This window comes from Lactuca virosa, chromosome 6, assembly GCF_052849685.1.
Source record: "Lactuca virosa cultivar CGN04683 chromosome 6, Lactuca_virosa_CGN04683_v6, whole genome shotgun sequence".
Taxonomy (NCBI): Eukaryota; Viridiplantae; Streptophyta; class Magnoliopsida; order Asterales; family Asteraceae; genus Lactuca; species Lactuca virosa.
The window spans coordinates 91,477,657-91,621,835 of record NC_136431.1 but is presented as its reverse complement, the minus strand read 5'-3'; the positions used below and the strand labels follow the sequence as shown (position 1 = coordinate 91,621,835).

Here is a 144,179-nt window from a genome sequence, read left to right as displayed (position 1 = left end):
CTTCCACTTATTGCTCCTTGAAATATTAATATTAATAATAAAAAAGTAACATTTAATGTGACACTTCTCAATATCCAAACGTGATATAACAATTATTCTACACAGCCAGTGTCTGTATTAAATTCGGTATGGTTCTCCTTTGTTCATATTGAGTTAAATAAACAGAAAGTTTAATCAATCAATAAATAAATAAATAAACGTTGCTTATTACTAAAACACTACACAGATCATTTATTATTGCTTAGTTGGACTCATGAGATCACGTAATAAAAATGATTCTGATACTTTAATTATAGGATTCATGATCCGATGTAGAATATGAACTAAATGGGTCGAATTTGACATCGATATATCAAGGACTACTAAAGTAAAATGGTCCATTAAATGTGTCTAGTACGTGTCATTTTTAGGACCATGGGCTCAAATGTTAGAAAATGATAAAGAGTCATCAATCATGGCAGACAGTCCATGGGCCAGAATAAGCCTTTAATATAGACGATGAAGAAATAACTATCACAAACTACCAATACCATCCTGTCCATCCGATCCAACTAGAGGTCATAAATTATATCTTCAAGACCGGGATCCTATATATAATCGTAAGATCGGGATCGGAATCATAGGATCCCAGAAAAAATGACATAAAAACGTAATTGATCATATGTAAAACTTTTTTTCGTATATCATAGTTAAATAACTTAAAAGGTAACTGATCTTGTAGTGGTTAATGCATGGTTAAATAGCTAAAAATAGTATTAATACTAATTATTTATCATACAACAATAACAACTCATAACCTTCATGTTATTTGCTTTAACTATAAGGGGGGAATCGATAACAATTTCAACTTTTGAAACTCAATTAAAAACCGCAAATTCTCAAGCTCTAAAGGAAAATGACTTGAACAGTAAAAGAAAAGAAACTTGAAAAAGGCTAACTTTGATTGTTGAGCTTGAACTATCGAAGCAAGAAATTAATAACAATCTAAAGCTAAATCTCAAATTCTATCGATGAGGGTAAAGTATAAAAGGGAAAAAAGAATTCTAGGATTGTTCGTCATTTACGGTTCAAACAACAATACAAGAAAGGGCTATTCTCGATTGCCCATTGGGTAAGGAGACTAGGCCAACCAATAAATGAGTAAAGATAATAAAAACCAAATTAAAATTTGGCAATTTTCATGGAATTGCAGGATCGAATCACACCATCCTGTCTATGATCTTACATATAAAACGATCCTATTGCTACCTGGAAATGTTTTCACAGGTAGGAATAGGATCTTACGATCTTATGATTAAAATCCCGATCTTGACAACATTGAATTGAAGTGTTGAACAAGTGACTTCAAAGAGGAATGACCCATTATAAATTCTTAACTCTTTTCAAGATTCATGAAAATTGATAACAAATTAATGTATGAGATAATATTTCAAGTTGAAAGAGTTTCAATGTTTTTATTCCTTAAATGAATATCGACCCTTTTGTATAAGTTAATTTATCCTTTTCAGGTGTTACAAACTCAAACGTTTGACAAAACACTTGAGTAATGGCCTATCGGTGAAACAATCGACGAATTTGGATGATATCTAATGTTTTAAAAACCGGTTCGAATTGGCTGGACAGAGAACTGGGGACGTGAGCGGTTCACAACGACGGGTTTTATGCTAATTTCCAATAAATTTGAACTTTTTGAATAACATATATCATCCACTTAAAATCTTTTATTTAAAATAAATTTAAAACCAAAACCCAAAATGAATTCAATTCTCAAAACCATTATCAGTTATAATTCTAAATTTATAAGAACATAATCAATTCGATATCAAAATCCAATAACCCGCCTCGAGCCATTGTGTACGATCATGCTCGGCCATCCGGTGTACCTGAAACAGTGTTTTAAAATGAGAAGGGGTAGGCACAAAGCTTAGTGAATTTCACACATACACAATATCATATCATACAATCATTACCCCTATTAACATATACAAATGGTATCAAAAACATAACTAATCATGCATGTCAAAGAACGAATCAATAACAGACATACTCGTACTGGGACACATTGGCTAGGCCCAATCCCCCCTGCTCAGTACATCGAGCCCTTGGGATGCATTGGCCAAACCTGATCGCCCGTACCTGAACCCATTGGGACACATTGGCCATGCCTGATTCCCCTTGCTCAGTTTGTCAAGCCTTTGGGACATATTTGCTACACCCGATCCCCACTCGGATGCGCCGAGTCCTACAATGCATAATCGTCAATATGTTAGGAAAGACCATTCTACCACTAGACTCTAACCCCGCCTAGTGCTACGCACATAAACAATACATAGCACACACGAGATAACGTAAAGAAAATATAACATAACACAATGTAGTGAGAAACTCACCTCAAGTAGTAGGATCAACTTCCAAATGTAGCCCGGGACTCACTCACACTAGGTCACCCTTCAAACATCCTAAAAATAGAAATCAAGGTTATTAATAACTACCCTTTTACCCTAAACATGAAATTAGTCTTATAGATTAAATTTTCAGATTTTAACCCAAAATAGCAGCTTGTTCAAGGCTTGTTTTTCCTTTCGTAAACCCAGCCAAACCAGGTTACAAAACCATGATCATGAAGTTCAAGTCAATAACTTTTCAGGGACTACTTAAACGCGCTCATACAATTTTTCTACAATTTATGGTGAATTTTACAAAACTACATATCATTGTAGCTCGAACCCCCAAGCCTTTATTAGACAAGAACATGCAAGGGGACCCTCAATGCGATCCTAAACTAGAATTTATACAAATACTTAATATGTGAATCGATGATGATAACTCAAATCACCTGATGGAAACTTACTCAAACAAGTTGCACCCGCTATAGACGAATGAACCCGCAACATTCTTGAATACATAACAGGCAGAAATGATACACCATTCCTGAACCAAACCATCCATCTATGATGGTTGTCTACTTTGTTTTCTCTACCCCACACGTGTCACCTAAAAAGACTAGAAATTTCAAAAACCTACAACAGCTCTCTCCAGGTTTCCTTACCATACCGAGGTTTGTGAAGTCCCTAAAATGTTGCCCTGGATGGGTAACTCTCCCCTACTTGGAATCCCACAAAAATCCACCGTTGCTCCTTGATTGATCGAATCCCCAAAGTATCCTAAACGAGCCATATGATTTGGGTTCTAAGTGACCAAGCATAATACGAAACTAAGTAAACCATTTTTTCACCAAAAGAATTAGAGTTTTCCCAAGGTGATCACCTGCAAACTCCCATACTACCAGTTCATCCTTAACCGTCTTCTTTTCTACATCGCTGCATATATCCATCACGAGTACTAAATGTCCGACACAATTTAGCTTATCGGTACCTTTGAGTCCTTGCGTCTAGACATATTGCTATGCCCCATCTAAGGCATCACCTTGTATTAATTGTTCTCCTCCACTTGGGTTTGAACTCATACCTGTTTGCGAAGGAAAACAAATTGCACATCAAACATGTCCTTGAAATCCATTTCTAATGTTACACACAATCCCCACATTGCTATTTGAGCCAATTCAATTGGTTACCTCTAACTTCTGAAGGTGGTCCAAAACTCCTCCAACGACATCATCTTCTTTCTAATAGCAACCGATTCTAGGAGCAACTCGTTCCTGAGTTGAAATTGGATTACACACCCACGCACAATACAAAATCAAATAAACAGTCAAATAACTAATTATAAGGCTATGCAACCTACTCATACAACTTCCCAAACATGGTCACTATAAATGATACAAGGGTGGTTATACATACCCAAATGTATGTAATTGAGATATAATAACGACATTAGCATGAAGAAAACGTACTAGCAACGTATCGAGGACCTAATGCGATCATAATGATGAGAATGGTGAAATATCTTCACCTCCAATATGCAATCTTGACAAAAATGTCCTTTCCTTCTGTACCTGTCGTATTTGGGCTTACAACGCATGGGCACGTGGGTCCTTCCACCCTTACCACATTTGACATGGTTCTTCTGACCTTATTGATAGTTGGTAACGGAGTCGGGCCCTATGGCCGCTTTCTCTTTCCCAGTTGTGTCTCCCAACTAGGCTCTCTCCTGAGACGCCTCCATTATCCCATCAACAGTCTGAACAACTACAACCCACTCATCGAACCAAACGACCAAACTATCAGTGATTTGTTTAATAATACCAGACAACTCATCTAGTAAGGTCTTACGAGACCCCAACAACAATCAAATCATGCAGGATTGCGTTTTCCGAGCAAATCTCAGTGCTCTTAGCTCCATGTTGCGTAGTCGGCATTCTGTTTATATAAACATAACTCATCACCACATATTCAAGTGTTACTATTACATTATTCTTTATCTACCCGCTGACTAGTATCCCCGATCACCCTTCCCAATAACATACGAAATCACTGTCGTAATCATCTTTAGTATCTCATCGACACTCAGTCCAGTAGCAGATTCCATAGGACCATTTCTCGTAAACACAATTTCAAAATCGAATGGGGAAACCTTTAGATTACCATAATAAAAATGTAACCATGTAAACATTACTACACTCAGTTCCTAGTATTCCATCGTGTCTTCTCTTGACTCGAGCATGGGTCTTGTGTTTTCGATAGTAGAAGCTCTGCTACTATCTTCCACACATATCCATTCCTGCTCCAAGGTCTATCCCGAAGTAACCAAGTTGCTCCGCACCGAAAATTTTAACACCCATGTCTACACTAGCATGTGCTAACACATATGCTAGCTCACTAGGAACCCAACCCCACCCTGCTATCAGCCACGGAAGAAACTGCTACCGATGTCAACTAACTATATTATGAATATCATTACATGCAATAAAAATTAAATAGTCTTTCGACTAAAACATCCTTCACTACAACGGTTAGAGTCAAACAACAACTTCACAATAGAGCTGAATCAAGCATTCTAAAATTATTTAATTTTTATGGCATGTAACTTAACGCATTTTCTTAATAGTTAGATAATATCAATTGATGTGCACAAAAGTACCTACTTGTTTTATATTTATAACCTAACTAACTTAACTAACTATGCACTTATAGGCAGTGTACCTAGACGATTATAAAATAGTTTGGGTAAGTCGGATGTCGACCACAGGGAACAAAATTTAATTAATTAAGCTATCTACTTCTAATTAAACTAAGAAAACAAACTTTAAGTGGGGTTTTTCCTGATTTTGCAAGATCAGAAGAACTTAAATTAAACTACCAAATTAACAACTATTAAAACAAAGCAAACAAGAAACGATTTTTCCTTCAAGATTAAAGAACACTTCCGTTTACTTCTGATTTCCCCTTCCCCTATGGTTGATTTCTAGTGGATGGATTATATTGATTACCAATTCGTTAACTAGATTTTATGATCAAATATCTAGACACATCAATTTATGAATTACCATGTATTGATCATGCACAAGTTAAACACCAAATCGATATTAATCACAAATTGGACTATGAATGATAGTAGTTACTTTTCTATGATCAAGTTAAGCAACCTAGCACAAATTAAGATTAATTATGCTCTCTAACACATTTAAAGTTACTAGATTTAATTACCTAACCTAAGATGTGATAATCCTAGCTCTAGCAATTTAATGATCATAAACCACTTGTCACACCCCCGAACCGGGACGGCGGAAACGTCCGGGGGCGGGTGACTTCATCTTAAAATTTCATACAATTGAATATGAATGAAACATAGCAACCATCATCATCATACATTACGATATCAACATACATAGTTTACATCAATGTGTTTGTTCACGAATTTCATCCAAAATAACATAATGTATGATAAATCAAAAATACATCAAATATCCAAAATTCCATAGCTGCCCACCTGCTTAGTGAGTTCCTGAGAATACAAATCGTTTTGAAAAGCGTCAACATAGAATGTTGGTGAGTTCATAATCATGTTTGTATGAAAACTTTATAGTAGTTTGTAAATCTCCAGAAAATCCAATATTTTATTGTAAAAATAGTTTGTAAGTCTTGTTTCAAATCATGTATAATTGCATATGTATTCTTTGTTTATCTTGTTTGAAAATGTATAGAGAGTGATTCACAGAAAATCCTGTATTTTCTTGTATATGAAAAGTGTGGTCTTAAACCGTAAGACTCGAGTGGTGAAATTAGATGTAAAATAATTGATGCATAGGTTCGTACTTCGTAACATGAGTAGAGTATAGATATTGCGTAAATTTTAATATAGTATTGTTATTTTCTATGTGAGTCGTTATAACCATACTAATATGACGGAGTGCATGTCTTGACGTTCTTCAGGCGTCGATTCTGAGAAGATATTTGTCACCCTAGACTGGCCTGTCTAGCTGTAGCGAGCAGCTCATGTGTGGAGTGTCAACCCCGTATAGATCTATACACAAACTCCCGCTCTCAAGGAGACTCTGATTATAACTACAAGACTTATGGTGTACACTAAGTGGGTACCGGTGAAGGAGTGTCTCACAAGAGCCTTAACGAAATTTACGCAAACATTGAATTTCATTATTTAACGTTATAAATAATGTTACTAGTGTATATTTTTTACTACAAACCATAGGTGATAAAAATATAATCGTTTTTACCAAAAGTGTCAAAATATCACATTGTTACTATTATTGTCACTAAAGGCCCAATTAACATAAAATTTATCATATAAGACCCAATTAAAATAGAATTGTCGCATAAGGCCCAATTTTTATCCAAATTATTATAAGAGGCCCATTTTTACTAAAATGTTCATAAATGGCCCAATATTATCCAAAATCTCAATAATGGCCCATTATTACCAAGAATGTCGAAAATGGCCCATTTATACTAGAGTTGTCAAAAATAGCCCATTTTTACAAAACTATTTATTTAAGGCCCATTTTTACAAAAGTGTTCAAAAATGGCCCATATTTACTAAAACGCCCTTTTTCGGCCCATTTTACTAAAATGCTAAAAATGGCCCAAGTTTATTAAAAAGCCCATTTTCGGCTCATTTTTACTAAAATGCTCAAGAATGGCCCAAGTTTATTAAAAAACCCATTTTCGGCCCTTTTATACTAAAATGTTCAATAAAGGCCTATCAAAATGTTCAAAAATGACCCATTCTTACCTTTATGGCCGAAAATAGTCCAATTTTAAGTGACACTTCCACATTTTATCATTTTTCATGTTTTCATGCCAAAAATTTGTTTAAAACATCTTATTGGACTAATCTTTGTGATATTTACCATGCATCAAGTGAAACAAGTTTCATTTAGGAGCTAGTTTTCATTTTTTAACAACATATTATGTTAACTAAGTCCAACATCTTGAGATTTAACCAAAAATCTTGAGTTCTTGAACTCTTAGCATGGATTTCACCACATTTAACACACATATCATATAACACATGCACATGCAAACAAATATACAAAGATTTACACAAGACTTTGACATATATTCCCCCCCTCCCCCCCAAAGAAGGCAAAACTCGAAAACAAGGGGTATGAAGCTCACCTTGGGGCTTGATCGGTTTTGAAGAGAAAAAGGAAGGAAGTTTTCGGCCTAGAGTGCTTCTTTGAGGAGATCTTCGAAGTTGAGGGGCTCTGGAGAAGCATATGCACAAAAATAGAGTAGTTTGAGGGATTATCTTAGTATAAGATGAAGTAAAACAACTTGAAAGTGATTATGAACTTACCAAGTTAATGATCTTTGAAGAAACCTTCTTGAACACACACTCACAATTCACGAATTTTGGAGCAAGAAGGGAAGAGTGAGATAATTTTCTTGAGGATTGAGGGAGAAAGGAGATAATTGTGGGTGAGTTTGAAATGAGAAGTGAGAGAGATGGTGATAGTTCGGCCGAGTATAGGGAGAAGAGGGGAGAGATAGAGATTTATGCATGATGGGTAAGAGCTTCATGCATGGGTGCATGAAATGTAATACCTTGTTGTATGTGATACAAATGTGAGGTGGCACTCCAAATCAACCCCTCACACTTGTTCCTTTTTTCTCTTTTTTTATTTAAGGGCCGATCGGATTTTTGGAGAGGGGAGAAAAGAAAGAAATTGGGCTCGGATTGGAAGGGTAGCCTAGAGCTCCTTAAGCCCAATAAAGGTTTGCGGTTTGCTCGAGTTTTTGGGCTTGGATCGGTCCAAGAATGGGTTCAGTCCAACACTAGGCCCACATGAAATGGATTTGGCCCAATGAAAGTTTTTGGTTTAGGTTAGAGAGCCCAATAAAGATTTTCGATCCATTAAGGCTCATTTATGAATTTTCGGCCCAAAAAGATTTAGTGAAAGAGTTTTCGGCCCAATAGGGGCCCAATAGTGATTTTTCGGCGTTACAAGGCCCATTAGAGGGTTTTCGGCCCAAATAATACTTAATGGAGGTATTTGGCCCACTATGGTCTAAGGAAGATGTTCACGGCCCAAATAAGGCCCAATAAGAGTTTTGGGGCCCAAAACAATGTTAAATACAAGTTTTCGGCCCATAAGGATCATGTTGAGGGTTCATTGGCCCATTAAGGCCCAATAGAAAAGTCTTGGCCCAATAGGGACTTGGGCCGAGAAGCTTGGGCTAAGGCTCAAAGTTTGAGTGGTTATAGCTTATTGGGTTAGATTTTGGGCTTACACGAGGAAGTTTCGACTTGAAACAAAATTTTGGATGTATAAACTTGTATAGTATTGAAGTTAATTTATACTACACATAGTTTTACATAGTTACACAAAGGAAACTATCTTGCACATGGATAGGAAACCTAGCCTTAAAATGCTAGTTGTGACACCACTAGGAAAAAACAAGTTCATGCAACTGGAATGATCATCTACTACACTAAAGTCATATCAAGGCATTCGAAGATTAGAACTAAAACGTGATAGGATTTTGATTATCAAACACAAGTTAAATCAACATAAAACATTCAATATTCGAACTCAACACATAAGATCCGGGTTCATCTTCACCAAACAGAAGTATGGGGTGATTAGCCCATAACTAAAACAGAAACAAACAATAAATCCTAGTAAACTAGAAAAGACATGGTAAAATCTAGTAAACCGAACGATTTGATGATGTTCTTTCTTCAGTTCTCTTCAACTCTTGCAATCTAATCGATTCCTGGTCTTTTCTAGGTTTTCCAGAGCTTCTTAGTCGTAAACCATACCTTATTCCTCTAGCCTACCTCTCGATTCGACCTAATATCCGAATATATATATATATATATATATATATATATATATATATATATATATATATATATATATATATATATATATATATGACCACTGTGACGTGGTTAACTGCCACCATGTTGTGGTCTTCTATGAAATCATGTATGCGACAAGTCACCGAAGCTTCTAGGTTAGGACATGTGGCCACTTCGTAGCCTTTGGATCGCCACGTCGTGGGATGAAAATTTGCATGACTTTTCTTCCAATTCCATGCTGCTGCTAATTTTAGCCTCCAATATTTCAGCTTTTGTCATCTTTGGTCCCTTTCCTTCAAGAATGTCCTTATTGGCTGCAAATTGTAATTTAAATCAATAAGTACCAAATATCTTTGCAATTAACCAAAATATAGCTAAAAATGTATTAAAATACTACCAAAATATATGTATAAATATAGCAACATAAATATACCCCTCGCTTGGCTTTTGCTTGCACTCAAGCAAAACTTATTTTTATTATCATCACATCAAAACCCTAGCCAAAAACAACGTACAAGACAATCCATTTTGAGTCTCTCAATTACATCAAGCCCGCAGTGCATGTATTTGTGTCTAAATTTTCCTACAAACTTCCCTAATCCTAAATACTTACGATCATCTTAAACGCTTCCCTACTTCTTTTGAACACCATTCATTTTATGCATCCCTCTGAATACATCACCATAAAACTTTCTTAACCTCAATGTATTTTTGGTTAAGCTTCCAAGCATACATATGGAAAAATAACTTGGAAATAAAAAAAATACAATAAATAACGACTTGGAAAATTGCCTTATTCTTGAGTCTTCAATGATTTGGAGCGTTTCTTCATGATCTTTCTTTGATCTTCATAACTTTGTAGACTCTTATTCACTCAAACTTTGCAATTTTTTGCTTTTCTATTTTTTCTATTTTTTTTCTCAATTTTTCACTTTTTTTCTTTTCTCACTTTTTTTTAATAAAAACTAAAAACCTAAACAAAAACATATGTTTAAGCAAGGGAACTTAACTTCAACACTTATTGGTTAGAGGTATTAGGCTAAGGTGCAATGACTACATAAGCTCTCATGGATACATTTCTGGTGCACGATGCTAAACATATTATGGCCCTAAAACTAAGGAAGGTTGTGGTTTTGTTCCTTGATTTCACTAGCATAGGGAAGCCATAAATACACTATAATATATATTGGCTCAAATAAACGTCGAAACTCGCATCGGATCGTCCCACACAATGCTATCAACCTAGATCTCAACATAACAAATTTTAACTAGAATAAATTTGAGATTATTATTTCAAATCTTTCTAATAATTTTTTATATTTTAATCAGTATGCTTGCATTCCTATACTCAAACCCCCGTCTCACACTTAATTGATGCAATGTCCCCATTGCATGCTTAAACAATTAAAAGAACATAAAATCAAAGAGGAGAAATTGGAACAGACTCCCCTGGGGTAGTAGTGGCGAGATCGAATTCTTGAAAGTGTGTGGAAAAGCTTGGAAATCTTGAGAATTTATGAAAACTGGATCTTTAGCAACGTGTGAATGTGTCGGATAAATGAAACCAAGAACCATGCCCTCGAAAATGTGAGGCAGCAAAACTTCAAACAATGCATTGTAGCCCATCCACGACGTGGGAAAGTAACGTCACGTCGTGGTGTCGAGTAAGAAATCGTCTCGATCGTGAAAATTAAAATTCCACGGCGTGGCCTAGAGATGCCACATCGTAAGCATTTGACGATCTAGCAAAAACAAATTCTGTTTAAAAGCACTCGTGGACATGTTTGGAATTTCTTCGCTCTTGCGATTTGCAAATAGTAAGCTTCCAGCACTCTCATAAAACTCTCGACACGCACCTGATAGATTCCATTTTATGCATCTTTTAGGGTAGTTTTTATTATCATTTAGCATCATATTTTATACATATTCATGTCATTTGTTTAAATAATGTTCGACTCATGTATTTTATCAGAATTCTCGTACTGCTAGCATTTTTTGTGTCAATTTCAGAAAGTTTGAGTGGAGCAGTACTTTGGGAGCATATGGAGTCATATTTGAAGCCTAAATAGAGTTGGAACTGAAGGAGGATGTTGAGGAATGTTTGGAAGATGTTTTGGTCAATAAGCATTTATTCAAATTGATCATACAAAGATAGATTGCTACAATCTGAAGCTAAAGGATGTTGCTGGCAGCTTTGACCCCCTATTAGTGTTTTAACCATATCTCATGAACCGTAACTCCGATTGACGAGATTCAGAATTTTCTGAAAACTAGGCACAATTTCGGATGACTTTCATGTTTGTGAAAAAGGCCAAATATGCGATTTCATAGGCCAAAAAGGCGATCTCAGGTATGATCACATGTTTTTCCTATGATCGCATGTTTGTCACAAAGTTTCCCATGGCCAGAATAAGTCGTCTGGAAGTCAGCTGAAGTAAAAACTCAAAACCTGCGATCACATATACCATACCTGCGATCACATAAATGGCCCAAAGTCCTGAAAACGTCAAAAATAGCATCGTGCATCATTCAGGGCAAATCTGGAAAAAATTGGAAAATATGCGATCGCATATAACCAACCTGCGATCACATTTTTCGGTTTGTTTCTCTAGAAGTTTCCGTATCGCATATAAATACAACCCTCATTATCAGATCCAAGGTTTAGACTATTCCAGATGACACAATACCCTTCTGAAGGCAATTTCTGATACCTTTCAGCGATTTCTGAAGATCTGAAGCTGCGAATCATCTCATTGTTGTGTGTTTGAATCGAGTTTAATGAACAAAAGGCTTTAAGAGCACAATCATAAATAAGTTGTGTTTGGCTTGTTGATTCGTATGAAAGAGTATACAAGTACACGAGAGAGAAAGTGAACGAAGTGCTCAAAAGCTACTCTTTACTTCTATACTAACTCTATTTACAGGGTGATACAGACTCACAAAAAATATGTAAGGACTAGACATTACGCTTCGACATCTTACGGTTCCTTAAAAAATACATACATAGCGAAGTGCTAGACTTCGACACTATACAGACCAAATAGGACTTCAACACCTCACTAGACATTTCGGCCCTACAATCTCCCATTTAGTGAGAAGTGTCGAACCCACGCCATCAGCTTCATGGTCTGGAGAAGTACCTTGCGAATATCCATATACCATAGAATAGCCTTCTGAATTTTTGCCTTGTCTTATGCACTATTATTTTTACAATTATTGATTCAAACAAGCAAGCTTGTATACCGAACATTCGTGTACCTCTCGACATCATCCACTTGGAACAAAAACGTTGTCAATTTCTGGTTCTTGTTCTTGCCATGATAAACTACCCCCATAGGCTTATGAATAATCTCTCCATCTTCATATTTATCGATATTAATCTTCCCTTTCAACAAAGATTGGGGTACTTTCGAAGTCCTGTTGACGGCCATGGCAAGTTGGATATCAATGACAACAAGGCAATCATAGTAACTGTCGATGGACACTTTGATATGAGCAAAGCCAATAAAGAAATCATCCTTGTTATTCTCAGGAAGTTTCTATACATCCACATTGCTGAGAATCGTCGTCATAGTAAGCAGGTCTTTCAGATTCATCAAAGGGAAGTCTGATGATGTGTGCAAAAATATACCTATCTAGTTTTAAATTTATAATCTAACTACTTATCTACTATTGCACCTATAGGCAATGTACCTAGTCGGATTATAGTATAGTAAAGTAAGTCAGGGTCGAACACAGGGAACAAATTTAATTAACTAAAATAATTACTAAAAATTAACCTAAACAAGCAAAAGTTAAAAGGGGTTTTTCTATATGATTTTACAAGTTCATACAAACTTAAATAATTAACTAATAGTTTTAATCAATATTCTAAAAATACTTCTATTTAGTTCGAATCCACTTCTCCTCTATGGTTAGTTACTAATTATGATTTATTAAAGTTGGTTACCAAATATATCACACCCCCAAACCGGATGGCAGGAACGTCCGGGGGAGGAACGAGAACACAGTATCACAATAATTGTATACATTGAAATACAAGTACATAAATAACCATCATATCATGTGATTATATCACATGACCCAAATGTTACTTAGTATCAAAATACTTTACAAAATTTGCATGTTATCAAATAAAGTAGTTCCCGTAATGATATTTGGTGTCTTGTCTTCAAAAGTAGCTCCACTGATCTGAGCTTAATTGTTTCCTGTGATTACAAGCCGTTTTAAAGTCAACATAAAGTTGGTGAGTTCATAAGAGTTTAGTTGTAGAAAAATTCGAAATTTTTCTGTGGATGAAAAATCGTATCTCCATATTGTAAAAAGTTTTGTATTTGTACGCCTTTAGCGTAAAAGAAGAATGTATGTGTGTAGTATGTATCCAAAAACATTTATAAATTAAAAATTCCCATAACTTCTAAACTTTTAAAAAGTGTGACTAGCCATGTGATTTTTATTATCCAAAAATCATGTGTACAAGTAATTAACCATACTTATAAATGTAGTGTATAAGTAAATAACCATACTTATAAATGTAGTGTATAAGTAAATAACCATACTTATATATGTAGTGTATAAGTAAATAACCATACTTATAAATGTGTTTTGCACTAGAATTTCACTATTCGATGTTATAGTGAGCCCTTATAATCGAGCTATTGACTGTAATGCTGCCCACCACGACGCTTCTTTCGACGTCATGAAAATGTTAAGACAGTTGTCACCCTTGACCCATCGATCGTGGTTGTAGCTAGAAACCATAGGTGGGGGTTGTCACTCCCATATAGATCTATACACAATTCTCTTGCTCACTTAAGATTTAACAATTATAAGGCCTGGGACTTAGCGTAATGGTTGAAGAAATGTCTCACATAACCCGTCGAAAGTATGTTGTTCTAGGATGTAAATGAAATCGAAACTTTCCCATGTTCAAAGTGTTGTTCTACATGTATGTTGGTTACCCAGTGTGTAATAGTATTACCCAATGGATAATGGTATTATCCAAGGGGTAATGGTTTTATCCAATGTGTAAACACAAAGTTAATCTTTCAAAACTAGACTTTTGGTAAAAATGTTAGTTTGTCTTTATCCAATGTGTAATAATATTATCCAATGGATAAAGATGTTATCCTACACACAATAGATCCAATATTAGAAGCTTGTGCATATGAAAGAATGAGGCTTGTGTGTTTTCTTTGAAAACACGAATATATGTATATATTTCATAAATAGAACATAAACATGCATGTAAGAGTATTACCCAAAGGTTAAAAGTTTTATCCATCATATATTAGATCTAGGACCTTTGTGTAAAGTCATTATCCAAAATGTATTTTGTTTGCATGGCATGTAACCTCCCCCGAAAGTGTTAAATGTGTGAAAACTAGTAAAAAAAGGGGGTATGAACTCACCTTGTGTGCTTTCCGTAGAAGATGGCAAGAAATGGTGAGAAATATGAGGTAGGAATCAAGCTTTGGATGACAACACCTCCTTGAACTTCAAGATCTTGCCTAGGGTTTTTTATTCAAGATTATGAGTAAAAATAACCAAAAGATGATGATGGATGGTGGTAAATCTCAGAAATTAGAAGGAAACACTTACCAAAAGACTTGCAAAACACTTGGAAATAACTTGGAACTCTTGGAAGAACTTAGAGAGAGTTTGTGAAAGTTTGAAGATGGAGAGGGAGTGGGAGAAGGGCCATCCGACCGTAATTTATAGAGGAAGAGAGAGGCAGGAGGGTGATGAGTGTTCTTGCATGGGGAAGGGGCAAGGTAAGCCCTTTCCATTAAAATAATGAGACATGGTGTTGTGAATATTTTAATGAAGGTAGGGTTCTTTGATTAAAATAATCAAGGTAAGCCTCTTTGATTTCTTTAATATAAAGAGATCATGATTATGTTGGATGTTAGGATATGGTGGGGAAAAGGGGGACACCATTGTCTTATGCAAGTTTTTATAAAAACTAGACTCTTTTTTAAAAGATTAGCATTTTTATAAGAGTCTGGTGTAATATGAGAAATTTGGTAAGGTTTAATAACTAATAAAAATGATGTAATTTAATATTATTAATAATAATATTAAAACCTTATAATTTGATTATTTCCCAATTCGTTATATAAAATATGTGTGTTAAATCGTGATAACTTTCGTTTTCTTGATGTATGACCTTTTTCCGGAACAACCACTGGAGTATCAACTAATTACTAGGTCATATGATGTTTGAATCGTGTTTATGGATTTGTGAACACGTAAACCTAGTGTTATGAATCATTACCCAATTCCCAGTAATATTTGTGTGTTTTATCGAATTACTACATTACCGTAGTTTATTGATCGCAATAAAAGTGTTTATTCGGTAATGGATTCAAAATAGCGTACATAGCATTATAATATTCAATAATACATTAGGGATGTTACGAAAATCGCATTTCGCCTTTTTTACCTAATATACGCACAATTGAATTTTGTTGACCCTTGTTCACTTTTTTTGACCAAAATTTGACGGATGTCACAAATTATTATGTAATTAGCAATTCAAGTCCAAATTTACTAATATTTTCATCAATTTATGAACTACCTTGTATGGTCATACATAAGCAAAACACAAAATTAGTAATTAATTATAGATGAACTATGTAAGATTTATCTAAGTAAACACAATTATGGTCATAATTTATGTTCTCCAGCACAGCTAAAATAATTACTTTTATCACTTCTCTAAGATTTGGCCGATCCTAGATCTAGCAATTTAATAGTCACTAAACTACTAGGTAACAAATTTATGTAATTTAATGGTCATTAAGCTACACAAAACCAGAATTGAAGCAATCAAAGTCACAAATATTAACAAGCTAGGTAATGATAATCAAACACAAGCACAAATCCAACTATTAAAATCCATAAATTAGATAACTAAACCATAGAGTTAAAGTATTATCTAGTTAAATGAAAGCAACTAAGTTCAACTACTCATGGTTGAAAACATAAACACAATCTTAATATAAATCGACATGATTAAAGTAAACCAAACCAATGTAATGATGTGTTCTTCAATCTCTAAATCTCCAAGCAAATCTCCTTCCAAAGAATGTTTTGTGCACTTTCTGGACTTGATTAGTCTGTCAACAATCACCCAAATGGTATCGTGCCCACTCGATGTATTGGGTAATTTTGTTATGAAATACATGGTAATCCGCTCCCACTTCTACTTGGGTATTTCTAGTTGTTGCAACAATCCTGAGGGTTTCTGGTATTCCACTTTAATCTTAGCACAGGTTAGGCACTTTCCCATGTAAGTGGCAATCTCAGCTTTCATGTTTGGCCACCAATATAACATTTTCAGGTCCTGGTACATCTTGTCTGAGCCGAGATAAATGGAATATTTGGTCTTATGTGCCTCATTCAAAATCAATTACCTAAGGCCATCAAAATTTGGCGTCCATATTTGATTCATGAAATACTGAATTCCGTCATCTTTGAGTTCAAAGTTCTTATCCATTCCCCGAAGCACTTCATTCGGGGCGTTTTCTGTTTTCAGAGCCTCAAGCTGAGCATTCTTGATTTTTGCGGGTAGATGTGAGTGTATGGTCATTGTTAATGATTTTACCCGGCGTCCTGAGTACTCTTTTGTTGGGTTATGAGCATAACATCAATCCTATGGTGTTCATGCAACCCTAATTGCTTTGATCCAGGTTTTCTAACTTGAACATACAACATTGAATATCAAAGCAATAAACCCTATGAACTAGCATATAATTCGAAATTAGCATATAAACTAGGGTTTAGATCTTACCTTGATTGTTATGTAGCAATAACAATCACAATCCTTCTTGATCTTGACTTCTGAAAGCCTAGTGCCTCAAATGTTGCACCTCTAATGGAGTCACAAACACCACTAGCAACAAGGAAGAACAAAGGAGAGAGGAGAGGCTTCAAAAAACGTCCAAGGGTTCTCTTAGAAGGGTAGGTGTGATTTTGGGAGCCTTTAGGGTTCCTTTTATAGTTAGGCTTCTAGGTTTATCAACTAGGAATCCCTAATCCAGTTTCTTAGTCCTTAAGCAGCCCAAAGGATCCTTCCAGAAGGCCCCTTGGACGATTTCTATATGGACTCCCATATAGAATTCGTCCATTGCTTCCTTATGGATCCTAAGCCCAACTTTGTAACAATCTTATAATTACAGTATCAGTCCCCTTAATTTAATTAATCTCTTTTGAGCACAAAATTAATTCTAAATTAATTCTTGATCAATATTAAATAAACAATATGATTTCTCTTTTAATATATTATTCTTATAATATATTAATAAACCACAATTAATCCTATTTCTCCATTATTCATCCTATCAGTTGCTATGGTGAAGGCAACCCAAAAAAACCATGCTCATAATCGGGTCAAGTACATACCAAAATAGTTATGGGCTTAGACGCCTAATCCAACAGTCTCCCACTTGGATAAGTCTACTAACTATTTTACAAGTACGACTTCAGAACCTGATAAGCAATCGAAGCTTTCAAAAGCCGTTGTCAACTCTGATCTTATCAGAAGCGCGCCCTTTGGATAAGGGATCATGTATTCCTCAATTCTCAGGATATCGTATAGACACGGGAAATGGCTTTTAATCATTCTCTCTGTCTATGTGTCGTTTCCCGATTTCCGATTTATGACGACTGACTAATTGAACAGATCAAATCGGTCCAGGCTTGTCCAATCGCGTTGGGGTGTCATCAATAAATCATCTAGGGGCCCACAAATATCGCTTTTATCCCTCTTTGGGTAAAAGGAATGGATAAACTTCGACCCATATGCATGCTCTATTTACTCATCAAATCACACACAACAATACGTTTTATAACACCAAGTTATTGGTGCGTTTACATATTATCAATACGCAACCGACTTGTAGACTGCAACTCATATCTCTTGGTTTCAAGAATATAAGATATTATCGTCTCACTAATCACTCGTGATAAAATCCATGAAGTGATTCAAGTGAGCGTGGGTTTAATCCAATACTCAAATCTTATTTCAGGAGCACTCATGAACTCTGCAGCAAACTTGTGCTATGTCTAAACACTTTAGACAATCTACAGACGGATTCATGACAGTCTTGCCTCAATACTTACTTCTGACGTATGATTGACTGTGGATATTTGAATAACCTAATTATTCGGGAAGTCAAAACATGCAATGTGAAACACAAGAATAATCGAATCCAATGTGGTCTCAAACTTTTGAGTATAAATAAAACACTTATTACTTAATCACCATATTGATTACACATTATTCATTGTATAATGTTTCGGTTAATCAACTTAACACTTGAATTATAACAATAGTTATCTCATGCTCCAAGCATGCACACTATGTTTACCTATGGTCCTTACTTTGTGAAATAAATCAATTGAACACATTTCTAATGATGCTTATTTCACAATTCCTAATCCTTATCATAAGTGTAAGAATACCAAATTCTTGCCACTATGAGAATGTGTTAAATTCTAACCTTTTGTGCAATGATCCCTTTTGTAATGTCATTACACCAAAGTCACCAAGACTTTGCCAACGAAATTACGAATTACTCTATTGGAGATTGTTACAAGACAATTCCATAGATACGAAGTCTCATATTCAAAGTACATTCCTTTGAACATCCTTCTTTCATAAAAGTTTCTAACCTACACATAGATTCTTAATATCCAACTTCCAATATGGAAACATTTCCATATTTGCCATATGACAACTCATTCTTAATAGAATCCTATATATTCATAACAATGCCAATATGTTCCATTTAATACTTTTCTTCCAACTGCCCACAAGCGACCAATCCTTGGCGAACCTTAGATTATCCTTGACAATTGTTTAATTAATTTCAGTCATATCCGGTTTTGGTCCTTTTTCCCTCTTAATGCCCTAGGCATTTGGAAAATCAGAACGGTTGAATATTACAACATATGCAATCGATCTTATACCCGAAGCGTATGGGATACGATATGCAATGAAAACGTGATACTTTACCAGTCTCTTTCCATAATATTGCCATATATAGAATTCCCTTATGTTGAATCTTTTCAACATAACATTTATATATGTCCTTTGACTAAATTTGATTAAAATTTCTTGATCTAAACTTTTAGATTTGAAATGAAGTATAATATTCTCTCCCTTAATTATAGCAAAACAACCTTTCAATCTATGCAACTTTGCAAATTGAAACATTTGTTTTCTATAATTAATATTGCTAACTCGCAATACTTACCATAATAATCATGCTCCAACTAACATGATGATTATATCCTTACCAGCATAACACTTATGCTCCCACTAGCTTTGACATGTATTCAGAAATCAGCTGAACTTTTAGAAATCAATACTTATTGACTTTCTTAGTTCATATTTCTAATACCAGATGCTTCGATAAGACTTTATCTAGGCTTCTCAAAACCCATACACCTTTCCTTAGATAGCTCACATGTGTGTGTAAACAATTTTAGAACTTACAACAATAAGTCCTAAATGTTCAGACTAATTGCCAAATCTCACAATTCGAACTATGAAGAGGGATTTCGTAATCATAATCGAATTTGAGAATGCAAATATCACAATTGCTATCTCCTTAAAAACTCTCTTAGTGAAAGCGTTTCCTCACAATCATTTTCATGAAATGGAGAGAAACCTTATGACACTTAGATTTTATGGCGTATGTGTTCCTATCCATGTGAATTTATCATAACCATAATCATAAGACAAAGTTTGTGACAAATCCAAACTCATATGGACTGAAGTTGTTCAATCTCAATTTCTTACCACTTGGCAGCACAAGTGCCCACCATGTCTTCCAAGTTGTTTAGCAGCTCACCTATACATATTAATGAACTTTCATTGATTAAGGCGCTCTGCCTTTATGCATTCAAATGAGAACTCATAGAACTCACATGCATATTCAACCTTAACTAGAATGGGCAAGGAAACAAGAATATGTCAACACGATAGGTTACAAACCCCAAGTCGTGTGCTAGTGATTAACAATAGGTTTACTCTTGATTAGTTCTTGAACCTTTTCAAGATCCTTAAGACTCACACTGACCTCTTGACATATAAGATTCTCTTGTCAAGAAACATTCCTTGACAAACAAATATTCAAGAGTTAGTGTGGGCTCTTATCAAGACAAACACTTCGCACAATTGGTCCTAGTTGGTCTTTGTCTTATTCAAGACATCACAACTTACCAATTTCAAATGCACAAGAGTAATAAACATTTCTTACTCCACATTTGATTAGTGTTATAAACCTTCTTACAAATATTTCACTCAAGTCACAATCTTGGAGTATGACTCTAAGACTCAATTTTGGAACGAAGTATGATTCACCTTTTGATTTAACCATTTCAATAATTTTCGATTCCTCTTCTTAGCCATGCTAGTGTACTAAGGTGTCCTTAGAGGATTAGTTGTGATATGGTTTCATAATCATTAAGATGATCATTAAACATGATACTTAAGTACTCTCCCTTCTTTTTAGATTGGAGAAACTTTTATCTTTCTGCCTAATTGATTCTTCTTATTCGTTCTGCTATTCAGTGAAACTTTTCAAATGATTCAGAATTATACTTAATATTTTAAGTATAACCATGTTTACTAAATTTTTAGTAAATCATGATGAATAGTCTTATTGTTCTTTGTGGTGGACTTGACCAGTGCACATAAATGCGTACCAAATCCTTAGTCCTTCACTTGACTCTTTGTGAAGGAATTAGTCTCAATTTGCCAAATACAAAGGTTCTCATTCATCACACAATACAAGTTGTATAATTCCAAATTTCTATCCAATTGAAACTTGGGCGATGAGAAACTTTCCCTATTTGGTAAACTTTCGACAATACCACAAATAACGTAATTAAGAATCACATCCATTTTCAATATTGCTAACAATAAAAACATACAAACATCAATTTTCACAAATGCCATTGTAAGGAAACATAAATAAGACAAAACTCAAATTTTATTTTATTTATAAAATTTGCGGAAAAACTTGTCCTTACAATGCAATTACAAATGAAAACTATGTAAATATTCCTAAGCAATCTATTATAACTCCTAAGTAGTAGCTCAAAAATCCGATCATTGAACCATTGCGATCGAAATCCATTTCTTCGCGATCAGACTCAGCTCATTTCTTCCTTTCTTTTCTTTGATCCTATAAAACATCAAAATGCAATCTTATCACATCATGTATTAAGAATCTACAAACAGAAACTTAATAGAGTTAGATAGTGGATTTTACCTGAAGCAGAGTCATACATTTTGACTCTCCCATCTCTTAGATCTATTAGGTAGTCAGGACAGCTTCGTAACCAATGCCCCTTCTCTTGGCAATAGAAACATATTGACTCTTTAGGAATGACACAAGGGACAATCTCATAATTTGCCTTTCTCTTATGGTTAATCTTTTTGACCATGGCATATTTCTTTCCCAAAGGAGAAGAAATCCTTTCTGGACTATCGTTGCCATTGCCTATGTCCATGGAAGTTTGAGAAGTAGATATACCAGGCAATTTTGCTTGACCAATGTGCCAAATCATTGTTGATTCAGCAGCAATAAGCAAATAACTAATATCAATTAGGGTCACGTCGTGGTCCATCATATATTACTCTCTAATGAACTCACTATATGAGTCAGGAAGTGATTGAAGAACCCAGTCAACAGCCAACTTTCTTGAGATATCGACACCCAACATTCTCAACTTGTCAATGTGTGACTTCATCTCCAAGACGTGTGCACACACAGACTTTCCATTCTCATGTATTTTTGCCAATAGGGCTTGAGTGACCTTGAACTTTTCAAGTCTTCGAACACGTGGGTCAGGGAGAATTATTGGAGGAGGTGGAGGAAGTGAACCATGATTTCCATGTCCATGATCCAATCGTGGAACATCATCTTCTTGTGGAAATCTTTTTCCAAAAGGTTCAGGAAGACCATAGTTGTTAGAGTTTGACATCTACAAAACGGGAGAAATTCAAGTTAGTTGATAAGAATACTTGATATAACACCCAAATGAAATATCAAGGCTAGGACCTAACACAATATTCTACAACTCGGAAGAGGGATATCGTAATCCAGTTGCAGAATATTTGAAGGTAGGTAAATGACGATTTACCAATGTCCACCATGAAAAACGAAAAAGAAGTTTAAGTTTTAAATGAATTGAAACTCCTAGATCTTTTGAGATTCATTGAACTTTTCAATGGCATGTTTGATCTCGATTATGCCCTTCATGTTTGCGACTGGGATGCCGAGGATCACAAACAAGGTGTGGATAATCATGCAAATTAGCTTGGTACTCTCGAAGATGTCCATCACCTAATCAATGTGCCGGTTAACCACACACGCTCCATTGATCTATGATAACCTACGAGCTACCCATTTCCATCCTTCATTGATCCCATATTAGTGTGTCGGTTAACCACACATGCTCCACTAACGACCAACAAGGTGCAATGTGCAATTTCATGGATTAGCACCAACTCCACATTTTTCCTAAAGTAACTAAGATTTGGGAATTTATAAAAGTGTTTAGTTACTTTGTATTTCATTATACTTATAATGGAAGGTTGTGTCCTATCCTACCCGTTCGGCTAACGACCCTCCACTAGTCAAGGGTGCGGTGGGTAAGAGTGGATACCCATTCAATCGCCATTTTATAGGCAATTTCCTTAAACACCCCTTATAGACCAACTTCGTGAATGTGGCCTACTAACGGTAAGACTGACTCTTTACTTACACATATATAATATATTAGACCTTTAATTTTATATAGTATAAGGGTGTATTTTACACATTTAAAATACTAGATGGTTTATCTATTACTAAATTAGACTTTTAGTTTAATTATATTTAAACCATATCATTATGGATTTATTAAATCTCTTTTAATTAGACACTTAATTAATTTAATAAAACCATAGGGTGTAATTTGAACTTTTCAAAACACTAGGGTTTTAGAATTTAATATTTCAAAATTTATACCTTTTAATTAAATTTTAAATTCCAAAACTTGAGGACAAATTTTGAAACTTTTCAAAATACTAGGGTTTAACTATTTAAATTTCAAAAAACTAAAACTCTTAAGTTCAAATTTAAACTATAAAACCTAAGGGGTGTAATTTGAAACTTTACAAAATTACTAGGTTAAATATTTGACTCATAATAATCCTATATTATCCATATTTAACCAAATCCACCAATTTTAATAAAGACAACTGTCACAACCCCAAACCAAGGATGGCGGAAACGTCCGGGGGTGGAGGACTTCATGTATAGTATCATAACAACAATTGTAATAGTAATTCAAGCAAACACAACCAACATATATATAATTGAAAAAGTTACATCATTGTATGAATTACATGTTTACGAATCAATTACAATATGTTGACAAAATATGAAATAGTAGACGCCTTAGCGTCCCATCCTCAAAAGCACTTGATTACCTGTTTAATGATTTCCTGAGAATACAAGTTGTTTGAAAAAGTGTCAACACAAAGGTTGGTGAGTTCATAAGCTTTTGTTTGGTATTATTAAAAGCCTTTCGTTTGTAAAAGTGGTATTTGTTTTAGAAAAATCCAATATTTTCCTTAAAATGTATATGTAGTCTTAAATCCACAGACCGAAATGTACAAGTAACTTTTCTTACTTATAATAAATAATGTAAGTTTAAATCGACGTAAACTCATTTAATTTTAATGAAGTTCCCGTAAATTTCAATATTCATTAATACTTTGTGTGAGTTTATTATAACCTTTTCTTGTAAAAGTAGTGTTCGTTCCAGAAAATCCAATATTTTCCTTAATGTGTAAATGTAGTCTTAAAACCCAAAGACCGAAATGTACAAGTAGTGTTCGTTCCTTATAGTAAAACAATGCAAGTTTAAATCGACATAAACTCGTTTGATTTTTGTGAAATCCCCGTAAATTCTATGTTTGTTAATACCACATGTGAGTTATTATAACCATGCTATGACCTAGTTGGCCTGAAACGACGTTCTTCAGGCGTCGGAAATGTTATGACATTTGTCACCCCAGACCTATCGGTCTAACTGTTGCATGCAGTTTAGGTGTGGGTTTGTCAAACCCAATATAGATCTATACACAACTATCACGCTCTCCCTCAAGGAGACTCTGGTTACAATACAGGACTTAATGGTAATTTGAAGTAAATGTCTCACAAAGTCATTAACGAATTTACGTGTAGTGTAATGAAAACTTGGTACCGTATGGCCGTACCTTGCTTAATGAAAATATCCTTTGTATAAATGTACCCTTTTTAAATGTATGTGTTATGTAATGTTTCATAAAGTCATTAACGGAATTACGTGTTATGAAAACTTGGTACCGTATGGCCGTACCTTGCTTAATGAAAATATCCTTTGTATAAATGTACCCTTTTTAAATGTATGTGTTATGTAATGTTTCATAAAGTCATTAACGGAATTACGTGTTATGAAAACTTGGTACCGTATGGCCGTACCTTGCTTAATGAAAATATCCTTTGTATAAATGTACCCTTTTTAATTGTATGTATTATGTAATGTATCATAAACTATACCTATTATAGTTTATCAACCAAGGGTAGTACGTAGTAATGTATGCAAACTATATTCAAAATAGTTTATTAAATGTTTGAATGTATCGGTTGTACTTTGATTATAATCACTTGTTATTCTTTATATTTTATATGTCCAAATCCATTTGTAAACTGATGTGTGTCTAAATATTAAGATAAAATGTCATATATTGCAATAACATATAATCACATAAAGATATACACCTTGCTCAACATGTTACAAGGTGAAATGAAATTGACAGCAACTTTTTGTTGTATACAGTTTCTGTTACTGTTCTTAGAAAATTTATAGAAAAATCATCAAAGCTCTAAATCCAAATCCGCAAATTCTGAGAGTTTGGAATATGAGTCTAGTTTGTTCGTAAATTTTATCATGATTTTTAGTGATCTCTAACAGAGGTGAAAATGTTCATAATCACAGACTGGTCCGAGTTTGCCTTTGAAATGATAGGCAGTTTTGTAAAAATCACCATAAATTGTAGAAAAGTCATATGGAGATGTGCAAGTAGCCATTTTGAAGCTAAGAGTTTGAAATACTTGCACCTGGAACAGTTTTGAAAACTAAAATATTTAAGTTGACCAAAACAGTCCGTGATCGAAGTTCATCTTTTCTTATGTAATCTGATAGAAAACGTTTAATTGTGTTCTTGATGATTTTACTTGTATTCCCCCCTTAAAACTTAAGAAAAACATGTAAATGTAGGGGTATGAACTCACCCTATGTGGTTTCAGTAGATGAAAGTAAGAGAGAGGAAGTGTTCAACCCAAGAACACTAAGAAGATGTCTTGATGATTCGAGAATCTAACACCGAATAAGATGGAATTTGTGTAAGATATCAATGATTTGAGTAGAATGGAGTGTAATAATTATATGAATGATGAAGATACTGACTAATTGAAGGAAGAAATCCCTGGAGAAAGCCTTGAAGTTCTTGAAGTTGAGAGAAAAGATGAGAGAATTTTGGAGAGTGTTCTTTGGTTGCTAAGTGTAGAATGAAAGAAGTTAATGAGAATGAGGAGAGATGACCAATTCTCCAGCTCTTAGAACGTGGGAAGAGCTGGAGATTGGGTGTAAAGGTCCACTAAGGTGACAAGGTGTAGTGGGAAAGAGTGGCTAATCATAGAGTGAGGTGGTGGTGGTTTGCTTTTGCCATAAATTAAGGAAAAGCAAATATTCCCTCAATAATTAGTTCAACCACTAATTCTTTTAATATATTTTTATAAAAACCCTGGAGATTTATATATTTTGGGGCCTTAGTTTATAAAATAAAGTTTTGGGTGAAAATCCCACGTTAAAATAATGAAAAACGGAGTTAAAACGAAGTCGTAGTCGAAAAACCGGTAAAAAGGGGCCGTCTGCGAGACCTCTCGCATGGGCTATCTGAGAGGCTTCTCATGCGAGGCTTCTGTCCTGAGAGGCTTCTAATGAGAGGCTTCGGTCCTGAGAGGCTTCTAATGAGAGGCTTCGGTCCTGAGAGGCTTCTCATGAGAGGCTTCGGTCCTGAGAGTCTTCTCATGAGAGTTTTCGCTTCTAATAGGAGGGTTTTGGTTCCTTAAGGTTATTTTACCCGTTTTTACCCCGTTTCAAGTGGTTTTTGACCCGGTTAAGGGTCGAGATGACCCAAATGATTACAAAAAGTTAAAGTAACTTTTGAGAGAGATTCGGGAGAGATTTGGGAGAGATTTTAATAGAGAGAGATTGAGTGAAAGAGATTGAGAGAGGTTTCGTTTGTGATCTTTTTGAGTGTCCGACTTCGCAACGCAAGGTCCATAAACCCCGTTAAACCGTGTTTTAGTGTCGTACACACTCCCGATGAGTGTGCAATAATATTTTATCGTTTTGGTTCAATGTTTACTTAGGAAATTCAACACACGAACTTTCCAAATGATGTTTCTCTCATTAAGATATTGCATTGTACAATAATTACATAGTGTAAACCCTAATATACAAGGGTTAATTGAGTCGATTGGTTTTGACTTGTTGACTTTGTTTGACTTTGACTTGACTCAATTTTGACGATTGTCACAACAACCATACCTAACATTAAAAATCGATTTTAGGGAAGAAAAACGAGTTTTGGTAGTTATCTTCATCAAAATCTGCTCAAAAAATCGAAAATCCCGGCAACAGCACCCTGGACTCGCCGAGTTCACTGATGGACTCGCCGAGTTCATGCAACTCTGCTGTGAATTATGAGCATTGGTTTGGAATGCGGAATTAAAGAACACACAAAGAACACGGTGATTTCGGTGTTTAAGAGATGCATTCGATTATGAAAGGTGTTACAAAAAAGGATCTAGATCTAAATCTACATAATTAACACACACTAACACTCTCAATGTTACATCTCTCAAGCACACCTCTACATGTGGAATGAACCCACCTTATATAGAGGTGTTTACATCTCTCTCTCTTTCTCTCTATCTATCTATCTATCTATCTCTCATGTCACAAGGCTACTTTACCACATGCAAGTGGGTCTACAAAAGTCAAACCATTTACAAATTCATACATGGATAACTTTGTACCCAACATTCTCCCCCTCAAAGTTAGGAATGGATGACTCACTTTAAATCTTCCAAAATCAAGCAACTACGCGAATCGATCCTCAAACGTGACACATGTAGAGATGAACATCAAATCTTCAATTTTTCCATGATACTTCAATTCTTCCATGATTCTTCAATTTGGGTTCTAGAATGTGAGACCATACGAACCGAGCATCAACGGATAATTAGGAGTTTCTCAATCTCCAAATAATCACCCTAAAGTTGAGCATAAAAGCACATCCCAAAAATCTTCAATAAGTCCAAACCCATCATGAACTGAAATCACTTCCGAATCTCCAATCGAATCATTTCATAAACTTCAAATACTCGATGTCACTTCTGTCTTCAAGTCCGCGTAATATAAAAAATTCAACTTTCGAATTTCCATATAAATTTCTCCCCCTTTTTATAATCGAAAAATGATTATAAAACCAAAAAGGAATGAGAAAGTGCTCAATTCAGAAATTTTCTATTCAAAACTCCCCCTTAACACATGGAATAGACATTTTGCTTCAATCCAGAAAATCCAAAAAATCTTCAATTTTTAACTTCATTCACGGACCGCCTTTGACAAAATTTCTCAAAATTGGGTAGAAATTGTCATTTTCAAAATTCTGCAGTGACCCGGTGCGCCCAAAACAGCCAAAAATGCGAAACTCCCCCTATTTGCGAAACTGGGTAGAAAGCGTCAATTCGCATTAACTGCAGAGGCTTGAAATGTACATTCTTCAATTTCTCAAAAAATTAGCCCATTTTCGAATTTGGGTATGGTCTGCCAAATTTTCGAAACTTCAGGTACAATTTTCGAAACTTCTGCACACATGTTCAAACTTTCGAAAGTTTAGTCCTTATTTCGAAAGTGGGTGCAAAGTGTCAATCTTTCGAAACATGAAAGACTGATTTCAAAATTTCTGCTCCATTTTCAAAATGTGTATAAAGTGTCAAGATGTCGAAATTTGAAAGACCAATTTCGAAACTTTTCCTTTGCTTCCAAATTTTCGAAATTTTGTCCAACTTTCGAATGTGAATAAAAACTGTCACACTCTTGAAAATTGCCGGGACCAATTCGAATCTTAGTTGATTTCTTCCCCACTTCATTCGTTCCAGCGAACCAGCGAAAGTCACACTCGCTTTTCCAAAATCTTCGAAATTAACTCCAACCTCCAAAGATTCGACTATCGAGTATCGACCATCGACTTCCCAACACCAAATCAAATTTGCTTTGTCAAATACCCTTCGTTTTGTGCTTTCATTACAGAAACACAAATACCATCGACAACAAATATTGACTCCAACTCAATTTCGAAATCAACCATTTTCATTCAATTGTCGATATCTCCCATCCAGTATGTTCCCAATCAATCATCCGTTCTCAGCCCACAATCCCAAGTTTCGATTCTTCAATCCAATTATCCAATGTGAAGGCAATCAATTTCGTTTGATACCAAACAAAAATTAACTTCCCATTCTCAATACCCAATAGGATGACTCACATCGAACCTTTGTAAAGCTGTGTTCGACATCTACACTCCAAATTGACTCACAACCCTTCAATGTGGATGATCGATTGACCCCAGCCTTCGAAATCGATGTTACAACCATCAACATTAAAATCCAAATGACCCATGTTGACCCCAAAGTATTCGATCAATACCTGTCAAAATCACACATCGATGCTTGTCTTTAGGCCTACATTTTTCGTTAACTGTCCCTCGATAACGATATCAATCCTTCCCATTCAACATCATTAACCAAACGATTTTCAAAACACAATTACGTTTGAAATCAAACTCAAATATCGAACAAGACATAACCTTCATCATCAAGAACAAAACACATCCAACTTCGAAATTAAATCCCAAATTAGACCTGATCTCGACATCCATATCTCGTATTCAACTCAAATCCAACGATTTCTACCTCTAATTCTTTGATTCATCACTTAAAACTCGAGTTTATTTTTTTTTCTATGTCTGACTTTTCGAAATCAAATACTAATAAACACGAATTTGACAAATCTAATGTCTAATTTCAGATCAAAAACAAGATTATCCAACTGTTCTTCACCTCCATCAAGTGTTTTTAACCAATTTTATCAAAATCAAAGAATTGATTGACAATTTCTCAAAGTCAATATGAACAATATTGACTCGTTTATCAAACACAATATTCAAAATCGATTCACAACTCAGATTTAAACACAATACTAATCGATTTTCTAGATATGTTGAAGCGAAGTCGAAAATTAAGAACACGGAAAGACAAATCGAGAAACATGTCTTCAGAAGGTAAAAGCAGTTAAGCACAATAAGATGAAGATGCAATCAGTGAATCAGGATTAATTGATTTTTAATGATTCATTGGGCTTACATAGAGTTCTTATCAGATCAAAAGAAATTGAGTGGGCTTAATAATGTCATGAACAGTAATGTTTTGTGATTTGGACTCAAATATTTGAATATGAATAATAATCGGATCAAAACTTTGGGCTAAATCAAAAGTAATTGAATCACAATGAATTTGGGCTAAAAACTCGATTCAAACGAACAATTTCAATTTGAGAATCGAATCAGACAAAGGAATACGATTGGATCGGGCTTGATCAATGAAACAATTATTGGATCATAACAAGTGGGTTTTTCAAAAAAAATTGATCCAATGAGTCAAAATGATCAAAAATTCAAAAACGCAACGCACGAATCAACGAGATTTAGAGAGATCATAGAGAGACTCACCATAAATGCTCCAATTTTGATGATTGTAGCCAAATCGAGAATCGTTTCTTCAAAAAAATCATGTTGATCTTCGAAGACCCGCTCTAATACCAACTGATGTGAATTATGAGCATTGGTTTGGCATGCGGAATTAAAGAACACACAAAGAACACGGTGATTTCGGTGTTTAAGAGATGCATTCGATTATGAAATGTGTTACAAAAAAGGATCTAGATCTAAATCTACATAATTAACACACACTAACACTCTCAATGTTACATCTCTCAAGCACACCTCTACATGTGGAATGAACCCACCTTATATAGAGCTGTTTACATCTCTCTCTCTCTCTCTCTACATATATATATATATATATATATATATATATATATATATATATATATATATATATATATATATCATGTCACAAGGCTACTTTACCACATGCAAGTGGGTCTACAAAAGTCAAACCATTTACAAAGTCATACATGGATAACTTTGTACCCAACAAACTAGTCGAGTCCACTGATGGACTCGCCGAGGCGGCTTCGCAGACAACAAAAATTCGAATTTTTGATCCTTTGGCAGTTCACTTTTGCATCTATTCAACTAGATGAACGACCTAGGCTTTGATACCACTGTTGGGTTATGAGCATAACATCAATCCTATGGTGTTCATGCAACCCTAATTGCTTTGATCTAGGTTTCTAACTGGAATATACAACATTTAATACCAAAGCAATAAACCCTATGAACTAGCATATAATTTGAAATTAACATATAAACTAGGGTTTAGATCTTACCTTGATTGTTATGTAGCAATAACAATCACAATGCTTCTTGATCTTGACTTCTGAAAGCCTAGTGCCTCAAATGTTGCACCTCTAATGGAGTCACAAACACCACTAAAAACAAGGAAGAACAAAGGAGAGAGGAAAGGCTTGAAAAAAATGTCCAAGGGTTCTCTTAGAAGGGTAGGTGCGATTTTGGGAGCCTTTAGGGTTCCTTTTATAGTTAGGCTTCTAGGGTTATCAACTAGGAAACCCTAATCTAGTTGCTTAGTCCTTAAGCAGCCCAAAGGATCCTTCCAGAAGGCCCCTTGGACGATTTCTATATGGACTCCCATATAGAATTCGTCCATTGCTTCCTTATGGATCCTAAGCCTAACTTTGTAACTATCTTATAATTACAGTATTAGTCCCCTTAATTTAATTAATCTCTTTTAACCACAAAATTAATTCTAAATTAATTATTGATCAATATTAATTAAACAATATGATTTCTCTTTTAATATATTATTCTTATAATATATTAATAAACCACAGTTAATCCTCTTTCTCCATTATTCATCCTATCAGTTGCTATTGTGAAGGCAACCCAAAAGGACCATGCTCATAATCGGGTCAAGTACATACCAAAATAGTTATGGGCTTAGACACCTAATCCAACATCTTTCTGGCTCAAGGCATCTGCCACTATGTTATCCTTGCCCGTATGGTAATGAATATCGCATTCATAATAGCTTAAAAACTCAACCCATCTTCGTTGCCACATGTTAAGCTCTTTCTGGTTCAGAATATGCTACAGGATCTTGTGATCAGTAACTATTGTTCACTTGATACCGTACAGATAATGTCTCCAATTTTTCAGTGTGAATACTACGGCCCCAATTTCAAGATCATGCTTGGTGTAGTTGACTTCATGGGCTTTGAGCTGCCTAGAAGCATAGGCGATGACCTTTCCTTTTTGCATGAGCATGCATCCCAACCCTTGTTTCGAAGCGTCACAATAGACAATGAAGTCCTCTGTGCCTTCTAGGAGGGATAAGATTAGTGCACTACATAAGGCTTGCTTCAACGTCTGAAAGGCGTTCTCTTGTTTGTCTTGCCAGTCGAAACTCACCCCTTTTTGGGTTAGCGTCGAGAGAGGTTTAGCTATTTTAGAGAAATTTTTTATGAATCTCCGATAGTAGCCTGTAAGACCGAAGAACTGGCGTATCTCTGTTGGCGGCCTTGGTGTTTCCCATTTCTCTATTGCCTCTATTTTGGATGGGTCCACATGTATCCCATCCTTACTGACCACGTGCCCTAGGAAATCTACCTGCCGTAACCAGAACTTGCACTTAGAAAGTTTTGCGTACAATTTATCCTTTCGTAATAATTCCAGTATCAATCTCAAGTGTTGACCATGCTCCTCTTCATTTCGTGAGTATATCAATATATCATCGATGAATACGATCACGAACTTGTCCAGATACGATCTACATATGTGGTTCATCAGGTCCATGAACACCCTTGGAGCATTGGTTAGTCCGAATCGCATTACTACAAACTTGTAATGACCATATCGATTTCTGAACGCCATCTTCAGAATGTCTTCTTCCTGAACTCTAAGTTGGTGGTACCCCGATCTCAAATCGATCTTTGAGAAGTAGTTGGATCCCTATAATTGATCGAGCAAGTCGTCAATTCTGGGGAGTGGGTACCGGTTTTTGATGGTTAGCTTGTTCAGTTCCTGGTAGTCAATACACATTCTAAAGGATCCATCTTTCTTCTTTACAAACAGAACCGGTGCTCCCCAAGGCGAGAAACTCGTTCTGATAAACCCTTTATCTAATAGCTCATGTAGTTGACTAGACAACTCTTGCATCTCTGTCGGGGCTAGTCTGTATGGATACTTTGCTACAGGGGCTGCTCCTGGGGTTATATCGATTATGAATTCGACTTGTCGAACTGGTGGGAACCCGAGAGGTCTTCTGGAAATACATCCAGAAAGTTACAGACTTCTGGTATATCCTTGATTTTCTTCCCTTCTTTCTCCTTGTCTATAACGTGGGCTAGGAATGCATAATACTTCTTGTGACAATACTTTTGCACTTTCATACACGAGACGATTCGAAGGCCCTTACCTGGTTTGTCACCGTACACAAAGAGGGTTTTGTTGTTCGGCAAGTTGATTCAGACGACTTTCTCATGACACATGATGTCGGCGTGATGAAAGTCTAACCAATCCATACCGACTATTACATCGAAACTCCCAATAGTCATAGGAATGAGGTTGATTTGGAAGATGTGATCGTTTAGTGTTAGGGTGCAGTTTAGGTAGATTTCTTTGGTATTTTCGTTTCTCTGTCTTGATGTTCGATTCAATAGAAGATATCATCTTGGAAATAGAATCCTGAGAAACTGAAGATTGTTGGGAAAGATCAACCTTCGAAAGAGATTCTTTTAAACTGCTCAAAAATTCCTCCAGTTTTTCGAAAACTTTAGAATCATGTTCGGTTTTTGCATCAAGCTTGGTTGAATACAAAGTGTAATATTCCACAAGCCTCGCCATGGCATCAACAATGACATCATATATTCCATGAAGAATTGAGTAACTCTTCTCTATCTTCTCCATTTCTTTCGTCATTTCATACTTAAGCTCTACCACTTTGATATTTACATATTCCTCCAACTTCTTGACTTGCTCAATAAAAATTTCATGACATTCATTTGCAACATCATGAATTTTTGTAACCTCATATTGAAAATTTCGATCATGATTCTTTAATCGATCAACATGTTGTTGCTCAATTTTCTCCATTGCAATCTTAAGGCGATTCTCCTGAGATTTAAGCATAAACTCCACTTCAACCCCATAAACAAAGTTTTGTCCTCCAGTATTAGCTTGAATTTCAACAAGGAGTTAAGCTTGTTGTTGAGAATCTTAAACTGTTTTCCTGACATGAGCATATTATCAGGAATATTGTCTTCTTCATAATCGAATTGTAAATCTACAAAAGAAACCATAACTTCATCATCATCAGGTTCATCTTCTTAAACTATCATTTCTCTTTCTGTTGATTGCGAAGAGAAAAGAGTTGTGATTGATTCATGCATGATGTTGGAGAATGTAGGTGAGATTGTAGAAGCAGGAAGTGTAAATGGTATTGGAGAAGATAAGGATGGTAACGAAGTTGAGGTATCAAGTAGTGTGGTTTCTATGGTAGAATAAAGAATAAGCGTTGTAGGAATAGTAGAGGTTTCAATAGAAAAAAGTACCAAGGGCTTCGTTATTCATCATCCCTTCACCCATAATGACATTTGTGTTCGTATCAGATACGCTCATAGGGATGCCTGAGGTTCGAACCTCCTCTGTAGTGGACTCAGTTAACGAAGCCTCGGGTGGTGTGAGTTTTTCCTTCTCATGGATGGAAGTATGTGGAGGATCACTCAAATTGGTGGTTGTATCCATATTAGATACATGCACATTGCCACCAAGATTTTCAGTCTCTTCGAAAATCGACTTGACTAGAGAATCCCTTTGAGGTGAACCAAAACCAGTATCATCATAACAAATGTATGACCTTTCGCTTTCACCGTTAGTATCAGTTTCAACAACAACTTTGTCAAGTGGATCTACCATCTGCCTCTTTTTCTTCACGATCTTCTTGACCATCACGAGCTTGTCTTTTCTTGGAAGCACGGGACACTGGAGTAGTAACTTCGCGAATGAGCACACCTCTTCTGTTAAGTTGAGGTTTTCATATCTTCTTTATCCCCTTCGTTGAAGACACAAGCTTAGAAACTTCTTGAACTACTGGTCGTTCAGGAGAATGACGAGGTCGATGAGCAGGCTTCTTTGTTCATTTGAGAATTCCTGTCTTCGAAGGAACGATCTCCTTAGGAACTTTCTTTTCCACACTCTCTTGAATAGGTTTTGTAACCTCCTTCTCCACATGCTCGTGAGCAAATTTTGGTTGTTCAATCTTCTTCGTTTTCTTAGAAGCTTTAGCAGCCTTCGATGTACCTTCAGCCCATTTTGGTAAAAGAACCCCAACTGTAACATTTGGGTTAACAGATTGCAAATACTGAACTAGAATCGGATTTTCTGGATCAATTCGTCTCAACATGGCATCGAGAATGCGAGCCACACTCGGAAAAAGAACCGGATCATCAGTAACCAGTTTTGGAGTCTGCAACTTCGAAAACTCCGCCTTTTCATCTTCTAATGGAACCAAAATACCTTCCTTTTCATACATATCCCCTAGAATTAAACTCCAGTATCTTGCACAGGAGAACCCATTCGTTACATTGGTGTGAAAAATCCCTGTACCAAATTCTTCCCATAGTTGAGTGACATAATCGACATTTAGGTCATAATAAAGACATGCAATCATTGCATACACCTCCAACTTCGTTATCAATCCCTGTACTACGACCAGTCAAGCATCATAGAAAAATACCAAATAAAAAATTCCACACACAGAGCAAACTCGACTTTCGAAATTGACTAATCCCAGTTAGAGGTGGTTGATGACCCATCTCATTAAACATATAAACAGCCTGTTCATTTGTTACTTCATAGAATGACCTGTGTACGAAAGCTTCATGAACTGAGCAAACTGTTTCTTGGTGAGCTTTTGCAGTTTGTTGTTCATCGGTTGGAATGTCACGACCTTTGTTGTTTTGTTAAACACCTCCCTTGATCCCACAAGTGATAATCAGGTCATAGGAACAGAGAATTAAGATGACGTGACAGCTGAAAGAACATAATGATTTAGGGCAAAATTCAGCATCTGCAAATGTTTAGGATATTGTATGACGTCTGGTTGTAAACGAAGATTGGAACTTTGAATCTTGAGAAATGGCTGAGAAGTTTCTTCTTCATTGGTGATGTTGGAAGGATCAACATTGTCAGTAGTAGCCCCCATGGTTAGGGTTTTCAAGAATTGTGTGAAGACGATTATCATTGAAGAATTTTGGGGAAAATTTGACCATAGAGCATAAAGTATTCAAATTAAACCACCAAATTCCTTTTATAGTCGATGTATAATTTGAATTTGAACTGGTAACCAATCATATGCTGCCACGTGTTGCCTTGGTTATAAGGTCGGTTACCGTAAAAGTCAGCACGTCAGAAAAAGTAATCATCACAATCTCCTAAAATCTCGTGAAAGACTGAACCGTCACATCCGCCAAAATTTTAGTTGATCCCAATGAGATCAGAACCACCAGTTCTTTCGAACTGTCACCATGAAGTTTCTTCATCAAGAGAACACCAAGCCTTCGCTATGAGGTTAGGCTCATTCGCTTTTAGGATTGTAAAGCGAAATCATATGCCCGACTTTGCAAAATATAGGTTTCGAATTGGTATTACCCAAAACATCGAGGATTGCAGTGCAAATGTGTGCCAAAGAATTAGTGGGAATCAAATTTAAAAAATGTGTGAATAGTGACATCAAATAACATTTCATGTGAAAGCAGTTGGATCCCGGGCAAAGATCTTTTCATTCGACATCAAGAGAGATGACGAACTGCTTGCATGGTTTCCCATGAAGTACAATCGAATACTCCTCAATGAGTATCGAAGGCCCTCCTTTTGCACAACTTTCAAAGGTAGGCTCAATTTTGCTCAATATCACAACTTAACATAAGTGTGAGTTAATTGAACAAAATTACTTGTATGCCCAGTGTAGTTAAGAACAAGTGTGATTCGAAGTGACTAGAATTCGAAAAGATATTCATATGGAAATGATATTCCATGAAAAAATAAGACATGGATCCTGTTGGGTAAAAATGTCTTGGTTAAAGAACATTTTGTCAAGATCACGCATAACGAAAGGAATATGATGTTGAATATTGACACAAATGTTTTGTTATAATCTTGAACTGGATGTTCACCATCAATTCCTTAGAAGTTCGGATTGTTGGGTTTCACCATCATCATGGAAAAATGAATCAGGATCATAAACACAGACTGGTGTAATATCTACATTATGGTTGGTTTCTACTAGAGATGTCGAGGATATGTAGTGATGTGTGTGATCATGAAGAAATTTTTTAGTGAAAAAGATTAGTTAAGGAAACTCATTGTTCCTCTGCGAAAGATATAGACATTGCAAAAATCTCTTTACTCAAAATGAGAAAAGAAAGGTAGCTCTTCGACTAATGTGAATATAGCCTGATTGGGAATGAACACTCGTAGTGAGAGATCCATTAAGGCTTCGAACACATAAAGTATTTGAGGCTTAAGGTTAACATACAACAACATGCTTCTAGGGACCCTAACTAGTGTAGTAGTTTGAAATCATACATGAACCTCTTGTGAATGTATTGAATTGAGCATTCGCCACCATAATATGTTGATACAATGAGTCACAGAAAGGTTAAACACAACATAAAAAAATAAGGAAAATCTTTTTGGATTTTTGTTTTTGAAAAATAAAGACAAAAATAAGAAAATCTTTTTGGAATTTTTGTTTTTGAAAATTAAAGACAAAAATAAGAAAATCTTTTTGGAATTTTTGTTTTATAAAACTGAAATAAAAAATAAAGTAGTAAAGTGTTACCAAAGACTTTCGATGTAAGAAGTAGCAACTCCCAGAGACAGTGTACATCGATCAGCTTTTCTCACCATAAAGTGGAGTTTGATCTAAACCATTCAAAGGAATGTTGAAAGCGAAGGTACGTGGACGCTGAACCGTAAATAGTAACCTCTGAATACTTCAGCAGTACTTCGACATCTGTTTACTCACGAAGAACCAGGAACAGAGCTTGCGTCAATCATTCCTAAACCATTCAAAATCCTTAAAAATGTTTTCTCATCTAAAGGTTTTGTGAATATGTCTGCAAGTTGATCCAGGGTTTTGAAAAAATGAACCTCTATATTACAATCTTTGACATGATCCTTGATAAAATGATAGTGAAAAGCTATGTGTTTTGTCTTTAAGTGTTGGACTGAATTATGGCATATGAGAATGACACTTTGTGAATCACAATATAAATGGATCTTATTGATATTGATTACAAAATCACGAAGTTGGATTTAAATTCATATGACTTGAGAAGTGAAAGTTGCAGCAGCAACATACTCTGCTTCGGCTGTGGAAATTGAAACACATGTTTGTTTCTTCGATTGCCAGCTTACGAGCTTCCCATCCAGTAACTGACATCCACCAGTTGTGCTTTTGTGATCAAGTTGACATCCACCAAGGTCTGCGTCTGAAAAGTCTTGAACAAAGAATCTTGTATGCGACGGATACCAATGGCCCAACGACAATGTTCCCTTAAGATATCGAAAGATGTTCTTCACAGTAGTAAGATGAGTTTCTCTTAGGTTCGATTGATACCTGGCACAGTTGCATACAACAAGCATGATATCAGGTCTACTCACAGTTAAGTATAAAAGCGAACCTATCATGCTTCGATATGTAGTAAGGTCAACAACTTTTTGTCCAACGAAGGATTCAAGCGTGTTCCAACAGCCATTGGTACTTTTAGTTTTGTGCAATATGTCATGCCAAATCTTTCTAGCAGGTTGCGTGTGTATTTTTCTTGATTGATGAAAATGCCTTCGCTGCTCTGACGAATATGTAAACCCACAAAATTATTTATTTTGCCCATCATGCTCATTTCGAACTTACTTTTCATTAACTCTTCAAATTCCTTCTACAATAAGGGTCAGTTGAACCAAAAATTATATCATCGACATAAATTTAAACAACCATCAGGTGATTCCCAACTTTCTTTCGAAATAATATGGGATCAACAGATCCTTGTTTAAATTTAGCAAGTTTCAAAAAGTTGGTTAGGGTTGCATACCATGCACGAGGTGCTTGTTTCAACCCATAAACTGCCTTATCGAGAACATAACAATAATTAGGATACTTATCGTTAACGAAACCTGGTGGTTGTTCGACATAGACCGTTTCCTCTAATTCTCCATTAAGGAATGCAAATTTGTCATTCATTTGATACACTTCAAAGTCTTTATGTGTTTCATAAGCAAGACATATGCGAACAACCTCGAGTCTTGCGACATGGGCAAAGGTTTCCTCCTAATCTATTCCTTCTTGTTGAGAATAACCTTTAACAGCTAATCTTGCCTTATTGAAAATCACATTACCTTCTTTATCAGTCTTATCTTTAAAGATCCATTTTAACCCAATTAACGAAACATTGTCTAGTTTAGGAATTAACCTCCAAACTTTGTTACGTTCAAATTCAGCCAATTCAGATTGCATTGCAACAATACTGTCTGGGTGTTCTAATGCAACCTATACTATTTTGGGTTCAAGTTTCGAGATAAATACATTGAACATACAGTATTACTGGTGAACATTCAATATCTCATTCTTAGCTCAAATTTGTGCATGCGTCATAACTCCAGCATGAGCATCACCAAGAACTTGTTCTTTTGAATGGCTTCGTGTCCACTTCTCTATCGGTGGATATGCAGGATCAAAATTCAAAGGTGCATCTTCGAATATTTCATCCGTTTCAGAACCTTCACATGCATTCGACACATTATCAGAAACATCATGAAAATTGTCAGTTTGATCAGTGTTAACATTAGGTATAGATCTATTTAGCTCCCCCTCGACTAATGGATGTGGATTGAGATGCTCCCCTTCGACATCATCTTTGTTTTGTCCATTCTCCCCCTCGAACTGATGTGTATTTCAATCATGCTCCCCCTCAACAGTTGAATCATGAATATGATCATGTGACTGCGAACTCAAGTTCTTCCCCTCCACTTGATCACCTTGTGAAACAGGTAGACATTCGACATACACTTGTGAAGTTGAGGTAGATTGAAAATCATCTTCTTCCCTAGTCACCGTCGAATCATTAGAATACTTCGATGCTTCAGGAATCCGATTATCATTAGCATGAACTTCAACATCTATAGCTCCGGCTGGAATACCAAAAATCAAATCATAGTCAATATCAAAAGAATTCACAATTGCTGACTCATCATTCATTTCATAAAGAATTGGTTTTTGTACGAAAGTATGTTTGACACATTTGACGTGATAGTCATCGAAAGTAAGATTGAACGTTTCCTCAATCTTTCTTGTTTGCTTATTCAACACCCGATATGCAACAGAGTTGTACGAGTGTCCCAATAAAATTCCTTCATCAGATTTTGACTGAAATTTAGAAAGATTATCTTTGAGATTCATGATAAAGCACCTGCATCCAAAAACATGGAAAATTTTAACATTAGGATTTCGATTGTTGATGAACCTGCTCAAGTGATGATAGATTTCATTAAGCAAATCGAATTAAGTCTGAGGAAGAAAGTTAGAAGAATCAAAAGTGATAATGGTTCAGAATTCAAGAATCAAAATCTTGATTCATTCTTTGCTAAATTAGGGATTTTGCATAACTTTTCATCTCCTTACACACTGCAACAAAATGGTGTTTTTAAACGGAGGAATAGATCTCTATGCGAACCCGCAAGAACAATGCTCACATATGTGAATCTGCCTCAATATCTCTAGGCAGAAGCAGTTTCGACAACGTGTTTCACTCAAAATCGTTCATTAATCCATCGTCGTTTTAACAACACCCCTTATGAAATCATCAACAATCGAAATCCTAATGCTAAAATTTTCCATGTTTTTGGATGCAGGTGCTTTATCATGAATCTCAAAGATAATCTTTCTAAATTTCAGTCAAAATCTGATGAAGGAATTTTATTGGGACACTCGTACAACTCTGTTGCATATCGGGTGTTGAATAAGCAAACAAGAAAGATTGAGGAAACGTTCAATCTTACTTTCGATGACTATCACGTCAAATGTGTCAAACATACTTTCGTACAAAAACCAATTCTTTATGAAATGAATGATGAGTCAGCAATTGTGAATTCTTTTGATATTGACTATGATTTGATTTTTGGTATTCCAGCCGGAGCTATAGATGTTGAAGTTCATGCTAATGATAGTCGAAGGTCTAGAAAGTTCAATGTTGGTGCTAGAGTCTCAATAGTCGAAGGTCTACAAAGTTCAATGTGAAGAAGTTCTAGAGGTTCGATGATCTTGGATTCGATGATGATGGGATGACCTTGACGATGTTGCTTTCCCTGTTCACAAGCTGCACATAAAGAATCATTATCAAATTTTAATACAGGTAAGCCACGAACAAGATCATGTATAACCAGCTTGTTGAGATTCTTGAAATTCGGATGAGAAAGTCAAGGATGCCACAACCAGCTAAGATCAGATGAGTCTTTCGAAAGTAACCAGACTGATGGAACACCAACAATGGGTTCATGTCGAGTCTAAACATATCACCTTTACTTTTCGACTTGAGAAGAACTTCCTTTGTTTTTTTGTTAGAGATGACACTTCCTTCTTCATCGAAGACTACATGATTTCCACCACCCACAACAAGTTGCGAAACACTTATTAAGTTGTGTTGTAATCCTTTGACATATGCCACTCTGTTCACAGTAAACTTCCCATTCGTTACTTTCCCTTAACATTTCACTTTTCATTTTTGATTGTTTCCAAACTTCACTACTCCAGCATTATCCAAATTTCAATAGTCTCGCAGCTTCTCCTTTCGACCAATCATGTGATGAGAGTAACCACTATCGATATACCAATGCTAATCGTATTGATCATCACATAGTACCTGTGATCATTCAAAAGTATTTAGGTGTCCAAGGCTTTTTGGGTCCTTGGATATTAGTTTAAAATGCATTGTGATGTGAAGAACCTAGCACCCAATTTCGAACCTTTGAGTTTAAACTATCTATTAAATCAACTTCGACAAATTTGGGCATTGAAATGTAATCATTAAATGGGTTAGGTTCGACATTGACTTTCCCCTTTCCATCTACAGTTCGTTGTCCTTCAACCTTTGTCTTGGGAATTTCTTTCCACCATTTCACAGATGGATTTGACTCCAGTGATGAGGAACTACCATTTGGCAAATTGTTTAAGTATCTTTCATAAGCATACTTAATATTCTCTTCAGAGTACTTTCCCTATTGGTATTGATTCCCTTTGCCTTCGAGCCAATGGTTGATATTCTTAACATCATTTCTCCCTTTCACAAAAGAAGCTTTGACTCAAGATTTGGAAAGTGGGGTTTTGTGGGCTTAAACAATTCATGTTTTTTCCCTTTTCTTCCAATTTTTCAAAATTTCGTTTTGGAAAAGATGGTTTTGGAGAATTTTGAAACGAATTTTGATATTACTTATTATTACCAACCAATGTTCGATTAAAAATCTTTTTTCCTTGTTGAAAACTTCTTTGACATAGATCTTGATTGAAATTTCTTTGTTCATTACTTTGAACAACATTTCTTTGAATTTTGTTTTGAGAAAACCTTTCATTTTGACGATTTGGACCAAAATTCCTTGAACGTTGGTTTTGATCAAAAGTTCCATTTCTTTGTTTTTGAAGAATTGGATTTCGATCTGGTTTTTAAACATTAGATTGACCTTTTGGAAAATTCTTTTGCTTTTGAGTTGAATTGCTTTGAACAAATGTCTTATTTTGAGAAAAAGTCTTAACTTTTTCAATTGATTTTTGCTTAAAAACTTTTTGTTTTTGAAAAGTCTTGACATTTTTCCAATAGACTTTGTTTGGAGCTTTTGACATCGAAACACCTTCTTATTTTGCAACTTTTTGAACACTTTCAATGAAGATTTGTGACTTTTTCTTTTGATTTGTCAAAAGAGTTTCTTTAGTTTGATCATCAACTTTTGAGTTTTCATATTTTACTTCCTAAACTTGGTTCGTCTTTTTTCTTGGAAAAGTAGTTGAGTTTTGTTTAAACTATTTTCAACCGTGTTTTGGTTCGAGAAGAAACCTTCTTTTGTCACATCTTTGTTGTCTTCTTCAAAAAAATTGTTGATTTCGGGATTTGCCTTGTCACCATTTCTAGTGGTGACAAACACTTGATTTGGGAACACAACTATATTTGTGCATTTAAAAGACCGATAGACGACTGAGTTTGATTCAAGATAATGAGGACCTTTATCTTTCATCACCTTTTCGAACTGCTCTGTTTCTTCATAAACCTGTTTGAAAACAGCTCTGGGAATAGTTGTTTTAATCGAAACATCATCCTCATCACTATCACTATCATAATCTTTGACAACCACTTGATCAAAATCATAAACTTGCGATGTAGAGGGTTGATCATTGTTATCCTTCTTCATTGAATCATGACAAATTTCTTTGCCCTTGGCCATCGAAGTGATGTTAATGGCAAATAATTGAGAACAATCAACAATTTTCTCTTCCTCAATTTCATTGATATTGTCAGAATCATCTTCGATAGTAGCAAAATTTTGTTGAGAGTCTAATGTTGAATTCTCAATCATTTTCAAAAATTTAATTTGTTCAGTTTTAGAAATATTTTCGTTAACAATATGCACTAAATCATCAAGATTCAATCATTCATCAATTTTAATAATTTCGTAAGCATATGAATCATTAGGCACTTTATCAAATTCAGATATTTTCTTTTCGCAATCATAGGAAGTAGCGTTGATTTTCTCTCTTTCGAACTCTAAGAAAGGTAATAACTTTCTATGTTGCTCTTTGCAAATGTCTAAAGAGTGATGGAGTTTAGTTAATTTGGCATACAATCTCTTAGCGCTATTACAATAAATGTTTCGTTGTTTCATTAATAAAATATTGTCAACTCTAATTGAATCCCTATCTAGAGTGATATTTCGCAATTGCAACTCTAGACTATCAATTCTACTATTCCTAGACTCCAAACAATTTTGAGTATCTAACAACAATGTTTTCGAATGCTCAGCTTCGCTACTAACATAAATCAGCATATCATTAACATATCAGAGAGTATCATCAAAATTAGATAAAACTGTAAGATAAGAACTTGAAGTAATATTAAAAGACTCAAGAAGAGAACGTACCTTCGATGTCATAGGTGACTTATCAGCTGTTGTTGACACGAAATACCTCCCAGTGACTTTTTCCTCTTTCAAACTGTCCTCTTCAAATTGTGAAAACATCGAACCATGGGTGGGGTTCTCATCTCTTCATCATCTGAACCAGATGACCATATCTGGTAAGTGTCATCCTCTTCATTTCCTCCCTTCGCGACCAAAGACAAACCTTTGGTCTTCGCTCTTACCTCCTCCAACCTTTCGACATAGTATGCTTCATCTTTAACTCTTTCATTCTTCTCTTCCTTATTTCTCAGCATGCAGTCTATTGCAAGATGATTTGTACCATTACAATAGTTACAATCGAACCCTGAATCTCCCTTCAGCTTTTTCTCACTCTTCTCAACAACACTCTTACTTTCTTTCTTCTCTTCCTTCGACTCCACCCTTGTGCCTTTTCCAGATAAAGTGTTGCCCTTGAATTCATTGTTGCCTTTGTATTTTGGATTAAAAGGCTTCTTAAAGAACTTTTTCACTTTATTGTTTGAATAATATGCCATAGTCTCATCCTCTGAATTCACCAAAAAATCCTTCATATTCAGAACCATTTTGTTCAGCAGTTTCGATCTCAGAGTCCTTTTTTGACACTTTCGACATTAAGTCCAGAGGACCTCCTAGACTCTTCTTTCCTTCTTCTGCAATTTCATTGATTTAGCTCTCATGATCTTTGATCACATTATACAAATCTCCCAAGGAATAGCCATCAAAACTTTGTTGAGTTTTTATCGTAAGTCTGATATTCCTCAACTCATTTCGCAATCCCATCAGAAATGTAGGATTGTATTCAAGAGTTGAACGTGTAACACCATAGTGGTTGCACTTGAATATCAATTCATTCAAGCGATCATAGTAGAGTTTGATGGTTTCGCTTTCTTTTTGCTTGAATTCTCCTAGTTCCAATAAACATTTATTCACCGAGCTCTTTTTCGTCTTTTCACTTCCTTGATACTTTTCTTTCAAAGTATCCCAAATTTCTTTTGTATTCTTACATCCTCGAACAAAGTTGTAAACAACCGGTGGAAGACCATCACGAAGTTCACCAAAACACTTCTTATCCTTAGCCTCATACTTTTCCTTTTGTGATGCCATACCAGTCGATAAACCTGCATTTCCAACTTGAGCAAACATTTCTAGACAATAATTTCCACGAGTAACACATCGCCAGAGATCTTCGTGGATCCCGCTCCCTTGGAAAGAAGTTCCTGTAGTTGGCTAGAGAGTTCTTGCATCTCTAACGATTCCAATCTGTACGGATACTTTGCTACTGGGGCAGCTCCTGGAATTAGATCAATTTGAAACTCGAATTGACGCGTTGGGGGTAGTCTGGATAGATCTTCAGGGAATACATCATGGTAATCACACACCTGAGGTACTTCGTTGATCCTTCTCTTATTTTCTTTCCTATTGACAATGTGGGCTTGAAAAGCATAATACTTTTTTTGTAATTATTTCCTGGCCTTCATGCAAGAAATAACCTTAAGGTCTTTACTAGGTTTATCTTCGTAGGCGATTAAGAATTCTCCGCCCGATAAGGGTAGACGCAATGCTTTCTCAAAGCATAAGATTTAGACATGGTTAGGGATAATCAATCCATTCCAACGATGACATCGAAGATTCTAATGACCATACGCATGAGATTGACGAGAGCAATATGCTTATTTAATGTTAATGTACAATTCTTCAGTATCTCCTGGGTACTGCCGAATTGGCCATTAGCCATTTTACTCTATAGCATTCCCTAAGTTTACTAGATGGATGATCTAATAATTTCCTAAACTCAGGAGTAATATAACTTTTATCGGCACTGGTATCGAAAAGTACATTTGCATACAAGTCATTGATCAGAAATATACTCGTGACTACCGTCGTATCCTGGACGACCTCCTTGGATCCTATTGAAAACGCTTGTCCTCTAGTATTTTCTCCTTTTCCCCTCAACTTTGGACAATTCTTCCTGATATTCCCAACCTCGTTTCACTCAAAACATGCTCTACCTTCTGTTGCTGTTGCGGTTACTTCATTTGTTGGAGCTCTACATCTATTGGCAAAATGACATTTTCTGCCACAATTAGTACATATCCAACAAGCTCCTGTGTGATGATACCACACTGATTACACTTTGGACTGCCTCCTATAGTAGTCCCTGTTTGGGTTGTCGTAACCGCTAATGCTTGAACTACTTCACGTCCCTTTTCTAATGGTTGTTTAGCCCTTCCTCTGGATTCCTTTCCAAACTTTCTCTTTTTACCCTCCACCTTTGGGAGATCAGCCTTCTGAACCATTGTGTCGTGATGTATATCTTGATTTTTCAGGCCGAAGGCTAGTCTCTTAGCACTGTCATACGTGATTGGCTTTGAGGCAGTAACTAAACCTTGAATGGGATGAGGCAGACCCCAAATGTATCTTTCCACCCTCTTATATTCCAGAGTGACCATTCTTGGATATAAGGTTGAGAGATCATTAAAACAGTTCGTATAAGTATCAATATCAACTTCCTTCATCACCAACTCCCATAATTCTTGCTCCAACTTCTGCACTTCTTCTATGGGGCAATATTCTTCCATCATGATCTGTTTCAACTCGCTCCAAGCCGTGGCGTTTGCAACACTAACACCCATGGTCATTGTAAAACTGGTCCACCAGCTCATGGCTTGTAAGGTCCTAGAAACAGGATCTTAATCAGTGATCAAGCAATCTAACAATCAAATAAGATGAGAATTGAGTAGACGAAGAATGAACCAAAGCTTGCACACGTTTATATTCAGAAAACGTCTAGTACAACTTTGACAATGACCGTAAACTCTGTGGATCATCAACAACCACTAACAGACACAGACTCATCCTATATATAGGGCAGAAGACTTGGTCGTAAACAGGACTTGGCCGTAAACAGGTTTACGGCTGCAAACGTGTTTACGGCCGTAAACACACTCTTGGCCATAAACACACCAAAATACTTCTATTACAATACTCAAAGTACAAATGACCTATACATCCAAAATCCTAGCCCAAACCACAACTTAGACCCTTCAATCTCCCCTTGGTTTGGGGCTAGCTTTGACTCAGTCTTTCTCAATTATAAGTACATCGGACCCTCCCATTGCCCTTTGCCACATCTCCTTTGCAATAATCTCAGCAACCATTTTTGTGTACTCTTTAGCAGCACGCTCGAAAATATCTTCAGCTACCTTGATCTAATGTAGGGCCAAATGATGAATATCCCACTTCCCAAATTGAAGTAGGTCTTATTTTTGTACATGCGAAAACAACCATCTTGGAACTTGATGACAACAGACGCAGTAGTTTCATCATAGACTCAGTAAAGCATGTTTGCGAGAGATCCATCACTGAAGGTCTGCAGCACTGGAATTTGTCTAACTTGATTGGTTGGCGGCCACATGACAGTCTGAAAGGGCTTATTTGTCTTGGGATCCAGCACGTTAGGGAAGCGTTTGATGAAAGACTCAGCAGTCTTCATGCCAGGGAATCCCTTCTTTACTTGATCCTCCAAGAATAGCTTGAAATGCGTAGCCCGTGGATCACCTGATGGATTGGCAAAAGGAGCACTGGATAATTCTGAGAGATCAACCCTTGTCCAGGAATTGAAGTCATGGAAATCGTTGTAATACTCCACATTTTTGCTTTTGCGTTTTACAATCCACATGTTCAGCCTTTCATGAAAGCCCCATGAGACAATTCCCGTTTTATCACCGTACCTGTGACCAAATTCTTTTTGTTCAAGATCAGTGATGGTGATAGTGGGTTTATTTCCATGAGCATTCTAATCAGAGGATTTCTTGAATAGAAGTTGCTTTTTCTTGTCGGAAGCTGCTAATTTGGCACGTTTGAGTGCATCAATGCTTGGCGCTTGAACTGGTTCCTTTTCAAAGCGATCAACAATACGTGTTCTTCTTTGAGTGGGCGGTTCAATAGGCGGGTCTTGAACTTGTTGAACAGAAGACTGGCCAGCATTGAAATGTTGAACTGAAGATTTAAATTTTTCGCCAAATTCTTCTGCCAGTTTCTTCTTAAGGTCAAAGTAACTTGCAGTTAAGGATCCCAGATGGGTTTGCAGATCAGAAATTTGCTGAGAATTTAGAGTTTTATCCACTTCAAGATCTGCAACCTGAATTTTAAGTTAGGCCTTTTCAGCTTCAAGATTAGTCACACGGATGTCAAGCTCAATATTCTTTTGATTAAGCACACTGATATCCATTTAAAGTCCAAGAATGGTGGGATCATCCTCTTCTGAGTGGCCTTCCTCAATAAAAATTTCTTTAGCTCGGGAGGAAGGCACTGAGCTTTGTTCGTGGGCCAAATGTAGAGCAAGCCTCTCAGAGGCAACATCATGATAAGGCCTAAGAGGAGATGATCCCAAAGGAACTGATGAACCACCAGCTTCATAAAAAGAGCTCGGTCCTTCATGGGATGGAGTAGGTGAAGTAGCAACAGAAGTAGTAATTGGTGGAGTCGACAGACCTTGAGATAGTTCTGGAACAAAAACACCCGGTCTTGGATCAAGTCTTCTCCTCTTCAATGCAGGCGAGGAGGTCTGAGTTGTCAGTGGTTCACTCACTGTTGGCTCAATAGTAGGAGTAACATTCTCAAAGGGAGGAATCTCTGAAGATGTCTCCATAAGAGTTGAAGTTTCAGCCATTTGTTTTGGAGAAGGAGGCGTAGTTTCAAGAATGTCTTCCGACTCCCTTATCTCCGTTGCTGGATGAGCAACATCATGGATAGTGTCAAAGAAAGTGTCAAGATCCTCATTTGACAAGAAATTTGCATTGCCTCCAAGATTCAAGGGAATATCATCCTTTTCAAAACCCGTAAGATCCAAATCATCAAAGGAATCATTTTCTTCGTTCTCTGTCGCATCCTCTGTTGTTCCCTCGTTGAAATCACTCTCAACATTTACAGAGTGTAAGTCATGCTCTTCAGCTACGATCGCAACAGGAGTAGCTTCAACATCTTCGTGATCGGAAACCAGAATAACATCATCTTCAGAAAAGATATCATCTTCAGAGGTCACACGGTTAGATGATACATGAGACTCAAAAGCCTCACAAGAATCGGAAAACAAGCCAAACTTCATTAAGGGATACTTTCCTTGAAAAGTAATTTTTCCCTTTCTATTTTGCTTCATTAATCCGACGGTGGTCGGCCCAAGAGACTTCATGTCGAGGATTTCTCCATCTTTAGCCATTTCGGGAAACTGTTCATCAATGAACACTTGAATGAACCTAGGGTACAACAAGAACTTGTCCCTAGTTTTTCCTTGCATGTTAGCAATCAGTTTATCGAGAATAAACTTGGAGAAATTGTAGTCCAATCCCACAGCTAGAGAGATGATGGCACCAGTGTTTCTTAGAGAAATCTCATTTGCGCCAGACTTTCTTCCGGAAATGCAGCTCACGAAGACATGAGCTAAGAATCTCCAGAATGGTGGCAACAACTTCTTCATGGTCGGAGGGTAAACACCATCATATCCCATTTTGAAAAGAAATTCTTCAACTTGAGTGATCTCGATCTCAGAGGAAAAAGTTGATTGATCGCCAATTTTGAGAACATCCCTGATGAACTGTTCTGTGATGATGATTTTGCAATTTTTGACTGTAGCTTCAACAGACACAGATCCATCACTTCCTTTCTTCACCTTTGCTGACCTCCAGAATTCCTTGATCAAGCCTTGATAGATATCTGGATTAACAGTCAGAGCAGTAGACAGGTAACACTCTCGCAGTCCATGCATCATTGATTTGAATTCTCCGTGAGCAGCCGGAGGATCAGCGAAGAGGATAGCCAGGTTGTGACTGTTAGCAAATTTGAGTTCTGCCATTTCAATCTGCACTAAAACAAGCCAAATGAGAAAACAATATATTTAAACATTTAAAATTGATGTTTTACTCATGTTTGCAGTTCAAATTGGCTTTTAAGTGAAACATATGAAGAAAAAATCAATTTTTATTGACCAAAAGGAGTTCACGGCCGTAAACTGCCTGGCCGGAAACTGTCGGGCCGTAAACGGTCTGGTCGTAAACGCCGACAATTTGATTTTTCATCGTTTAATCCCCTAAAACTCATCGATTTGATGCGAAAAGAGCATATCTTTGATCGGAATCAACATACCTTTGAAGCTAACAGATCAATTTCACAAAATTTCACGAAATTTTTTTAGAGAGAGAGAGAGAGAATCTAGGAGTTTGCGGCCGAGAAGAAGAAAATGAGGAGGAAAAAGGGTTCACGGCTGTTGATCCTCTTTATATACTTGGTCCAAAAGTTAATGGGCCGCAATCCACAAGGATAAAGTCCAATACCAGAAAACCTTATAAAAATAAAACATTTTGAGGACAAAAATAGAATAAAAAGAAAGAAAATTAAAAATAAAATTAAAATAAAATAAAAATAAAAAAAATAAAAGTAATTTTTCTAAAAATAACATGAATTTTGTAAAAATAAAACTAAAAATAAAAATAAAAATAAAAATTGAAGTGAAATTGAGATTTAACAAGAATTTAAACTAATTTCACCTTTTTCTAACACTAATAATAATTTTGTGATATTGGGATCAAAGTTGTTAGACAACCATAATCCACTTATCGATACTTTTGTCTTCATGTCCACATCTGGTCGATCGTCGGTATTGTGGTCCACTTAAACACGAAAGGTTTTGATAAATTTTTGTACATACTATACGTGACAAGTCAATAGATCTTATGAACTTAGATAATATTCCTAAAGGACCATTCAGCTGACGACGACCAAAGGTATTGTTGTCCACATAAATTGAACAACGAGATCTACAGACAATCTATAAAATGTTCAATTTTAATTGTATTAGAACGCGTTTCCTGTTTCCTGATATACCCCAGTAATCAAGTTCTTCCAGAATACTCCTTACATCAGATGAGCAGACAATTATTAAGGAAGAAGTTAGATTTAGAATGCATATGTTATACACTCAGGTCGGATCTCTTCCAATCACACAGAGAGTGAAACATATGACTAACTAGAGTTTAGAGGGATTGAGAAGTAGAAGGATGCATATGCTGTGTACTAGGTCGGATTGTAAATCACGCAAAGGAGACAACATATGGCTAACAGGAAGGAAGAATAGCATAGAAGAAGATGCAGAGAGATAGAGTTGCATATGTTGCATTCCAGGTCAGATCTTTTCCAATCAGTAGAGGAAGCAACATATGACTAAAAGATAGAAAGAAAGAAAATAATTTTCTACAGACCTAACTTATCGGAATTCCCCAATTTTCCCGTCAATACCGGAATTAAGGACAGAGTCCGCACATCAAGGAAAGGTTAATCCACAGTTCTAGATACAGATCTTTTAATGTATCAGCAGATTCCCATGTATATCTCTCTGCTCAACCTACCCAAGCGTCGTATTGTCAGGCTAAATGGAACTATCTAGGTCAAGATTTGTTAGGTCTCTAAATTCCTTAAGTTCATCTGATCCTAGTCAAGTCCATTTTGAGAACTTTCGTGCCTACCAGCACATCGAACACAGAGCTTAGACAATTAAACTTTTGGCATCTTACACAGATTCAGATTGTCTGTTATCACTTGATTATATCACTTCCCAACACATCACCTACAAACAAAAACTATTAGCAACATTTTTTTTTGATTTTTTGATTTTTCTAATGTTTTTGGATTTTGAATTTTTTAATTTTTTTTGTTTGGTTTTTGTTTATTACTCCCCCTAAATTTGTGCATGGGTGAGAATGAAACTAAAATGCGCAAATTTAAACTAACCTAAAACAAAAAATTAGTCCTCAAAACGAATCATTTGCAAAAATCTCACAAGCACATCGAATCGAGCTTTGTTAAACGGCTTTGTGAACAGATTCGCCACATTATTAGTATGTAACATCCCAAATTCTAAGCCCAAATTTTTCATTTTTAATTAAGAAATTCTCAACATTGTTTACCAAAAAGTTTCCCATGCCATAACATTTGCAAACAGAAATATAACAAAGTGTCTAAAAATTATAATGTCAAGGTAAAATAAATCAGAGTACAGTCCCAGAAAACTCCATGCGGAAATCAGGTGTGTGTGTGTGATGCGTTGCTACACCGCCGGCTCCTTCCCCTTAGACGAAGAGGTACCTGAAACCAAAACTAAATCTGTAAGCACAAAGCTTTGTGAGTTCCCCCATCATACCACATACCATATAATATCGTCGGTATCTTTCAACCGGTAACTTGTCATCGGTATCTTTCAACCGGTATCTGTCATCGGTATCTTTCAACCGGTATCTGTCATCGGTATCTTTCAACCGGTAACTGTCATCGGTATCTTTCAACCGGTAACTGGGGACTATTTCACCCCTACCCTTATCACATAATAACATATCATAATCATACTGCTAGGCATGCATGGGTACTACCTACCCCTTCGGTATCTTTCAACCGGTAACTAGGGGTTATATCACCCCTACCATTACTAACACATATGTCATACCATCCTAGCACATAAAGTATATCAGATAGCAGCACATCAGATAATTATCACAAAGACAATCATCTAACAAACAATTCCTACTAGTGGGTCGGCATTGTGGCCGTAGACCCACTCTTACTGGAAGGTAACTCACCTTGAACGAGTAGCTGCTGATAATCTGTGCGGGAAATCTCTGTCTGCTGCTGCTCCGGAAATCCTCCGGCTATAATCCCCACAAAACACTTAATCAGAGTCTGATATCTATTCTTAGGGTAAAATGACCATTTTACCCCAGACCAAATCCAAGTCAAAGTCAAAGTCAACTTCCAGTTGACCCGACTCGTCAAGTTGGGCCGCCAACTCGTCGAGTCCCTATCTCTTCAACTGTCTTCATCCACGTCTCTACTCGTCGAGTTTAGCAACGACTCGACGAGTTCTCCTTCTAAAACAACCCCGGATGAACCTTCAACCGACTCGCCGAGCCGTATGAACACTCACTGAGTTCTTCTTCATCCTATGAACGAGTCCTGTCCTCGACTCGCCGAGTTGTATGAACAACTCATCGAGTTCATCTTAAAGAGTTGGGAGATTGCCTTGGACTCGCCGAGTCTGTTCGTGCACTCGTCGAGTCCTATGAACTCCAGGACTATGGCTTATCCCAATACGTTTGGGTCACTCCCCTGGACCCTCTAAAACCTTTCTTTCACTCAATTGGGTCTCATGAACCATAACAGAAAAGGGAACTCAAGCCTCGGACTCGTCGAGTCCCAAGAATGACTCGCCGAGTCGTTATTATCCAAGTCTTATTTCTTCGATTTCTGGTGTACAACTCTTGTCCAAATGATAGATCTAGGTCCCTAAACTCAATCTAGCACGTAAAGTTACGAACTTTACGTGCATGCATGGGACTTTGAGCCAAAAAGACTCTAAAAGAGGCTCTTAAGTTGCGTGGGAGCTTCCATGGGTGCAAAAGCAGCCCTTTTCTGCCTTGTAACTCTTCCATGAACCTAGATCCGAAGCCTCAACCCCCAACCATGCTTGCAATCATGGTTGGTTACCAAGAATGGCTTATAAAAGCCCTAAATCTCCCCAAAAAGGGATCTAGCAAATGAACAAGCAAGGTATCGACTTTATACCTTCTGGGAACTGCAAATGGTGCACAAACTTGAACTCCCTTGGTCTTCTCTTGATTCCTCTAGGCCCTTCCTTCTTCCTTGTGATCAAAACCACCAAAATCACCACCAATACCTTTAGATCTTCACACACACAGTTAGGGTTTGCTATAGGGGGTTTCTGGAAGCAATAGGGACGAAGGGTGGCTGAATGAGATGCTTAAATAGGGTGCAAACCCTTAGATTAGGGTTTTGTCCAGTCAGAGTCTACTCGTCGAGTCTGGAAGCCGACTCGACGAGTCTGTCATTTAAATACCGGATCAAATCCGCTTCTACTCGCCGAGTTGGGCCTTCAACTCGCCGAGTCCCAGGCCAAAAATGCAAAATACTTGAATAAAATACATACCATGAACCAGGTGCTACAAATCTCCCCCACTTATTTTAGACTTCGTCCTCGAAGTCTGCTGCTCGTTCCTGGAAAAGCTCTGCGTAATGCTCCATCATCTCATCCACCGGCTCCCAAGTCCATTCCGAGCCCTTCCGGTGTTGCCATTGCACTTTCACCAGCTCGACCCTCTTGTTCCTCAGATCCTTCGACTTCCGGTCGAGGATCCCTACAGGCCGCTCGATGTAATTCAGGCTGTCATCGACCTCAATATCCTCTAAAGGTACCACTGCAGAATTGTCCACCAAACATTTCTGTAACTGGGAGACGTGAAAAGTGCTATGAATATGACTGAGTTCGGATGGCAGGTCCAACCTATACGCCATATTGCCCACCCGGGCTATAACCCTGAAGGGTCCAATGTACCTGGGGCCCAACTTGCCCCGCTTCCTAAACCGGATGACGCCCTTCCAGGGTGACACCTTCAGGAGAACCATATCCCCGACCTGGAACTCCAGGTCTGAACGGCGCTTGTCGGCATAGCTTTTCTGCCGACTCTGAGCAGTTTGAAGCCTGCTCCTGACCTGCTGAATCCTCTATGTCGTGTTGAGTACCACATCGGTACTCCCCATGACCCTCTGGCCCACCTCACCCCAACATATCGGGGTCCTGCACTTCCTCCCATACAACATATGGAAAGGATGACGGTCGATGCTCGCATGATAGCTATTATTATATGAGAACTCCGCTAACGGAAGGTAGGTATCCCAGCTACCTCCAAAATCTAAAACACATGCCCGTAGCATATCCTCTAGCGTCTGGATGGTCCGCTCGCTCTGACCATCCGTCTGCGGGTGAAAGGCGGTGCTAAAATGCAGACGAGTACCCAGCTCGTCATGAAACTTCTTCCAAAACCTGGAAGTGAACCGCACATCCCTGTCGGAAATCACTGAAACTGGCACCCCGTGCCGAGCTACTACCTCTCGGATATAGATGTCGGCCAACTTCTCGGCCGAGATGCTCTCCTGGATCGGTATGAAATGGGCACTCTTGGTCAACCGATCCACGATCACCCAAATCGAATCCACTCCCCGTGCAGTCCTGGGAAGCTTGGTGATGAAATCCATGGTAATATCCTCCCATTTCAACATGGGAATATATACCGGCTGCATCTTGCCGTGTGGCCTCTGGTGCTCGGCCTTGACCTTCCTACAGGTCAAGCACCGTTCCACATACCATGCTACGTCCCGCTTCATGCAGGGCCACCAATAATCAGGACGAAGATCTCTATACATCTTCGTCGCTCCGGGATGGATAGAAAATCTGGATTTGTGAGCCTCCTCCATCAAGACCTGGCGCACACCTCCATGATAAGGGACCCACACCCTACGGTGAAGAGTCAATAATCCTCAGATATCATAGTCGAAGGAGGAAACCTGACCCACTATACGCTCGCTCTTCTGATGTTCCTCCTTCATAGCCTCATGCTGAGCCTCCCGGATCCGCTCCAATAGTGGAGTCCCCACTGTCATCCTCAGACAGATGTCCCTGATTGGCACTGCCTTGCGGCTAAGCACATCGGCCACGACATTGGCCTTCCCCGGGTGGTAGAGGATCTCGCAATCATAATCCTTAACCATATCAAGCCACCGACGCTGCCTCATGTTCAGGTTCGGCTGATCCATGAGGTACCTCAAACTCTTGTGGTCCGTGTAAATGGTACAACGAACACCATAGAGGTAATGACGCCAAATCTTGAGGGCAAAAACAACAGCCCCCAGCTCCAAATCATGTGTCGGGTAATTCGCCGCATGAGGCTTCAGCTGTCGCGAAGCGTAAGCTATAACATGCCCTTTGTGCATCAATACCGCGCCCAAACCTGAGATGGACGCATCACAATATACTACAAAATCCTCAATGCCCTCTGGCAGGGCTAAGATTGGCGCCTCGCACAATCTCTGCCTCAAGGTCTCAAACGCAGCCTGCTGCTCAGGCCCCCAGCGAAAGACCACGGCCTTCCTCGTCAGCCGGGTCAGGGGCACGACTATCTTGGAGAAGTCCTGAATGAATCTCCGATAGTAGCCTGCCAATCCCAGAAAGCTCCGAATCTCAGATGGATACTTCGGAACCTCCCACCTCATCACGGCCTCAACCTTGGCCGGATCAACCGATATCCCGTCCTGGTTGACAAGGTGCCCAAGAAACTGCACTTCGCGCAACCAGAACTCACACTTGGAGAATTTAGCATACAGTTTCTCCCTCCTCAAAGTACCCAAAACCTCTCGCAAGTGCTCCTCATGCTGCTCTCACGTCTTGGAGTAAACCAAGATGTCATCAATGAAAACTATCACGGACCGATCATACATCGGTCTGCACACGCGGTTCATGAGGTCCATGAACGCGGCAGGAGCACTGGTGAGCCCGAAAGGCATCACCACGAACTCATAGTGGCCATAACGTGTCCGAAACGCAGTCTTCTGCACGTCCTCCTCTCTGACCCTCATCTGATGATACCCTGAACGCAAATCAATCTTGGAGAACCAAGATGCTCCCTGTAGCTGGTCAAAGAGGTCATCAATCCTCGGGAGTGGGTAACGGTTCTTCACCGTTACCTTATTCAACTCCCTATAATCTATACACATCCGATGCGACCCGTCCTTCTTCTTTACAAACAGAATCGGGGCTCCCCAGGGTGAACTGCTCGGTCTAATGAATCCCTTGTCTAACAGCTCCTGCAGCTGTGTAGACAACTCATGCATCTCAGGAGGAGCCAACCGATACGGTGCCTTGGCTATCAGAGCCGCACCAGGGACTAGTTCAATCCTGAACTCTACTTGCCTCTCCGGAGGTATCCCAGGCAACTCCTCGGGGAATACATCCACAAACTCTCGCACCACGGGCACATCGCCCACCGTTGCCTTACCCATCTCTCGGGTATCCTTAACATAGGCAAAAAATCCTGCACAACCCTGTTGAAGGTAACGCCTAGCTCTAGCTGCTGAACATAAAGCTGGTCCTCACTGTGGCCTCTCGCCCTGAATCACCAGCTCTCCCCCACTTGGGGTCCTGATCCGTACCAACTGTTGCGCACAGTCAATCACTGCCCCATTGGGGCTCAGCCAATCCATACCGATAATAACCTTGTTCCCCCGCAAAGGTATGGGAACCAAATCTACCAGATAACGCTCCTCAAACAGTCGCAGGACGCAATCTCGGTAGACCTCTGATGCTCGCACTGACCGATCGTCCGCAATATCGACCTCTAGAGGGCAATCCAACGTGCCCGACGACTCAGGAAACTTCTTGCTAAGCGCAAGAGAGACAAACGATCGGGTAGCACCCGAATCAAACAATACCTAAACTGGGAGACCGTTCACATGGAACGATCCTATACAAAGCAGATACATCACATAAAAAATCAGAGCGACATAAACAAAAGCATAAGAAAGAGATCATACCCGTCACCACATCGGGTGCAGCGCGTGCCTCCTCGGCTGTCAACTGAAATGCTCGGCTCCGCACCACTGGAGCCTCTGACTTGGCCTTCCGGCCATCTGCAACCCGCGTTGTCGCTGAAACCGGCGCCACTGCTGGCGCTGCTGTCAGTCTAGGGTAGTTGGCCTTCTTATGGCCCCTCTGATTGCAATGGAAGCAAATCAGGTCTGACATCTGCACTGTGGGGGCGGGAGCAGTACAATCTCTGCCAAAATGCCCAGTCTTGCCGCACTTATAGCAGCCTGAACCCGGCCCAGTGTGACAAACTCCCACATGTGACTGACCGCACTTTCCACAGCGGTCCCGGCCCTGCTGGCCCTTCGACCTAGAGTCGAGTCCCTTGGGTTTCTTCCCCGAAACCCCCGTCGTCTGCCCCTCCTCTACGTTCGTCTTTCGGATATGCTCCAGATCAATCTCCCTCTCCCTTGCCCTGGCAATCATGGAATCCAGGGTAGGGCAAGCTGAAAAACTAACATGCTCCCGAATGTCAGCTCGTAGCATGTCATGGTAGCGGGTCCTCCTCATGTCCTCATCTCCCGCATACTGGGGCACCAATAAGGCCCTCTCCCGGAACTTGGCGGTGATCTCCACCATAGTCTCCGTAGTCTGTCTCATATCCAAAAACTCCCGGGCCAGCTGCTGAAGCTCCACAGATGGTGCAAACTCGGCCCTGAAGCGGGTCACGAAATCTGACCACGTCATAGCCTCGATGGCTGGGGCTACCAATGTATCGCCAATCAACTCCCACCAATCTCTGGCTCGATCCCTCAAACATCCTACAGCAAAACGTACCTTCGACCCTTCCGGGCAGAAGCTCGTCAACTGCGCAGACTCGATGTCTACGATCCATCTCCTAGCAGCAATGGGGTCCTTCACCCCGTGATAATCCGGCGCACCGCTCCCTCGGAAGTCCTTGAAGGACAGTGTACGCATACCCGTCTGGCTAGACGCCATATCACTCCTGAATGCTCGGAGGCGATCCTCCATCAGCTCAACAATCCCTTCCTTGATCGACTCGAAAATGATCGGGGTCGACTCAAGGATGCCTCTCGTGATCTCTGACGCGATGAACTCGCGCAGCCCGCCGTCAACCTGCTCGGATCCTGCACCCGAGCCTGATCCTGATCCTGATCCGGAACCTCCTGCTCCCTGTCGCGTGGTCACCATACTGAAAATAAACGCATAAATGTCAGGATCATACATACTCTCGAGAGGTCTAACACACTCTCCAAGTTTCCCGGTTCTGTCTCAACCTTCCTTGATTCGAGTACGGATCCTCTGCTTCCAGTAGTACGGGCCCATACTACCTTCCACATCTATCCGTACTTTCCTCAAGGACTGTCTCGACTTCACCAAGTCCCTTAACCAATATCCCCCTCCAACTAGTCTCATCCCAGGCTTTCCTAGGGCACTCTTCGACCTACTCTCCGCCATCAGCTGTACTAGGAGTCCCTACTTCCCTTCCCTAACTAGCTTGCGAGTACTGCTACATATCCGCTCACTAGTTAGTTAAAGTTAGCCACGACCCCTTAAGCACAAAGCAAGCAACATTCGTGCATCGAGTGACCGCATCAGGCATAACCTAATCAGGCTATCCTACTGCTGACTAAACAGTCCTAGCATACAGCTCATACAACAGGCACATAAGGAATCCTTCCTAGATCCTTGGCCCTATTCTAGCATGCAGTTCTCATAATCATATATATCAGGCATACAAGGCATCCTCCTAGATCCTTAGCCATAATCTAGCATGCAGTTCTCAGTATCATACATCCTATAACTTATTATAACAAGTAGGGGAATCTTGGGGAAAACTTACTTGAGCTCGGCTGGTCGCACGCATCACACACCTTGTTCTTTCTCAAAACCCTTTGACTCAGATTTTAGAAAACCATTTTCTTTGTAAAAATCTTTTAAATCCCTCGGTTTGAGTCCAGACACTCCCGAGGGTGTGTCCGAATCCCTCAAACCAGGGCTTTGATATCCCTGTAGCTAGTCAAAGAGGTCATCAATCCTCGGGAGTGGGTAACGGTTCTTCACCGTTACCTTATTCAGCTCCCTATAATCTATACACATCCGATGCGACCCGTCCTTCTTCTTCACAAACAGAATCGGGGCTCCCCAGGGTGAACTGCTCGGTCTAATGAATCCCTTGTCTAATAGCTCCTGCAGATGTGTAGACAACTCCTGCATCTCAGGAGGAGCCAACTGATACGGTGCCTTGGCTATCGGAGCCGCACCAGGGACTAGTTCAATCCAGAACTCTATCTGCCTCTCCGGACCAACTTGTAACATCCCAAATTCTAAGCCCAAATTTTTCATTTTTAGTTAAGAAATTCTCAACATTGTTTACCAAAACGTTTCCCATGCCATAACATTTGCAAACAGAAATATAACAAAGTGTCTAAAAATCATAACGTCAAGGTAAAATAAATCAGAGTACAGTCCCAGAAAACTCCATGCGGAAATTAGGTGTGTGTGTGTGATGCGCTGCTACACCGCCGACTCCTTCCCCTTAGACGAAGAGGTACCTGAAACCAAAACTAAATCTGTAAGCACAAAGCTTAGTGAGTTCCTCCATCATACCACATACCATATAATATCGTCGGTATCTTTCAACCGGTAACTTGTCATCGGTATCTTTCAACCGGTATATGTCATCGGTATCTTTCAACCGGTATCTGTCATCGGTATCTTTCAACCGATATATGTCGTCGGTATCTTTCAACCGGTAACTGTCATCGGTATCTGTCATCGGTATCTTTCAACCGGTAACTGGGGACTATTTCACCCCTACCCTTATCACATAATAACATATCATAATCATACTGCTAGGCATGCATGGGTACTACCTACCCCTTCGGTATCTTTCAACCGGTAACTAGGGGTTATATCACCCCTACCATTACTAACACATATGTCATACCATCCTAGCACATAAAGTATATCAGATAGCAGCACATCAGATAATTATCACAAAGACAATCATCTAACAAACAATTCCTACTAGTGGGTCGGCATTGTGGCCGTAGACCCACTCTTACTGGAAGGTAACTCACCTTGAACGAGTAGCTGCTGGTAATCTGTGTGGGAAATCTCTGTTTGCTGCTGCTCCGGAAATCCTCCGGCGATAATCCCCACAAAACACTTAATCAGAGTCTGATATCTATTCTTAGGGTAAAATGACCATTTTACCCCTGACCAAGTCCAAGTCAAAGTCAAAATCAAAGTCAACTTCCAGTTGACCCGGCTCGCCGAGTTGGGCCGCCAACTCGTCGAGTCCCTATCTCTTCAACTGTCCTCATCCACGTCTCTACTCGTCGAGTTTAGCAACGACTCGACGAGTTCTCCTTCTAAAACAACCTCGGATGAACCTTCAACCGACTCGCCGAGCCGTATGAACACTCGCCGAGTTCGTCTTCATCCTATGAACGAGTCTTGTCCTCGACTCGCCGAGTTGTATGAATAACTCGTCGAGTTCATCTTCAAGAGTTGGGAGATTGCCTTGGACTCGCCGAGTCCTATGAACTCCAGGACTATGGCTTATCCCAATACGTTTGGGTCACTCCCCTGGACCCTCTAAAACCTTTCTTTCACTCAATTGGGTCTCATGAACCATAACAGAAAAGGGAACTCAAGCCTCGGACTCGCCGAGTCGTTATTGTCCAAGTCTTATTTCTTCGATTTCTGGTGTACAACTCTTGTCCAAATGATAAATGTAGGTCCCTAAACTCGATCTAGCACGTAAAGTTACGAACTTTACGTGCATGCATGGGACTTTGAGCCAAGAAGACTCTAAAAGAGGCTCTTAAGTTGCGTGGGAGCTTCCATGGGTGCAAAAACAACCCTTTTCTGCCTTGTAACTCTTCCATGAACCTAGATCCGAAGCCTCAACCCCCAACCATGCTTGCAATCATGGTTGGTTACCAAGAATGGCTTATAAAAGCCCTAAATCTCCCTAAAAAGGGATCTAGCAAATGAACAAGCAAGGTATCGACTTTATACCTTCTGGGAACTGTAAATGGTGCACAAACTTGAACTCCCTTGGTCTTCTCTTGATTCCTCTAGGCCCTTCCTTCTTCCTTGTGATCAAAACCACCAAAATCACCACCAATGCATTTAGATCTTCACACACACAGTTAGGGTTTGCTATGGGGGGTTTCTGGAAGCAATAGGGACGAAGGGTGGCTGAATGAGATGCTTAAATAGGGTGAAAACCCTTAGATTAGGTTTTTGTCCAGTCAGAGTCTACTCGTCGAGTCTGGAAGCCGACTCGACGAGTCCGTCATTTAAATCCCGGATCAAATCCTCTTCTACTCGACGAGTTGGGCCTTCAACTCGCCGAGTCCCAGGCCAAAAATGCAAAATACTCGAATAAAATACATACCATGAACCAGGTGCTACATAACAGTGGGAACCTGTTCCATCCGAATGAGCGAACGCTCATAACAATCTCTGATGAAATGAATTTTGATGTCAATGTGCTTGGTTTTCGAATCCTGGACTGGATTTTTAGCAATCTGAATCGCAGCCTCATTATCACAGAATATAGGGGTTTCCAAGTAATTCAAACCGTAATCCAACAGCTGATGTTGGATCCATATAACTTGAGAACAACAAGCAGATGCAGCAACATATTCCGCTTCTGCTGTTGAGGTTGAGACGGTGTGCTGTTTCTTACACTGCCAAGACACTAGCCGGTCACGAAGGAATTGACACCCCCCATACGTAGATTTCCTGTCAAGCTCACAGCCTCCATAATTACTGTCAGCAAATGCATATAAATCAAATTCAGAATTTTTCGGACACCAAAGACCTAATTTTGGGCTGCCTTTGTGGTACCGAAAGATTCTTTTGACATCAATAAGATGTGAAAGTTTAGGATTAGCCTGATAACGTGCACATTGACAAACTGCAAACATGATGTCTGGTCAGCTTGCAGTTAGATACATCAATGAACCGATCATTGATCTTTAATGAGTTTGATCTACAGATTCGCCATCAGTATCTGGAGTCAGCAGGGGTCTTTCGGCCATTGGCGTCATAGCAGGTTTTGCGTCTTGAAACCCGAACTTCTCAAGTATGTCGACTACATACTTTGCTTGATGGATCAGGATTCCGGTTGATCTTTGTTGGACCTGATTCCCAAAAACATGGTCATTTCGCGTAACGAGCTCATCTCGAACCTCTTTTTCATCACTCCTTTGAACTCTTTGCAAAGCTGTGGACTTGTAGACCCGAAGATAATCTCGTCAACGTAGATCTGGACTAGAATCTGATCATTATCCACATGCTTGATGAACGAAGTTTGATCGATAGTACCGCGAGAATATCCATGTTCGAGCAAGTGCTTTGTCAGAGTTGCATACCACGCTCGAGGAGCTTGATGTTACCCATACAACGCCTTGTCCAACTTGTAGACATGATTGGGAAGCTTCGAGTTAACAAACCCAGGGGGTTGATCAACGTAGATTTCTTCCTTCACTTTTCCATACAAGAAGGCTATCTTGACATCCATCTGATAAACATTGAAGTTCATGTAGGAAGCATATGCAAGGAAGATACGGATAGCCTCCAAGCGAGCCACTGGAGCATAAACCTCAGTGTAGTTAAGACCCTCGATCTGTCTAAACCCACGAACCACCAATCTCGCCTTATTACGCACTATGACTCCGAAATTATCTTGTTTATTGCGGTATACCCAGCGAGTGTCAAGAGACTTTTTGCCTTTAGGAAGTTCAACCAGCTTCCAAACCCCAAGTTTTTCAAATTGATTTAACTCTTCGTGCATAGCATCTACCCAGCTGGGCTCATTCAAATCCATTTCAACGTTCTTTGGCTCTATTTGAGCGATAAAGCAAGAATAGAGACATGTATTGACATCTCCACTCTGGCTTCTTGTTTTAACACCATCACCCAGCTGGTCAATGACATTATCGATCGGATGATCGCGTTGAATGTGTGAAGGTATCTCCTGGCTGATGTCATTGAGTGAAACAGGAAGATTGTGAATGTTGATAACTCCATCATTTTCCAAAGGATCCACGTCAGACGAACCTGCCTCATTAGTAGGATCTGCCACAAACTCATTTGTAATTTGCTCAGGAAAGAGAAGTTCCATAAAAATTTGAGTAACAGCGGAAGCATCTCGTGACATGAACTCTCTTTCATCAGGAGTAAGAGGAGTAGCATCAGCATCTGGAGCATGTTGTTGGATTGGAGATTCTGGACAATTAATTGGAACAGATGACTCCACCGAAGGAATCGCAGAAGAAACTATCGGCGGTCTGTAAACAACTTCTTCGTCTTCATCTTCAGGTACACTCTTCGAACCAGAAATAGAACTAGATAAACTATCTGAACAAATATTGAACGATTTGAACAATGATGTGTAATCAAACAGCCAATCAGGATCCACTCTAGCATCCGTTTCATTCTCCTCCAGCCAGCGCATATCGAAGGATTCTACAATTTGCTTTGTTCTTTTGTTGTAGACCCTGTACGTAGTGCGAGCAACATACCCCACAAAATAGCAGTCATCAGCTTTGGCATTGAACTTGGGGTTAGACTCCAGGTGAAGAAGGGTACAAGGGCAGCCAAATACATGGAATTGGCTGACAGATGGCTTGTAACCGTATAGAATTTCATACGGAGTCTTCATCTGAGCTTTGTTGATCAAAACACGATTCTGAAAATAGCAAGCAGTGTTGATCACCTCAACCCAAAAGAAAACTGGTAACTTTGAGTCACACAACATCGTCCTTGCAGCGTCTTGCAGTGTTCGATTCCTCCGTTCAGCAACACCGTTTTGTTGAGGTGTGTGAACGAAACTGTATTGACGCACAATTCCCTTTTCTGCGCAAAAGTGACCAAGAATTGCATTCTTGAATTCTGTTCCATTATCAGTTCGAAGTGCCTTCACCCGGTTATTTGTTTGGTTCTCTATCATTACGATGAATTTCTTGATCAGATCAGATACCCCAGCTTTGTTGTTTAAGAAGAAAACCCACGTGAAACTGATAAGTCATCAATCACAACTAGACAGTATGAATTTCTATTTATGCTTAGGACATTGACCGGACCAAATAAATCCATGTGCAACAATTGGAACACCTACTGATTGAATTGATTTGCTTTGGCAGGTGTGGTTTCCTATGATGCTTTCCTTGGGCACATGACACACACTTTTCAAATGTTATGAAGTCTCTGACAGGCAGGCCAGGCACCATTTCGTTTTTAGCAAGACGATTCAGATTCTTAGCATTCGCATGAACAAGTCGTCGGTGCCACAACATAGCATTTTGTTCTAAGACTTTTGAAAAGAAGCAGGTGACTTGCTCAGGAATGTTGCTATTCATGTCTATAATGTAAGCATTTCCATCCCGCTTTGATTTAACAAGAATCCACTCATCTGGGATGAAAATGTCTGGCTTTAAGATCAGACACTCTTTATCACTAAAATGCGTTGAATAACCCTTGTCGCAAATCTGAGAGACGCTCAACAAGTTGTGCTTTAACTCGAGAGCATAGTTGACGTTCTCGAAACTCAGCACTCCGATTGTTACAGTTCCTCTCTACGTGATTTTTCCGCCTTCTCCGCCCGCAAAGGAAACGAATCCCCCATTAAAAGTCTGAATGTCGTTCAATTGGGAGATGTCTCTTGTCATATGCCGGAAGCAGCCGCTGTCAACATACCAAGGTCTGACGACATTCCTCCGCAATTGTCCCAGCAAAATGAGTGGGACCATTTAGATTTGGGGACCCAGGTCATTTCTTTCCTGGGTGGACCCTTTACAATAACAGATTTATTCTTTGAACTTTTGGATTTTGAATCATCATGTAAAACACTTTCAAAGGATGATGATGATTGGTTGGAAGATAATTTGGGCACCCAATGGTATTTAGATTTTTTAAAACTCACGGGTGATTTTGAAGCATTTTTCTTTTCAGTTTGCTTTGAGCATTCAGATTTTCTACCAGAAGTGGTTGAAGATCCAGATTCACTCTTTGACGAAACCAACCTTAGCTTAGCCGAGCTCGATTTTGGCAAACTGTTTGTGACTTTGTTATTGAAAACTTGTTTGTTCTTTTGAAAAATGCCCTTTTCTTGTTTTGATTAGCCTTCCAATCATCATCTCGAGGACGAGATCTCGAGGACTTTCTAGTTAAAGACCTTTCTTGAGACTCGTTCTTTCCTCTTTGAGACGAAAAATGCACAAATTCCCTATTAGGACAATTCCTAGCGATGTGACCGGCAGTACCACAGTTAAAACAAATCTGCTTATTATTATTGTAACTGATACTGTCTTTGTCTGATTTACTTTCTTTACTGACACCCTTACTTTTTCCACAAGAACATGTGCAAGAATCAGATTGTGTGATAGGTGAGGGTGAATCCCGTTGTGTGATTAGTGAAGTGGATGTGCTTGAAACAGGAACATCAAATTCAGGAACATCAGGATTATCAAAAAAATCATCAAATATGTCAAAAAAATTGAAATCAACATGATCTGATGCAGAAGTATCACAAGAAGTATCATTGATTTTAACATCAGAAACAAAAGAGTCATTTTTTGAAACAAAAACATCAGGCTCAGAAACATTTATTTTCAGAAACACATCCTTCAGCTTCTTGCTTTGAGTGACTTAAAGATTGATCTGCATGGGAAGTAGAAACATTAGTATTTTCAACATTAATACTACCTCCTGACACAAATCCATATTTAAGAAATGGCTCTCTGTCTATTTCCTCTTTTGACAAAGGGTTATTAGTATAGGTATGATTAAAAGGAGGAGGCACTTTATCATATCCTAAACCCTTTGACTGATTATTTTTGAATTGCAAGTTATTTTCTATCATGGATGAAACTACTTCACTTGACACATCAAATTCTCTAAAAGTAAAATCTGCATTTTCAAATTTGTTTTTCAATGTGTCAAGTTCAGCAGTTACCTCAGCAAGTTGGTCAGTCACATATCTATAATGCGCACTCTTATTGCTATACTCTTCCTGAAGTTTTCTAAAGTCTTTGGTCTTTGCTTCTAATTCAGCCTTCAAGGGTTTCTGTCCTTTCCTAAGTTGATACCTTTCATATCTCAAGTCCTCGTTCTCTCTACGTAATAATTCTATATGCTCAAGAAGATTTTTAACTTTATCAATGCATGTTTGAGAACAAGAAGACTGACTTACCTCTTTCTTTTCAGGTTCTAAAGTAGAAGATACCATAAAGGCAAACTGCAACTCCATCATTTCTTCTTCAGGATCAACTTTAGCTTCTTCCACAGGAGTATCATTGATTTGAGCCAAGTGAGCATTTTCAGGTCCTGAAATATTCAGTGCCTGAATCTGGTCCTCCCAGTCAAAGGACTGAGCAACCACTGCCAGATTAGCAGTCTCACTGTTGACAATAGCATTTCCGCGACCATTTCCCACTGGAACCATTGTTCGATCACTACTTACTCTTCTGTCTGGTTTGGGACACTCACAAACAAAATGACCCGAATCGTGAAAGTTGTAGCAACACAACTTTCCCTTGTTAAACCCTACTTTCTTATCCTCATTCATTCCCCAATTATTCTTTCCTGTCTTCTTAGCAAATTGCTTTGCCCTGAACACTGCCATAGCTATCTGCCAAGTAATGTCCATTTCTTCCACATCTTCTAGATGAATTTGATCTAGGTCAGCAAATGAGAGTTGAGTTGGAAGCTCTCCAGCTACAAAAGCATTGTAGCAATTGAAAAGTCTAGTGGCAAGAGCTAAGTTTTCATCGTTCTCTTTGGAATAGGGAGAAGGAACCATAACTGGTGCATTTGACGAAGAAACAGCTTGAGTAACAGCTTGAGGAACAACGAAAGACTGACTTTTTGGATGAGAAACAGATGCTGAAGTAACATGTGGATGAGAGACAGATGCTGAAGCAACAAATCGTGCAACTGATGGAGTAATAAAGGTTTGATTCTGAGGTTGTTAAACATCAAAAGCTTGACTTGGAGAAGAGGTATAGGATGAAAAAGCATTATTTGAGGAAATCCCAAGATTCGCAGTCGAGTAGGAATTCACATGATTAATCTCTCATTGCTTGTCATCAAGATCACAGGCTTTGATGATTGTCATTGTTTCAGCAAGACTAAGACGATTGAGATCTTTTGTCTTCTTGATGATAGCCACATTCATATCCCACGACTTTGGAAGTGAGTTCAGCAACTTTTTGTTTATCTCTGACTTAGTCAAGTAAATCCCAGTTGTACTCATCTCAGTAGTGAGTGCAGTAAATCGCTGCAACTGAGCTTCCAGGGTTATGATATAATTGAACATGTTGAATTTTTGTCTTAACATATCCTGACGGATTTCTTTCATATCTTCATTTCCCTCGTAGACCTCAATCAAAGCTTCCCACAGTGCTTTGGCTGAAGTGTATTCTCTGAAGCCTTGAGCAATATCGGGAGATAAAGCCATAGTCAAAGTATCTAGTGCCCTTTCCTGTTATTCAACCTTTTCGAAATCTTCATCAGTGTAATCAGCGTACAATTTGTCAATTACTTGTCCAGTTGGAAGATTTGTAGTGATTCTGACTGGTCCTTTGAGAATGCTTCTCCAAACCTTAAAATCTTTCATTTTGGTGTATTTCTCGATTCTGTATTTCCATTCCGGGAACCCTTCTGCAGATAGCAATAGTGGAATGCGAGTGGTTGTTCCCATGATGGAATCCAATTCATGATGAAGTGCTTGACCTTGAGAATCCATTTTAATAGAGTTTTTTTTAATTGATAATGCCAAAAAGGTAGTTTGCAGTCACACGATTACGGCCGTAAACAGGAGTTTACTGTCACACCCCCAAACCTGAACGGCGGAAACGTTCGGGGGCGGAGGACGTCATGTACAGTATCATAACAATTGAATAGTAAAGAAAGTACACACCACCATAACATATATTTGAAAAGTTTACACGATTGTATCTATTGCATGTTTAAAAGTCAAATACAGAATGATGAATTCCAAAAGATGATGTTAACGCAAGAGCGTTAATCTCCAAAAGTAGTTGTTAACTCTGTTTAGCGGTTTCCTGAGAATACAAGTTATTTCAAGAAAAAGTGTCAACAATTAAGTTGGTGAGTTCATAAGTAGTGTTTTGTGAAAATGTATACCATTCGAAAGTTCGTGTATGTTTTCCAGAAAATCCGATATTTTCTTATGAGTGTATGAAATGAGTATGAATGATTGTTGTATAAATCGTATGTACTTGAACCAGGAAAATCCTATATTTTCCTAAAAGTGAAATGCAGTCTCAAATGACCAAGACCGTACCCTGTAAGCAACTATGACATGCTCAAAAAGAATGATGTATAGTCTTATTATAAATCAAATTATAAGAAGATTTGTTTTTGAATGTGAAAAGAACTGTATCTGTTACTTTTCCCGTGAAAACGTAATACCATAATAATTGTCTATCCAGTGAGTTTTCATAACCGTACTATCATAATTTTCCTGTAGCGACGTTCTTCGGGCGTCGAAATGTTATGACACTTGTCACCCCGGGGACTGTAGCTAACAGTCAAGGTGCGGGATCATTAGTCCCGTATAGATCTATACACACTTGCCACGTTCTCCGGACAGGAGATTCTGGTTATAAAACAGGACTTCTAGAGGTACCTTAATAGGTATAGTGAAGATGAATGACTAACAGATTCTCAATTAAGTCACGTATTAAAATGAATATATTTGTCCCTGAAATAATTACCCTTTTTCCCAATATAGACAAAGGCGTAATTAAGAGGTGTATGTTCTTGTATGTATAAGAATGATATAGTGAAAATAGTTACCCTTGATATTGTTGGATATAGTGTCTAAGTCCATAACTATATTTGGTATGTACTTGACCCGACCCGGCATGGTCCATTTGGGTTGCACTTCACCCGAACAATTTATGGATAATCGTTTGAGAATAGTATAAGTTATGATTTATTAATATATTATAAGTCCTAATATATTAATATAAAATCATATTATTTAATTAGTATTGATCTATAATTAATTTAGAATTAATTTAGAGATCAAAAGTATGACTAATTAAATATGGGCTCTTGTATTTATATAGTGTGGGCTAATGCTTATTTGGAATGGGCTAGGCTTGCATGGAAAGTCCATGGATGCTCCATGGAGCTTTAACCCATGGATCTCATGGAAATGAAAAGACATGGGTATTAGGGTTTACATGGATGTAACCCTAATCCACCACACTATATAAAGGAGGCTTTGGTTCTTGAAATTGGACGAGTTGATGTGTGTAAACTAATAGGGCCGATTTCAAGAAGTTTGTGACTATTCTCTCAAGTTTCCAAGTTTGTGGTGATTTGTGACTTCCATTTGAGGCATCCACATTATTGGTGCTAGGCTCTCAAACTCCAAGCAATCAACTACTACTACAAGGTAAGTAATTCTACTACTTTTATTTGATTCAAGTACCCCATGCCATGCTAGTTAGGATAAGAACCTTGGAAAAATAATTATTTGCATGTATCTTAGTCAAACATAGATCCAAGGTTTCTAGGGTTGCATGTACACCATAGGAGTGTTAGAATGCTGAAACCCATCAGTGGTATCAGAGCCTGGTTTGTTTATTTGATACTTGATGTAAAAAAAAAAAACTTGAAAATCGAAGTTTTGTTCAAAAGCTTGTATCAAAATTTCAAGTTTTTTTGTATATGTACTTACGATTCTTGAAATTTTTGATATGAACATTCATAAACATATGAGTTTAGAAGATCATAGAAATTATGTGCTAATAATTGATTAGATTAATTCTTGATCTTTATGTGTTTTAATGGAGTCCATAACTAGTTCTTAAGTTATGGATAACCAAAAGTCACATTTATAAATAACCATTAAAAGAACACATAGGTTACAAAAAAATGAAGAGTCTTCATTTCTAATAACCATTAACTCATAAGTTATGAGAAATGAAAAGTTTTGAAAGTTTACAAAACTTGCCCTCAAGTTTTGGAACATGTAAAGTCATATTAAAAACTTTAGTTCCAACCCCTAGAATTTTAAAAGTTAAAATTCAACCCTTATACTTTATAATATTATAAGTTTAATAATATTTATATATGTATAAGATCAAGTCGTCTTACCGCTAGTACGCCTCATTCACGAAGCCGGTCTATAAGGGGGGTATAAGGTTGTTGCCTATAAAATGGCAACTTAATGGGTGTCCACTCTCACCCACCGCTTCTCGGTGGAGGGTCGTTAGCCGAACGGGTAGGACAAGGACTTATAAATTCTCATTAAAAGTATAATGATAATACTAAAGTAACTAAACTTTATTGAATTCCCAATCTTAGTTATTTTAGGAAAATGTGAATAAGGTACTAATCCATGAAATTACACTTTACACTTTGTTTAAGTCGTTAGTGGAGCGTGTGTGGTTAACCGGCACACTAACTTGAACTTAACAAGGTAGGTAAAGGGTGACTTAATGTTTATCATAGTATCGATGGAGCGTGTGTGGTTAACCGGCACATCGATTGAGGGGTAATACATTAAGGGTACCAAGTAATTTGCATGGTTACTTCACACCTTGTTTTGTGATCCTCGGCATCCCAGTCACAAAACTTGAAGGGCACACTCGAGATTGAAACATGCCATTGAAGAAAGTTCAATGAATCTCAAAGAATCTAGGAGTTTCTAAACCAATTAAAACCTAATTAAATATTTCGTTTTTCATGGTGGAAATTGGTGAATCGTCATTCACCTACCTTCAAATATATTATAGCTTAGATTACGGCATCCCTCTTCTAAGTTATAAAATATTGTGTTGGGTCCTAGTCTTAATATTACATTTGGGTGTTTTGTTAAGGACTATCTCTATATCTAATCTAATATATTCCCTCTTCTTTTCAGATGTCTTCCAATAACAATGCTTCTGGCTCAAACCCTACTAGCTCCTTCTCTCTCATGAATCTTTGTGGGAGAGTCATCTTTGATGGGTCCAAATTTACAGATTGGATCAGAAACATCAGGATGGTCACTCGGTATGAGAACAAAGAATATGTTCTCGACAAGGAGCTGAAGGTACCCGAGCCAACTGCTACTCCTGAAGAGCTTGCTGAATATGAGGTACATGAAAGAGATGCTACAAAAGTGGCATGCATCATGATGGCCACCATGACAGCCGAGCTCCAAAAGTCCTATGAGGACTATTATCCTTTTGAGATGCACCAGGACTTGATGGACCGCTACCATCAAAGTGTTCGTCAAGAGCGATATGAAATAATCTCCTCCATGATAACAACCCGAATGAAGGATGGTGAACCCATCACGGGCCACATGCAGAAAATGCAAAGGTATGTGGACCGTTTACTGAAGCTGAATGTGAACTTCCCTGAGGAGTTAGTGTGACATCCCCATTTTCACGGCCAGAAAAGACCGATTTTGTTTATGCTTTGTTTGAAAATCAGAGTAACATTTTAAATAAAAGTGTTGCGGAATTTGTCCCAAAACAAAATATGATAAAGATTTATCAAAAGCATTTCCATAGAAATGTATTTCATTAAAAAGACTCGGGATGTCATGTTCGATACAGATCATAAGCATAAACAATACATCATAGGCCTTACTACATTACTCCGTATTTACAGGCCTAAAATCCCTTAATCTCTCATCCCAAGACATCGCATCTATGCTCATGCGCCACTACCTGTAATACAAGAAACTGAGTGGGTCAGGCTTGGGAGCCTGGTGAGCACATAGGGTTTTCAACCCACAATAAATAAGTTTATTAACTTTATCAAACCAAACAAACCCGATTTACCCATTCCCGTTATCCTCACTTTACGTCCCTAAAACATCTAACACAAGGGACCTAGTCTAAGGATTTTCATCGGGGTGACGATACATGCTTCGGGGGTTCCTCAGCAATGCATGTTAATTAAGGCAACCATGTGGGGGATGGAGTACTTCACACAGATCAAATAAACACACAGTTCAAATAAACACCTACAGGTTGCGAGTCTGCTAGCGTTCCACTGGACTGTCTAGAAAAGTCTGTGGTCGTCATCTATACTCCACTAGATGACTGGATCATCAAAACATCTATATCGAGGCCTCTTATTATTTTATTTTGTCACACAGCAACTATTACATCTACCCATGTTTTACCCAACACATTTTGTAGATATAAAATACATATACAGTTTAAATCATTTAAAACATGTATAAAATCGTTCGTCCAGCATAGATAGCAAGTATACAGATAATATGCACACGTAGCACGTAATTTATATAAAATACTTCATATCTATGTGTAAGATGAAAGTAACTATGCACTCACCTGATTAGGTGGTGACTCGATACTCGAACAGCACTTCGTTATCTCAAAACAATTTTTCCTTGATCAAAACCTAGTATTAATACCACTAGAGTTTAGTTTTAACGTTAACCGCGACTAATTAATAGTTTGGCTATTATTATTATATAAGCGTTAAATAACACTCAATATAACTCATAATAATAGCCCAAATAATTATTTTAAGGCCCTAATAACATTACTATAATTATTTAAAAGTTATATTAAAAATTGCGTAGTCGTAGCTCACTTACAGCGGGTTTTATTAAAAACCGGGCTTTGCTCGGAGCAGCGTTTCCGAAACCGAAAGACCCTTTTTCTCGGGACTCCGGGAGCCTCGGGGCTTCCTTCAGGTGCTAGGGGTTCACCTAGGCTTAGGGGAGGGTTAAAACCCTTAGAGAGAGAAAGTTATTTAGAGAGAGAAAGAAAATGGTGTGAAAAACCCGGAGACCCTCGCAGGTATTTATAGGGGCGAAGCCTCTCGGTTACGCTGGGCGTAGGGAGGTTACGCGGGGCGTAGTCCTCGGATAAGATTGCCAGCCGAAGCCAGTTGTCTCGCACCCACTCCCGGAACCGGACAAGATCGAGTACGCCGGGCGTACCCAGCTTCGGACGCGGGGCGTATGCGAGGGCGACGTGTCCTTCATCCGAAGCGAGCCGTGATCAGCAAGCGACGGGCCAGATTATGCCACGTCATCAATCGAGCAACAAATTTCGCAAATTCGAGTCTAAACTTTAAAAATTCGTATCTTTCGCATACGAGCTCCGTTTTCGACGTTCTTTATATCCACGCGTAGGCGGGAACGCACTATACAACTTTTGTTTAGACTCCGTCGGCTAGTTTTGAATTTATTTTAAAAGTTATATTTTTAACAGGCCGGGACAGGATTGGTCCGTTAAAAATTCATAACTTCTTCATCCGATGTCCGTTTTTGTCTGTCTTTTTATCGTTGTGCTACTATTAACGAGATCTTCGATTCTCGTTTAGGTTGTGTCGGCTAAAAACCGCTCGATCTAATATTCGAACTTCGGGGTGTACACTGCTAAGCCGAAACTTTGAAAAATCATAACTTCTTCATACGAAGTCAGATTTGGGCGTTCTTTTTATGGACGCTCTCGGTTTAACGTTTTCTACGAATTTCATTTAGATCGCTAAGGCTAAAACTCGATCTATCGTAAATTCACTATTCACGTTTCCCGGTGTCGTGCCTGTTCGGTCGTGAAACTTCGACGGGTCATAACTTCTTCGTTATAACTCGTATTTCGGCGTTCTTTATATTTCCGAAATCCTTGTTTCGACCACTACAACTTTATGTAAAGATATCGGGCTTATCTCATACTTTAATTTTGACGCTTATTTTTATTATTTATTAATTATACATTTATAATTAAATATTAAGCACACAAATACACATAATTCACATAGTATTTAAACATTTCATCTTTAGTACATCAAAAAAAAGTTACAATAGTTGACCTAGACTATTACATCGTCTAAAAATGCTTAGCCCCGAAACCCGGGCGTTACAATTCTCTCCCCCTTAGGATGATTTCGTCCTGGAATCATGCGTCAGCAAACAGATGCGGATAGCGACTCATCATGTCATCCTCTGTTTCCCAAGTGAGATTCGGCCCATTCGAATGTTTCCATTGGACTAGCACTAAGTCGACCATCTTGCGTCATAACTTCTTAGTCTTACGGTCAACAATTGCCTCGGGCTCTTCAATCAGCCTTTTATTCTCATCCATCCTTAACTCTGAGATTGGCATTATGTCGGGAACTTCTCCCGTGAATTTCCTCAGATAACACTTATGGAAGGTGTTATGAATACCATCGAGTTCTTCGGGAAATTCCAGCTTGTAAGCTTGGCTCCCAATCTTCTGAAGAACTTTGAACGGTCCAATAAACCTTGGACTTAGCTTTCCTCGTTTCCCGAATCTTATAAGTCCCTTCCACGGCGAGACTTTAAGCAAAACCGAATCCCCAATTTCGAAGGTCATCGGTCGTCTCTTCTTGTCAGCATAGCTCTTCTGACGATCTTGAGCTGCTAACATCCTTTCCCTAATCACTTTCAACTTCTCAGCAGTCTCATGGACTATCTCGGGGCCCATAAACGACACTTCTGTCTGTACAAAGCTTGATAAGGTGCCATCTTGATGCTCGAGTGGAAACTGTTGTTGTAGGAAAATTCTACCAAAGGTAAGTGCTCATCCCAGTTACCTTGGAACTCGAGGGTACATTCTCTCAACATATCTTCAAGCGTTTGAATCGTTCTTTTGCTCTGACCATCAGTCTGCGGATGGTAAGCCGCACTCAGACACAACTTCATACCCAGTTCCTCTTGTAGACTTCTCCAAAACCTTGACGTGAAACGACTATCACGATCCGATACAATTGTAAGAGGAACACCGTGAAGTCTCACAATTTCCTTTACGTAAGCATTTGCAAGCTTATCCATAGACCACTTCTCGTTGGCCGCTATGAAGTGTGCACTCTTAGTGAAACGATCCACGACCACCCAAATCATGTCGTGTCCGTTCTTCGTCCTGGGCAGTTTAGTCACAAAATCCATGGTGATGTCTTCCCATTTACCCATGGGAACAGGTAAGGGTTCTAAACTCCCATACGGTTTCTGATGTTGTGCCTTAACTCTCGCACATGTCACACACTCGGCCACATACTTCGCAACATCGAGCTTCATCGTCGGCCACCAGTAGTAGGGTTTTAGGTCCCTATACATTTTAGTGCTACCAGGATGAATCGAGTGCATGGTCTTGTGAGCTTCTTCCATCAGAAGATCTCTTATTCCTCCTGTCTTAGGTACCCAAATCCGATCTTGGAATACCTTCAGTCCTTGACGGTTTGTACTGAATACCAACTTTCTTCCCAAACGTTCTTCCTTTCGGTCATTCTTTTCTGAAGCTTCTTCTTGATCTTTCTTGATACTTTCCACAATTGTCGAGACAACTTCTATTCTCAACGCCCTTGGCCTTTTTCTTTCAAGATTGACTTTTCGACTTAGAGCATCAGCAACAACATTTGCTTTACCGGGGTGGTAAAGTATCTCACAGTCGTAGTCCTTGAGTAACTCTAGCCAGCGTCGTTGCCTCATGTTCAACTCCTTCTGATTAAAGAGATACTGGAGACTCTTATGATCAGTGAAAAGTTTGCACTTCATTCCATAGAGGTAATACCTCCATATCTTTAGAGCAAAAACTACCGCTGCCAACTCCAAATCATGAGTGGGGTAGTTCTTTTCGTACTCCTTCATCGAGATGCGTATGCTATCACCTTTTCCCTTTGGGTCAGAACACAACCCAACCCGACTCCGGATGCGTCACTATAGACCGCGAAGTCTTCAACTCCATCGGGTAGAGAAAGAATCGGTGCTTCACATAATTTCTTCTTTAGCATCTCGAATGCTTCTTCGTGTTTCTCACTCCACGTATAAGTAGCTCCTTTGTGGGTCAAAGCTGTCAATGGAGCAGCTATCGAAGAAAAGCCTTGGATAAATCGTCGGTAATATCCGGCTAATCCTAGAAAGCTTCGAATTTCTGTGGGACTCTTTGGACATTCCCACTTCATCACAGCTTCGATTTTTGCTGGGTCAACCATTATCCCCTCCTCGTTAACCACATGACCCAAGAATTGTATTTCTCGGATCCAAAAATCACACTTGGAGAACTTTGCATATAGTTTCTCCTTCTTCAAGACTTCCAACACTTCTCGTAGATGCTTGCCATGCTCCTCCTGGCTTTTCAAGTAGATGAGAATGTCATCTATGAACACTATCACGGATTTATCGAGGAATGGTTTACAAACCCTGTTCATCAAAATCCATGAATGCTGCTGGAGCATTGGTTAGTCCAAACGACATAACCAAGAACTCGTAGTGTCCATATCTCGTTCTGAAGGCAGTCTTTTCGATATCCTGCTCTCTCACCTTCAGCTGATGATATCCTGACCTAAGATCGATCTTTGAGAAATAGCTCGAACCTTGCAGCTGATCGAATAGGTCATCAATCCTTGGCAATGGATACTTGTTCTTCACTGTTGCCTTGTTCAGCTCTCGGTAGTCTATACACATTCTCATGCTTCCGTCTTTCTTCTTCACGAATAGCACCGGAGCTCCCCAGGGTGATGAACTAGGTCGAATGAAACCGTTGTCCAACAACTCCTGAAGTTGCGTCATAAGCTCCTTCATCTCCGTCGGTGCTAATCGGTAAGGTGCCTTCGCTATCGGTGTTGTACCTGGTAACAAGTCTATTCTGAACTCCACTTGTCTATCAGGTGGTAATCCGGGAAGATCTTTGGGAAAGACTTTCGGATAATCACACACAACCGGTATATTCTGCACCTCTTTCTTTTCCTTCTTAGCATCGATTACGAATGCCAAGTATGATGCACACCCCTTGGACAAACATTTTCTGGCTTTCATTAGGGAGATGATTCCAGAATTTACTCGGCGTTTGTCCCCGTACACCATGAATGACTCTTTTCCGGGTGGGTTTACCCTTACTATCTTCTTTCGGCATTGAATCTCAGCATCGTTGGCGCTAAGCCAATCCATTCCCAGAACGATGTCGAAACCGTTCAATTCTATGGGTAACAGCTCCTCGTGGAATTCGTTTCCGTTTATGTCGATGGCGATGTTCCTAATATGGTCACTAACAGGTACGAACTTGCCACTGGCAACCTCTACAATCAGGGCATTATCAAGTTTTTCTACAGGCAATGCTAATTTCCCACCGAATTTATGCGATACAAAGGAGTTGTTGGCTCCGGAATCAAATAGTATATTGGCAGGCAAACCATTTACAAGAAAGGTACCTGAGGCGACGTCTGCTGCCTCCTTTGCAGCCTCAAGCGTCATCTGGAAGGCTCTCGCCTTCGGCTTTGGTGGAATGTTGGGTCTTGCCGCATCTTTCTTCTTTGGGCAATCCTTAACAATGTGTCCTTCTTCACGGCACTCATAGCACACCCTCTTGTTGATGGTGCACTCATTGGCATAGTGCCCCGTTTTCCCACATTTGTAGCAGGTCACTTCCTCGCTAAATTTTCCCGAGTGCTTCTTCTTGCACTTCTCGCACCATTTTGATTCATTTCCTCCCCCGAACTTCTTCGAACCTAACTTGCTCTTCTTATTGTTGGGTTTAGCAGACCCTTCAAATTTTCTCTTCTCGCCAACCTCAACCTTGCTGGCAGCTCTTCCCTTGATCATTTCCTCCACAGACTTGGTAGCCCAGATAGCCGCCTCCAGAGTATGTGCCTGACGTACCGACACCGCATACTCCCATGGGAGTCCCTTAGCGTACTTGTCGATCTTTGTCAGCTCATCCGGGACAAGACGCAAGGCAAACTCCATTTTCTCTGTGAAGTTGTTAGTGTACTCATCAATGGACATGCTTCCTTTCTTTAGGGTTAGGAACTGGTTTTCTAACTCGAGTAGGTTTTGGGCTAAGCAGTACTTGCGCTTGAATTGTACTAAAAACTCCGCCCATGTCAGCTGCAGAGGCTCATTGGGGCTCAAGGTCTTCCCCATGGTGTTCCACCAACGCATAGCGCCTCCTCGGAACTGACGTACAGCAAATGTAGTCTGTAGTTTTCCTCTGCAACTGCATGTCATGAAAGCTAACTCCATTTCCGAGATCCAATCTATGACCCCGATCAGATCTTCCTTTCCAGTAAAAGTCGATGGCTTGCAAGTAAGAAAATCCTTGTACTTGCATCCATTCCTTTCGACTCCGTCGTCTTGGTTGTTTTGTCGAACTATTGGTGGGTTGACTTGACCAACGGTTCCACTGTAGTTCCCCTCCTCAGTCCGCCCTTCGTTCAACTCGGGCTGTTCGATCTGTATGGTAGCTTCCTCTCGATTTCGGGCTGTTCGATCTGTATGAGAGTTGTGAATCTTGTTTGCTTGGTAAAATGACAAAGTCACCTTTTACTGGCACTTGTGCTAGGGGTGAAGGTTTGTTGGACCTCATACACACGGATGTGTATGGACCCTTCAGAACCGCCACAAGAGATGCTAATCGGTTCTATGTGACTTTTACTGATGATTTTAGTAGATATGGATATGTCTACCTAATCAAGCATAAGTCAGAAACCTTTGAGAAATTCAAAGAGTTTAAGCAAAAAGTGGAGAATCAGTTGGGCAGGAACATTAAGATGCTTCGATCCGATCGTGGTGGTGAGTATCTTAGTACTGAGTTCCTTGACTATCTTAAGGAATGTGGGATTGTCTCATAATTGACACCTCCTAGGACACCACAGTTGAATGGTGTAGCTGAGAGGCGCAATCGGACCTTGTTGGACATGGTTCGTTCCATGATGAGTCGAGCTTCGCTACCAATCTCATTTTGGGGGTATGCCTTAGAGAGTGTCGCCCATATCCTTAATCTAGTCCCTACAAACAAGGTTGCCAAAACACCTCACGAGGTGTGGACTGGAAAAGTTCCCAATCTAGACCACATCAAGATTTGGGGTTGCGAGGCTTTCATAAGACGCGAGACTCACGATAAGCTCGAACCCCGAAGCGAAAGGTGTATTTTCATCGGCTACCCACAGAAATCCTTTGGTTACATCTTCTACAGACCCAGTGATAATGTGGTCTTTATAGCAAGAAGAGGATTCTTTCGAGAGAGAGAATTCATGAGCCAAGGAGACAGTGGGAGGCAAATTGACCTTGAGGAAATTCAAGAGTCAAGTGGTGAAGGAACCTCAAACCCTAGCCCTCAACCTGAGGAGGAAACTCTTGTTGAGCCGACTGAAGAATCTATACCTCTGAGGCGTTCCACCAGAGTTAGGAATGCACCTGAGCATTATTATGGTTTTCATATTACTGCAGAAGGTGAGACACTTATCAGTGATAACACACTGGTAAATCTGGATGAGCGTAACAGCTACACAGAAGCCATGGCAGGCCCTGAGGCTGCTAAATGGAAAGAGGCTATGGATAGCGAGATACAGTCCATGTATGACAATCAAGTTTGGAACTTGGTTGACAATGTACCTGATCGTAAGATAGTTGGGTGCAAATGGATCTTCAAGAAGAAGACCGACATGGATGGTAATGTACACACTTATAAGGCACGACTGGTTGCAAAGGGTTATTCTCAAACTCCGGGAGTTGATTATGATGAGACCTTTTCACCAGTGGCCAAGATTAAGTCTATTAGGGTTCTGTTAGCCATTGCTGCATTTCATGATTATGAAATATGGCAAATGGATGTCAAAACCGCTTTCCTTAATGGAAAGTTGGCTGAAGATGTTTACATGGTTCAGCCAGAGGGTTTTGTCAGTACAGAGTACCCCAGTAGAGTGTGTAAGCTCGAGAAATCCATTTATGGATTAAAACAGGCACCTCACAGATGGAATCTTTGCTTTGATGAGAAAGTCAAAGAATTTGGCTTTTCAAGGAGTGAAGATGAATCTTGTGTCTATATCAAGGCTAGTGGGAGTATAGTCAGCTTTTTGGTACTGTATGTGGATGACATACTACTCATAGGAAATGACATCCCAACCCTGCAGGAAGTAAAGTCCTGGCTTGGGAAGTGTTTCGCTATGAAGGACCTTGGAGAAGCTGCCTATATCCTAGGGATAAGGATTTTGAGAAACAGGAGTAAAAGACTAATTGGACTTAGTCAAAGCACCTATGTGGACAAAGTGTTGAAAAGGTTCAACATGCATAACTCCAAGAAAGGAGAGTTACCCATCCAGAGTAACGACAGATTAAGTAAGACACAAAGCCCTAGTACTGAGGCTGAGATAGCAGAAATGAGTCGAATACCTTATGCTTCAGCTGTAGGATCGATCATGTATGCTATGACGTGTACTCGACCTGATGTAGCCTTTGCTTTGAGCATGGTTAGCAGGTATCAGGGGAACCCTGGCAAGGCACACTGGACTGCGGTAAAGAATATCCTCAAGTACCTACGGAGGACTAAGGACTGGGTCCTTACCCTCGGTGGCAGTGAGGACTTGAGAGTTGTAGGGTACAGTGATGCTAGCTTTCAGACTGACAGGGATAATTTCCGCTCTCAGTCGGGCTGGGTCTTTACTCTAAACGGAGGGGCAATTACTTGGAAAAGTTCCAAGCAGGAGACAGTGGCTGATTCCACTTGTGAATCAGAGTATATAGCAGCAAGCGAGGCAGCAAAGGAGGCTATATGGCTAAAGAACTTCATCGGAGACCTTGGAGTTGTACCAGCTATAAAGGAGCCAATGGAGATTTTCTGTGACAACAATAGTGCGGTTGCCTTAGCCAAGGAACCAAGAGATCATGGGAGATCCAGACACATTGACAGAAAATATCACTTCATCAGACATCGAATAGAAGAAGGAATCCTTGTGGCAAAGAGGGTATCATCGGATGAGAACCCAGCAGATCCCATCACGAAGGGACTGACTCGGGCTAAGCATCTCCAGCATGCTCGGAGCATAGGTCTGAAGGATGATATTAGTTTTAGTAGTTAGATAATCTTGAAATTTGTAAAATGTAATTGACATTTGATGATAAATAAAAGCTGTTATTTATGAGTAAAGTGTTGCTATCTCTTGTCAATCGTTTACTATTATTTCTTTTTGCATGTTTTGACTTCCAGAATAATTATGTTATGGTTTATATCATATTATTCAAACTCTCCACAGTCGGTCATATGTTGGAAGTAGATATGAATCAAGACTGTCATGGGTTGGCTTGTAGAGGTCTAAGATGTTAGACAAAGCGGGGCTACAGCACTCATGAGTGCTCATAAGTTCTGAGTATTGGATTCAACCCACGCTCACTTGTATCACTTCATGGAATTTATCTCGAGTGATCGTGAGACGGTAATATCATATAAGTCTTCAAACCTAGAGATATGATTTGTTGCCTATGAGTTGGTTATGCATTGATTGCACGAAAACGCATTGGTAACTCGATGTTATAAACCGTGCTTTTGTGTGTAATTCAACAAGTAGTAGAGCAAACATATGAGTCGAAGTTTATCTGTTCCTTCTAGGATTAGAAGCGATATCTGGGCCCCTCGATGATTTTGTTTTGACCTATGTATCGGGCCCGGTCAGAACTAAATTGATGTGTTCAGTTAACTTCTATGTCAAACAAATCGGAAATCGGGAAACAAATGCTGGACAATAAGCAAGAGCATGTTCCATGTATTTGTCCGGCTGATATCTAGAATAGAGGATTATATGATCACTTATCTAAAATGGCGCTTCATAGTTCAACAGAGTTTAAAGAGCTACGATTGCTGATCGGTTCTTGAAGTCATACTTGCAACTATAGTTATTAGACTTATCCAAGTGGGAGACTGTTGGATATAGTGTCTAAGTCCATAACTATATTTGGTATGTACTTGACCCGACCCGGCATTGTCCATTTGGGTTGCACTTCACCCGAACAATTTATGGATAATCGTTTGAGAATAGTATAAGTTATGATTTATTAATATATTATAAGTCCTAATATATTAATATAAAATCATATTATTTAATTAGTATTGATCTATAATTAATTTAGAATTAATTTAGAGATCAAAAGTATGACTAGTTAAATATGGGCTCTTGTATTTATATAGTGTGGGCTAATGATTATTTGGAATGGGCTAGGCTTGCATGGAAAGTCCTTGGATACTCCATGGAGCTTTAGCCCATGGATCTCATGGAAATGAAAAGACATGGGTATTAGGGTTTACATGGATGTAACCCTAATCCACCACACTATATAAAGGAGGCTTTGGTTCTTGAAATTGGACGAGTTGATGTGTGTAAACTAAGAGGGCCGATTTACAGAAGTTTGTGACTATTCTCTCAAGTTTCCAAGTTTGTGGTGATTTGTGACTTCCATTTGAGGCATCCACATTATTGGTGCCAGGCTCTCAAACTCCAAGCAATCAACTACTACTACAAGGTAAGTAATTCTACTAGTTTTATTTGATTCAAGTACCCCACGCCATGCTAGTTAGGATAAGAACCTTGGCAAAATAATTATTTACATGTATCTTAGTCAAACATAGATCCAAGGTTTCTAGGGTTGCATGTACACCATAGGAGTGTTAGAATGCTGAAAACCCATCAGATATGATGCAAACGTATAAATAAAGACTTATGATATTTATAAATATTATTCATCCCGAGAGGGTAAAGTAGTTTAAGATGTTTTGCACGTTAACAGATCCATATGATAGTCATGAAATTAACATGAAATGTATATTAAAAGACTAATGTTTACACACGGGATTAATCAGGTGTTTACTTGTATTCCCCCCCCCCCTTAAAGTGTTTAAAAGTATTTAAAAGTATTTGAATGTGTGGAAATATGGGTATGAACTCACCTAATTGAAGTGGTGGTTTGAAGAAGCTGAGACTAAAAATCGAGCAGAACTTCGACTAGAAAAGCTGATTTCTCGGGAATCTCGGGAGCGTCGGGACTTTCGTTGCGTGCTAAGGATAATACCGAAACTTTGGGGTGGCTTAGAGGGGCTTGCGAGGTGTTTCGAGGTGAAAGAATTGAGAGAAAAGCAAATAATTCTGGAAGTCTTCGCACCCTTTTATAGGGTTGGCTGACTCCTCGTACGCAGGGCATTCCTGCGAGGAACGCTGGGCGTTCCTGGCTCGTACGCAGCGCGTTCAGCAGTGCCTTGACGTCATCGCTTACTGTTACACCCCAAAACCGGAACGGTGGAATCGTTCGGGGGTGGAGGACGTCATGTTTAGTATCACGAGATATGTATATGGTAAGCAAGTAATGAACAACCATTTCATTCAGAAAGAAAGTGTTTACAATGTGTGTGTTCACAAAACATAGAATTCATACACAAATAACAAACAAGACATGAAGCTATAATGCTCCATCTTCTGAATTCCCAGCACGAGCACCTGCCTAATAGTCTCCTGAGAATACAAGTTATTTGAAAGAGTTGATCAGCAATTAAGCTGGTGAGTTCATAAGAGTTTAGTGATGTAAGTAAGTTGTAAAATATTGTGGAAAATGTAGATGTAAAATGGTTTTGAAAATGTAGTTGAAACATGTAGTTGTAAAATGTTGTAAGTTGTAAGTTCTATTTTGAAAAGTTCGCCTGTTCCTCTAGAAAATCCTATATTTCCTACCTTGATGGAAGTTTAAGTAAAATGACACTACAACCCTTTCTATGGGTACTAAGTGGGTACAAGTTATATAAGACTCAGAGTAAACAAACAATCGATTGTGCGCATCTGCCCCAAGCTCACAACTAAACGAGGAACAGAAATTAAGGCGGATAGCACACATCCCATTGTTTGTTAGAACGTCGTCATATATAACCCTGGTGTAGTCACTTGTTACTCATGGAGTTAACTGTAATGGTTCCTTTATATCTACTGAAAAGTTCTTTAAGAAAACATATTTTTCTTATAGTAAAATGGTGACCACAGTGACTACTTTTATAATAGCTTAGTTTATACTGCTATATATAATCTAACAGCGGGTAGAAAGTTAATTGAGTGAATCTGCCCTAGTTTATAACTATCTTAACTCGAAATAGTTTGAGTTTGACTTTCAAGTGGTATTGTCACTTTATGAAAGTAATGGGAAAATAACGAAGTATTGTAGTATTATACTATAGTGACCACTGTTGTACTAACTACCTTAAACCAATTGTTAATTAAGGTATAATGTAATATAATTATAACCATACTTGATCGACCTTAGTAAAACACGACGCTCGAAGACGTCGAGATGATATGACATTCACCACTCGAATACCTGCAGGTCCCACTGTAGCTAGCAGCAAGGTGTAGGACGGTCAGTCCAGTATAGATCTATACACGATTTCACGCTCTTCTTTCAGAAGACTCTGGTTACAAGTCGAGCCATGACAGAGTTGCCATGCCCCGAGATAGTGCGCACATTTAAGTTATAGTGTGTATGTATTGTTTGTACTAGAGTAGTGTATGTTCTCTCCTGATTCTCATCATAGTGTGTTCTTTAGTATAGAGTTTAGTGTGTATGAATAGTATGTATTAGTGTATGTTCTCTCTTTCTAGTGTGTAGTATGTTCAGTTATATAGTGTAGTGTATGTATTGTTTACAGTATGCATTGACTCATGTATGAACTAACTCGTTGTAAATGTTCCATAGTATTAGAAATAGTGAGTAGTATACTCCTAAACTATACCTATTATAGTTTACTAGTAATGTTCTACTTGGACTGTTACTGAAAAGACTCATTTATCTACTAAGTTATGTTTGTACTTTAAAAACAGAGTTTTGTATAACTATAAAGTAACATAACTTTAAAAGAGTTTTTGAAATGTTTTGACAACTTATAAATGACATAAGTAACATTTTGAAAGATGTTTATAACAAACATTTACACAATTATCATTGTGTTCAACTTGTATCCCCCCCCCCCCCCTTAAAGCAATTAAAACAGTTAAAAGATTCATTACGTGGTATGAACTCACCTGATGTGGGTGATTCAAACGGGTATGCGTGTAAGGATGAGAAGTTCCACGAATGAAGTCCCGAGACACAATAGGTCCTAAATGACATATAAGGACACGTATTGACATGAATATAGTGTTTATAAACAACTATATGAAAGGAAACACCTTCCGGGACTAGGAAACACTTTGACCAAGTGTTGGAATCACATGTGAATAAACAAAGGGAAGTGGAATGACACCAACATGAGTTTACGGCCATGGGTTTACGGCCCAAGGGAGTTTATGGCCGTAAACTCATGGTCAAACATGGCTAAGAGTGAGTTTGAAGGCTAGGGATGCTTTAGGTACTTTTGCTCTAAACTAGGATGAGAAAGACCCACCCAAAGGAGGCTTTTGATGAGTTTACGGCCCAAAGGAGTTTACAGTCGTAAACTCATGACCAATTATGTTTATGAGAGTAGTTTAAGGTCCTAATCTCATCCATGAAGGGTCCTGGGTCACTATCTTTGCATCTAGAAGTGTTTATGGGCCAAATGGCCACCTTAAAGGGGTTTACGGCCTTGGGAGATGGCCTGGCCGTAAACTCCTTTTGTCCTTGTGTTCTTGATGTTTGCAAGTCTCTAAGCATGAGTCCTAACTAGATATGAAGCATAGGGAAGAGTACTTACGATCTAGAAGCTTGAAATGGTCGGATTTGGCCAAGAACACTAGTGTGTCTTCTTGGTGTTCTTGGTAAAACTTGAAGATCTAAGAAAAGTTGATTTCCATGGATGAAATCAAAGAGGGTAACTAGAAGATGAAGTGTAACAACAAATCAAGGAAAGAATACTTACACTTTTGAAGATTTGGGATGAAAATTGTGATGATAGTTGAGAGAGAATGGAGTGTTCTTGAGGTTGGAATGTGATAAATGGCTAGAAATGACCAAGGAACACACATATGGACTTGAGTTTACGGCCACATGAGTTTACGGTCGTAAAATCATGGTCTTGTGGCCGTGAACTCATTTAGATGAGGTTTAGGTTTGCTTTGCTACACTATGGTTCTAGCAGGTACTTTCTAACACTTAATCCTTAAGTGCATTAGGCTCAAAACTCCTTAGAATGACCTTTAATCGGGCTAGAACTCAGAACTAATGAGTTTGACACTCAGTTGAGTTGATTGACTGCGCTTTAAATTCAAAAAAATTTCCGGGTTGTCACACTTACCTCAGCCTCGGACGGAGTACCCTGATGTGACCCGGAGCGACGTGGACGAACCGAGACCTAGCCTTGCGAACGCGGGGCGTTCCTTCGGACCAGCCTCGAGTTTTGTGTCCAGAACTTGTAAAATCTGTAACTTTCTCGTACGATCTCGGTTTTCGACGTTCTCTATATCCAAGCGTAGGTGGGAAAATATTCTACAACTTTAGTTTAGACTCCGTCGGCTAGTTTTGAATTTATTTTTAATATTATATTTTTAACAGTCCGGGACTGGCAAAGTCCATTAAAAATCCATAACTTCTTCATCCGACGTCCGCTTTCGTCTGTCTTTTCACCGTTGTACAACTATTGATGAGACCTTCGATTCTCGTTTAGGTTGTGTCGGCTAAAAATCACTCAATCTCTATTTCGAGTTTTTAGCTGTCTACTGCTATGTCTGAAACTTCGAAAAATCACAACTTCTTCATACGAAGTCAGATTTGGATGTTCTTTTTATGTACGCTTACAGTTTAGTGATATCTACGACTTTAATTTAGATACTTAAGGCTAAAAAGCATTTCTTTGGAATTTCACGTTTTCTGCTTAACAGTGTTTTACCGGTATTGTCGCGGATCTTCGATTGGTCATAACTTCTTCGTTATAACTCGGATTTTAGTGTTCTTTATATTTTTGGAAACCTTGTTACGATATCTACCACTTAGTATACTTAAACTGAGCGTGTTGAACATTTCATTTTTGATGATATTTTTCTTTATTCCTTCACAAAAAGATTACAATATTTGACTTTTAGTCATTCCATTGACCTGAAATAACATGTTGTTACATCATCCCCCCGTTAGAGGGAATTTCGTCTCGAAATTATTTATAAAGGTAAGTATCTATGGACTAGGGAAGAGATGCGGGTACTTTTGTTGCAATTGATCTTCTCGCTCCCAAGTGAATTCGGGTCCCCGTTTAGTATTCCAGCGAACCTTCACTATTGGTATGCGACTTTGCTTTGTTAGTTTGATTTCCCTATCCATGATCTCGACGGGTTCTTCCACAAAGTTAAGATTTTCATTCAGTTCGATTTCCTCGAGTGGAATCACGAGAGTTCGTCGGACAGACACTTGTTCAGGTTAGATACATGAAACACCGGATGTACTTTGCTAAGTTCGATTGGAAGCTGAAGTCTATAAGCTACTGGGCCAATCCTTGCAGTAATTTCAAAGGGTCCAATGTACCTTGGGTTTAGTTTTCCACGCTTCCCGAAGCGTATCATGCCCTTCCAGGGTGAGACCTTCAGTAGCACGCGGTCACCAACCTGAAATTCCAAGGGTTTTCGTCTTTTGTCGGAATAGCTCTTTTGTCTATCTCTTGAGGCTTTCAGTCGCTCTTGAATTTGAACGATCTTTTCAGTCGTTTCCTTTATAATTTCGGGACCAGTGAGAGTGCTATCAGGGACTAGACCTTTCGCCAACTGCGAGTCGCCCACTTCCGTCCAGCACAGAGGTGATCTGCACTTGCGGCCGTAAAGGGCTTCGAATGGAGCAGTCTTGATGCTAGTGTGATAACTGTTGTTATAAGAGAACTCAACCAATGGCAAGTGGATGTCCCATGCTTTACCGAAGTCGATTACACAGGCTCACAACATGTCTTCAAGGGTTTGGATCGTCCTCTCACTCTGCCCGTCAGTTTGTGGGTGATAGGCTGTACTCATATCTAGTTTAGTACCTAAGGCCTTCTATAGCGTTTTCCAGAACCTTGAAGTGAATCTACTGTCTCTATCCGAGATGATAGATATTGGCACTCCATGAAGTCGCACGATCTCTCGGATGTAGGTTCTTGTTAGTTTCTCCATCTTATCGGTCTCTTTGATTGGCAAGAAGTGGGCAGATTTGGTTAACCTGTCGACGATCACCCAAATGGTATCGTGACCACCCTGCGTCTTGGGTAGTTTGGTTATGAAATCCATGGAAATCTGCTCCCACTTTCACTCAGGTATTTCGGGCTGATGGAGTAGACCTGAGGGCTTCTGATGTTCTACCTTGACCTTGGCACAAGTCAAGCACTTGCCCACATAGATAGCAATTTCTGCTTTCATGTTTCGCCACCAGTATAGTTGTTTGAGATCCAGATACACCTTATCTGGACCTGGGTGCACGGAGTATCGGGTCTTGTGTGCTTCGTTCATAACTATCTTTCTGAATCCACCGAACTTCAGTGTCCAGATTCGGTTCATGAGGTAACGAACTCCGTCACTCTTGATCTCAAAATTCTTGTCCATCCCTCTAAGTGCTTCACCTGTCAGGCTTTCGGGTTTCAAGGCCTCCAGTTGGGCTTCCTTGATTTGTGTTGACAGGTGTGAATGGATCGTCATGGTTAGTGACTTCACTCTTTGACCAGAGCACTCCTTATGACTAAGGGCATCTGCCACCACATTGGCTTTTCCCGGATGATAACGAATCTCACATTCGTAGTCGTTGAGTAGTTCAATCCAACGTCTTTGCCTCATATTGAGCTCTTTCTGATCGAATATATGTTGAAGGCTCTTATGGTCTGTGAAGATAGTGCACTTTGTACCGTATAGGTAGTGCCTCCAGATTTTTAAGGCGAACACCACTGATCCAAGTTCTAAGTCGTGAGTGGCGTAGTTGACCTCGTGCGTTTTTAGTTGTCGTGAGGCGTACGCAATAACCTTTCCTCGCTGCATTAGCACACAACCCAAACCTTGATTGGATGCATCGCAGTATATTACAAAGTCTTATGTCCCCTCTGGAAGAGACAAAATGGGTGCACTGTACAGGGCTTGCTTCAAGGTTTGGAATGCAATATCTTCCTTTTCCCCCCAGTTGTAGGTTACACCCTTCTGAGTCAGGGAAGTAAGAGGTTTTGCAATTCTGGAGAAGTTCTGAATGAACCTGCGATAATAGCCAACAAGGCCTAGAAATTGGCGAATTTCGGTTGGCGTTGTTGGCGCAGACCAATTCTAGATAGCTTTGATCTTGGAGGGGTCCACGTGGATTCCCTCTTTGCTGACCACGTGACCTAGGAAGTCCACCTTCCTAATCCAAAACTCGCATTTTGAGAATTTCGCATACACCTTCTCAGTTCTTAGTGTCTCTAAGACTTGTCTCAGGTGCTGACCATGTTCCTCTTTACTTTTAGAATAGATGAGTATGTCATCTATGAATACAATCACAAATTTGTCCAGGAATGAACGACATACCCGATTCATTAAGTCCATGAACACGGCGGGTGCATTGGTTAGTCCAAACGGCATCACTACGAATTCGTAGTGACCGTATCTAGTTCGGAAGGCCGTCTTAGGAATATCGTTCTCTAGGACTCTCAGCTGGTGATATCCCGATCTCAGATCGATCTTGGAAAAGTAGTTTGCTAATTGGAGTTGATCGAACATATCGTCTATTCGTGGTAGGGGGTACCGGTTCTTAATGGTAAGTTTGTTGAGTTCTCGGTAATCGATGCACATTCTGAACGATCCATCTTTCTTTTTCACGAAAAGCACTGGTGCTCCCCAAGGTGAGAAGCTCGGTCGGATGAATCCTTTGCTGAGTAGTTCATTCAGTTGACTGGATAGTTCTTGCATCTCTGTTGGGGCTAAGCGATACGGCGCTTTGGCCATAGGGGTGGCTCCAGGAATTAAGTCGATTCTGAATTCGACTTGTCTTGCAGGCGGTACTCCTAGAAGATCCTCCGGAAAGACATCAGGAAAGTCACAGACGTCAGGCATGCCCTTGATGTCTTCTACTCCTCGATTCATATCCACAACATGTGCCAAGAACGCGTGGCATTCCTTGCGTAGATATTTTTGAGCCTTGATGCAAGAGATGATACGAAGAGGGGTGCTAGGTTTGTCGCCATAAATAACGAGGGCTTTACCATTTGGCAGATTAAGGCGAACGGCCTTATCGTAACATAAAATGTCCGCACGATGAGAACTTAGCCAATCCATGCCTATGATAACGTCGAAACTTTTTATCGAGACTGGCATTAGGTCGATTGGAAAGGATTTATTGTTCAGAGAGAGAGTACAATTTAGATATATTTCCTTAGCACCTTCTGTTTTCCCGTTAGCCATTTCTACTATAAAAGTTTCATTTAATGATTGAGGGGTTGGTTTGAGTAGATTCTTAAAATTATGGCTCACGAAACTCCTCTCCGCTCCACTATCAAATAATATGTATGCATATGAGTTATTGAGGAGAAACATACACGTAACAACAGTGGGGTCTACAACGGCTTCCTCCTAGCCTATTACGAATACTCGACCACTTCCCCCAGCATCCCTGTTGTTTGCCTTCGGGCAGTCCCTTCGGAAGTGCCCTGTTGCTCCGCACTCGTAGCACGTACGACCTATTCCGACATTCGCAGCTGGAGCGGCTGGTTGGGCTGGTTATTTGCAGAAGCGGACGGTGTGTCCCTTCCTGTTGCACCTAGTGCAATGCATTTCATGGCAGGGTCCGTGGTGATGGAAGTTGCATTTACTGCACTTCGGTAGGTTGCCGATGTATGGCTTTGTTGGTGCAGGGGTGGTCGGGATAGTAACAGCGTGAGCTACCACCATTTGTTGTTTCTTAGGGTTTTCCTGCGTGGTTAGCCCCTTTCTCTTGTTCCAGGGTTTCCTTCGGTTTTCTACCTCCTTAGGCGGGTCAGCAGCAACTATAATGGTACCATGTTTAACTCCGTGGTCGATTAATCGTTGTGTCAGGCGCTTCGCGCTGTTGAATGTGACTGGGTTGGAAGCCAAAACATGCCCTTGAATCTGGGGCGACATCCCCCCAAATGTATCTTTCCACTTTCTTTGGTTCTGGGTTGACCATGCCCGGGCACAGGGCTGACAAATCACTGAACCTGGCCGTGTAGGCGGCTAGGTCAGAACCAACCATTTTCAGGTTCCATAGTTCCTGCTCCAGTTTTTGAATTTCGCCCCTCGGGCAGTATTCTTCTAACAGTAGGACTTTCAAGTCCTCCCAGCTCATGGCGTTGGCGACTGGAAGAGATACGTATTCCACATGCCCTTCCACCATGTGAGGGCTCGGTCCGTGAAGGTGCAAGCAGCAAACTTGACCTTGCTTGTTTCTTGGCATGCACAGATCTCGAAGACCATTTCGGTCTTTTCGAACCATTGCATAAGTGCAATGACCCCTCCGGTGCCGTTGAACATTTTCGGCTTTGCGTTTGAGAACTCTTTGTAAGTGCATTCCCTGACATGACCATGACCAGTGCCATGGTTAAGGTGATTGGTACTACTTTCGGCCCCTCCATTGCCGTTAGAGTTTATTTGTGACAGTGCAGCTGCTACTGCTGCGGTGATAGTAGCCTGTACCATAGCGGGATCGAAAGTTGGAGGTGGTGGCGGTGGCGTTGGTGTTGCATTTCGGCGAGCTGACCTACGAGGAGGCATCTAGCTGCCAAAGAAATAACAATGAAGACAATAAGTCTTTGATCATTGATAGTCGTGTGATAATGAGTTAGCTATTTTAAACATTTCATGAATTGGATTTGACCTAAACAAGGTTTTGAGGTTGATTGATAATGAGAGTTTATATATATATATATATATATATATATATATATATATATATATATATATATATATATATATATATATATATATATATTAGATAAACTTATGAATTTGAGTGATATGCAAAGAATTAACACACAAAAGAAGTACTTCCTTATATGTTAAACATATACTTGGTTACATTCCGAAGTCAGGAAAATTCGATCTTTCTAAAGGTCTCTGATTACAAAAAGTTAAAGATAAGTAAGACTTTTAGCCGAGGTCCTAATCTATAACAAAATCTTGGGAGTTGGGCAAGTACTACTTGTGACGCAGGTTGCGCTTGGAGCTTGACTCCGCGTCTGATTGCTTTACTCCCATGAGACGCCTATCAAAGATGGCTTACTGCTCCCTTATTTCTCTTATCTCGGAAAGGGCTGCATTCATTTGGTCTTGGAGTGTGTCGGTGTGAAGTTGGGAATCCTCCTGCAACCTGTCCAGGCGACGGATATCGGCTGCGTTACCTTGTACCTCTACGTTGGCTTCATGAATCCGGTTCGCTTGGACTCCTGATTGGTTGGACTGGTTGGCTATTTTTCCCACCATGACTGGGAGAGCCCGGTCAGCTGAACTTCCACCACTGACGTCGTAGAAGTCCCGACACATGCCGTATGGAGGGCGCAATCCTTGTTGTTGACTCCAATGGTGAATGTGACTTCCCCAGACGGGAGTTGGTCCCTGAAAACCTCTTCGAACCGCAGGAGGTCGGACGGCTGGTGGATTGTTTACTTCTGGTTCTGAGTCTATCCCATCAGAGTGTCACACCCCAAAACCAGAATGGCGGAAATGTTCTGGGGTGGAGGACGTCATGTATAGCATCACAACCAATGTATAATAGCAATCGTAGCAACGCAACCATTACAATGAATACTTAAATAAAAGTGTTTACATCAATTTGGAAATTGTCTGAAACTTGTTTGAATTACATCATATAGTTTGTATGAATATAAACATTAAACTCTTATTGCTCCAACTCCTCAAAAACCCAGCAGGTACCTATCTACTGATTTCCTGAGAATACAAGCAGTTTGAAAATATCAGCATAAAGCTGGTGAGTTCATAAGCAGTAGTTTGTAATGAAAACTTGTTTATGGGCTAGCAGAAATGTTTGTATAGTTTCAAGAAAATCCGATATTTTCTTTAGTGAGAATGTAGTATTATAAGTCTTGTAATAAACCATGAATATCTGTATGTTTCCAACAAAATCCGATATTTTCTTTAGTGAGAATGTAGTATTATAAGTTCCGTATAAAACCATGAATGTTTGTTACTGAAAACTGTAGTGATATGCGAAAATACTACTTCATGTGACTAGCTAAGACTAATCATGAAGTATAAGTATTTTGTATATGAAACCCTTGCATAATCGATTTTGTTTGGAAACCCTGGCTTCAACCATTATACGTAGTGTGTGTTAGTTCTATTTAGTATGAATAAAACTGTTGAAGAGTGTCAGATTGTAAACTAAAGGTGATTTATACATAATGTGAGTTGTATAACCATGCTTGATATGACTAGAGACCTTTCCAACGTTCTTCAGGCGTTGAGTTAAATGACATTTGTCACCCCAGGCATGCCTGCCTAACTGTAGCTAGCAGTTCGGGTGTGGGATTGTCAGTCCCGAATAGATCTATTCACAAATCTCACGCTCTCCCTCCAGGAGACTCTGGTTATACTATGATAAGATTTATCCCTGTACACCTAAGGGTACAGTAGTGAAGTAGCGCCTCACAGTATCGTACAATCTAGTTTACAGGTAGTGTCGTAGCGTTTTATCATAGTGAAAATCCGTATGTAGTGAATATTACAGTTATGAATACCATGATGATGCAGTGATGTAAACTGTAAAACATTTATGTATTAGTGCATACATTTAGTAGTGAAAGTTTCTATACTTGTTATGTTTTAGAAAATCCCAAACTATACCGATTATAGTTTGCATGTATAGTGTAGTGAATATCGAGTCCGAAAAACTATGCAATTTTTAGTGAAAACGTCCCTTATGCTCAACACGGTACAAAAGGGTTAAAGTATGTGAATTGCGTGAGTTTTATACTTGTTAAAAGCTCTTTGTATTAACAAAAGCATTTATGGTTTAGCTTGTATTCCCCCCTGAAAACGTTTGAAAACCAGTAAAAATGTAGGGGTATGAACTCACCTTGAGCAAGTGATTTTCACGAAAGTCTGGCACGAGATGTTGAGTCTCTAGTGAAACCTCGAACTTAACTTGATCCTAATACATTAAATGACACACACATACGAGTCAAATGAAGGTTTTACATTACTAGATACCATTGGAATTCACTCTAGGGACTTGAAACTACTTGCACCAAGTGATAGGACCTTGTAGGATTGAGTATAAGGGGTGTATGGCCACCTTGAGTGTGTGTGCGGCCATGGGTGTGAGGCCCAATGGGTGTGCGGCCGCACACTCATGAAATGAGGTGCCTTCGAAGTGTTCTCAAGGTCTATACTCACATCTACGAAGTGTTCTAGGTCTATACTCAATTGTAGTGCAAGATAAGGGTCCTAGAAGTGGGTTTGCGGTCCTAGAATGAGTGTATGGTCGCACACAATAGTGTGTGGTCGCACACTTGGGTGTGCTGCCGCACACTTGGAGTGTGCTGCCGCACAAGGGTGTGTGCGTCCGTACATAGGTGTATGATTTCAACAGGTTCTTCCACAAAGTGTAGACCCTCGTCCAATTGAATCCTCGCGCTCCCAATTGAATTCAGGACCTCGCTTGGCATTCCAACGAACCTTCACTATCGGGATTCGGCTCTGTTTCGTACGCTTGACTTCTCGGTCCATGATTTCAACAGGTTCTTCCACAAAGTTTAGACCCTCGTCCAACTCGATCTCGTCGAGAGGAATTACAAGTGTTTCGTCGGACAGACACTTCTTTAGGTTTTACACGTGGAAGACAGGATGGATGTTGCTGAGTTCTCGCTGTAACTGTAGTTTGTATGCTACGGGACCGATCCTAGCAAGGATCTCAAAGGTCCAATGTACCTTGGGTTTAACTTTCAACGTTTTCCGAAATGTATCATGCCTTTCCAGGATGAGACCTTCAGAGGACGCGGTCACCAACCTGGAATTCCAAGGGTTTTCGTCTCTTATCGGCGTAGCTCTTTTGTCTATCCCGAGAGGCTTTCAGTCGCTCTCGGATTAGTACGATCTTTTCTGTTGTCTCTCGGATAATCTTAGGTCCAGTGAGAGTACTGTCGGGGACTTGACCCCTGGTTAGCTGTGTGTCACCCACTTCAGCCCAACACAAAGGGGATCTGCACTTGCGGCCATAGAGGGCTTCAAACGGCGCAGCCTTGATGCTGGTATGGTAGCTGTTGTTGTAGGAAAATTCGACCAAAGGAAGATGAGTGTCCCATGACATACCGAAGTCGATGACACATGCTCTCATCATATCTTCCAATGTCTGGATCGTCCTCTCACTCTGACCATCTGTTTGAGGATGATAAGCTGTGCTCATATCCAACTTAGTTCCCAGCGCCTTCTGAAGTGATTGCCAGAACCTTGAGGTGAACCTGCTATCTCGGTCGGAGATAATGGATACAGGTACCCCGTGAAGGCGAACTATCTCTCGAATGTAGATCTGCGTGAGTCTCTCCATTTTGAAGTTTTCTTTGATTGGCAGGAAATGAGCGGATTTTGTCAACCGATCGACAATTACCCAGATGGCGTCGTGCCCACTCGGGGATCTAGGTAACTTAGTGATAAAATCCATTGTTATCATTTCCCACTTCCACTCAGGTATTTCTGGATGCTGAAGTAAACCTGAGGGCTTCTGATACTCCACCCTCACCTTGGCGCAAGTCAAGCACTTGCCCATGAAGGTTGCAATTTCTGCTTTCATGTTTGGCCACCAATAGAGTTGTTTGAGATCCAGATACATCTTATCTGAACCTGGGTGAACGGAGTATTTTGTCTTGTAAACCTTATTCATGACAACCTCTCTGTACCCGCCAAACTTTGGGGTCCAGATCCGGTTCATGAAATAGTACACTCCGTCTCCCTTGACCTCTAAGTTCTTGTCCATTCCCCGCAATGTTTCATCTGCCACTTTCTCTGGTTTCAAGGCTTCCAGCTGAGCCTCTCTGATTTGCGCGGATAGACAGGAACGAACGGTCATTGTCAATGCCTTCACCTTTCGCCCTGAATACTCATTTCGGCTGAGGGCATCTGCTACCACATTGGCCTTGCCGGGATGGTAGCGAATTTTGCACTCGTAGTCGCTGAGTAGCTCTACCCATCGTCGTTGTCTCATGTTTAACTCCTTCTGATCAAAGATGTGTTGCAGGCTCTTATGGTCGGTGAAGATAATGCACTTGGTTCCATAGAGATAGTGTCTCCAGATTCTCAATGAAAAGACCACTGCTCCCAACTCTAGATCATGAGTTGTGTAATTGACCTCGTGTGTTTTCAACTGCCTCGAGGCATAAGCGATAACCTTTCCTCGTTGCATGAGCACACAGCCTATGCCCTGATTGGATGCATTACAGTAGATAATGAAGTCTTCCGTCCCATCGGGCAGGGACAAGATAGGTGCGCTGCACAGGCCTGCTTCAATGTTTGAAATGCAGTGTCTTGCTTGACTCCCTAACTAAAGGTTGCACCTTTCTGTGTCAGGGTAGTTAAGAGCTTAGCGATTCTGGAGAAGTTCTGGATGAACCTGTGATAATAGGCCGCGAGACCGAAGAATTGCCGAATTTTTGTGGGTGTCATTGGTGCAGACCAATTTTCAATCGCTTTAATCTTGGAAGGGTCCACGTGTATTCCTTCTTTGCTAATCACGTGACCTAGGAAATTTACCTTCCTGATCCAGAACTCACACTTTGAAAATTTCGCGTATAGCTTTTCTGCCCTTAATGTTTTCAATACCTGCCTCAAGTGTTGTTTATGATCACTCTCACTCTGCGAATAGACAAGTATATCATCGATGAACACGATCACGAACTTGTCTAGGAAAGGGCGGCACACCCGATTCATCAGATCCATGAATACTGTCGGTGCGTTGGTCAGACCAAAGGGCATCACTACAAATTCATAGTGTCCATAGCGAGTTCGGAATGCTGTCTTGGGCACATAATTCTCGTGAACTCGCAACTGATGGTACCCTGATCTTAGATCTATCTTTGAAAAGTAACTGGCTCCCTGTATTTGATCGAAGAGGTCGTCAATTCCGGGTAAAGGATAGCGGTTCTTGATCGTCAGCTTGTTCAGTTCTCGGTAGTCAATGCACATCCGAAAATATCCATCTTTCTTTTTCACGAATAAGATCGGAGCTGCCCAGGGTGAGGAACTCGGCCTTATGAATCCCTTGCTGATCAGCTCATTGAGCTGGCTAGATAACTCTTGCATTTCCGCCGGCGCTAAACGATAAGGGGACTTAGCTACAGGAGTAGCTCCGGGGATTAAGTCGATACGAAACTCGACTTGACGCTCGGGAGGAATTCCTGGGAGGTCTTCGGGGAAGACATCAGGAAAGTTGCAGACTTCGGGAAGACTCCCGAGGTCTTTAACTTTTTGCGTCTCATCAACGACGTGAGCCAGGAATGCATGGCATTCCTTTCGCAGATACTTTTGGGCCTTGATGCATGAAATGATACGAAGGTTTGAGCTAAGTTTATCTCCGTAAATCATGAGGGTTTCACCAGAGGGAAGATTGAGACGGATAGCTTTCTCGAAACAAAGAATATCAGCACGATTGGAGCTTAACCAGTCCATGCCGATAATGACATCGAAACTCTTGATGGATACCGGCATAAGATCGATGGGAAAGGAGTGATTGTCTAGGGTAAGATTACAGCGTATGAATACGTCTCTAGCGCTCTCTTTCTTTCTGTTAGCCATCTCGATAGTGAACGTTTCAGTTAAAGGTTGGGGTTTACGTTTGATTAGACTTTTGAATGCATGACTCACAAAACTCCTCTCCGCACCAGAATCGAAAAGAATGCATGCATAAGAGTTGTCAAGGAGGAACGTACCCGTAACAATGGTAGGACCAGCGACCGCTTCCTCCTGGCCCATTGCCAGAACTCTCCCTGTATTGCCACCAGTTGTTGCCTTGGGTCAGTTTCTCCTGAAGTGCCCAGCCTCTCCACATCCATAACAAGCTTGACCAGCACCCGCTCCCGGAGCCTGGTTGGTCGGTTGGGTTGACACCTTGCAGAACCGAGCTGTGTGTCCCTTCCTTCCATAGCTGTTGCAACTCAACTCACGGCAGGGTCCGTGATGATGAAAGTTACACATGTTGCATAGAGGTAGCTTCCCCGCATAAACACCAGTAGGAGCTTGAGTGGTTGGAACGGCAGCTGGAGTGGCAGCAGGAGTAGTAGCAGCATAAACTGCCACTGTTTGTTGCTTCTTGGAAGGCTCCTGCGAAGACTGACCCTTCCGTTTGTTCCATGATTTCTTCTTCTTCCCACCACTTTCCTTCTGTGGCTCGGAAACAGCTGCCACCTCATCTAGATCAACCCCATTATCGATCAGAACCTGTGCCAGATCCTTGGCGCTTTCAAATGTAGTCAGTCTAGCAGCCAAGACATTTCCTTTGGTTGGTTGTGTCAGTCCCCAGATGTACCTCTCGATTTTCTTGCTTTCCGGGGTGACCATTCCCGGACAGAGAAGCGCCAGATCACAGAATCTAGCAGTGTAGGCAACAATGTCAGAACCCTTCATCTTCAAGTTCCAAAGTTCGTGCTCTAACTTTTGCACCTCGCCCCTCGGGCAGTATTCAGCCAGCATGAGTTCCTTCATTCTTTCCCAACCCATGGCATTAGCCACTGGCAGGGTTAGGGTTTTGACTCGACCATTCCACCAGGTCAAAGCTCTGTCGGTAAAGGTGCAGGCGGCGAACTTCACCTTGTTGGCTTCGGAACAGGCGCAAATTTCGAAGATGGATTCGATCTTCTCGAACCATCGAGTCAGAGCGATGACTCCTCCGTTTCCGTCGAAGGACTTGGGTTTTACGGTCATGAAGTCTTTGTAGGAACACTCCTTTTGATGTCCCTGACTTCCGTCTTGCCGTTGGGGGTTGTGTCCACCTCCAGCCCCACCAGAGTTCACTTGCGCCATTGCTGTGGTTACAGCAGCGGTAACTGCTGCCTGGAACATGACGGGGTCGAACTGAGGGGGTAGTGGTGGTGGAGTGTCATCGTTTCTTCTGATGGGTCTTGGTCGGGGAGGTATCTTGTTCTAGAAACAATCAGGAAGAAGAGGATGGTAAGTCCTCAAGATATATGAAATAAAATATATCTCATCCTGATAAACAAGTGTTCTACCAAGCGATAAGTAAGAAAGGTTACTAATGTACCTAAGTTATCGCTACGAAACAAATAGGTAGCAACACTAAGAATAAATCTCCTCATTGAATTTGGCTCTAGCAAAATACTCCTATAGTATTTTATCATGAATGTTTTTGGTAAGTTTTAGGCCTGCTGTAACACCACCGTCATACCCAAGCACATGTTGGTCATGTTTTGACTGAATATAGTTGATCAGGCTATATTCACCCGAAACATGATTACGTACCTGCCCAGATTTAACCGCAGTGTCCCAACATCCAAATACTTTTTGTGTTGTTCCACTAATGACACGAATTTTGTTATGTATGCATGCTCGTATACTTTTTATAAAAATACTTATATTTTTGAAAGTATACTTTTAGTGTAGAGCACTTAGGCCCCTTTTGTGTTTATAGTTGTATACCACGTAAGGTTCGGTATACTAGTTCTCTATAAACAAGGGATCTGATACCAATCTGTCACACCCCAAAACCAGAATGGCGGAAACGTTCTGGGGTGGAGGACGTCATGTATAGCATCACAACCAATGTATAATAGCAATCGTAGCAACGTAACCATTACAATGAATACTAAATAAAAGTGTTTACATCAATTTGGAAATTGTCTGAAACTTGTTTGAATTACATCATATAGTTTGTATGAATATAAACATTAAACTCGTATTGCTCCAACTCCTCCAAAACCCAGCAGGTACCTATCTACTGATTTCCTGAGAATACAAGCAGTTTGAAAATATCAGCATAAAGCTGGTGAGTTCATAAGCAGTAGTTTGTAATGAAAACTTGTTGATGGGCTAGCAGAAATGTTTGTATAGTTTCAAGAAAATCCGATATTTTCTTTAGTGAGAATGTAGTATTATAAGTCTTGTAATAAACCATGAATATTTGTATGTTTCCAAGAAAATCCGATATTTTCTTTAGTGAGAATGTACTATTATAAGTTCCGTATAAAACCATGAATGTTTGTTACTGAAAACTGTAGTGATATGCGAAAATACTACTTCATGTGACTAGCTAAGACTAATCATGACGTATAAGTATTTTGTATATGAAACCCTTGCATAATCGATTTTGTTTGGAAACCCTGGCTTCAACCATTATACGTAGTGTGTGTTAGTTCTATTTAGTATGAATAAAACTGTTGAAGAGTGTCAGGTTGTAAACTAAAGGTGATTTATACATAATGTGAGTCGTATAACCATGCTTGATATGACTAGAGACCTTTCCAACGTTCTTCAGGCGTTGAGTTAAATGACATTTGTCACCCCAGGCATGCCTGCCTAACTGTAGCTAGCAGTTCGGGTGTGGGATTGTCAGTCCCGAATAGATCTATTCACAAATCTCATGCTCTCCCTCCAGGAGACTCTGGTTATACTATGATAGGATTTATCCCTGTACAGTAGTGAAGTAGCGCCTCACAGTATCGTACAATCTAGTTTACAGGTAGTGTCGTAGCGTTTTATCATAGTGAAAATCCGTATGTATACCGTATGTAGTGAATATTACAGTTATGAATACCATGATGATGCAGTGATGTAAACTGTAAACCATTTCTGTATTAGTGCATACGTTTAGTAGTGAAATTTTCTGTACTTGTTATGTTTTAGAAAATCCCAAACTATACCGATTATAGTTTGCATGTATACTGTAATGAATATCGAGTCCGGAAAACTATGCAATTTTTAGTGAAAACGTCCCTTATGCTCAATATGGTACAAAAGGGTTAAAGTATGTGAATTGCATGAGTTTTATACTTGTTAAAAGCTCTTTGTATTAACAAAAGCATTTATTGTTTAGCTTGTATTCCCCCCTGAAAACGTTTGAAAACCAGTAAAAATGTAAGGGTATGAACTCACCTTGAGCAAGTGATTTTCACGAAAGTCTTGCACGAGATGTTGAGTGTCTAGTGAAACCTAGAACTTAACTTGATCCTAATACATGTAATGACACACACATAGGAGTGTGCGGTCGTACACCCCACACAAAAATGTCCAAAAATGCCATTTCCAAGGTACAACAAGGCTAGGGGCATGTCTACATCGAATACGGAAGTTAAACTCTCACTTTGGAGGGTGTTCTAAGGGTGTGTGGCCGCACTCACTTCCAAACACGAAGAACATGTCGTTTTTGCACACTTAGGGCTTGGATAGAGTCGTATTTCATGTATTTGCAAGATAGAGAATGAAGTACTCACGTTCTTGAAGCTTTGGAAGGGTTTGTGGTTGAAGAAACTTGAGAGAAATGGTTTAGTGTGCTACCAAGATGTTAAAGGAATGAAAGGAAAGGGGTCTACCCTTTATATAGGAGTGTGAGTGCTGTCAAGAGAGTGTGTGCGGCCAGGAGGTGTGTGTGCGGCCGCACACCCATGTGTACGGCCGTACACTCCTCCAAGAGGTGTGTATGGCCCGATTTTCTCACTATTCAACACTCTCACTCATTCCTAAACTCAACCTTGGTCATATACAAGCTTAGAACACTTAAATGAACCCTTATATAGCACCAGATTCAACAAAACAAGTTGAATATTGATTAAATTGGCTAAGCGTACAATATAGAAGTTCCGGGTTGTTACACAGAGCCTTCCTCTTCCTCCTCTTTCATGGGTTCCTCATCCTCTTTTGGGTCGTCTTCCACCCATCCTTCGTTGCCTTGATTGGGGTAGTAGGGGTCTCCGGGTAGATGGAATCCAGCCATTGAGTCTATACAAGAATAGGGTTAAGAATTTACTATAAACTAAAGCACATACTTAAGTATCAAAGTTGAAACTTATTGCATTTACCAAATACTCCTATAGTATTCTAAATGTTATGTTTGATTCAAAAAGGTTATGCTTTTGGTAAGTTTTTGGACTTGTTGTCCACTGCAGCTACTCCCTGGCATACGTTAGTCGGCTCTCGGAAAAATATAGTTGATCAGCCTACATTCATCCCAGTTCCGATTACATGTTCCAAGGCATACCTGCACTGCACAACTCATCTATAATATTTCTATATTGTTTTCACTATGATACTGACCCTGTTATGCAATGTATGCATGTATACTTTATAAAAATTCCATTTTAAAAGTATAACCCTCAATCAGAGTGTTTTTGCCTGGTTGTGTTTATAGTTGTATATCAAAAAATGGTTTTTATATACTTAGTTCACTATAGACAATACTCTGATACCAATCTGTCACACCCCCAAACCTGAACGGCGGAAACGTTCGGGGGCGGAGGACGTCATGTACAGTATCATAACAATTGAATAGTAAACAAAGTACACACCACCATAACATATATTTGAAAAGTTTACATGATTGTATCTATTACATGTTTAAAAGTCAAATACAGAATGATGAATTCCAAAAGATGATGTTAACGCAAGAGCATTAATCTCCAAAAGTAGTTGTTAACCTTGCTTAGCGGTTTCGTGAGAATACAAGTTATTTCAAGAAAAAGTGTCAACAATTAAGTTGGTGAGTTCATAAGTAGTGTTTTGTGAAAATGTATACCATTCGAAAGTTCGTGTATGTTTTCCAGAAAATCCGATATTTTCTTATGAGTGTATGAAATGAGTATGAATGATTGTTGTATAAATCGTATGTACTCGAACCAGGAAAATCCTATATTTTCCTAAAAGTGAAATGCAGTCTCAAATGACCAAGACCGTACCCTGTAAGCAACTATGACATGCTCAAAAAGAATGATGTATAGTCTTATTATAAATCAAATTATAAGAAGATTTGTTTTTGAATGTAAAAAGAACTGTATCTGTTACTTTTCCCGTGAAAACGTAATACCATAATAATTGTCTATCCAGTGAGTTTTCATAACCGTACTATCATAATTTTCCTGTAGCGACGTTCTTCAGGCGTCGAAATGTTATGACACTTGTCACCTCGGGGACTGTAGCTAACAGTCAGGGTGCGGGATCATTAGTCCCGTATAGATCTATACACACTTGCCACGTTCTCCGGACAGGAGATTCTGGTTATAAAACAGGACTTCTAGAGGTACCTTAATAGGTATAGTGAAGATGAATGACTAACAGATTCTCAATTAAGTCACGTATTAAAATGAATATATTTGTCCCTGAAGTAATTACCCTTTCTCCAAATATAGACAAAGGCGTAATTAAGAGGTGTATGTTCTTGTATGTATAAGAATGATATAGTGAAAATAGTTACCCTTGATATGATGCAAACGTATAAATAAAGACTTATGATATTTATAAATATTATTCATCCCGAGAGGGTAAAGTAGTGTAAGATGTTTTGCACGTTAACAGATCCAGATGATAGTCATGAAATTAACATGAAATGTATATTAAAAGATTAATGTTTACACACAGGATTAACCAGGTATTTACTTGTATTCCCCCCCCCCCCCCTTTAAAGTGTTTAAAAGCATTTAAAAGTATTTGAAAGTGTGGAAATAGGGGTATGAACTCACCTGATTGAAGTGGTGGTTTGAAGAAGTTGAGACTAAAAATCGAGTAGAACTTCGACTAGAAAAGCTGATTTCTCGGGAATCTCAGGAGCGTCAGGACTTGTGTTGCGTGCTAGGGATAATACCGGAACTTCAGGGTGGCTTAGAGGGGCTTGCGAGGTGTTTCGAGGTGAAAGAATTGAGAGAAAAGCAAATAATTCCGGAAGTCTTCGCACCCTTTTATAGGGCTGGCTGACTCCTCGTACGCAGGGCGTTCCTGCAAGGAGCGTTGGGCGTTCCGGAGCGCAGGGCGTTCCTGGCTGGTACGCAGCGCGTTCAGCAGTGCCTTGACGCCATCGCTTACCTCAGCCTCGGACGGAGTACCCTGATGTGACCCGGAGCGATGTGGACGAACCGAGACCTAGCCTTGCGACCGCGGGGCGTTCCTTCGGAACTTGTAAAATCCGTAACTTTTTCGTACGATCTCGGTTTTCGACGTTCTTTATATCTACGCGTAGGTGGGAAAATATTCTACAACTTTCGTTTAGACTCTGTCGGCTAGTTTTGAATTTATTTTTAATATTATATTTTTAACAGTCCGGGACTGGCAAAGTCCGTTAAAAATCCATAACTTCTTCATCTGACGTCTGTTTTCGTCTGTCTTTTCACCGTTGTGCAACTATTGATGAGACCTTCGATTCTCGTTTAGGTTGTGTCGGCTAAAAATCACTCGATCTCTATTTCGAGTTTTTAGCTGTCTACTGCTATGTCTGAAACTTCGAAAAATCATAACTTCTTCATATGAAGTCAGCTTTGGATGTTCTTTTTATGTACGCTTACAGTTTACTGATATCTACGACTTTCATTTAGATATTTAAGGCTAAAAAGAATTTTATTGGAATTTCGCGTTTTCTGCGTAACAGTGTTTTACCGGTATTGTTGCGGATCTTCGATCGGTCATAACTTCTTCGTTATAACTCGGATTTTAGTGTTCTTTATATTTTTGGAAACCTTGTTACGATATCTACCACTTAGTATACTCAAACTCAGCAATTAAGCTGGTGAGTTCATAAGAGTTTAGTGATGTAAGTAAGTTGTAAAATATTGTGGAAAATGTAGATGTAAAATGGTTTTGAAAATGTAGTTGAAACATGTAGTTGTAAAATGTTGTAAGTTGTAAGTTCTGTTTTGAAAAGTTCGCCTGTCCCTCTAGAAAATCCTATATTTCCTACCTTGATGGAAGTTTAAGTAAAATGACACTACAACCCTTTCTATGGGTACTAAGTGGGTACAAGTTATATAAGACTCAGACTAAACAAACAATCGATTGTGCGCATCTGCCCCAAGCTCACAACCAAACGAGGAACAGAAATTAAGGCGGATAGCACACATCCCATTGTTTGTTAGATCGTCGTCATATATAACCCTGGTGTAGTCACTTGTTACTCATGGAGTTAATTGTAATGGTTCCTTTATATCTACTGAAAAGTTCTTTAAGAAAACATATTTTTCTTATAGTAAAATGGTGACCACAGTGACTACTTTTATAATAGCTTAGTTTATACTGCTATATATAATCTAATAACGGATAGAAAGTTAATTGAGTGAATCTGCCCTAAGCCCACAACCAAACAAGGAACAGGAAGTAAGGCGGAAAGCACACATCCAACTACCTATTGGGTATTAGTCTTATATATAAACATGATGTATAAACTAAGGTATTATAGAGTTACTCACCTAAGGTCCTTTAAATTGAACTAGTTTAATAAAATGGATTAAACCCTTTACTGGGAAGTTTCTAGTTCTGAATACCAAAAGTACTGATTTTGGAACGTATGTTTTGTACTAGAAAAACTGTGCTTTGACTCTGTGTCCTATAACCTAACCCATACCTGGTACCCTTATGATGACTTAATGTATACTAAGCATACATATATATAGAATCGGATAGAAAATAGATTGGGTGAATTCATTCCAAGCCCACAACCAAACAAGGAACATGAAATGAAGCGGAGAGCACACATCCTATTACCTGTCGGACTCTATTGGTATATATATATCCTGTGATGTATACATTAAGGAATCATAAGACTAGCATTATGGTCCTTTCTTTTAAACGTAGCCTTCTACCAAGGCATCTTCTGTTATGTGCTAGACTCGACTGTTCCGTTTGTCGATTGTAAAAATGTATGTTTTCCCTAGTTTATAACTATCTTAACTCGAAATAGTTAGAGTTTGACTTTCAAGTGGTACTGTCACTTTATGAAAGTAATGGGAAAATAACGAAGTATTGTAGTATTATACTATAGTGACTACTGTTGTACTAACTACCTTAAACCAATTGTTAATTAAGGTATAATGTAATATAATTATAACCATACTTGATCGACCTTAGTAAAACACGACGCTCGAAGACGTCGAGATGATATGACATTCATCACCCGAATACCTGCAGGTCCCACTGTAGCTAGCAGCAAGGTGTAGGACGGTCAGTCCAATATAGATCTATACACGAATTCACGCTCTTCTTTCAGAAGACTCTGGTTACAAGTCGAGCCATGACAGAGTTGCCATGCCCCGAGGTAGTGCCGCACATTTAAGTTATAGTGTGTATGTATTGTTTGTACTAGAGTAGTGTATGTTCTCTCCTGATTCTCATCATAGTGTGTTCTTTAGTATAGAGTTTAGTGTGTATGAATAGTATGTATTAGTGTATGTTCTCTCTTTCTAGTGTGTAGTATGTTCAGTTATATAGTGTAGTGTATGTATTGTTTACAGTATGCATTGACTCATGTATGAACTGACTCGTTGTAAATGTTCCATAGTATTAGAAATAGTGAGTAGTATACTCCTAAACTATACCTATTATAGTTTACTAGTAATGTTCTACTTGGACTGTTACTGAAAAGACTCATTTATCTACTAAGTTATGTTTGTACTTTAAAAACAGAGTTTTGTATAACTATAAAGTAACATAACTTTAAAAGAGTTTTTGAAATGTTTTGACAACTTATAAATGACATAAGTAACATTTTGAAAGATGTTTATAACAAACATTTACACAATTATCATTGTGTTCAACTTGTATCCCCCCCCCCCCTTAAAGCAATTAAAACAGTTAAAAGATTCATTACGTGGTATGAACTCACCTGATGTGGGTGATTCAAACGGGTATGCGTGTAAGGATGAGAAGTTCCACGAATGAAGTCCCGAGACACAATAGGTCCTAAATGACATATAAGGACACGTATTGACATGAATATAGTGTTTATAAACAACTATATGAAAGGAAACACCTTCTGGGACTAGGAAACACTTTGACCAAGTGTTGGAATCACATGTGAATAAACAAAGGGAAGTGGAATGACACCAACATGAGTTTACGGCCATGGGTTTACGGCCCAAGGGAGTTTATGGCCGTAAACTCATGGTCAAAAATGGCTAAGAGTGAGTTTGAAGGCTAGGGATGCTTTAGGTACTTTTGCTCTAAACTAGGATGAGAAAGACCCACCCAAAGGAGGCTTTTGATGAGTTTACGGCCCAAAGGAGTTTACAGTCGTAAACTCATGACCAATTATGTTTATGAGAGTAGTTTAAGGTCCTAATCTCATCCATGAAGGGTCCTGGGTCACTAGCTTTGCATCTAGGAGGGTTTATGGCCCAAATGGCCACCTTAAAGGGGTTTACGGCCTTGGGAGATGGCCTGGCCGTAAACTCCTTTTGTCCTTGTGTTCTTGATGTTTTCAAGTCTCTAAGCATGAGTCCTAACTAGATATGAAGCATAGGGAAGAGTACATACAATCTAGAAGCTTGAAATGGTCGGATTTGGCCAAGAACACTAGTGTGTGTTCTTGGTGTTCTTGGTGAAACTTGAAGATCTAAGAAAAGTTGATTTCCATGGATGAAATCAAAGAGGGTAACTAGGAGATGAAGTGTAACAACAAATCAAGGAAAGAATACTTACACTTTTGAAGATTTGGGATGAAAATCGTGATGATAGTTGAGAGAGAATGGAGTGTTCTTGAGGTTGGAATGTGATAAATGGCTAGAAATGACCAAGGAACACACATATGGACTTGAGTTTACGGCCACATGAGTTTACGGCCGTAAACTCATGGTCTTGTGGCCGTGAACTCATTTAGATGAGGTTTAGGTTTGCTTTGCTACACTGTGGTTCTAGCAGGTACTTTCTAACACTTAATCCTTAAGTGCATTAGGCTCAAAACTCCTTAGAATGACCTTTAACCGGGTTAGAACTCAAAACTAATGAGTTTGACACTCAGTTGAGTTGATTGACTGGGCTTTAAAATCAAAAAAAATTTCGAGTTGTCACACTTACCTCAGCCTCGGACGGAGTACCCTGATGTGACCCGGAGCGACGTAGACGAACCGAGACCTAGCCTTGCGAACGCGGGGCGTTCCTTCGGAACGCAGGGCGTTCCTTCGGACCAGCCTCGAGTTTTGTGTCCAGAACTTGTAAAATCCGTAACTTTCTCGTACGATCTCGGTTTTCGACGTTCTCTATATCCACGCGTAGGTGGGAAAATATTCTACAACTTTAGTTTAGACTCTGTCGCCTAGTTTTGAATTTATTTTTAATATTAGATTTTTAACAGTCTGGGACTGGCAAAGTCCGTTAAAAATCCATAACTTCTTCATCCGACGTCCGTTTTCGTCTGTCTTTTCAACGTTGTACAACTATTGATGAGACCTTCGATTCTCGTTTAGGTTGTGTCGGCTAAAAATCACTCGATCTCTATTTCGAATTTTTAGCTGTCTACTGCTATGTCTGAAACTTCGAAAAATCATAACTTCGTCATACGAAGTCAGATTTGGATGTTCTTTTCATGTACGCTTACAGTTTAGTGATATCTACGACTTTCATTTAGATACTTAAGGCTAAAAAGAATTTTATTGGAATTTCGCGTTTTCTGCTTAACAGTGTTTTACCGGTATTGTTGCGGATCTTCGATTGGTCATAACTTCTTCGTTATAACTCGGATTTTAGTGTTCTTTATATTTTTGGAAATCTTGTTACGATATCTACCACTTAGTATACTCAAACTGAGCGTGTTGAACATTTAATTTTTGATGATATTTTTCTTTATTCCTTTACAAAAAGATTACAATATTTGACTTTTAGTCATTACATTGACCTGAAATAACGGGTTGTTACATTTACGGTCAACGTTTACGGTTGAGGTTTACGGCCAACGTTAACGGTTGAGGTTTACGGTTTGGAGTTTACGGTTGGAAGTTCACAGTTGAGTTCACGGTTGAGTGGAGTTTATGGTTGATGAGAGTTTACAGTTGAGTTCACGGTTAAGAATAGCTTACGGTTAATGGGAGTTTACGGTTAAGGGAGATTGCATGTTTACGGTCAATGAAGATTTCCTGTTTACGGTCAATGAAGATTGCCTGTTTACGGTCAATGAATATTGCTTATTTACGGTCGTGAATGGGAGTTTACGGCCGTAAACTCTTGACCGTAAATGCCCAGAATTTGATGAAAACGCGAATTGTAAGTAGATATGATCCTCTTTTGTCACGAAAACACCAAATCCAGTCTCGAACAATGATGAAACTGAACTCCTTTGATCGAGAACGTGATTGAAAGATGTTTTGACACCGGACTTTCTCTTATACCAATTGTAAGGTCCTAGAAATAGGATCTTAACCACTGATCAAGCAATCTAACAATCAAATAAGATGAGAATTGAGTAGAAGAAGAATGAACCAAAGCTTGCACACGTTTATATTCAGAAAACGTCTAGTACAACTTTGACAATGACCGTAAACTCTGTGGATCATCAACAACCACTAACAGACACAGACTCATCCTATATATAGGGGAGAAGACTTGGCCGTAAACAGGTTTACGGCCGCAAACCTGTTTACGGCCGTAAACACACTCTTGGCCGTAAACACACCAAAACACTTCTATTACAATACTCATAGTACAAATGACCTATACATCCAAAAGCCTAGCCCAAACCACAACTTAGACCCTTCAATCTCCCCTTTGGTTTGAGGCTAGCTGTGACTCAGTCTTTCTCAATTATAAGTACATCGGACCCTCCCATTGCCCCTTCCCACATCTCCTTTGCAATAATCTCAACAACCATTGTTGTGTACTCTTTAGTAGCAGGCTCGAAAATATCTTCAGATACATTGATCTGATGTAGGGACAAATGATGAATATCCCACTTCCCAAATTGAAGTAGGTCTTATTTGTCATACAGGCGAAAGCAACCATCTTGGAACTTTATGACAGCAGACGCAGTAGTTTCATCATAGACCCAGTAAAGCATGTTTGCGAGAGATCCATCACTGAAGGTCTGCAGCACTGGAATTTGTCTAACTTGATTGGTTGGTGGCCACATGACAGTCTGAAAGGGCTTATTTGTCTTGGGATCCAGCACGTTAGGGAAGCGTTTGATGAAAGACTCAACAGTCTTCATGCCAGGGAATCCCTTCTTTACTTGATCTTCCAAGAATAACTTGAAATGTGTAGCCCGTGGATCACCTGATGGATTGGCAAAAGGAGCAATGGATAATTCTGAGAGATCAACCCTTGTCCAGGAATTGAGGTCATGGAAATCATTGTAATACTCCACATTTTTGCTTTTGCGTTTTACAATCCACATGTTCAGCCTTTCATGAAAGCCCCATGAGACAATTCCCGTTCTATCACCGTACCTGTGACCAAATTTTTTATGTTCAAGATCAGTGATGGTGATAGTGGGTTTATTTCCAGGAGCATTCTGATCAGAGGATTTCTTGAATAGAAGTTGCTTTTTCTTGTCGGAAGCTGGTAATTTGGCACGTTTGACTGCAGCAATGCTTGGCGCTTGAACTGGTTCCTTTTCAAAGCGATCAACAATATGTGTTCTTCTTTGAGTGGGTGGTTCAATAGGGGATCTTGAACTTGTTGAACAGAAGACTGGCCAGCATTGAAATGTTGAACTGACGATTTGAATTTGTCGCCAAATTCTTCTGCCAGTTTCTTCTTAAGGTCAAAGTAACTTGCAGTTAAGGATCCCAGATGGGTTTGCAGATCAAAAATTTGCTGAGATTTTAGAGTTTTATCCGCTTCAAGATCTGCAACCTGAATTTTAAGTTGGGCCTTTTCAGCTTCAAGATCAGTCACACGGATGTCAAGCTCAATATTCTTTTGATTAAGCACACTGATCTCCTTTTGAAGTCCAAGAATGGTGGGATCATCCTCTTCTGAGTGGCCTTCCTCAATAAAAATTCCTTTAGCTCGGGAGGAAGGAACTGAGCTTTGTTCGTGGGCCAAATGTAGAGCAAGCCTCTTAGAGGCAACATCATGATAAGGCCTAAGAGGAGATGATCCCGAAGGAACTGATGAACCAACAGCTTCATAAAAGGAGCTCGGTCCTTCATGGGATGGAGTAGGTGAAGTAGCAACAGAAGTAGTAATTGGTGGAGTCGACAGACCTTGAGATAGTAATCTCTGACACTGTTACCCGTTACTTCAATCCATCAATCTCAATCTACTGAAACAGAACCAGAGAATGAGTTTCATCTAAATGGTCATATGCGTGGAGGATCCTCATCTCATCCACATCCCTACTCTACTATAACTCTTGTACCCTATCAGTCAACATCCTCACATCCCTCCATAATGATATCAGATCCAACTCCATACGGTCATGTTGGGTTACCCATGGAACCAACACTTAAATCACCCTATCAGTAGGATCCTATGGAATGTGGTCTCGTAGTGGTGCCTGTGAGGACTCTCCAACTTTGTAAAACTCGATTCTCTCTTCCCTAATCCATTCATCCAGTTGTAGGGTCCATTTATTGTTAGGGTAGGGCTTTCTTTGATGCCCTAGGTGATGATGGTGGTGATGTTTTTCTTCTCCAATATGGAATGGAGATGGATTTTCTTGGAATGTTTATCGTTCTAGGCCCTAAAGTATGAATTCTGAAGGATCTGCTAGAAGATGAGGGTAGTGGTGTCACAATATCCATGAATGGATCTGTAACAAATCGTAATTTCAAACCTATGTAATAGTTTAGGTCAATGTATAGTTCTTTTTATAATAATAAAGAGAAATTTTAGCATAATGTGCATATTTACATAATTGACCCTCAAAAATAAATTATTTAGCAATCTCGATTGGGATGAACCAAGTGATGGATATTGTAACAAGGTTTCCAAAAACATAAAGAACACTAAAATCCGAGTTATAACGAAGAAGTTATGACCAATCGAAAATCCGCGACAAAACCGACAAAACACTGTTCAGTGTAAAAACTGAATTTTTGATAAAAAGGCTTTTTAGCCTTAACAATCTAAATGAAAGTTGTAGTTTATGTTAAACCGAGAACTTTCATAAAAAGAACGGAAAAATCTGACTTCGTATGAGGAAGTTATGATTTTTCTAAGTTTCAGTATAGCAGTGTACAGCTAAAAACTCGAAATAAAGATCGAGCGATTTTTAGCCGACACAACCTAAACAAGAATTGAATGTCTCATCGGTAGTAGTACAACGGTAAAAAGACAGACGAAAACGGACGTCGGATGAAGAAGTTATGAATTTTTAACGGATTCCCGTCCCGGTTTGTTTAAAATAATAATATTAAAAATAAATCAAAAGTAGCCGACGAAGTCTAAACGAAAGTCGTAGAGTATGATTTTACCTACGCGTGCATATAAAGAACGCCAAAAACGGAGCTCGTATGCGAAAGTTATGATTTTCGCAAGTTTGTATATATATATATATATATATATATATATATATATATATATATATATATATATATATATATATATATATGTATATAAATAAGATTTAAAAGGCTTAGGACTGATAACTCATTCTGGGTCCTTTTCCTTGTTTGGATGTGGGCTTAAAGTACCGGTTACTTGTCCGAGTGTCGTTTAAATTTTACTTATATATAAAATTGTATGTGTATATAAATATAATAGTTATTTCATCAGTTTAACTACCTTTGTAACATGCTGAGTAAGGGATTACATGCAAACATGGTTAAATACACAATCAGGGAGTACATATAAATTATAATAGGTATAATTTATACATAGAACAATAATTCATGATACAAGTATACTAGAATACACAAGAAACTAGGGTTTTGATACAGAACAAATCAAGGTTTACACTTATCAAATACATGTTTGGAAATACTAATTCAAGGACATACTGTCAATCATTATTTCAGAATGATTGGGTTTTGATTCAAAGAATATACTGTCAATCATTATTTCAGAATGATTGAGTTTTCAAACTAATATACATGTAACGTTTATATGCTTTTTATGAGACACTAGATTCAGGTTGTTTAATTCATTTTAGACAACATAGAAAAGTCCTGACATTATAACCAGAATCTCCAGCCGGGGATCGAAACAAGCGTGTGTAGATCTATATCGGGATTGACAACCCCGCACTCAGGCTGCTAGCTACAGTTAGATGAGTGGCAATTGTTATCACCAGTTTAAACGCCCACAAAGCGTTTGTTTCAGGCCATCAGTCATAGTATGGTTATAATAACTCATTAAAAAGATATTAACAATACGTTAGTGTATAAATAACTAAACGAAAGTACACCTTCAAAGTACTAGTTCACAGAATACAAAATACAAAGATTCAATACAGTTTTCAACAACAGCTGGTGGAGCCAGGCACACTCTCAGTTACAAGTTTTCATAAGTAATACAAATACAAAACATTAATACACAAAGAACGGTTTTATGGGAATAAAACTGCTTTTCATATACAAACAGAAAATATAGGATTTTCTGGAACAATTTACATATACAAGATACAGAGATACTCTTTTAAACATAAACACTTCTGCACTCACTCAACTTTATGTTGATACTCTCTTTTCAAATTACTTGTATTCTCAGGGAAATAATACACAGGTACTCCCCGAGCTTTTGAGAAGATGGAGCTTTGTTGAGTCATATCTTCTTTTGTATAACTATATTTTGGTTCAATATACAATGATTGAACACATGTAAATACTTATACTTTTTAAATACAATGGTTGTTTGTACTTTGATTACCATGATGCATGTGTTGTGATACTACAATTCAAGTCCTCCACCCCCAGACGTTTCCGCCGTCTGGTTTGGGGGTGTGACAGGATCCGACTCAGTAGTGTCCTCCTCCTAAGTGTTAGCACGCTCGACAAGGTCATCATGGGATGAAGAATCTGGTTAAGGTGAGCTATCTGATGGTTCCGTGACGAACTCCTCATCATGTTGCTCATCCTGCTCAACAGCATCCTCTTCGTCCTCGAACGGTTCATCATCCTCCTCGACTGATACTAGGGTAGGGGATAAAGGCATTGTAGTATCATAGTCATTCTCTGTCTCTGGCGTGTATGGCACAACTTGGTCCTCTTCTGGTAAAGAATACGACACCCAAGCCCATATTTCATCCATGTCACTCTGATACCAAACATAAGACATCAAACAGGAAGACGTTTATGAGAGATAGTATGAGAATCATCAAATACAAAAAAATTTCTAATATAAGTATGTAGTAAGTAGTACTGTATCTCCCGTGATTCTTTATATGGGGTACGTCGGATACGTGACTCTAATCCATTAATCCAACTATCCTCAAGGTGTACCATTCAAACCAAGTGGTGAATCCTCATGTAATAGGTCTCGATCTAAGCCTCCAATCCTCAATAAGTATATCTAGGTCACCGATCCAAGAATCCTCAAGTTGTAAGTCTCGACCTAATTCTTAAATCAACTAATCGAGCTATGTTATCGATCAATAAATCCTTAAGCGTTTAGATTGTCAACTACAACATCCAGATTTAGATGTGCGTCGGTCGGACCATAATAAAACTTAGTTGCGCATTCTAGATCTAGTTGTGGTACGGCTGCAGTACTATACTAACCCTAGGATTCGTTTTTGACCTAAAATATTAAGTTCTGATTTAATCAGATGATCCTTATGATATGTAGGTATAATTATAAGAGTTTCTTATCTTATTATTGTTTGATTAAGGGTATCTTATTAATTCTATGTTTTGCACTTCAAGACTATCAAGTAAGGATCGTCTAGGTGAGAAGTATCGGAGGGCAGGACCATTTCCGCATATAATCATTCGAGATCCAGCAACCCAAGCGACAGTTTAAATTAGTCACATCTCCCATAAGTAGTCTATCAATATGGTAATTATTAATAATACTTTTTATTAGATTTAACTGATTTAGATTGTATGACCTAGGTTATAGTCGTAGTTCCTAAGGAATTACTATTTCACTATAAGCTGTAGCTCTGATATCAATCTGTTAAACCCCCGGATGGTGGTGAAAACACCGGGTTGTGCGAAGTAGGGACATTGGATCACGGTGACAGGTATATTGAACCATACTCAAAAGTATAACACAAACATTACTTTTATTTATTATAAATTATTTCAGGGTTACATTGTTTGGAGTTCAAGCACACTTCCTAATGATAACTAAACATAAAACAAATAGAAAAGACTTCCAATAACTTCCGTGATGACTCCCTTCCTTCCACAGCTACCCTCCACACTCATCTTCCTAAGAATACATGTATTTTGAAAACGTCAACATAAAGTTAGTGAGTTCACATGCTTTATATTTTTTTAGTTTTAATTTTATTTGATCAAAAACTATTTGTGTTTTAAAACCTTTCTTTCCTTTAGGATGTATTACCTATCCTAATCTTTATGATCTTTATCGAATCGAATCATACAACTACTTGAAGGCGTCCCTCTAGGCAGTTTAAATTAAGATTTTCCAAAAAGTATTACCATGAGCCCCAATAATCAATGTTGTGGAGCGATATATACCCCACACGACGCTTCATCGGACGTCGAATAATATTATTTTTATACTTAAGAAAGTTATCATGTCGGGATTGTAGATAGCAATCGCATGTGGGGTGTCAGCCTTATATAGATCTATCCATATCTTTCTGGCTCTTGCAAGATTAACAATTATAAGTTCGGGGTTAGTCGAATTTAATCAGGCTATAGGATAAATAATAACAGCTCACTAACACGTGTTTATTTAATCTTAAGTATGATTATCGTTTTATCTTTTCCTTACTTAGTCTTTCTTTTATATCAATTTATTTACATAATTATTCATATATACTTATCCCTATGTATAGTAATTATCGTTTATCGATATTCTTTGATAGGTTATGGTACAGTTAAATACAATGCCTATCCTTACGTTTCTTTCCATAATTATCACTTTATATATATATATATATACATATATATATATATATATATATATATATATATATATATATTCTTTTATCTTATATATACAGTAACTACAATTATCTGGATAACAGGATATTAGGGCAGAGTAACGACTAAGTACAATGCATATCCTAAGATTTGGCCAACGTTATTTCTAGCTACTAAGTTATCCTAGGAAATCGGAAAGCATAACATTTAGGTATAATCTTTTCCTAGTATATTGGCTAGAATAACGATTAGGCATAATATCATTGCTTAAGACTAGACAGAGTTTCTACCGGCATATTATCCTATCGTTTCATGGTTTATATAAATTACTGATATATTCGCAAAAATATATTATGATAAAGTAGTTTGGTAAGCATGTATCCCCCCTCACATAAAATCTTTTAAACCCGTAGACGTAGGGACATGAACTCACCCTCGATGCGTGATACCGCTAATGTAGGGTTGATTCGAGCTAGGGACTCCGGGATGGCCTAGGGATTGCAACACCTCCCCGAGAGAGTGAGAGAGAGGTGTTTGAGGGATACTGAATAGAGTTGTTGGCGCTGCTATATATAGTTGAGGTTTTTTAGTGTACGCGTAAATATCTACACGCGTCGTGCATGATCATTTTGTCTCCACCCAGTAGTCACCACATGTCACTCTCTCAATAGGCCAGGTCACTTGCAATCCGATCAAATCCGGTGTCTGGTGCACACCGCACAATGGCGCGCACCTCATACGCAAAAAAGGGATTTTGGAAAATCCATATATTATGCATACGAGCTCTGATCTTTACCCTCTTTATATTTATGTGATGGTCTAAACTAGTAGTTTAACTTTCCTTTAGGTTGTTTTGGCTAGTATTTATTTTCATCTTTTAGCCTAATGGGGGTAAATAAATGATTTTACAAAAATCATATCTCTCTCATATGGATCCCGTTTTCGACATTCTTTTTCCTAAATTTCTTATCTCGAGGAGTACTACGATTCTTCTTTTTATAACTTTAGTCAAAACTTAGCCATTCTCTAAGTACTGTTTCGACGTTGTAATAATTATTTATGCGGTTGATTTTACTTTTTACAAAAATCATAAATGCTTATTATATGGAATACATTTTGTTGAGAGAAGAACTTGTTGAAAACGATTATGGTGCGGAATTTAAGTTAATCTCTTGGATCTTAATGAAGCTCAAAAATAAAAGATAACAAAATTATAAGGAAATATAACAACAACATATAGCGTTAAATGTAAGCAAGTTAGAAGATACTTGTTGAATCATAACTTGGTTTGCAGTCAAACACAATTTATTATACAGTGAACAACAAAGTATGAACAATGAAGAACATAAGATATGAAAGATAAGAAGATTTGTATTCCACTTGATACAATTACAAAGAAGATGGAAATCAGACACACGTTCAAAGGATTACAAGACTATCTATATATAAGGAACATAATACTAGTCTATAATTAAGATAATGCAAAAATAATCCTGATTTAGACGACCATGCTTCCCACACTTGGGACTGGCAAAACCAACTTAAAACACAATGTCAGAAAAGGTGATCATTACTTTTCTGACACCACAGTATCCATAAAAGACAAACACATTTAACTCTTTATGTCTCCTTGTCTCCAGTCTTGAATCTTCAGTGAGACAATACTACTCTTCGATATTACTTCTCATTCAAAATCTTTGTTATCTCTTCAAGCACGTCTTCGGTCCACAGATACACTTCATAGCTGCCTAGGGTCACTTTCGTGTATCAACAATTTCCCCTTAAGTAACCTCGCAGCTATCCTCTTCATTGATTAAGTTTGATGAACTTAATGATGAGACACCAAAACTTCCTGAATTCAAAAATCCATTTGATTCTCCTTGTTATTTCAAACTTTATTTTTTCAGTGGTGAACTTGGACTTCTGGATAAATGAGATAGTGCCTTCAAGTTTTTTCTGTGAGCATCGATGAAACGTAGTTACTAGTAAGAAAATTTTTTCACTATCTTTAGAGATTTTGAAAACAATGCCAAGTTTAGGGAAGTTTGTGGCTCCGAGGCTATGATCTTGAATTCCTTAGGTAATTGGTAGGGCATGTTCGAATGGAGGAAAATTAATTTCTCAGCAAGAACAAGATGTATCTCAGCATCATTCTTTGCAAAGAAATGATGTGCGTTTTCATGGATTAACATACATTTCACATTATTCCTAAAGTAACTAGTGTGAGATTTTAAAAGAAGGTTCTAGTACTGTAACACTCGGTTTCGAATCGCTTCATTATTCGGGGTTTTGGCCCGATCATCAGTTATCATCAGGATTAGGGCCTTGGGGAAGAAAGGATTTGGCCCTTTTTGGATGTGGGTATTATAGATTGGATGATCCAAGAGTTTGATTGTGTTGCTGAGCCCGAGGGTATATTCGTAATTTGGGCAGTTCGGGTCTTTATGAATTTTGGATTGTTGTTCGGGAGGTTTTAAGGTGGGGATGAGTTGTTAGAAGTGTAGAACTTCTCGTCACCTTTCTGTCCATATAAAGTTCATCGGAAACGGACTTAGAAAGAAGAAGTTAGGGCCAAGTGAAGTTTTAGGGTTTTGGAGGTTCAATGAGTACGCGGGGCGTACTAAGGGGTACGTGGGGCGTACTCCCTTCAGCCCCAAACCCTAATTTCAGGGTTTTACCCCTATATAAGCATCATTTATCCTTCATTTGGGCATTTTAAGTCAGCCTCCATCCCCTTTAGTATTCATTGAAACCTTAAAGTGCCTTGAGTGAGTGATGGAGCTTAGAAGATGGTTTATGGTGGCTTGTGTAAGAGAAGAAGGAGGTTGAAGACTCATTTCTTGGAGAGGAGCTTGTAGATCCAGAAGTTTCTCATCTTTTGCAATCTATTGAAGGTAAAAAGCTTTGATCTTGTCATATTTAGCCTCTTTTGGTTGGATCTTCTTTTGGGTTGTTTATGGTCACTTTAGCCTATTTTGGTTGGTCCTTGTGAGCCAAGGTTGTTTTAGTGGCTTGATCTTGTAGATCTAGATGCTTTAGGAGTCCCACAGTCATAAATATGTGATCTTTATGGTTTATTTGGACCCATGCATGTGTTAAGACATTTCATTAAGCTCTTTTGAGCTCTAGAGCCTTATTAAGCCATACATGCAAGTAAAGTTGCCAAATTTACGTGATAAGTCATCCATAGGAATCAGATTTGAGAGTTTGGAGCAAGGACTTAAGTGGTTAAGTGCTTATTAGAGAAGATTGGGGTTCAGGGGAGTACGTTGGGCGTACCAATCTGGTACGCTGCGCGTACTGGCCCCAATGTCACACCCCGATCCTTGTCGGAATCGATCAAGGCGTGATATATTGTTCAAAGTCTCATGACAACTATGTTATAATATGATTAGATTCAATTAAGTACTAAGTATGCAAACAAGATCCACCACATACAAATACAATTCCAAATACGAACAACATTTATTACATCAAATTTAAACAGTCTTGTGGATTTCTAAGGCACAACCTATTTTTCATCAACTTCATTCTTCAAATCTGCATCATGGGTAAAAACAAGTCAACTACGAGAGTTGGTGAGTAATCTAATTTTAGTAGAGAAAATTGTGAAGTTGAAACATTTATAATTTGAAATTTGTTTTCTTTTGAAGTCGGCAAACAATTGTATTTGAGATAACGGCTTATAAATCATAAATTGATTAACAAATGATAACAACAACAATAAGTCCTCACCCTATATATACATATGTATATATATAAAAATATATATAGGATGTAGCATCTAATCATCATACACACTCAACCACGTGCGATCAATCACCTTAGCGTCCCAAGGCGGGGTGGTCAACCCAATAGCGCTATTATTGTCCATAACGTACCTCAAGAATACGGGCATAGTCATGGAGATTAGACTAAAAATGGTAATGCACTACAAGTACATGTAGCGTAAACAAACAATAGTTATACAATTAATGACTCACGTATAAATGTCCCAACAATGTCTCAATTGTGATAAAACAATAAAATGAAGTTGGAACATATTAGAACCACATGATACACCCCAAAAGTATTGAAAATTATAAAGTATGGGGTAGATTACTCACTTTAGTCCCAAAACGAAATGCGTGTGTCGTACGATAGACGGTTCGGGTCAAAATGGCGTAGAACCTAATATAATTAATAGTTTTGGTTTAGGAACTGCTAAACGAGAATGGAGTATTAATACAAATAATTAAACACATATTCTTATATTAGATGAATTAACAATAATTCATTTTGATTAGAATATTAAGATATTCATTTGTTAAATGAATTTTAAATTGAATTAATTACTTTGCATAATTAATTTATATTTTCAATTTAGGCCAGATTTTAATAATTTCTTATTAAAATAATAACTTGCCCAATTATAATTATTTACAGATTTTAACAATTATTTATATGAAATAATCATTAAAATGCATTTTTACATGCTTAAATACTTAGGAAAATGGTTTTAAATAGTAAACAGTATTGAAAAATTATGAAATTATTAGGACATCATTATTTCATACAATATTAATTACTGTAAAATTTTTATATTTTTCTGAACTGTTTTAGTATTTATTTAATACTTTAATGATTAAACAACAATAAAATCCGGGAAAAATAATAAATGATTCCCAAAAATTCTGTAAAATTAACCATAGTTTTATAACATGATATAGAGCCCATTGTATAAGTTTCGGATATTTGTGACTATGGAAAGTATTTTTTATATATTTCATTATTAATTAATCAATAAAATCATAAATAATAGTAAACAGTAATATAAATGCATGAAACTTCATAAATTATGTTTAATTAATATATTGGTCATCCCAGAATTTTCTCAGAATTTATTGAATGCAAAAAGTATTTTATGTGAGTTATTGCTCTACTTTATTGCAATAATTATAGTAATTCAATAAAAATAAGTTATTTTCTGAAAATTTCCAGAACTTCTTATTTTATTGATGGGATTCTGAGAAAAATCAGGTTTATGCATAAAATGAGTTTTAGATAGTTTGGTGGATTTAATTTGTTTCTTGTATGAATTTGAAACTTTTAACAACATACCTTGATGAATGCTTCAAGAGGGGTGAAGATTGGAGTATAATAGATTGTTCTTGGCTGGAATATGAGTATTTCTTGGATGAATTTCGAGATTGAGAGTGAGAGAAAGAATAGAGAAGGTTTAAGTGGTGAAGAGAATAATGTGTTGGGAGAAAAAGGAAAGGAAAGTGGATGAGAGGTGTGAGTGGGAGACCATGGGAATAATCTTTTTGCTTTTGGTGGTCTTCATAATTTCCCACTAACACAAGCATCTTTTACATAATTAATATAAGAGTTTTATAAAATTTAAAGTAAAGTTTATAAAAATAGAGTTTTATAAAATTTAATGTAAAGTTTATAAAAATGGAGTTTTATAAAAGATAGGTTATCATTTGATTATAACAATCTACTTTGATTTGAAGTTTAATTATAGCATTCAAGTTTGATTCTTTTAATTTAATTAGAGCATTATACTTTGATTTGATTTTAATATGGTATCATAATTTAATTGGATTATAGTTATAACGTTGTACTATACTATGTTGCTATTAACGTCAATTTATATCGTAGTGTATGGGTTTTGATCCTATTAGCGTCAAGTAATCTTGAGTAGGGTTTATTAAATTTCCAATGTTGTTTAGCACTGCAAAGGCTAAGGAAAATCAAACACACGAATTTTCCAAATGATGTTTTCTCATTAAAGTAGCGAATTGTACAGTTATTACATAACGTAAACCCTAACATACAAGGGTTAAGGGAGTTGACCGGTTTGACTTGTTGACTTAGTTTGACTTTGCCTTGACCGAAATTTGACGGTTGTCACATCATCCCCCCGTTAGAAGGAATTTTGTCCCGAAATTTTCATTTTGACTGGGATTTCGAGAGTTTGGGAAGAGATGTGGATACTTTTGTTTCATCTGATCCTCGCGTTCCCAGGTGAATTCGGGTCCTCGTTTAGCGTTCCAGCGGACCTTCACAATGGGAATACGACTTTGCTTTGTTCTTTTGATCTCTCGATCCATGATTTCTACCGGTTCTTCCACGAAGTGGAGACTCTCATTGATTTCAATTTCGTCACGAGGTATCACGAGGGTCTCGTCGGATAGATTTTGTCAATCATATCTTCGGGGTTAAAATATAGTTTTATTAGTTACCTATAGCGACGACTCGTTGTCACCACAGGTTTAATCTATTACGATGACTTGTTGTCGCTATAGGTTTTTAACAAGGGCCAACGACATACCTATAGCGACACACAAGTCATAATTTGCATGCGTGAAGACTTGGAGTACTTTCTAATGAAAAGTGTGCTACTGGGGAAATTGGAAACTGGTACGTAGCTTCAAAGTCAAGAATATGCAGTAGGCATGTGATGCATTAAATGCATGAGGCACACAAGTCATAATTTTCAGCATCATATACGTATATGTGTGTGAATTGAAGAAGAAGGTTACGGCTCAAAGAATATATATATTCATTTTCTTCTTCATTTGTTAGATACACAATAACCATAACATCATAGACTATATATATTCAATTTCGTTTGTAATTTTCACTAGTTTATATTCCGCGAGTGTTACCGAAATCATTTATTAATTTTTCAGAAGTGCTTAACTTGTTTTGTTGCATTCCCACAACTTGCTATTAATTACTTCTCCCACTTCACTTATATAAATCATCACATTCTTATCGCGACTTTTAACTTCTCCCTCACAAATGGATCCACCTGCAGATCACCAAAACCCCATAGATGAGCTCGATTGGTTTCAATACTTTGATCATCAAGATCTTTTCAGGTATATATATAAACGTTACTCATTACACCATCTTTCGCACAGAAAAGTGATTTTGTCGACATTGATCAAAACATGGTTTGGATTTGTAGTTATCAAAAAGAGTCTTTCATCGTGTTGGATTTGATTATCTTGAGTTTTTTTTTTTTTTTTTGGATTTTTGCAGTGGTGACATGCTCGACCATCGTGATTACGAGTTGTCGGAAAAATTGCATGAAGTGCTCGATCAGAACGTTTCCACAGTACTTAACAAAGATCAAAACATCATTTCTAGAAATGAGTTTCACGATTTAGATCCCCTTAAAGACATAAGCTTATGGGGTTGTTGGGAGGATGGTAATTTACCATTGGTTAGTTTCAGTGAAGACTGTAAATCCGGTGGTGAGGCTACATGTAGTTCTAGTGCTGCCACCACTGATCACGGTGGCTGGAAGGTGGCAAAGAGATTGAGACCATTGGAGTTTGAAGAGATAGCGAAGTACTTTGAGATGCCGATAATCATCGCAGCAAAGGAACTAGGGATAGGGTTAACATTGTTGAAGAAAAGATGCAGAGAGCTAAACATAAACAAATGGCCTCATAGAAAACTTACGAGCCTACAATCCCTCATTCAAAATGCCGTGGTAAATTACGATAATAACCTTCTATACATTACTCATGCATGCATGCCTGCACTTGGTAACCAAAGTAGTTTTGGTATTTTCTAAAATTTTAATTATTAGTTTCTTTATAACATAAACAATGGCCCTAGGCATATTCCACATCAAATCAATTGATTTACTACGATTTCCTGATTTATATTTATATAAACTTAACTCATTGTAAATTTTGTGAACTCACACGAAAAATATATTGCATCTACCTTTTTTTTAAAAAAAACTAGGAGTTGGGATTAAAGGAGGAGATAGAGACGTTAGAAGGGCACAAGAAGATGATGGAGAAATTGCCAGGTATGGAATTGACAGAAAGAACAAAGAAGCTTAGGCAAGCTTGCTTCAAAGCTATTTATAAGAAGAGAGGACTTAACAATCCTTAGTCCTTACCTTTTCTTTTAGCCATTTTGTTATAATTAGTGGATTTTAATCTACATTGTATGTGTTTTTCTCTTGATAGTTTGATACCCTTTTTAGTTTCATTGTGTTTGTCTATTGATTTTTAATGTAGAAAATTTTGTATAATTTGGGTATTATAGTTTGTATTATGTATTTTGCTATGTTCTAGATTGCCGACACGACTACGCTGACGACTCTATACCAGAGGTCTATATAAATAGACTTATGAATTTAGTAGGAATAACTTGATTATAATCTTGTGATTTGTTCCATGTCTGATCCACTCCTAAGATTCACTCGACATGCCCCCAGTTATGTGTAATTAAAATTTTATTAGACTGTTGATCCTAATGAGTCTACCCTGAATATCTTCGATCTTCTTTTCTTTGACCTTTGTTTCCACCACATGGGCTAAGAAAGCCATATATTCTTTTCGTAGATATGATCGAGCTTGAGTAGATGACATAAGACTAAGCTTTTTCGAATGAGTCTCGCCATAAATATGAAGACTTTGACCGTCGGCGAGAGGATTACGAATGAACTTATCGTAACATACTATTTCAGCATGGTTTTGGGATAGCCAATACATTCCTACGATGATGTCGAAGCTACCAAGTTCCATAGGAACTAAATTGACAGAAAATTTATGACCGCAAAAATCGAAAGTGTAATCTTGGATGACTGCATTGAGTGAAACGTATTTTCCATCGGCGACTTCTACGGTAAAGTACTCATCAAGAATCGTGCGAGATGTGTGAAGTATGGGCTCAAATTCCAAAGACACAAAACTTTTAGCGGCACCTGAATCAAAAAGTACTGACGCGTAGCAGTCATTTATGAGAAACGTACCATTTACGACCTTGTTATCGGTCTTTGCTTGGGTTGCGGTAATGACAAAGGCTCGGCCTTTGGGAGCTGGAACCTGCATTGTTGGATTTGCCTGGGCTTCGGTGTTGATGATATTGACTAGCCTAGGACACGCGTTTCTGAAATGGGTGGGGTCACCACAATTGAAGCATGTTCCAGTTGGATACCGGGTTTGTGTTTGCTGATTTGAGGGTAGATAGAGTGGTCGCTGAGTTTTTTGTGCACGACATGTGTCCGCCAAGTGGCCATAGCGACCACAATTCGTACAGATGCGACATGGGTTGGTGGTCATATGGTGATAGTTACAGTGGTTACAGAGGGGGTGAGGTCCGGTATACGGCTATTTATTCGGTTGGACTTGTGGGGTGACTTGGGTGATAGGAGTAGCAGGGGTAATAACAGCATGGTTGTGGTGATGACTTTTCCGCTTCTTTTTGTTATGTCGGTGGGAGGACTCGGACTTGACAATTAGGGGGGTCTCAGGGGTCGGCTTTTCAGTTGACATCTTTGAACCCTTGCGTGGGAGGACACCATCGTTCATATTGTCCTCGTTGAGTTGACCTGCTATTTCAATGGCGGATTCTAGGGTAGATGGCCTGCTGCTGGTCACCGAATCACGGATCTAGCGTGGTAACCCTTTGATGTAGCGGCGTATTGCAGTTTTCATAGGTTGAACCATGTGAGGTAGGAGTCTCGAGAGATGATGGAATCTATTGGTGTAGGTCGCGTTGTCGCCTCCCACCTGTTTCAGATTCCAGAATTCATCCTCGAGAGTTTGCAATTCGCTGTCAGGGCAGAACTTCTCCATCATGCGTTCCTTTAGTTTTGACCAGGTCATTCCCAAGGCAACAACCTCTCCCTTTGCCCGTTTTTCTAGGTTTCACCATGTGAGAGCATGACCTTGGAGGCACCCTGTAGCATGACGGACCATCAGGTCCTCAGGACACTCGCTATGGATGAAAGTACTCTCCATTTCTTCAATCCATGTGAGGAGTGCGGTGGCACCATCGATGCCTTTGAAGTAAGGTGGATTGCAGTTACGAAAGTGCTTGAACGAGCAACGAGGAGTGGTTGTTGGAGCTTGTGGCTGAAGAGAATGAAGTTGGGTTGCAATTGTTGGGATGACGTTTGCTACCTCCTTGGCGATAAGGGCAGCTAGCCTTCGGTTGTTGCGAGCAGCGTATGGGGGTCGTAATGCCATCTACGAGAAACACGCATATGGACTTGTGAGTTATTTGTAAATTGATTATGGAAATAAAGTTTTTAGACATTGTTGGGTAAAATAATTGTAAAACACTTGTTGGGCCATGGTTAGGAGTGTTGGGCACCTTTTGGGCTTTCCATGGTTACTAAATGTGAAACATGTAGCACTTGCGTGGGCCCCCACAAAACTAAGTTTTCACATGTCTTTCCCACTACTAGGCCCATTAGGGAACTTAATAGTCCAATGAGTTGGCCATTTTGGAGTGTATCCTTTCGGATACGTTTGATAAGGTCGGGTATTTTGATGGCTCAAAAGTAATGTGAATGACGCGCTTTGGCCTATAGGTTTGGGAACTCTCGCCTTTGGTCCCCAGATAAGCAAACTGGTCCCTCGGTTGATTGGGATGTATACGAATGCTTGCCTAGTCAAGACTTTCGGGCTACCGGCACCTCCCCCTTCCAGTTACTACGCGTCCATTACTATGATCCTACCCAACTAGAGTGGATGACTTTGAATTTCCTATGAGCTCTAAGGAATATATATGTATATACATTTTTTTTAAACCACTTGAATATGTGTGTGATTTTCAGAGAAAGAGGAGAATATTCACCAGTGTATGCACACATATAAGTGTCAGGACTAATACGTATGCACTTAAGGGAGCAATTAACACACAAAGGTATTCCTAGGATTTTCTAAGTGTGAATTGCATGCAGTTGTGTGTGCATTTTATAAACTAGCATACGAGAGAACCCTAGAGGCTATAGACTAGGTCAAGGCAATTAACCTAATTCCCTATAGTCAAGGGCTCTGATACCAATCTGTCACACCCTGATCCTTGTCGCAATCGATCAAGGCGTGATATATTGTTCAAAGTCTCATGACAACTATGTTATAATATGATTAGATTCAATTAAGTACTAAGTATGCAAACAAGATCCACCACATACAAATACAATTCCAAATACGAACAACATTTATTACATCAAATTTAAACAGTCTTGTGGATTTCTAAGGCACAACCTATTTTTCATCAACTTCATTCTTCAAATCTGCATCATGGGTAAAAACAAGTCAACTACGAGAGTTGGTGAGTAATCTAATTTTAGTAGAGAAAATTGTGAAGTTGAAACATTTATAATTTGAAATTTGTTTTCTTTTGAAGTCGGCAAACAATTGTATTTGAGATAACGGCTTATAAATCAAAAATTGATTAACAAATGATAACAACAACAATAAGTCCTCACCCTATATATACATATGTATATATATAAAAATATATATAGGATGGAGCATCTAATCATCATACACACTCAACCACGTGCGATCAATCACCTTAGCGTCCCAAGGCGGGGTGGTCAACCCAATAGCGCTATTATTGTCCATAACGTACCTCAAGAATACGGGCATAGTCATGGAGATTAGACTAAAAATGGTAATGCACTACAAGTACATGTAGCGTAAACAAACAATAGTTATACAATTAATGACTCACGTATAAATGTCCCAACAATGTCTCAATTGTGATAAAACAATAAAATGAAGTTGGAACATATTAGAACCACATGATACACCCCAAAAGTATTGAAAATTATAAAGTATGGGGTAGATTACTCACTTTAGTCCCAAAACGAAATGCGTGTGTCGTACGATAGACGGTTCGGGTCAAAATGGCGTAGAACCTAATATAATTAATAGTTTTGGTTTAGGAACTGCTAAACGAGAATGAAGTATTAATACAAATAATTAAACACATATTCTTATATTAGATGAATTAACAATAATTCATTTTGATTAGAATATTAAGATATTCATTTGTTAAATGAATTTTAAATTGAATTAATTACTTTGCATAATTAATTTATATTTTCAATTTAGGCCAGATTTTAATAATTTCTTATTAAAATAATAACTTGCCCAATTATAATTATTTACAGATTTTAACAATTATTTATATGAAATAATCATTAAAATGCATTTTTACATGCTTAAATACTTAGGAAAATGGTTTTAAATAGTAAACAGTATTGAAAAATTATGAAATTATTAGGACATCATTATTTCATACAATATTAATTACTGTAAAATTTTTATATTTTTCTGAACTGTTTTAGTATTTATTTAATACTTTAATGATTAAACAACAATAAAATCCGGGAAAAATAATAAATGATTCCCAAAAATTCTGTAAAATTAACCATAGTTTTATAACATGATATAGAGCCCATTGTATAAGTTTCGGATATTTGTGACTATGGAAAGTATTTTTTATATATTTCATTATTAATTAATCAATAAAATCATAAATAATAGTAAACAGTAATATAAATGCATGAAACTTCATAAATTATGTTTAATTAATATATTGGTCATCCCAGAATTTTCTCAGAATTTATTGAATGCAAAAAGTATTTTATGTGAGTTATTGCTCTACTTTATTGCAATAATTATAGTAATTCAATAAAAATAAGTTATTTTCTGAAAATTTCCAGAACTTCTTATTTTATTGATGGGATTCTGAGAAAAATCAGGTTTATGCATAAAATGAGTTTTAGATAGTTTGGTGGATTTAATTTGTTTCTTGTATGAATTTGAAACTTTTAACAACATACCTTGATGAATGCTTCAAGAGGGGTGAAGATTGGAGTATAATAGATTGTTCTTGGCTGGAATATGAGTATTTCTTGGATGAATTTCGAGATTGAGAGTGAGAGAAAGAATAGAGAAGGTTTAAGTGGTGAAGAGAATAATGTGTTGGGAGAAAAAGGAAAGGAAAGTGGATGAGAGGTGTGAGTGGGAGACCATGGGAATAATCTTTTTGCTTTTGGTGGTCTTCATAATTTCCCACTAACACAAGCATCTTTTACATAATTAATATAAGAGTTTTATAAAATTTAAAGTAAAGTTTATAAAAATAGAGTTTTATAAAATTTAATGTAAAGTTTATAAAAATGGAGTTTTATAAAAGATAGGTTATCATTTGATTATAACAATCTACTTTGATTTGAAGTTTAATTATAGCATTCAAGTTTGATTCTTTTAATTTAATTAGAGCATTATACTTTGATTTGATTTTAATATGGTATCATAATTTAATTGGATTATAGTTATAACGTTGTACTATACTATGTTGCTATTAACGTCAATTTATATCGTAGTGTATGGGTTTTGATCCTATTAGCGTCAAGTAATCTTGAGTAGGGTTTATTAAATTTCCAATGTTGTTTAGCACTGCAAAGGCTAAGGAAAATCAAACACACGAATTTTCCAAATGATGTTTTCTCATTAAAGTAGCGAATTGTACAGTTATTACATAACGTAAACCCTAACATACAAGGGTTAAGGGAGTTGACCGGTTTGACTTGTTGACTTAGTTTGACTTTGCCTTGACCGAAATTTGACGGTTGTCACACCCAAAGGGTGTACGCTGGGCATACCAACTGAGTATGTGGGGCGTACTCAGCCTGTTTGATTTTTCTTGTTTTGTTGACTTGGTGGCTATGGACCTTTGACCAGAAGTTTGACCAGGGTTGACTTTTTGATATTTTGGGCCTACTTGGGCTAGGTCCATAATGGGTTTGGGCCTAATTTGGATAATTGGGCCATATTTGGGATTTGGGTAATTGAGGAGATTTTGGGCTTTCAAATTTTGGGTTATCAGGGTAGTTATTGATGAAAGTTGTATTTTGTTAGTTGGCGCGAGGATTATCCGTTTCGGCTGTGCGAACAGTCATTGGAGTATCAACGAGTTGAGGTGAGTCTTCCTCACTGTATTTATGAGTCGAAGGCACCAAGGCTGGCCCATCGGTTTGATATATTGTTATCCTCTGATATGCTGAGTATGGATTATATATGCATGATTATGCTAGTTGTCGATATGTTGGTCTGGTAGATCTGTAGGACTACCTATGTTTCTGTCTGCATGATTAACTATATATGTTTTATTTTGTTGGGTTGAGGTTGTACTGCTTCGAGCTGTAGCTGACAAACCCTGGAGCATTCCAGATATTAGCTGAGGACCGGGTGGTATGCTAGACTCATACTGAAGGCTCATGTGTATTCCAGATACGAGCTGAGGACCCGATGGTATGCCAAAATGGTACTGAGGGCTTGAGGGTATTAGAGCATTCCAGATATGAGCTGAGGGTCGGGTGGGGCATGCCAAACTCATATTGAGGGCTTAGTAGCATTCCAGATACGATTTGAGAACCAGTTGGTATGCCAAACTCGTACTGAGGGTTGAACGTTGGTATTCCAGTCCGATGACTGATTGGGTTGGGAGCAAGCCAGACATAATCTGTGGGCCCCGGGGGCAATCCAGACTTATGTTGTTGGCTCAAGAGCAGGCCATATTTGAGCTGTGGGCCTAATAGGTAAGCCAGACTCATACTGTGGGCTCTGGGGTAATCCAATATTTTAGTTGTAGACCCAGTACGTATTGTTATTTGTATACGTTATCTCTTTGTGTGTTGGTACTTTGGGGGAACTCACTAAGCTTCATGCTTACAGTTTTGTTTATGGTTTCAGGTTCTTCATATGTTTCGTGGCAAAGCGAATGTGTGACCGTACACATCATTGGTTTTACAACAGATTGGATCTTGGGAGACTCTGATTTTAAATCATGTTTTGGAGACAATGTTTTTGTAAACACTTTTGTTAATAAATGGGTTGTTGTGAAAAGTTTAAATTTGTTGAAATTTTTGGGATGTTACAAGTACTTTATAGATTATACTTTTAATCTTGATTATGTCCCATCGAACCCAGTTAGCTAACGACCCTCCACCACACAGGAGAGCGATGGGTGAAAAAGACAGCCATTCAACGGTCATTTTATAGGTTGTTTCGTTATACCCTCTTTCTAATATGGCTTCATGAATGAGGTTTATTAGTGATTTGACTGACTTTTTCTGATACATATACTAATTAACGTTTAATATATATATATATATATATATATATATATATATATATATATATATATATATATATATATATATATAAGGTGTATTTTAAAACTTTTTAAAATACAAGGTTTAAAATTAATTATTAAACTTTCAATTAATTAAATTTAAACCAATTATGATTTAATCTTTATCTTGTAATTAAACTTTTAATTAAGTTAATTTAAATCATTTAGAGATTAAATAATTATTTGCAACTAAACTATTATTTAAATAATTAAAATTTAATCCTATAACCTTCTAATTTTTGAAAATTAAAGGATAGGGTTACCAGGTTTAAATTATTCGAATTTTAAGGCATTTAAAAGAATAATTAAAGAAACTAGAAACCTTAGGAAACCCTAAGGCAATTTCGAAAATAAAGGGTGGAGGCTAGGGTTTCAAGAAACCCTAGTTAAGTCAAAAAAATTTAAAGGGATAGATATGAAGTATTTGCTATGAAATACGTTCTATGTGTTTATACATTGTTTGTTTACTTGAGATGGATGCTGAATGAATGTTTTATACGAGTTTTTAAATAGTTTTAAACTGTATATGTAATGTATATCTACAAATATGTTGGGTAGAACATGGGTAGATGAAATAGTTGGCGTGTGATGAAATAAGGTGATGATAGATAGGTGATGAAATACGAGTCCAGGCGATGTTGTGGCTGCGTATTCAGGCGATGATAGTCTAACCCTTATTATGAATTACGAGTCCAGGCGATGTTGTGGCTGCGTATTCAGGCGATGATAGTCTAACCCTTATTATGAATTACGAGTCCAGGCGATGTTGTGGCTGCGTATTCATGCGATGATAGTCTAACTCTTATTATGATTTACGAGTCCAGGCGATGTTGTGGCTGCGTAATCATGCGATGATACCCTAACCCTTACTAGACACATATTGAGGGAGTGATCCCCGAATTAGTATTGTCTATGCGATGTAGGCGATGATCCTTAGGAAAGTTCTTAGGAACAAACATATAAGGAAATAAGATGTAAGGAGATGAGAGGTAAACATGATATAGGAGATGACCCTTAGGATAATATCTTTGGGGAAGATTAAGCGAATATAATGGGGATGGGTAATTGGGTTGATTGTTTGATGATTGAAAATAATAATTATATTATTGTGGGTTGAAAACCCTATATGCTCACCAGGCTCCCAAGCCTGACCCACTCAGTTTTCTTTGCATTACAGGTTATGGCACGAGAGCATAAGTTGGCTGACATAACGAGAGATTTTGGATTATAGGCCAATAGTTATGAATAACTGTTGTAAGGTCTATTTTATACTGTTTATGCTTTTGGTCTGTATCGGAACATGACATCCCAAGATTTTATTATTTAATGAAAATATATTCTCTTTGAGAAATGTTTTGATAAATGGTTATCATATTTTGTTTTTGGGACAAATTCCGCAACTGTTTTCTTTAAAAGATTACTCTTATTTTAAAAACAAAGCATAAACAAACCAGTCTTTTCTGGCCGTGAAAATGGGGATGTCACATGTATCTTGCAGACAAATCAAGATTTGAATTGATTAAATAAAAGAATTAATTCCAGTTCAAATCCTTTCCTTATATACAACCAGAGGACTTCCAGAAACCCTAGGAAACCCTCCAAAACCGTCCATACCATGGAGGGTTCTAGAAGTGCTTCTTTTGTTCAACTATTGTATAATTACAATTCACCACTTGCACCTTCAATTAATCCCGAATTAATTTCAGATTAAATATGATTAATAATTAATCAATTCTTATTGATTTCACATTAATTTATTAATCATATAAACTAAAAAATCAATTATTTAACAATTGATCTCATATTAATTTATTAATCACATAATAAATCAACAAATCAACTATCTATTTCCAGTTAATATATTAATCACATAATATATTAACAAATCATTTTCCCACAAATTCCAATTCGTTTATTAATCATATAATAATCTAATAAATTATACTTCCATCTCCTAATATCATATCTAGCTATTTCTAATCATGAGGGAAACCCAAAAAGCACTTTGCTTCTAATTACAAGAATATACCAAATTTAGTTATAAGCTCAAACACCTTAATCCAACACATCCATGTATGCATATTTTGGGAATCACTTACTTGAGATCGGCTGATTGCACGCATCGCACCCCTTTCTTTGTAATAATCTTTTAGAATTTTTTTTGTTTTCTTTAAAAAAAGATTTATCAATTACTTAGTTTGAGTTTAGACATACCCAAGAATGTGTCCAAATCCCTAAAACCAAGGCTCTGATACCAACTTGTAACGTCCCAAAAATACCATTTTTTTTTTAATTTTTAAACATACCAAAACCATACAATTATCTAGTTAAGATCCAATTAGAGTATAATGTATTTCTCAGTAACACAAGGTCTAATCTTAGCCAACAACTTGACTTGAGTTCAAACTTAGTAAAAAAGTCAACTCAGTCAACAATTTGGTAAAATGTGTGTCGTGTGCTTAAGAAGCACCCAACACTTTGCTAGAAGACAAAATAATGGGATAGGGCTTAAAACAAACGCATTCTAGACAAATAAGAAAGCGCCCCGCGCACCAGAAAAGAGCACCATGCTTTGCCTTAATTCATAGGGTAAAGTGACTTAATCCATTAAGTCAATACCCTAAATTCAAGATCTGAACTCCCATAAGGTCTAAATAGATAAAGTTTCCAACTTTATCCATTAAGCCCTTCCAAATCAACCAAGATCTAAACATAAAGTCTCATAAAGTCCCAAAATTCATCTTTCCTGACTCAATCCAATAAATCCAACGCTTTCACTTTCATATCTCAATCAAAATGATGCCATAAGGGATAAAGTTTCCAACTATACCCATTACAAGGCCACAAACTTCCAAGATCTAAGCTTTTGCACTCAAAATGGCCTAAAACACCACTAAGGATTGCAAGGTTTGAAGAGGGGGTAAATGTCTAAATTTTATTAACTCATAATGTTCTAGAAACATCATAGAGTGCATGAAAGGTGTCTTGAGTCCATTCAACACCAAGATCCCACACCAAAAAGGCAAAACAAGGCATGAAAGGACATAAGCCAATATCTAACAAACTAGAATCAAGATTGAAGCTTTTTACTCACAATGGTCTAGAAATGGAGTAAGTTTGTTGGATCTACACATGAGATCAACACCCAAACACCTTACAACAACTTGATCTTCAAGCTTCACACCAAAAATAGGATAAATGAGCTTCCAAAAGGGATTTCAAGCTCCAAATGAAAGAGAGAGAGAGAGAGAGAGAGAGAGAGAGAGAGAGAGAAGACTTGGGTTTCTCTAGGGTTTGTTTATGAGTGAAAGCGGTTGAGAATGATCAAAACCTATGCCATAAGTGTGCTTAAATACTTATTAAACATTAAAATCTCGTACTTGGGTTGGGCCGAAAAGCTTGCCGCACATTCTTTAGAATAAGGGTCCCACGCTTTAGGGTTTACTTCACAGTTTATAGTTTTCAATAAACTAAAGATATTAAGGCTAATGAAAAATACATACCAGGAATTGGATGTTACATACCTACAGTACATTAACGCAGATCGGAACAGGACGAAAGTCGTTACACGGGTTTCATCGAATGTCATGGGCTCCATTAGTGACCTAAAGGATTCTAAGTATTCCAACGAATCTTTTAGAAAGTCACGAACTAAAGTATTAGTAAAGTTGCAACTAAGTCTAAGTTTAAGTTTAAATTTAAGTTATTATTTGCTTATATGTGATTATGGGAAGTTATAATATTTAAAAAAGATAGAAAAAAAGAAAAAAAAGTGAAAGGAGAAAAGGTTTCAAAAAAATAAAAAGTTGCAACAATAAAAAGTGTAGTTATAATTTTAGGATAATAATATTATTATTTTTCATTTTTTGTTGAGTCACTTGGCATTTGACAACAAAGTTTGAGACGAAAGGGGGTAAACAAAATGGCATAGGAGGTAAGAATGACAAAAATAAACGTTGTTCAAATTGACTGGGAAGTGTTTATGAGGATCGTAAGTATTTAGGATTGGGAAAGTTCTTAGGAAAAATTAGACACAAATATATACCTTGCGGTCTTGATGTAATGGATGAGCTTAAAATAGATTGTCTTGTGCGATGTTGGTGGCTAGGGTTTTGATGTGATGGTATGATGATAATAAAAAACAGTTTTGCTTGCGGCAAGCAAAACTCAAGTGTGAGGTATTTTGATATGTGCATAGTTAGTTATATATTTCATGAATTTTCTTAATAATTTTTGCTACATTCATGCTCATTATAGAATAAAAGGTACTTAATATGTTTTAATTCTATTTTGCAACAACGAAGACATGCTCGGGATTAAAAGGAAGAAAAAATGCAGAGTTGGAAGTGGGAAAGAGTGGACCTGGTCAACCAAAGACAAAGTCGTTTAAGGAGACTAAAGCCCACGACGTGGAGGCTTTGGCCACGCCGTGGGGAGAAGAAAATTTGTGACCCATCTGTCAGACTTGAGGAACACGCATGAATAATGCTTGCCACGTCGTGGAGGCTTTAGCCACAACGTGGGGATTAGATTTTAGGAAACTATAAATAAATGTCCAATCCTTCAACCATACCTTATGCTTCAAGTTATTTTTTTGACTTTTGGAGGCCAGAGACGTGCTGAAGACAAAAGAAGATCATATTTCCATTGAAGTTTAGTTTTTCAAGAGATTTAAGGCAATAATACTTTTAAACCTTGTTTACCTCGTTCTTCATTATGTTTTCCATTGTGAACTTTGATTTTAAGTGTTTCCAGTAATCACGGGCTAAAAATCCTAACTTCTGTTTAGAATAGAGGATCATTATGACTATGTGTTGAATTATTGGATCTTGGATTGTTGCTAGTTGCTTATTTGTTATGATAGCTTGTTAAAGACCCTTTTGTGTTAATTATAACTACTGCTTTTGCTGAGTTTTTTCTGAATTAGATGATATTCTTATTTGGTAAACTTGGATCTTATGAATTTGTGACCATCAAAGTTGTAAGACTGGTGTTTTGATCATAAACCTATGGTTAAATAGAAGAGTGGGTAAATTAATGTGGAAGCTAATATGTGATGATCATTCATGTACTGAATTGATGTAATTATCCATTAATAGCAATCATTAGTTCAAGTCTAGCCTAACTCGAATTTAATACTTAGGAATCGATAAGCAGCAAACAACTCAATCCGTTGTAGTTTTCCAAGAAATCAACCGTAAGAGTAATGTGAATCGTATCTAAATGGAAGTCTCTTTATTATCTTGTTTTAATCCTCAATTTGAATTTCTTTTTGTTAGCTTAATCGTTTTTGGTGATAATTGTTTTGAAGTAAGCTGGACTTGTAAAACTAGAGAAAAATCATTATTTAATTGCTTTTAAATTAGTTAACTTTAGTAGATAAATTAGCTTTTAATCATTACTGTTCCCCTTGTGTTCGACACCTTACTTTCTTGATATATTACTATTTGATTAGGTACGTTGCCTAACGTATTAGCTAGTTTACATAGTTGGTTTATAAATTAAAAACTGGTATTTAAATTGCGTATCAAGTTTTTGGCGGCGTTGTCGGGGATCGAACTCAGGTCACCTCCGTGACAAGCGGGGATACTTACCACTATACTACAATGAACAAGTGTAGGGTGTGGTAGATTTTTGAAGGGAAAAAAATCCGACTTATGGTAGCCACGATGTGGGTAGCGTTCCTATGGTCTGGGGTGCAAGAAAATCACGTACATCAAGAAATTTTGAAATGCCACGGCGTGGGCCCGATTTTAACGCCATAAATTTTTTTAAAACCCTAATCGGTCATTTGAGTTATTTTCCTTACCACACGATCTCTCCCAGGTCGTCACCTGCCCGTTACAGTTGATTTCCCATCTTTTTTATTTCTCTCGTTAATTTGTGTTCGATTATTCAACCATGGTTAGTAATTTCTTACTCTCAACTGTTATTTACTTCATAATATATGCTGTTGGGGGTTTGATTTTAAGATTAGGGCCAATTTTAACAAATGGAGAAAGTTAGGGTTTATATGTTCATTCGAATTTTGCCCGGATTTCGACATTTTTATGGCTTGGTTTAGGCTTAGAGGTCTCACAACATGTCTTGGATAAAACCCCTTTGAATGGAATTTATTGATTACAACAGATTGTCCTCGATTTTGAAAGGATGTGTTCTTGGTGTTCATATGCCACTACGTGGGTATCGTGCCCACTACGTGGATGCTCGGGCAGGGAAAAAAACTTTTTATTTTCTTATTTGTCTGATATTTTAGTTTGTTGTTGGATATGTTTTGTTGTTTGATTTTTCATAAATGGGGTCCAAGAGACAACCATCATATCGGGAATTCCCTTTGTATGATTTCCACATGTTGTGGCGCTTGAAATATATCAAGAGTGGAAGAAAAAATTAAATTGGTTACGTACTAAAGATATTGAAGTCCCATCCGTGTTGGATTGGAATTGGATTGAAGCTGTGGGGATCTTGGGAGAAGTTGAGCCATATTTTACAGAATTGTTTCTGCAAGACGAAATTCGCCTTACTTGCACAGGATGGAGGCATTTGTTTAGGATCCAAGATGTAACACCCAGAAAACTTGAAGGACAATTAAGGAAACAAAAACCCCAAATCAATAGGGCAACTCGTTGAGTCCAAGGAGGAGAACTCGACGAGTAGGAACATATTTGGGACGCGGGTTGGGGAAACCTACTCAACGAGTTGGAAGGACCAACTCGACGAGTTGGAGGGACCAACTCGACGAGTTGGTCTGGGTTTGGGAAATCCTAAATCCGAGTTTTTGTACCCTATTTAAGCATCCTATTCCCCACCTTTCAGCCTCATTTCCAGCCTCCATTGTCCAAACCCTAATCCACTTTGAGAGCTTGTGAGCCATTTTTGTGTGAATCTTGGGTCCTTTGGAGCTTGAGGAAGAAGGAGAAGCTTGGGGATCCAAGAAGAAGCTAGTAGATCCAGAAACACCTTGCCTTTCTCATCATTTATGGTAAGAAAGTCTTCACCTTGCTCAATGAATACTTAGATCTACTTGGCACCTTTTCTAGTGGGTTTTGGTCCAAAAAGTTTGACTCTTGGGATTTGGACGTCCCAAGTAAGGGACACTTCAGATCTAGTGTCTAGAGGGACTCTCATGGCATAAAGGTGCCAAATTTATGGCCATGGAAGTCCCATGCAACCTCTAAGCCTCTATTTTGGCCTTTTTAGCTCCAAAAGGCCATGCATGTAGATAAAGCTTGAAGCTTTACGTGTTTTGTAGTATCTAGAGTCCATATCTCAGTTTATGTGCCATGGTTTAAAGTGTTGATGATGTTTAGATCAAGATCTAAGTCTTAAAGGACTAGGGTTTGAGCTATAGCCATTAAGTGAGAGTATTAACGGGTAAAGTTGGAAGCTTTACCCTTAAAAGGGCATTTTCAGTGTATATGAGAAATATGAAGCTTAGATCCGAAGAGTAGGGGCTTAATCCATTAAGAAGGCCCAAACAGACTGAGGAACACGGCGAGTCCAGAGAGGGACTCGACGAGTTGAAGCAATTTGTCCCGATTTTGTACAAGGTAGAACTCGATGAGTCTGTGAAGGGACTCGACGAGTTGGCGCATTCTGTCATGACTACGAGTAGCATGGGAACTTGACGAGTCGGGGGGGATGACTCGACGAGTTGAGTCAACTCAGGGTTGACTTTGACTTTGACCAAGGGTGACCTAGTTTGACTTTTGATGGCATTTTGGACTAAGTGTTATTTTGGTATTGATAGCTCGGGGAGCCGAAGGATTATCAGTTCGGGGAATTGCCAGTTAGCAGCCAGAGGATTATCTGCAGGACTTCAGCAGTGCAAGATGAGTCTCCGCACTGTGTGTATGGGTCTATGGCCACAATGTCGGCCCATTGTGTTTATGTATGGTAGGAAGGCCCGGGGGTTAGCCCTAGGCAATATGTATGAAAGACCAGGAGGTGGCTCCTGGCACACTGTATGCTCTTTAGCTAAGTAGAGTAGTATGTATGCTAGTTGTCTTTGTGATACTTGCATGGAAGACCAGGAGGTGGCTCTTGTCACTTGTCTGTAAGACCCAGGGGGTGGCCCCCGGCTTGGCAAGAAAGACCACGTGGCGGCCCGTGGCATAACGGCAAGACTATGTGCAGCACGTAGCAACTTATTTGATATATGATTGATATGTATGGATCACAAATATGTATGGCTCAGTTGATATGTGTGGTATGTGGTAATTGGGGAACTCACTAAGCTTCGTGCTTACGGTTTACAGTTTTGGTTTTAGGTACCTTCAGTTTTCAGATAAGGAGCTCAGGACGATCGCATCGCATTCACCTATATTATTCCACATTACGTGAACTTTGGGATTAGACTCTGATAATTATTTTAAATGAAATTTTTTTAATGTTTGAACAAAGTTATTAAGTGTTTTCTTATATTAAAAATGAAATTTTTGGTCTTGAATTTTGGGATGTTACAAGTTGGTATCAGAGCCAGGTTTGAGGGATTCAGACATACTTTCGGGTGTGTCTGAACTCAAACTGAGGACTTGGTATGAAAATTTTCAAAAGAGAATCATTTTTATAAAAAAAGGTTTTAAAAAAAAGAGAAAAATGGGTGATGCGTGCAATCGACAGAGCTCAAGTAAGTGGTTCCCAAAATACCAATACATGTTTGTTATGTGATATGATATGATTATATGATTCACATGATAGATTAGAGCTAAGGATCTAGGAGAGATGCCTTTGTATGCTTATATGAGCTTGTAGATTTGCATGCTAGAACGGATCAGGCAGTGGTAGGATGGCATGTTTAGGTTATGCCGGATTGTATGAGCCTTTGAATTACATGCTAGTACAGATTCCTGATTAGAGGATAGAAAGGTTTGATTGGAGTATGTTGGTTAGATCTCCCATTGTCTGAATGTTGCTTGCTTTGTGCTTTGTGGAACTCTTAGTGATGTGAGTTAGCTACTAAGTGAATATGCTAAGCCACATGCGACACATGCCGGATAATCTCAGAGTGATGGACTTGACCCTATTGCGCAGATCTTGTATGAGTCCAACCGTTCTAGGGATGGGCCTTTTACTCGAAGGATTATCTGATCTCTGTTGCATGTGACTATATTCATGAGGTAGCTAGTTGACATTACTAGGAATCTTTCAACAACTGAGGACTAGGTGGGTTAGGGAACTTAAGAAAGCCTAGGATATGCTTCAATGAGCCAAGTAGTGTGCTGTAGTGATTTTTGGTGCTTTTATTGAGAAAGTAACTTAGAGAATTCGGGATGATTGTTGAGGAAAGTATGGATAGGTATGGAAGGTAGTATTGAGCCCGTACTACTGAAATCATAGGATCCATACTCGAATCGGTAAGAGTCTTGGAGAATCTAAGAAGCTTATGGGGAAGGACCCATGGTTATGTTTTAAATTTTGGTATGTCATATTTCAGTTGGAAATGAGCTCTCAAGGAGATGGTATGGGTTCGGGTTCCGGTTCAGGTGCAGGTGCAGAGATGATTAGCAAGCAGTTGCGAGAGATCATTTCATCAAAAATTTCTCGTTGTGTTTCGGAGATAGTGGATGAGCGCTTAGGCGCGTTCCGTGCGGAGGTCATTACTATCATTGGAGCTCGCACACTGACTTTGCGGGAGTTTAGTACATGTGGAGCTCCTGTATTTCATGGGGAGAGGGACCCCATTTTCAGTAGGAGGTGGTTAGTGGATATGACTAGTGCATTCAGGACGAGTTTCTGTCCCGAGGAGGCGAAGGTCAGATATGCTTCCTGCCCCTTGAAGGATCGGACACGTGATTAGTTGGAAGAGGTCGGTAGTGAGTTGGGTGATGATGCGGTCGATGCTATGTCATGGGATGACTTCTCGACCAGGTTCCGAGCTGAGTTTTCACCGACAATTGAGGTGCAGCAGTTGGCGCGAGAGTTCCTGGATTCGCCAAACTACAGAGACTGTGGCAGAGATCACTGCCAAGTTTCAGGAGAGGGCGTTATTGGTACCGCAGTATGTAGCGGACGAGGAGATGAAGAAAGTGAGGTATCATGACATCCTATGGGATGACATCAGGAAGTCTGTGAGTATTTCAAGGTGCGAGACACTGAATGATATGATCTCTAGAGCCCGAGAGTGAGAGATTGACTTGGAGCACATTGAGAAGAGGAAGTCAGATCAGGTACACACTTTAGAGGGTCCCGGGAAGAGACCCAAGACTTCTGACCAGCATGCGGGAGGTCAGCAGGACCGGGGTCAGTGCAGCACGTACGGGACAATGCACAAGGGAGTTTGTTGTTCCAGGGGTGTAGGCTGCTACAAGTGTGGCAGTGCCGGTCATGTCAGCGGGGATTGCCCTTAGAGAGCGAGCCCATTGTGTTTTCACTGCGACCAGGTAGGCCACAAGAAGGCCGAATTCCCGATGATGAGGGGAGGAGCAGGGAGTGCGTCCATCCCAACTACCTTGAGGATTACTGGTGGACGAGAGAGTAGGTATTTGCGGTGACAGACGAGGAAGATAAGGATTCTAGCTGGCCATGTGGCAGGTATGTATATCTTTTACTCTGTTCGGTTCTATCTGTACTCAGAGATTTTATTTCCTCGCATTGGTTGAGAGTAGTATACCTATGGGTTTATCCCTCTGCTTGTATTTGGATTATATTTTCAAAAAATGTCATATGCCAATTGCATACCGGGAATTATTAAAAGTTAATCTAAGGTCATTTTCCCTTTTGCTGGTTCGGAAGTGTTTAGTGTTATCTTGGTTAGGGTCGATCCTTTCAGGGGCATTACGTGAAGGTCTGTGGTCAAGGTTCAGTAGGATGGTTATCCACCATTGTCAGGATACGATGGTTTCAGTCTTTTTGCTTGAGATGGCTTTTGGAAGCACCAAGGGAAGTGGTCTATCACTGAATAAGTTGCTCGGAACACCGGCCAGTTGGACTTTGAGGTTTGAGTGAGACGTTAGGTTAAGCATAAGGGCCATCAGTATTGAGGATTCAGAGAGTGTTCATCTAGCCTTCAGAGGTTGTACGGTCTTGTAAGTTCGGCTAGTAATGAATCGCTAGCATTAGTAGGCGCTGGTTGTCAGCAGATCGATCATTGGAAGGAAGGAAGGATCGGAAATCCTTCCATTTCTCGTATGAGGTGGAGACTTGGTCATACCGAAGTGGGGGAGAACAGTTTAGGTACCCAGGACAGAAGCAAGTGTGAAATTGGGATGAGCTCGTATCCCCATCAGGAGAGGAAAGGTGGCCCAAGTGGCTACCTGAATGGAGGATAGTGTGAATTAGGAAGTTTGGGAAACTTCCCAACTTTGGGACCACACCTGATTGATGTGTAGTACTCTATGGGGAACCAGGTTGAGGATTTCAGTCAGGACATGAGTTCAGCTTGGGATATTAGATCGGGTATGTATGCTCGGCTTTGGGGTGTGTTCGGATTAGTAATCAGTGGTAAGACCATGGTCAGCGGTTGAGTTAGCGTGGTAAGTGTTGTAAGACTGCGGGATAGCTGTAGCATTCACTAGCAACCAGTTAACATGGGAAGTGTTGTAAGACTATGGGATAGCCGTAGCATTCACTAGCAGCCAGTCAGCGTGGGAAGTATTGTAAGACAGCGGGATAGTCGTAGCATTCACCAGTGGCTAGATAGCATGAGGAATGTGGCAAGACTGCGGGGTGGCCCGTAGCATTATCTAGAAGATAGTGTAGAAGTGTTGTCAGACTATGGGGTGGCCCGTAGCATTCACTAGTTGGCAGTTAGAGTAGAAATGTTGAAAGACTGCGGGGTGGCCTGTAGCATTCGTTAGTTAGCCGTTAGTATATTGGTATAACAAGACTGTGGGGTGGCCTGTAGCATTCATTAGGGCTCAGTTGGTATGGGAGTGTAAGACTGTGGGGTGGCCCGTAGCACTCACTGGTCCCTATTCGACAGCGAGGATGTGGCAGATGTGTGAATCACTCAAGGATTTCTTCAGATGGTTTAGACCAGGGCGGGTCAGTCGCACGAACGTGAGTAGGCCACAATATGATTGGATTCGAGAAGTGGTAGGTCGTTGGAGACCAGGAGTGACGTAAGACTACAGTGGTTCTGGTAGCATTCACCATTTGTAGTAGATTTGGTGGCGACGGGTAGTCGGGCGGTATGATTAGAAGGATCAACAAGAATAATGGAGCCATGAGTGGCAATATGGTTTGAGCAGATTTCGATAGTCGAAGTTTTCTTCGGACGTTGTTGGCAGTGACTGAGATAGTGTTCTTTAGTGCAACAACCAGGTGGGAATCCAGTGTTCCGGATAGTTGACAGATAAGTTGGGACCAGGGAGGTCTCGGTACATTTGAACAGTGGACAAGAGGCATCATGATGTTCAGAAAGAAGTAGTGATGTGAGGATTCTGGTGTGTGGAGTAGTTTGTTGGTTGAAGGTGCTAAGTCACTCACAGTTGGATTAAATAATCTCAGAGTAATCGATTTGACTCTGTTGAGCAGCTCTCGTCTGAGTCTAACCATTTCAGGGATGAATCTTCTACTCGAAGGATTATCTGATTCACACGCTGAGTTGGGCATTCAGCATCTGGACATAGTAATTGGAATCATTCGGTGGGTAATGACGAAATGACCGGCACTGGAAGTGGCTGGGATTTTAGTTACGGCTGAGGATTTATCCTTTATTGAGATACGAAAAGGTTTTGGTGCTTATGTACAGTTGCCTTGGGAAGGCCATTGACTGCGTAGGGTAATGGTTGTACCCCTTAGGATGCCAAGTATAAGTACTCGAGGAGTACCAGAAGTATTGTCAGCTAGGGTGAGAGCAATGTATTCCGGGTTTATAGCGATTAAAGTGGCCTTAAGATTTAACCTCCAAGGAGTAGCAGTTCGCTCAGGTAGCAGGACGGAGGGCCAAGTGTAGCGGTCCTTTCGAGGATTGGACCGAGCAGACAAGGTTTTGCATTGTATAGGAAGTATTGTGAGCTTTCAGGATAGTCAGAGTGATAATTGTATCCCATGAGAAGCATCAATTAGTCCGGGGTAGATCGCGGAAGCCGAGGGTGTGACGCGTGAGTAGTATCCGAGATAGGTAACTGCAAGTGACTTCGAGGACGAAGTCTAGTTTAAGTGGGGGAGAGTTGTAACACCCGGAAAACTTGAAGGCCAATTAAGGAAAGAAAAACCCCAAATCAAGAGGGCAACTCGTCGAGTCCAATGAGGAGAACTCGACGAGTAGGAACAGATTTGGGACGCGGGTTGGGGAAACCTACTCGACGAGTTGGAGGGACCAACTCGACGAGTTGGTCTGGGTTTGGGAAACCCTAAATTTGATTTTTTGTACCCTATTTAAGCATCCTATTACCCACCTTTCAGCCTCATTTACAACCTCCACTGTCGAAACCCTAATTCTCAAAACCCTAATCCACTTTGAGAGATTGTGAGCCATTTT

The 144,179-nt window shown here is 38.8% G+C and overlaps 1 protein-coding gene across 1 annotated transcript; it reads right to left on the bottom strand.

Annotated features, from left to right (window-relative positions):
* Nucleotides 1-37,930: 37,930 nt before the first annotated feature.
* LOC145121742 (uncharacterized) lies at nt 37,931-40,064 on the bottom strand. Its single transcript, XM_079057444.1, has 5 exons — nt 39,644-40,064; nt 39,264-39,385; nt 38,966-39,155; nt 38,701-38,857; nt 37,931-38,228 (listed from the first exon to the last, which is right to left on the bottom strand). The coding sequence occupies exons 1-5, from the start codon at nt 40,062-40,064 to the stop codon at nt 37,931-37,933; spliced, it is 1,188 nt and encodes a 395-aa protein (XP_078913570.1).
* Nucleotides 40,065-144,179: the final 104,115 nt, after the last annotated feature.

Bases quoted from the DNA above. Each gene is read 5' to 3' on its own strand.
- LOC145121742 (XM_079057444.1), bottom strand. From the start codon at position 40,064: ATGAATCTCAAAGATAATCTTTCTAAATTTCAGTCAAAATCTGATGAA. The intron at 39,386-39,643 runs GTGATCAAGTGG...ATGCATGTGAAG, and splicing joins ATGTCTACCTGTTTCACAAG to GTTCTGAAACGGATGAAATA. The intron at 39,156-39,263 runs GTTATGACGCAT...AAAATAGTATAG, and splicing joins TTGGTGATGCTCATGCTGGA to GTTGCATTAGAACACCCAGA.